Below are 144179 nucleotides of genomic sequence, written 5' to 3' on the forward strand. Positions count from 1 at the left end.
CTTGCCGATGGAATAGTGAACAAGAAGTCCCGTAAAATGCATCTTTAAATTCATCTCTAACATGTATCCCGGATTAACTCTACCAAAAATGGTTCCTCGTTTATAACGATTTTCTGGAGGATTTAGAGAAGGATCGAGGCATTTGAGTGTCGCGCTATCCCGCCAGGCTGTGGTAATTTCTTTAATTTAATAATACTATTTGAGTGCGTTATTGTAGGGTATATATTCTTCAGAGGCGAGCTGAACGCATTGAGGGTCCTCGAGTTCCGCCATGCTCTGTCACTTCGGCGGAACGAGCCGACCTGGCCTTTTGCAGATTCAATTTGCACGTTATTCTTGTCGGTGGCTCTAATTGTTTTGAGGCCCGGGATGCTACAATCTCCAATCTCTTGATGTCTCATTGAATGGCCGCGGATTTCTTTTATGTTTTCTACACACCGCAATTTCTTCGCGACGGGCAATTAATTTTATTGGTTTTCTTTGCCCGTTTAAAGTCTATTTATTTATTTAAAGGCCATATAGTATTACCTTTGATAAAAATTCATCTTCGTAACTTGAACTTATTGTATTTTTGAGAATTTTACAGGGGCGTAGGAACCGGACAGGTAGGGGCAAGGGGTCCGACATTTGCCAATTTTGTGTACAAGATTTTCAATCTCAAAGTGATTTCAGAAATTATATACTGATTTTGAAATTTCAGAGTAAGATTTTCGTTTGTAGTGCGCTTTTTAAGGCTGATTTCGAGATTTTGGACCAATTCCTCAAATAATTTACAGTTTTTTATGTTTATTTTTATTGGTTAGTTAAAATTTTAAAATTATCCCATACAAGAATTGTTTTTATAATTTGCACTTCTGTCAAGTTATTATTGAAATTTTCAAAAGGCTTAACTTTTTAAAGTAAAAAAAAATTCAGTCTTGGTTTGTCTTCGGTTTTAAAATAATATTTCAATGAACCCCAGACCTTATAGTCCCAAGTCAGCTAGCGAATTTTAATGCCTTTAAAAAAGGTGGTTAGGTTATGTTGCGTAGGAGTGTGGTGGCAAGCTCTTCATGCCAGGTGAGTCAACACTCAACATCTCTCAACACTTGCTATTACCGTTAATCTCAACATGTTGCCTTGACCCATCCAATGCACATTTTGCAATTTTTGTTAGATACATCCAAAAACAAGATTTAAATAAAATACCTTAATTGAAATGTAATTAAATTTAATTTTACTCAAATAAAAATATCGTTAACAGCGATAAACTTTTTCTTTCATTTTAAGTTAAAAAAACATTTTGTTTTTTACGGTACATTCTTGAAACTAAAACGTGTGAAAATTCGAATATTACCTAGTTCCATTGTTATCGATACATTCCCGAGTTAACCTTGAAAACGCGAAAAAAAGGTAGAGGCAAATTAATATTCCAGTCGCGAACGTAATCGAAATCAACCGACCTCGACGTTCACACATTGTCGATTTTTTCAATTTATAAAATCGGGTAACAAAATAAAATAGTTACCAATATTAGAATAAATTGGAATAAATAAATTTTTCTACAACAAAACCTGGAAATCGCGCGTTGGCCTCTTTCTTCGAGGTTAGGAGAAGCGACTACAAGGTATTATTTCGTTTAGCCAGAGGGAAATGATCGATTTAAAAATGGCCATGAAACTATTAAAAATTATTACACTTTTTTTTCTACGGCTTCATTTTCGAAGAAAAACCTCAATTTTTTCCGTAAAAAAAATTAACGAGTTCGCGAGACGTTTGTGGCGATGACCTATAAAAACGATGTATCGTCTTCATTTTTTTTACAAAGTATATCTAAAACCGTTTGAAAAAAACGCCACAGATTTAATATCGGACGATTTACGTATAGTTTGAAACATTTTTAACGCTAGAAATTTATATATTTTCTTCGAATTTTTATTTCGAATTAGAACTGAAATACTATTAAATGATGGTAAGAGGATTATAATTTTTTTTCACGGGTTATTTTTTTTATCCCAACAGTATACTCGAGTGTAAATGGAGCAAATCATTGATTTAAGGTTTTAATAATATAAACAAGATGCGCCGTTATTTAATTTCCAACGAATTACTACGAAAGACGGACGTTCTGAACGTATGAATTAGCCAGCTCTTTTCAAATGAATTTCGTTTCGGTCTCCAAAAGGTAGCGTCATCCTTCGTACGTCGCTTAACGTGACGTTCAAAGGCTTACGTCAAGATTTCAATTTCGCCTCGCGGCTACGCGATCCGATAAAGCCTATTAAACTCGTTCGATGTTATATAAAAAAAAAGACTAGAAATATTTGTCAAACTATTTGCTGTAGGTCCTTATTGCTTATCGGCTTCGCACGCTATTAAATCTAACCAACGATCTTTTCCTCTTAAGACAGATCTGACAAAAGTCTTAAATGAACGATCGACATTACGCTGTATTTTAGAAAATTCTGCAACCTAAATTACCGAAATAAACATTTTACGAATTATCTTAATTCAATATAATTTTTCACGAATGAAATATTTTTTATTTTCAATTTATTTCTCGATTCGTGGACTAATTAAAATATTTTTCATATCATAGCTTAGCCCAAATCGTAAAGAGACGAAAAATATTTCATATTATTCTTTTATTTTTAATTCAAACTAAATTACCCGTATAAAAAAGAATATATTGTATGAAAAATTAAGCGTGAACCATTGTGTAGTGGCGAAAGATGGACTACCAGCTTCGAATCGAGGGTATTATGTCGAGCGTAATTAAAAACGTTCCAGATGCAAAAGCATTTCTCTTCGCGTCCTGAGTCTCTATTTTATCCCCCGCCGATGCTAATTTCTCTCAAATAAAAGAGAGAAATGTTTTAACTTTTAAGTAACGATTGTTTTCGTTTAAATCGAGTTCTTCATTATTAAAGTATGTCTGATTTTGTTCTCACTCTTTCTCTGACGAAGAAGAGGGAAAATTTGGGGATTTTTGATCGTCCTCGGCGGCAGAAGGGTGGAGGGGAGGGGTGCCTTTTGGGTTTTTGGAAATCGGGTTATAGAAATAGCCCCCGCATCATGAATGAAAGCTGTTGCTCTGGCCGTTCTCCAGGATTTGGCCCGATTTCCTCAATTCCGCTTCAAAGTCATCGATAGATATTTTTATATTTTTTTTATTTTTCTAATTATAACTCTATTATTCTTAATAATTGTGGAAAACGTGTATTTATTCGGGTTTAGTTTGATTTTGTTATGTTGATATCTTACTTCAGTACTTAGGTCTTATCCGTAAACGAGATGGACCCTAATTGAACAAATTAAACTTTAATTAAGGTTGACAATATTCGTTACCTGCAAATATTAATGCCGCAACTTTTTTGTAACATAATAATCAGCTAGGCTAATACCCAAGTCATCGAGTGACTTTTAATGCCTTAAACAGGTGGACGGGTTGCAATGCGTAGGAGGGTGGTGGCAAGCCCTTCTTAATTACGATAAGTATGACACTTCCTCCTATTGTTTTTATACTTCTTTGGTTAGTGAACCTTTTTTGGACACTTGGATTCGCAACCGAACTGAAAATTTGATTATCATCCTTTTAGGTAGTAAATATCATTTTGGGCACTAGGGGGTTTTGTCCTGATATAAACTTTGACTGAGCAATAACTCTGGAACAGTTAGGTCATATCTAATTATCATACTTATTTTATTACGTTACTTATGATTATATTATATTATATTATATTATAATTATAGGTGGCTAGCGAAGTGATTGGCACTTTCGCTTCTCAGCAAGAGGAACCGGGTTCGACCCCAGCTTGTAGCACTGGGTGAAAACTCGGAAGAACTCCTTCTGCTTAAAGTTTGCAAGTTCTCTCCTCACTGGTTGAAAGGGTTTCCCCCGAGTTCTTCGGTTTCCCCTTCCAGTATAAACTTGGCAAGAGTAGGGAGCTGTTGGCTCGCGTGGCATAAGGGGAGGCCAACACCCTCATACGCAATTACAGGTATTAAATCGCTGATTAAACAAATAATTTTAACGATATGAAGAGTATATATACTATAGTATAGTGTATATGTAGTATTAGCCTAGCTGATTATTATTATTATTATTATTATAAAGACATTAAAACTTTTAATTAAAATATCTCAAAACTCTCTTTTTCAGTTATGATATGTTATTCTCAGGATATGGGTATTTTGGACTAAACGTCCACATTTTATAATAAATAACTGCCCAAAATCATATCAAGAGATATCAGAAGAAAACAGAAAATAGGGTTACAAAAATATAAAAATAACTGTGATTTTAGAATATGCAAAGAGGTTATTTTTAATATATTTATTAAATGCGAACAAATTATCGGAAAACTTTCTAAAAATAGGAATGCGACATTTTGAAGGTAATTATTGAAAGTAAGGGGTGTCTCGGGCGCACCTGGTTTTCGATTTTTATGAAACACGCGACATCCCCCGCTAGTCGATCTTTCCTCAGCGTGTGACGCGTGTCGTTGAATTTCTTCTACGAAAGCAAAATTTATGAAACGAAAAAATATGTTACTCAATTTGTTATTCAATTTGTTAAATTTATTCGGATCAACCGTCTTTGCTTATTCATATTATTTTCCCCATCGAGAACAACTGGGTTTTTCCATGGCGAATTTAAACTTAAAAATCTCGTTGGGTTATAATAGATTTTAAAGATTCTTATATAGCGTAATACTCCATAGGTGGTGATAGCGGTTTCTCAGTCTAGTTTTTCTGTTGAAACAATAGCTTATCTTCATACCTGTTATACCAGAAACTAGTTTTATGTATAAAAAAGAGCCTTTGTTTAATAGCTTTAAATAGGTCGAAATTATTTTAATATTTTGCTAGAAATTAACCTTACCTTTTACTTCTGTCAAAGGCTAGATGCTCGTTGTTGGGCTAAATCGCGAATAATATTTATTTCAAGTGAAAAGTAATTTTCTAAATATATCGGGGTTAAGCTAGGGTAATTATTGAAATAATATATATTGAATTTGAAAATTTAAAATATTTTACATTTATAAAGGTATTAAATATTAAATTATTTATTTAATTCTATTTATTGTCAGAAATTTGGAAAACGATAGATCGCGATCTGTTTAGCAGTAACTCATCGAAGTCTTGTTGAAAGAATACTTTTACAGGAGATAGCTGGTGAAACATTTATCAGTGTAAATTATAGCTATATTTATTTCGATTATTAATTTTATATTTAAATCCACGCAACCTATTTCATGAATAAAATCTCCGCGTATACACCGTTGATAATCATTTTCACAATTTTTAATTAAATATATCAATTCAATTATTAATAAATATTTCCCAAAAAATTATCATTATTATTAGAAGTATTAAAAATAATACGTGTGATTTTAAAAATTAAGACGCCTGTAATTATTACTACAATGTCGTAAAATTATACGGCAATTAGTTATAATTGCGGAGTTTACCGTCTCGGAATTATTAGGCCTACATATACGAGGAAGAAATATTTTGGGAGGATGAGTTCGTGGAAGATGGGTTTGCGAGGGATTCTCCATTCCCAATGAACCCTTTATAATGGTCTTTATTCTGAAAAACGCCTCCCCAAATTACATATTTCACTTGGCCTTGTTTCGGGCGCTGTAGAAATATGCAATAATCTCATTCCACTCCCTTTTTACGGATAAAAGCGTAAAGGTTTCATTACTGACTTTCAATTCAACTTTCCTGCGCTTCAGCTCCGCCCTGACTGGATAATTTGAGACAAACGGGACATATATTCCGTTCGACTTTGGTGTCGGTGTAAGGTAACGTGACTCGATCGCGTATTTATAACGATGTCTAAATGTCGTTACGACGAAGGGGGTTTTGTTACTTTTTTATATATTCAGCTACGCTTTCCAAAATTACTTATTTTAGCCCATTTTTCGTACGCGGACCCGGAAAAAAATCTTCGTTCAAGATCACGAATAAAAAACTATATTTTTTTGACTGAAGACCAGAATTTTCATTTATATTTTACCGGTGTTGGTGCCGCCCCACTGCAACTAAAACGAGTCTTTTTCTTTGGTCTGCTCAAGGGCTTTTTTTATTTAATTTTAATACTTTCAGACGATGAGACCTAGAAAAATATATACCGGATTTTATTACACTTTAGAATGTAGGATACGCAAATCGGTGTCTTTAAGTAGATGGCTTCAGTGAAATGTCGTTTGCGCAATGTTAGCTAAACATTTTGTTTTCTTAGTGACGCGGAGTAGTCCGTAGTTGTTTGTTTATGTAACTTGATTTTTACCTTTTGTAGTTTTTATATTTTTTATTTTTTTATGAAATAAGCAATTCCATTGGAAAAATTTAAACACAACATAAATAATTTTTAATTCAGAGTAACTATTCGGCGTAAAAATATTTAAAAAGTGTTATATTAGTTATTAGTTATTATTTATGATTAATATAAATGTACTAGTTATTAGTTTGAATGAACTTTATTTTAATATTAGCTGATTCTTTCTAATCAAAATATTCTTACAGTAAAACCAAGATTCTACGTCAGGCTTGAGTTTATACGTTCCATTATTTAAACTGTATCTTATTTAAGATAATTGAAAAATAAACTATTTTATAAAGAATTCCGGTTAGTAAATTGTCTGGTTTGAAATAATTACAATATTTAAAAAATCCTAAAATAATGACACGTACCTACTTGACTGTTCTCAGACGGAAATTAACTGTGATTAATTTACCACGAATAAATTCTGGAATAAATTTAAAATTTAATCCCTGTATTTTTGCTCATACATTTCGCTTTTTATTTTCTGTAGCGTATATAATAGAACCATATCTAAACAAGCAACCAAACTCGTTCCTTGTTGAACTCAAAAATAAAAACAGATCATTAGCTTGTCCAAAAGCCCGAATCTAATCTACATTTGTATAATTCAGATATTATTTATCCCTTCGAAATAAATATTGTTAAAAGTTTCTTGTTTCTTAAATAAATGATCGTGAGGACCAAATGCTTAAGACATTAAGAAGTTTTCAATAGACACTTGTTCAAGATGGCGGCCATTGTACAAAAGCATCTTATTTCTTAAATAAATGATCGTTAGGATCAAATCCTTAAGACATTAAGAAGGTTACAATAGAAACTTATTCAAGATGGCGGCCATTGTACAAAAGCATCTTATTTCTTAAATAAATGATCGTGAGGATCAAATGCTTAAGATATTAAGAAGGTTTCAATAAAAACTTATTCAAGATGGCGGCCATTGCACAAAAGCATCTTATTTCTTAAATAAATGATCGTGAGGATCAAATGCTTAAGACATTAAGAAGGTTTCAATAAAAACTTATTCAAGATGGCGGCCATTGCACAAAAGCATCTTATTTCTTAAATAAATGATCGTGAGGATCAAATCCTTAAGACATTAAGAAGGTTTCAATAGAAACTTATTCAAGATGGCGGCCATTGTACAAAAGCATCTTATTTCTTAAATAAATGATCGTGAGGATCAAATCCTTAAGACATTAAGAAGGTTTCAATAGAAACTTATTCAAGATGGCGGCCATTGTACAAAAGCATCTTATTTCTTAAATAAATGATCGTGAGGATCAAATCCTTAAGACATTAAGAAGGTTTCAATAGAAACTTATTCAAGATGGCGGCCATTGCACAAAAGCATCTTATTTCTTAAATAAATGATCGTGAGGATCAAATGCTTAAGACATTAAGAAGGTTTCAATAGAAACTAATTCAAGATGGCGGCCATTGTACAAAAGCACCTTATTTCTTAAATAAATGATCGTGAGGATCAAATCCTTAAGACATTAAGAAGGTTTCAATAGAAACTTATTCAAGATGACGGCCATTGCACAAAAGCATCTTATTTCTTAAATAAATGATCGTGAGGATCAAATCCTTAAGACATTAAGAAGGTTTCAATAGAAACTTATTCAAGATGGCGGCCATTGCACAAAAGCATCTTATTTCTTAAATAAATGATCGTGAGGATCAAATCCTTAAGACATTAAGAAGGTTTCAATAGAAACTTATTCAAGATGGCGGCCATTGTACAAAAGCACCTTATTTCTTAAATAAATGATCGTGAGGATCAAATCCTTAAGACATTAAGAAGGTTTCAATAGAAACTTATTCAAGATGGCGGCCATTGTACAAAAGCATCTTATTTCTTAAATAAATGATCGTGAGGATCAAATGCTTAAGACATTAAGAAGGTTTCAATAGAAACTTATTCAAGATGGCGGCCATTGTACAAAAGCATCTTATTTCTTAAATAAATGATCGTGAGGATCAAATCCTTAAGACATTAAGAAGGTTTCAATAGAAACTTATTCAAGATGGCGGCCATTGCACAAAAGCATCTTATTTCTTAAATAAATGATCGTGAGGATCAAATGCTTAAGACAATAAGAATATTTCAATAAATTGAAATGACGGCCATTGTTGAGGAAAAAATTAATGACGCTAGACTTCCACAATACGGATAATGTAAAAACGTCATTCGTAAAAACGCTGGATACGCGTAAGCACCCATTGAATTAATCTTGAAGTATGATCGAGACTGTGAAGCTTCAATAACGGTCGTATGTGGAAGGAAAAACGATCGAGGAAACGGTGACTTAATCTGCGCGTCAAAAAGCGTAGCAGCCTCCGAGAAGTTAATCTTCCTCGATGGAAAGCCTCGATGCGTCCCAGAATTGAAATGAGAGAATAAGGGTCAGTGGACGTAATCTGGGTTACTAAATACGGCGGTTTGTTTCGCGGTGTTGCGCCGATGGCTAATGTCGCGAGGACCAACGGCGTTTCGCTGTTAACCAGATAAGCGTGGAGGGCTAATATTTGGGATTAAAAGGAAATAAAATCTCTTTTTCGCGAAGGAAACCAGTTTGTTTCCAAACCACTTGGCGCGTCCCCGCTGGCTCACCCATTTTACGCGTATTAACGATAATACATTCCTTCCATCTAATTCGCGGTTAATTTTAGTTCTCCGCCAATATATTTGGAGTGCCTCGAAACGAGCCGCAACTTTTCCGCTAACTTACTTATTCCGTATTTAACCGTATACTGTAAAGAAGGATATAAAAATGGAATAAATTTTCTAGAGGGAAATATTACGTATGATGTATGTTAAATGATCAGCTCAATTATTTATATTTTCGATTTTTTCGTTTTGTCATTTTTGTAACATCACAAAAATATCATTTATTTGCACACGGTAGTTTTTTCCGTTTTAAAATTTTCTCTAAATTTGACATACAGTTTGTATTTTTTTGAAAGAATTCTGAGAAATTGAACAACCTTTAAACGCGTATAAACAACTGCCCGAGTAAGAAAGTAACGGTGAATTTTTTTTGGCCCTTTTCTTGATACCTAATTAATAAGAGTTTTTTTAATACCGACGACTCTTTTGTACAGAATAGAATGAGAACCTCCAAACCATCCAAAAAAAGCTAGAGCTACAAGTACAAACGTTTAACCCTTTTTAGATTAACCTTTCATCCATTGAAGTCTTAACAGAAAACCGCGTTCGTTTGAAGTTATTTTCGATTTAAATTAGGTTTTAAGAGAAAGAGTATTAATTAAGGAAAAAAGAAATTAACTTATCACTATCTAGTGCAAATAAAAAGTGTCAATATTCTTTGAAAATTTACAAAACGCAATACTTTATGTAAATGGCTCTTTGCGTTGCAAAAATACAGACAAATTATTTTTGAAACGTAAATATTATCGCGCACTATTAACAAAAATAGTTTAAAAAATTGGAAAAAAATTACAATATTTACAAATCGGAGAAGGCTTCAGCAAAGAGACAAGGTGATTACTGGGGTGGTGGATTATTATTTCGAGTATTTAATACAACGAGAAAGAGATCTCTTAAAAAGTCCTAATTTTTAGGAAGAGCGTTTTAAGATGAATTGTCTTTCGAGAAGAAATGAAAAGAAGTTTAAGGGGGGACGTTTTTGTCCTTACCACCAGCAAGGTCGTCGTCTCTCTGCTCCTTCTTCGAGGAGGAGTGTTTTTGGAAGGTGGTCCCTGGGGATTCCCTTCCGGACGGAAGACATTCGATCTGGTTCGGATCTTGTTCGAAGTATAGTTTTCCGTGGTTCACTAAGTAATTTGGTACTACGAATGTTCATCTAGGGCTTCCGTTGCTGATCTTTCTGCTCGGCTTCGGCTGGGGAATCGACGAATTCAGCGTGGTCCGAGTCGTCGCTCTTGCGCTTGAAGTCCCATCCGCCGTGTCCGCCTCCTCCGATGCTCTTTCCGCCGCCTCCGTATCCGCCGCCTCCGAATCCACCGCCTCCGAATCCGCCGCCTCCGTATCCACCGCCTCCGTATCCACCACCTCCGATGCTCTTTCCACCGCCTCCGTATCCACCGTGGCTAATGTGAGCGACTACTGGCTTCTTAATGTACACTCTGTATTGTAAAGTATATAAGTGTTTGTTAGACTTATCAACGGGAAGGATGGGATTGAAATTTGGAAACAGAAACGAAAAGAGTACTTACGGGACTGGTACTTCGATTGGTTTCTTAACGATGACTTCCTTAACGATTGGTACCTTCACTGGTACGTGGAATGGTTTTGGGATGTGGATGATCTTGTGGACTGGGTAGGGCACGATGCGTGGTACCTTGACTGGGTACGGAACGTGGACGATCTTGGGTACCTTGTAAGGCTTGTAGATCGGGACTGGGTGCTTCTTGATGACGGGGTACGGCACTCCGAAATGGACGATCTTGGGCACGGCCACGATCTTGGGTACGGGGATGGCCTTGTGGACGGTGATGATCTTGGGGATCGTCTTGATGACGGGCACCTTGACCGGAATGTGGACCGGGTGCGGTACGTGGACGGCCTTGGGGACCGGGTAAGGTTTCGGGATTGGGATGTGCTTAGGAATTGGCACCTTGTGGATCACGGGAACCTCTTTGTGGATAACTTTGATGATAGGCTCGGGCCACCATCCTCCTGCTGAAGCGTAAGGCACCAGGAGCGTGACCAATGCTACCAGGCAAAGCTGCACGGGTCTTACCTGCATTTTGGATTCGGAACAGGCTCAGGAAACCTAAACGTCGTCGAAGAAGAAATTAAAAGTGACCCATTAGTTTCGGATTGAAAACGAAAAAGGACTCTCTCTAAATATACACCCATCCATTTAATATCCATCATAAGCGCGCGCGCTCTCTCTCTTTCCGAAGAAATGATTACTTAAATAGTGAGGGGGATTTCTCCGGTTACCTGCGAGTATAAATCTCCGAGAAGAGACAATGTATCAGGTCCTGCTTGTGGACCAGATAAATTCAGAGTGTTTCTCTAATAACGGTACCCCCACTTTATATAGGGCCGAATTTTCCCACCAACGTTTTCGGGGAGGGGGAAAACCACTGGCCTTATTTCTCCTTTTAAGATCGGAGCAGTAGGAAGGCGGGGCTTACTCGATCCCAATTTCTCAAAAGGACCACCGAGTGAGGGGGCATTGTAGGGGGGACGCGTTTTTTTCTGTTTAAGTTTCAATGGGCGATTAATTAAGAAGAGAACGCGCGCCGTTTTCTCCGCGTTTTCTCCTCCTTACCTGTTTGATGTCGAGAAAATCTAAATATTCCGAGCCAAGAGAAGTTGGGTTGCTTCGCGATTGAAGCCCTGTTCGTGTGTGCCGTGATTCGAGAGAAACCATCAGCTTTTAAATACGAGCTCCCTCGGAGCGGAATGCGTGACCTACATGAGGAACGCTGCTCTAGACCTACTTCGCCAGCGAGGGAATAACCTTGTTCCTTCCAGCGTTTTTGCGTCGCGGCTCGAGCGCCATTTTGTTTCAGCCGTTCCTTCTACCCCCGTTCTCGCTCGCGGACAACTTTTCTCCCTTCACTAGAAAAAAATAAAAACCCCTTTAGCGTGCCTTTCCCTTACGGCGCGAACGGGGAAAGCTAACTCGACTACCCGCCATTTTATTCCCAAAAAAAGGGGTGTATTTCGGACTAAACTAGGAAAGTAAGGCTTGATTTTCGTACGTTTCTGTACGGTGGCGCCTTCCCGTAGTAGTAATCGGAAACAGTTTTTTTATCGAGTTCGTAGATAGGATTGGAGTTTGTATTGATATTGAAGAGGAAATTATTATTTTAAAATGGAGCTTAAGAAGGGAGTGGTGAAGAGAAAACAGATCTATTTTAAACCATGTGTCTCGAAACAATATGGAACTAAAATTTAAGAGGAAATTTAAATCGATCATGATTTTCATTTTATTCCTTTGTCTATCTGTTTTGTTTAAAAATAAACTGTATGTGGAAGCGAATTAATCTATCTATTTTTTTGTTAATATCCGCCCCTGGCGTTCGGCGATTATTACTTCACGATTTCGTCGTTTGGGGGAGCTCCCATCGTCCGTGACGCTATCATTAAATATTAATAAACATTCTTCGAATCCTTTCGGTCTAACAAAACGGATAGGGGGGTAACGAAGATGGTGTGAACGAAAAGTTAAAGCTCTCTTCTACTGTTCGTGACCCCGACCCCGAAGTCGACCCCGACCCCGTCTTTATTTTGACCACGTACGAGAGTCTTCCACTTGTTTTTTTTTTTCAATAATTTCAGTGGATCCGTACTCTTCTCCATTTCGGTCTCACTCTTGTGGCCGGGGGTGTTGGCGCGCGTTGGAGATGAAAGAGAGGTTGGATATTTCGCCGGTTTGTGACCCAAATAGCTTTCTGGCCCACATTGAAGGGTCGAAAGATAACTCGCCAAAGAAGGCGCGCTTATTTTGGGTAATGCTCTTCTTTTCTGTATCAGACCACCGTAAGTCCGATTTGCCGTCGCCCCGGGCCTCCATTTCGTTGTCGGGTGCCGATATCATTTTAGGTACATTTCCTACCTGACAAAACCTTCCGTAGACCTAAATGCCCATTTAATATTTCTCGTTCCGATACCCTAAATGTTTCTAGTTGGTGTTGTGACTTTAATACATATTTAAAGAATTAGCATCGTAAAAAACATATTTTGTACTTCTCATATGAAGTAAAAATTTCAGTTGGCTTTGATTAGGGCTAATTTGCACTATATTCTAGCCTCTGATGTATCATTTTAACTTTGATTATGGCCTATTTGTAGCCTCTGATGTATCATTTTAGCTTTGATTATGGCCTATTTGTAGTCTATAATGTATCATTTTAACTTTGATTATGGCCTTTTTGTAGCTTATTATGTATCATTTTAACTTTGATTATGGCCTATTTGTAGCCTCTGATGTATCATTTTAACTTTGATTAAGGTCTATTTGTAGTCTATAATGTATCATTTTAACTTTGATTATGGCCTTTTTGTAGCTTATTATGTATCATTTTAACTTTGATTAAGGCCTATTTGAAGTCTATAATGTATCATTTTAACTTTGATTATGGCCTATTTGTAGCCTCTAATGTATCATTTTAACTTTGATTATGGTGTATTTGTAGCTTCTGATGTATCATTTTAACTTTGATTATGACCTATTTGTAGCCTCTAATGTATCATTTTAACTTTGATTATGGCCTATTTGTAGCCTCTAATGTATCCTTTTAACTTTGATTATGGTCTATTTGTAGCTTATTATGTATCATTTTAACTTTTATTAAGGTCTATTTGTAGCCTACTAAGCCCTTTAAAAGTGTGGTCGATGGTAATTCTGACAAATGTTCGTAAAATTTAGACGTGAAGATTCTAAAAAAAGTAAAGATAAACTAAATTTTTGTAATTTGAAAAAGTTGACCTAAATTTGGCTGGATATAAATCACGAGTGTGAGAGATTGATAGCGAGAAAGATGATTTAACACCTTTTCGATGCTTGGCTAAATTTCGGAAACTACCGTACGTCACTTTTTATCTAGAGCGATAAATGAGTGTTTATTTTAAATAGGATTCACTTCGAAGATTTCTTCCACACCTTAAAAAAAACCCGTAACGATTTCGGTACACATTTGCTTATTCGGTTTCCCCATTGTCGTTATCCGAAATATCCCTTTTTATCGGCGCCCTTTTGGATGTCAGTACGCGCTCGATTTCGAAATTTACTTTCCCTTTAAGTTCAAATCGTCGCTTAATCTTATTGGGAGCTTTTTTTACATCTTCAATAAAACGTTTTTCCTAAATCCTTCGAGCATTCACTCTTATTTAAATATACCATTGATACAAGCGCGTAAATTTTTACCATTTTCGTTTTATTTCTTAAAAGAGTTCGTTTATTTGGACAAGCCAATTCAACTTGATAAACGTAGGACATTTTTTTAACGTTGATGTTTTGAACCACTTTCGAGGTTTCCTGGTTATAAATAAACCCTTCTTTACATTAATCGAAGATTTTTACATAATCCAAACGTAACTGCCAAAGAATGGGCCGTTTCGAACGATAGCGGGGAAAGTCTTTTTTAAATTTATTTTAAATCGAATCCCCCGGGCTGGAAGAAAAAGTGTCTCGACTGTATGCGAGAGTACAAAATTATGTGTGCCCCCGAATTTCAAAGTGAACTGGAAAAATGTCGTTGAACGACGTGGTTGCGTGTTTCGGGACGTTAAACGATTTACTTTTGAGCCCTTACAACTTTTCATACCGAATTATTTTTTAATTTAGATTTTTATTTTATCACCGGAAGGTGTATTTTTGATTTGCTTATATTATTATGACCTTATTTCGATACAATATCTTAATATCGCGAAGTATTCAACACATTGGGATTGAGCTTACTAGAAATCCCAATTATAATAGTCTAAGAATAAAATATAATAGATAAAAATATAATAATTTATCAAAATGATAAAGTGTTGATTTTCTTTCGTTAGATGAATACATCGGCGCCCTGTTGCATAGTGATGATATAAAAAAAACTTTAAAATTACTTTCATATACTATTTCAAAGATATTGGTACGATCATTTTTCTTATTTCAATAGATATTTTATTTGGGGCTTCAAGTCAGGTCGCGTATAACCTTATTGTATTTTCCTTGTTTAAAATTTCTTTGACTTAAAAAAATTGTTGGGCTTAAACATATTGGTGTCTATTAGCGTTATATTTGCACTAATAATCATGATTTAATCATTTTTAATCTTTGTACAGATTTAATTTTAATCTAATCTAATCATGATTTAATCACACTATAGGGTGTCCTAATAATCATTGGAATGAGCTGCCCCTCGCATTTGCTATTGACCTGTTATAGAAAATAGTTCGCTATGAACGCGCGCATTTCTGTTGCCGGGTTAGGGCGTTCCATCACAATTAAAATAACGAGTGTGTTTGAAACTAAAAATCAATGTAAGTAATTGGTTAGGCGTATACCCCACGTAAATACGCTCGAAACATTAACATTTTCCTCCGAAAACCCGCAACCTTGATCTTATTATGCAAATGTTTAGCAAAAAATAAAGCGTCAATTCTAATTACGCGTGTACATCCCCGTAAGTGTTGCTAACAGGCGGGTCTTCCCCGAGCTCGGATTCAATCGTTCAATGTCAAGCGGGTTATTCACACGGAAAACACACTTTTCCCAGTAGTAGCGGTAATAATAATAATGAGACGAGCTATTTCTGGAGTGTCTTTTAGCTCCGAAGGGCTTCTTGAAAAACTTTCTTAATTAGCCGCCCGTACCTTTTTCGTAATGAAAAAGAAGTTCCTCAAAAATAAGATTTATACAAGATGGAGAATTAAACTTTAAAGGAAATATAACCATTTCCCCGAGATGAAATATTTCATTCGTTTCTCAGCCGTAAGGGCAAGGATCTCTCGTCTTTAGTTCATTTCATTTATTTTCAAGCCGTGAAATTCAAGACGTCTTTACAACCAATTTTCTTAGGAATTCGCTGGAGTCTTAAAATCGATTTGTTTCAATTTAGCGAAATCTATTGTTTTACAATATCCTGTTCCATTTCGTCTATCTGCTATTATTTATCTAGTTTGTTATTAATTTAATTTATATACTTTAACGTTCGGGGCGTTTTAGTTCGGTTCGTCGTACTTTCCCTTTTCTGGGATATTATTTTAGATTTGTTTCGACTGCGGGAATACGCCCACATAATCGAATTACCATTTCGCGCATGAATATACGCGGTAATTTTGTAAACAGGGATGTTTTTTGTTTCTTACTCGTATCAACAATCATTTGGATTATACGGTAGCTTAAATAACCGTTATTGGAAAAATATTGCAGTTCTTCCTCGCAGTTGCAAATAATATTAAATAAACTATATTAAATATTTTTTTATCAATTTTGTTGATAAGCATATACCAACATGCGAAATTTCCTTATTTTGATAATGTATTGATACTGAACAAAGATACGAATTACGGTGCTCAAATTGCTATACTTTTAAAAATATTACAGATTTTTTCTTAATGTACTGTTATTTTGTGGCTATATTTTTAATGCTATTAGGAAAATAAATATTTATTTTAATTTTTTATGTTATTTAACAGCCATGCTTTATACTAACAGTTCTATCGCTAGAAGACGATCTTAGAACTCTTTGTTAAATTAATTATTTAGTTTTTATTAACAGTTTTTCACTAGATCTGAGACAATGAATGATCTGTTTCCGGAGATTAAATAAATTTAAATTTATATTTTCACATTGTTTCTTAATAAATAATAACCAACCATCCCCCCCATCACACGCGGCACATTTTTGGGTTAAATGTTTCTGGTTCCGCTTCGAGTTAATTAGCCGGGCAGTAAAATTCTTCGTGTCCATTGTTATCGCGATGCTGTAAGAATCTCCGTTTTGAAAAAAAATATATAACTTATCAATTGCATCGATCATTTCATTGTCAAGGTGGCCCTATATTACACGCCTCCATTATCGAGACACCACACTTGACTGATGATTGAAAAAGAAATTAATTTTTTTTAAATATTTTCGTTGTAAAAATATATATCGCTCTCGGTTCGGTGTGACACAATTTGCGCGCATCTGACGTTAATTGATTTTCCAAAAATGTGTCGAGAAACATCCTGGTTTTCCCCCGAAACTGATCTTTTTCATTCTTTATAATTTCTCTCTTCTAACAGAATAATTGTTACGAATGCACAGGGCGTTCATTATTTCGATGGCCCTGTTAAAACTGTTTAATTGGACTTATGTTGTACTATGTCAATAGAATCATAAGTAGAAAAATTATAATAAGTATGACCGCGTGTTTTTTCATAATACTACCCAATTTCATTAGTATGTTTTTTGTCCTTTTTTCCTATTGGTCAATAACAAACAGTTCAATTCAAATTCAGCAAAGCCGATAGTACTTCTGACTAGTATAATTATCAAAGAAAAGTTTGTGTAAATAACTAACCAATTGAAAAAGTCTTTAAGAGGCGGAAAGCTTCCATTAGCCCGGCCATTTTAAACTAGGTTTTATAAATATAAAAAATAATTTCACGATAATTATGGTTCTTCTTTTAAAATACTTAATTATCTTATTAAAATGGACGGACTTTTTAAATTTAAGTATTTATAATATTAGGTGATCCTAGTAACATTAATTAAGATATTAATTGATTACGGATCAAATAGTATTAGTATAAATAAAAATATGACGGCAGTGGCGTAACTAGGGGGGGGATAGGGTGGCAGCACCGGGTGCCACCCGTTTGGGGCCATTTTGTGGGTGACACCCGACCGCAAAAAAATTAAAAACTAGAGAAATTCGAAAAAAGTTTTTTAAACGTTTTGACTAGTAAGTATAGCACACCATGATATCCGCACCGGGTGCCACCCATGCTAGCTACGCCACTGTATGATGGTCTTCACGCCGCACATTTTTTTTCCCAAACGTTTTTAAAACGGCACGTACTTCGACCGTGGGGCTTTATCACGTTTTTGGCGCCCCTAGAAAAATGGCGCCCTAGCTACGTGCCTACTCGGCCTAATGGTTAATACGCCCCTGGGAATACTTCTCTCTTAAGAGATATATTATATACTTTTGGTATTATTGAACTGGCGGTTAGCGACCTCCCTCGAGTAAAAATAAACAATTGAAAGTAAAGCTTTATCTATTTTTATCGTCACCTTTGACAATAGATTATGAACTAATTCGCGTGATAGTCGCTTTCACCGTCATGATATCAAGTCGGTGAAATGAGGGTGTCGTGCGCGCGTCTATAATCAAGACTCATTTTCGTTTAGACGCACTGTATAATGGTCATCTATTTTCATCTATCGTTTTCTCGCGCGTGCTATCGACTGTACCCCTCCCGTCGTCTTCCATCCTCCCCGTCCACGAGATCTGCCGCGAATAAACTTGCCATTAAATGGAACGCGCTTCATTTTGGGTTGGCCACCTCTCCTCGTAATTAGACGCGAACGAAGCTTATGCATTCGTCACATCTTGTTATAGGGCTGTTTCTTTACACGGGGAATTTTGTACGAATTGATTTAGTATTTGTTTTGATGTATTATGTGTTTGTTCTACGCAGAAACCGGCAAAATTAACTTGAGTCCTTTTAAATTTCACCGTTACAATCGAAGTTCTTTATTTGTGATAATTTGGAGTTTCGGACTAAATAATAAAAATTTCGATGTTTATAGGAATTTATTACATTATAAAATAATCTATTTTTTTAATTATTAATAAACATAATTTGAGGACGATTATATGCGAAAATTATTATAGTACGATGTACTGGAAAAGTATGTAAAGAGGATAATTCATATGGTTCTAACGGGTGTAGAATGAATAGCTTAGAACTGGTCTTCTCTAGCCCACTGTGCCACCTGTGGACATATTCAATAAATGAATGAATCTTTATTTACCCACTACCCACTTCAAGGTCCCTTTTACACAAAATAAATTAAAAATTTAACATTTTAAAAATAAATAAGAAATTATAATAAATAAATTACAAAATATTTATAAAAAAAAGTCCAATTTAGTGAATGAATGAATTTTAATAACTCCACCCCAGCTCGGGGTCCCTTTTACACCAGGAAGGAGATAAGCTCGCAGTGCGACGACGCTCAATGTGAAGCTAATTTACAGGGGAAAATCTGTTTAATAATTGGTATTTCTACCTTAATCATCTTATAAAATTAATATTTTTGAGCAACAGCTCGGCCTATCTCTTCCCAGATGTCGGGTTTAAAGTATCGAGATTTGAGCCTCCGTATCGGTTTATGTTTTAAAAAGTTATAAAACACGATCCACTTGTTACCTGTCAGACGAAAAATGGTATAATGGGAAAAGTGCCATTTTATTCCGCGCGTAGCAGCACGCGCGTGAATATCACTTTTCGGGGGCATCGAAAATCTCGCGGTCTGGTACGTCATTATTATATAAAATCCTCCCCCCCTGCAGCCAAACATTCGCCATCTTTTATAAAATACGGGAAAGGAAAAAAGAATCAAGCTCAGTCTACTTCTGTAGCCCAGATACGAGCATCCATAAAAGAAGCGTACGAAGCCCGAGAAACCGAATTGGGATCTCGGGCTAGCCCGGGGCTCGCTCTGTTCAAAATACGCCACTAAAAACTAGAAGAGAATGAGAGAGAAATATATTTATCTGACAAATTATAGAAAAAGATACGCTTCATTGAATAGGACTGTTTTCTCCTGGATCACGGAATGTGCGCGCCCTCCCAAACACCGCGTATCCCTCCGCCCTCGCGTGTCCTACCCACAAAATGCAGATCCTGATGCTCTTATTCTTTACTAGGATAATCTCCTTCTAGGGATTCACCCTGAACAAGGTTACGCGTCTCAGTGGCGTAGCTAAGACACCCTAGACCCCCCCGCGAAACTCTTTTCGGGGTTTTAGTCGCGTTATTTACGCCACTGACGCGTTTTACACTCCGATTAGACGCAAAAACAGACTCGTCTTACACTCCAATTAGACGCAAAAAAAAGACTCGCTAGTTAGCACGCGACAATCCTTTCTTCATTTCTGTTTTGTGGGTGTTTTCTCTTAACTTAAAGGGAGTTTACACTAAACAAGGAAGGTCCAGCTTCCATCAATACTCACTCGTGGCGCGACAGTCTCGAATGTTGTAGACAATCCTGCTGCTAGTGTATAACTTCCAACGATATTTCTATCCATCTCGCAGCAAGATGGATAGAAATAGAGGTCGGGGACGGTTAATCATTATTCATGTTTAAATTGATTTTTTTTCGGGAAAATAATTTAACAAAGAAATTTACCGGTTAATATTTCGGAAAAAATTTCAGCTTTTTATCGAAAAAAACGTAGTTTTTTCGATTAATTTTACAAATTTATTAAAACATTAATCGGATAATAGAGAAATATAAATTACTTGATTAAAACATTTTACGAATAATTTTGAGAGCTTTATATATTGAATAAAAGTTAACCATCCCCGATCTCTAAATTATCGCAGCAGGATTGAAATTTTCTACTAGTGAGTATTAACGGAAGCTGAGCGTACCCTGCTTGGGTCCTTTTAAATGGAGTAGGATGGTAGATCAACGATTTTAACATTTTACCACCATGTTCAACAGCAGCTATAGTTAAGTTAAAAAATAAGTCGAAGCGCGTGTTAGAAGATGATTTTTAGATTTAGTTTCAAATCCCATTAAGGTATTTCACGAGACCTCAACAGTTTGTCTGTTGAAACGTCTTCTTAATGAGGAGGTCTTGATTCGTTGTCTAAACAGAAATTAAAAAAAAATTACAGTAAAAAATATTGGGAAGACGATATCGAAACGCTACCAAATAAAACCATCGTTCGATTTTTTGATTTTGAAATGAACTGTTTGTCGCCAGGCTACGATGTAATGCAAAGAGAACAGAGCAATAGAGCATCACCTTAGGCCTAAGTCATCATGCGACCTTTAAAGCCATTAATTCAGGCCAACCGCTATCTACACTAACTATTACCGTTAACCACCACAAGCGTTTATGGAAGGGGTAACCGAAGAACTTGAGGGAAAACCCCTTAAGCCGGTGGGGAGGGAGCTTGCAAACTCAACGCGGAAGGAGTAGTTCTGAGTTTCCACCCAGTGCCACAAGCTGGGATCGAACCCGGCTCCTCTTGCTGCGAGACGAAAGTGCTAACCCCTCCGCCACTAACTCTGCTAGCGACGTAATGTTGTATGACTTTCTAAGCTTGGTAAGAAGCTCGAAGAAACAAGGAACATTTTTTTAACAAGCTTCAACTATAAGAAATTAACCACTATTAAATGGTCCCTTAAGTGGATATTATTTCCGCCAACTTTCTCAAGATGTTATATTCCCTTTAGACCGAATTCGTTTTGTTCATATGATACACAACTATTATTTGTAATTCTATGTAGATTTACATTAATATGAATGTCAATATTTGAATGGCACTAATATTATTATTTCCTTTTATTTTCATTCAATCGAAAGGAATTTAATAAAATTAATATATCCATTAATTTTTGTTCAGACAAAAATATTAAAATTTTTAAATTATAAAATTTCAATATATCTAAGAAAAGCTTTAATATGAACCGAAACAGTTGTATAAATATTTCGGCTATTGTTGGTTGTCCAAGTTGCTCAAAAAAGTTATCGTACCCTTCTTAAATATAAAATTTTTCAATTTTTGAAGGTTGTTTGTATATATACAGGGTGTTTCAAAAGGTTTTGCAAAAATTTTAGGGAGTTGTAGGGGGTGAGTTGAGAAGTATGCCTGTTTTTCCCCATTTTCCTACGATGAGTTAAAAGAGCCCCAGAAGGCTTCAAAGTGTGGCCTACCATCCCCTGGAAGTAGGCTGCAACAAACGCAAAACCAAACAGCAGGGACTTTAAATACGGTTTAAGTTTACTTTTTTACGCTGGTTACCTCGATTGGTTTACAAAATTCTTTTTTACCTATCACACGAACCCAAACCTTAATGTTCGCATTCCCCTACTGCTTGGTTTTGTGCTTTTTGCAGTCTACTTCCAGGTGCTAGTAGGCTACACATTGAAGCTCTCTGGCGCTCTTTTCACTCATCGTAGGAAAATGGGGGAAAAATAGGCATACTTCTCAACTCACCCCCTACAACTCCTTAAAATTTTTGCATAACCTTTTGAAACACCCTGTATATAAATGAACTCCGCAAAACAATTCAAAATCGATAAGGTACGTGTATCGTAAAATCTCCACATAAGTTGGAACCTGGGGCGGCGTCCTGGGGCGATGCAATAAGCGGCACGTAGATTTAGTTTCAGTCTAGGATGTTGCGAATAGAATGAGGTACTCCTTGATCAAGATGAATAACGGGAGAGAATACGATAGGATCGAGAAACACAAACACGTTTCTTCGCCAAAAATTGGCTGTTTTGATATCGTGGACGCCATAGAAGGCCCCAATTTGTTACTTTGGCCTACATACGGCGGTTGGGGTACGTTACTGAAAGTGATAAATCACTTAGTTATAAGAATATAGTTATTGTTCGGCTCTCACGCCTTCGTGGCATTCATTTCTTTATAAACAAACGAATTCTTAGTAACTTTACACTCGACTAACAAAAGGGCGATGAAAATTAATAAGCTAGACACATTTTCTTTCACAATCGCGCTTGTTGAAAAGTCAGGAATTCTTTCTATGTTTCTGAAAACATTATTCTTTTTTAAATATTTTTATATACCTATTAGCAGTTAGAAGAAACCACCTATGGACTGTGCGAAGTTTGATAAAATACGCGAAAAAGTAGATTAGTCCATAATTTAAAGGGATAATATAGCTAACGCCGAAACAAATTTGAAGAAATTAAAAAACTTACTAATAACTCGTACCTATTAGTAGTATTACCGGAAGTAGTATTTATTTAGATTATTTTTAAATCTCAATTATCCGAATTTAGTTAATTACCTAGGAAATTTCTACGGTAATTTAAATAAATAAGTAATTAAATCGTAATTGATTAGTCAGGCCATTAAAATAAATTCGGTGCAATTTTTTTTAAATAAATAAAAGTAGCACATTTAAATTGAAAATATCAATTAAAGATTGCGTTAAGATTCCAAGGCTATAATCATGTTTTGAATAAAATTAAAACTAGTCCAAGCCGTAAATGGTTTAAAATTTCAAATCAGCTTTACAATTTACATAAAATCGTTTGAAAAAAATTGTTCTATAAATCTGATTAGTTAATAGCACGTCGAAGTCTTTCAAAACCTTGTCTGAGAATGATAATTATTTGCGCTTGTAAATAACAATCAATTTGTACGGGTTGTACCGCCAAGAACGTATTTTTCACATTTTTGTTTGTACGTCTTAAGAGTCGCTTCTGTAAGTTCTGTTCGTGCGCACCCGATAATCCAATTCACGTTTCTTTTGACTTGTATAAACGGGGCAAGCTATCCACGCTTCGCGGAATTCGCCAATGTAGTCTCTTCATTTTTTTATGGCTCCGATGTTTTCCAATTCGTTTCCTTTTTATCGGAGTTATGCGTGTGAAGGTGAATAGAAATCGACGCTAGCTCCATCTATCTAGAAACGTCGCAACTATAAACGTAAACAATCAACTTTTTCCGTTTTGTTTATAGATAATATTTGATTATTTAAAGACGGGAAGTAGTTCTTATTTCCCCAACAAAATATACTTATATTATTGAAATATTTTATTTATTTTAGGTTTGAATTTCAATTGTTTGTTTTTTATGAAGTGGTAAGATTATTAAACGAACTTCCACGCAATTTTGTTTGATCAAAGCACTAATGACTTTTGAAAAGCGGAAGTGAAAAGTGGATGGGTCTTATACCAGGCCATTTTTACTAAAAATAATGGCGTTTTATCAGCTGGTCTAAAATTGTAACCATTAGTTTTATCCATTAAACAAAGACGTGACTGCCGTAGAAAGTAACAGAGAAAAATATTTCTCCCCAGCATCCCGACTTGGAAGCATTTTTTCCTTCGCGAAAATGATTAAGTGAGATACATCTATTAGTTAAAAGGAATTTTAACCTCATGCGGGATTCAGTCCGTAAGGTTAGCCATCATTAGCCGGTTTAAAATAGAATTTGAATTATTTTAAAATACAGTTTTTAATGTAACATAAATGCTAATACATAGATTAGCGTATAACAGTTATTAAATTTCACTAATCGAATATATTGTCCGAATATTCCTTTTTTTTAAATTATAACTTAATTATGAATAATTTATAGAAATTTGTCCATTAAAAACAAAATGGCGAGAGACTATAGACACGGTCTACACATTTTATTCACGATAAATTAGGAATATTTCAAATGCAATTTATTTTGATAAAGCCTTTCGTAAAATTCTATCGCTCTCAAAACATATTTCCATTTTTTTTTACTATGGCGTATGGTATTGACATCTATCGTCAAATCAAGGAACTATTTTACCGAAATTTATCCTACGGTTGATTTAAGGCTAAAAAGTGTATCCTCTTTAAAAAAAATTGATTGACCTAATAAACGCGACGTGTTTACCACACGCTGACACACAATTTACGTTTATTACTCTCGTTTTCCAGAGCTTTCCCCATTCCTTAATCCAATCTACTTCCGGTGTATATTAAAAATTCTGAATTAACGTAATGACCCTACAAAGTAGGAACTCATGCCACTTGACACTGAAGCCAAAGCTTTACGTGTCTATCCGCGGGCTTAAATGCCGTAATTTTAAACCTGGCGGTAGTAAGTGCGCTTATAAAAGAAAAATCTGGATATAATGAGGCGTAATTGCTGCAAAAAATGTAAGATAGTCGTTTCTAAGTTTGTATCTAACACATAGTTACAAGACCCCTCCCCTCCTTCAAAGGAAATAAAAAAGTAAAAATATAAAGGAGTAATTTTTCTTAGTATACTATACGTTTTCCATTTATAAATGTCTGATATAGTGTAGAACATACGTTCCTAATTGTTTTTAAATGACAGGAGTGGGGTGCTCCCCGTAAAAACACCTTTACCAGAGAAACCGTGATAATTACCCCCTTATATATACGCGACGTACAATAACGTTATTACAATGAGAAGAATAGATTTTTTTTCTAAGGGAAACAATGAAAACACTTTTCAATCTCTATTTGGGGAAGAAAGCTTTTTGTTAATTTCCTTAGCTCAATATGTAGGAAAAAATAAAGCTTTTCCCTGGTTCTGAAAATAGAAAATTAAATTTTAATCCTCGAATAGAACCGAAAGATTTGTATATAAAAAGAGAAAAACACTCCTTCGGGCCACGCCAATTTCGCTAAAAATTAAATTGAAACAATTTTGCTATATTTTATATTGGTTTTACCGGGTTTCGTATTGCCTATTTAGTTTTCCTATATCAAATTCGTATCTAATTATCTCCCCATCTTATATTGATAACTTCCCTGTCTTAAAAATTTATAATAATATACTTAGACATGTCGTGTTTTTTTGTGTGTGTTTTTTTTACGAAATGGAAGGTGCTGATATCAAAGCCCTATATTACCGGAAAATTACCTTAGTCGACAAAAATGATATGGTTACGGTCTAGTTTGCGAAAAGTTTGTTGAACACGTAAACTGAAAATAGCCTTTTCATTTGTTTGATAAAGGAAAGGGATTTAAGAATTTTGATTGATAAGTCACGAGATATCGTGCCAATCTTAATCCGTTAACCCTCTTTTACTATTTTGCCAACTCTTCTTTATAAAAACCCTTTCAAATTTACATTAATTTTGACAGATTTACGGTCTCAAAGCTATAAGGTATAACAGCACCCAAATATTTCTTATTTTTTTATCGGTGAAAATTTAACTAGTCACTTCCTATTTATTTGTTTTGGGTTTTTTTGTCCCTCGTTCCGTGCCCCCCAGACATAATATTTTTGTGAAAAATTTTGGAAAACGTCTAGTTTTATCGTGAATTCTTGTCCGCGTCGACTTGGGGATTTTATCGTCTGTAGAGGCGATTTAACGTACAAATAAAGAGAAAGCAGCCGGTTAAACTTTCTCCGCTGACATTTTTAAGTTTTACTGACGCGTCCACAAATTTCCTCAGAAAAAGAATTCAACTGTGACCGATTGAAACACAAGACTGGCTCAGTTAGCGCGTAACGCGCTCATTTGCCTGTAAACACCGACTTTATTTTGCGTACAATCAACAATTTTCGCGTTTGTAGCGAAGCTATTTGACCAAGTAATTGACCTTAAACGCGAGACTCACGACGCCAGTAGATGGCGTTTTTATCGGGGCGTGGCTGAAAATTTAAAGATTTCGATAATTATATTTGCGACAAATATCTATACAGATAAATAACGACATAGAATCGCTATTTCATTGTTTTAGGAGGACATTTTAAATTTGGAACCTTAAAGGCTATCCTCTTTAAGTTATTAACTCGAGGCTTTGTTTATATCAAGATTTTTTTATAATATAATTCGTTTATTATTTCCTTGTCTTAAAAGTATTCTCTTGTCTCGATTTATGATAGCGATATTGTTTTCGAAAAGATATTTCGAATATTTTGAAGAGTAATTTTTCCTATCAACTATAGGAAATAAGGAATTAAGGATTATAGATTAAAAATGAAAAAAATTAAGCCAGACCCAGTCTAGTGCATTTTCAAGGAAAATAATGAATTCCTTTAATTCTATTACTGTCTTTTAAAACTTCTATATTAACGCTAGGAACTCGCCTTTTTAAAATACGTTCCCTAAATTACTTCCAATATCGTCCACCAGATGGACATAGCGAGGCTGTTCTAAAAAAAGACTTCGTCTTCCTCTCCTTCGGGGAAGTTAAAGTTAATAAAAAAGATGTAATCGTGGGATGAAAAATTGCTCCTGAATTCGCCTGTAGCATTGAAAAAATACTGAACGCTCCTTTCGTGGTTTTTATCGATTTTTTATTTTCGTGTAGCAGGCGCCTTGTTTAATTGTCTATAAAAAGGGCTTTTAACGTTAAGACTTTATTACTATTCGACTCTTTTAACCTTTTCTATATAGTTGATGTTACGTTTAGAAAATAGGTCAGTGGAAGGTACTTATTGAAAGCTAAATTGAATGTAGTATAGGCCTTAGTCTACATTTTTTTTAAATCTTTTATTTTTGGAGCCGCGGAACTATATTTTCCGTTACTTAATCGCTTTATAGATCAATAATAAGATTATTGAAGCCTGTAAAATTATTATGTCTTTTTTGAAAAATTGCGCTAACTGTAGAAGGAAGTGAATTAGTACATCAGCGTTTATGTTTGCTTGCTATTTTGTTAATTTTTCTAATAATAAACTGCTAGATGAGGCTTCTATTTTAGTGCCCGCTTCCTTTGACTTATTCTCTACTTCGATTTTATAACTCGATAATAATAATTGGTTTTTAAATATTTTATTTTTAGAAAAAAATAATCGTAGATTCGAAGAATTACTTGAAACATTGGCCTTAATTTCTTTGGGATCCACGCCTTGTTCAAATTTCAAATAATTCCATTTCCTTAATCACTCGTAACATTGATTGCTATGTTTCGTATTTAGTTTAATTTCTTTAAAAACTATTTTAATTAACTTAACAACCGATTTTTGTTGTCCAAAAAATATAAAATATCGTCAATTGTGTTTTTACAAAAATTGGTTATTTCCGAAGTTCTCGAATTTTATTTTAATATTTTATGTAAATTCGAATAAATAGAAGGTAATTTTAATTTACAATCCTTACACTTCTGAGCAGGTGATAACTTCAGACGTTTTTGGGTCGAACGATATGATAGTGGGCCTCTTTTGACCACTCATTTCACTTTCATAAAATTTAGAAGGAAAGAATCAATTTAATCTTTTCTGAAACGATTTGTATTTGCGCCTCTCAATAAGTTCATGACCTAATTTTTTTAGAATTACTTTCTTATATAAAACGGTAGGAGATAATGTTGGTGTTGCTAAGACACTCGAAAGTAATAAGATTAGTGACAAGAATATATTTAAATTCGGTGCTGTCCAAAGTGGTTTAAAATTTAAGAAAGTGAATTCTCGAAAATATAAATGCTTTCACGTACGAATAAAAAATTTCAATCTGAGGATAAAATCTTTTGAAACATTTATTTTACAACCGTGGCAAAAAATGGGGTCAAATCTCTAAATCTTCTTGACTTTCTTCGCGGAGTGGACTAGCTTCGAAGCTTCTTGGAAAATCATTTTATTTTAGTCACACTTTCTATTCTCGGGGTGTGTTGCGATTTTGTATTGTTAGACCCCGATCCCGTTGGGAGTGGAAGAAATTTATAGCAATTTTACTCCAGTTAAACATCGTATACGGTTACAGTAGCTATGATATATTACACCCAATTGTTCGAATAGAGGCTTATATAGGGCAAGATTAGAGTTTAAGTAGCCGGCGTTACGAACGTAAACGTTTAGGCTTTCAAAGTACTTTGCCCGCGTTTAGGCGCTTCAAATAAATTCCTACAGGGCTTTTCTTAGCTTCTCTAATAAACTTTGATGACATGATTTATTGAATATTGATGATACGTATTTAATTCAAAGTAATTCTACATTTTGTAGATTGGTTTTTTATCAGCTGAAATAACTAATTTCTCGAAGAACATAAATTATGTATTTTTTTAAATTGTTTACGAAGTTCTCTAAAGTTTCTATTGGTGGATAAATGGCGTAATGTAGGTGGTATTCACGAGAAGATGGCGGCCATTGCTCTAAGGTAGATAGTTATGTGGGAAAGGGGGATGACACAAGCCTTCCACTACAGCGATGAGGTCGTCACGAGAATACACCGTATTAAAATAATATAATTCGGGTAAAATAGTAGTAATTAAACACAACATTTGACTTTTAAACATAATATCAATACACCCCAATTATCCTACTTTACAACGGTATAATTACGCGAATTAAAAATAAGATCAAAACAGTTCCGAAAACAGTAGCAAGATTCTTTCTTCAGAAATACATAAATAAAATCTTCCGCTATAATCTTGCGAAATAACCCCGTCGAAAAAAGGGGGAATTTCCAAAAACTCAAAGTTTCGCGAGAATATGAAACCGTTAATTAGGATATTACCACGATAGAGAAAAAGTGATCTATTGAATAATAACTGACACTTAACGTTTATTTTGAAAAAAGGGTCTATCTCTTTAGCTAAACAGCGGGAAGTGGATATTTCCTGTTCCTGGCCCCACCTTCCATTGAAATCTTCAATTAGTAGAAACAGTCGCAATCTCCCCTTTTGCAGATCTAGGTCCTCGTTTCAATATTTGAACTGACTGTGATACAAAAAAAAATACGAACGCGCCGGGGCGTTTTAGTTGACTTATTTAGAAAGGAAAAACCCGGATATCTGACAACGCACGAAAACCCCCGGAGTTTTGCTTCTCTTTTTTTACTTTTTCCGTGACCCCACTCTCCCCTAGATTATACGAGTCCGAAATATTTTTTGCCCATATTTGCATCCAATCGAGCGGGTTTCACTTATTGGCGGTTTTGTTTTATTTAAAACTATGTCAAGAGGTTAACCCTATATTTTAATTAAATAGCCAGGCGATTATTGACCAGCTCGCAATTGGAGCGAGCTGAGATGTACTGCGTTTTCACTTTTATTATTAGGATATTTGTATTTCAAAGGAACTGAGTAGGAAATGTCAGTAGTAGAATATATCAACTTGGGCATATTTAGACACTGTGCTGAACTAAACCTTGATAGCGAAATAAGTCTGAAAAATGTTCGGTGATATTTTTACCTCTCCGAGGGAACTTTGTACCCTAGTAGGGGTTATACAACCACCGTGTCTGTCTGTGGGTCTGTCTGTCAGGCCTGCGTTCGCATTTTCGGTGCAAAGTGTAATCACTGCGTACGCAGTTTCTTAGAATCAGGGAAAAGGTTTTTCCAAAAGCGCCCTCTTTTTGTCATTGGGTGTAGTATAATTTTTTTATCGGTCGGGATTCGAACCCGAGCCCCCTTGAACGACAGGTGAGCGTTCTACCGCAGAACCACGTATACAATTACGCTTCACTGAAAATTAAAAACTCTTCCGAGGAGAGGTATATTTTGACTTGCCAACCTGTTTTCTCATTGTAATAATTATTTCAATTATATTACTCAGCAGAAAAACGTGTTCTGAAAATATGTTGTTGACTTATTTCTGTCTTTAAATTTAAATTGTTTGTTAAGAAATTGCGTTTATAGCGTCAGGTGCGTCAGTCAGCGTTTGCTAGTAGCTACCCATTGACGTGAAGAAAACAGCAATAACTAATACATAAGTGAATAATATAGTTACATAAGTGTGACACTTCCTATTCTTCACATGCAAAAGTTTTAATGAGAGCTATTCACAAGATAGACTGCATTACGGGTTTCGTCGCTGTTTTGCGTCCGCTTGCTCCCACCTCAACACGTAGCCTTTGACAGCGCCTCGCTAGGGGGAGATTTTCCTCTAGTAATGACATCACTCCGTTACTAGCTCTCAGTAAAATATTCCCCAAAGTGACAAACTTATAGAATGTTATTATAGACTTATGCTAATACCCCATACATATCGCACTTGGCATTCTTTTTAGCATTCGTATTTAAGCGAATACCAGTTTCTAGTTTTGGAAGCCTAAATCACTATCAAAGTATTTTAATACACAAAGCTTATTTCCATTCCCTATTTTTTCTTTTCGACCTTTCGGCCAAAGGAGCGAATACATTTGGTCGATCTTGATCTTCAGTCTTCTTAGAAAAATGGATATTGGCAAGTAGGCCGTCTTCGGATTATCGCGTCACTCGTGCAAATACTTTAAAAGATCGTTGGACTAAATTTCAAGTGATAGATGAGTTTCCACGCTTCAACAGCTGTCATTGCCCGCTCGAACGTTGAAAAAATATGGCTAAGATTCATATTTTAATACACGGTATACGATGAATGTTTCATCGCCAACAATCTTTTGATTGACGCTCGACGCATTGCCAATATTTGAACTCACTTTCCCCTTCAGCCGTTGCGCAGTCTTTGAACATTAACCTTTTATTAGTATTTTAGGTCGTTATAAATCGTTACGAACCAAAAGCACGTACCATTCAATAGACGAATACCAGTCAAAGAGGCGCCTCCTATCTTCTTACCTGAGTTATTTCAAGTATAAGTTACTAACTCTGGTTCTTTTACGAAGTTATGATATTCATTTACGGCGAGTTTTTTTGTCGGGTGTCTCTAAAATTAACTTTATCTCTCTCGAAATGTGTTTGAAAACGAGTTAAAATTGGAGACGGAGATTTATTGTTGATAGATAACGGGGGCCTTCGCGGTTTCTGAGCAATTACATGACGCCCCCTTTTTTATAGCCAGTCACATCGGATTAAAACTACACCAAAAAACGCCTTTGAAAACGTTCAGACTGCTTGTACTTTCATAATAGGCATACAGAAAATCGACTAATTTTCCAGTTGCGCAATATGCAAGTTCACCAAAATATTTAATTTGCAAAATGAAGCAGAATTTCACGAAGATAAAAGGTCTTTTGGTGAATGTTAACCAACCATGAGAGATGTAAATGTCTTTAAGCGTATCAACTTCGTGCAGCACTATATTGTTTATCAAATGACGTTTATCAAATGAGGTTTATCAAATGAGGTTTATCAAATGAGGTTTACCAAATGAGGTTTATCAAATGAGGTTTATCAAATGAGGTTTATCAAATGAGGTTTATCAAATGAGGTTTAACAAATGAGGTTTATCAAATGAGGTTTATCACATGAGGTTTATCAAATGAGGTTTATCAAATACTTTTAAGGTAACTAGTCGACGCGATGGAAGTAACGCTAGACAATTTCCTAGACAAGAACAGATGGATTATTTTCATCTGTTCTGGAATTTAAAAGTGGATTAAGAAGTTAAACCCTTTTACCCCACAAAAGTTCTTAGTTGAGGTTGGAGTTGTTCCAGAGTAAAAGCATTTCTTAAAAATAGTAAGTGGATCGAGGAGTCCGACATTCGACAAATCCCGTACACACTAGAGAAAAATGATTTTAGAAATCTGAAAATCAACTTCAAAATCTCGAAATCAGCCTAAAATATCAGAAATCAGAAACTGATTTCTGAAATCACTCTAAGGTTCGAAATCCCGTACTAAATACTTTTCGCCTGTTCTAGAACTAAAAGTGTAAACTTTTTACTGTAAATTGAATTATTCGCTAATTGCCACACAAAAAGAGTATAGCTTAAATCTCGACTATTGAGCAGACAACAATGACTTTACAGAGAACAAATCCGATTACACTCTTTATTTGTGTTTTTGAGGAGGAATAAAAAGTGTATCGCTAAATTCATAGAATAGAGCAATAGTTTATAACGCAAATGAAGTCTCACTCTTGGAACAGGCCAGAACTTCATTTTAGTTCGAGAACAGGCGAAAATAACCACCTAGTGAATGAAAGTAAAAATGTTAATCATGATGACAAACGAGAAATCGTTGCTACATTTACCACCACTTATCTCGAGTTATCATTGTTGTTCCGGAATAATTTTTCGGAATTGCTTAGATCCGAAAACCATCGGAAGAGCATGGAGCGTGGCTTTAGTCACGGATCCTTGGAGTACTCGGAAAGAGGAGGTTTTTGGGGGAGCAACGGGTCCGTTATTACTAGCTTCACTGCTTTTAATGTCGTCGACAAAGAGGGGAATATTGGAAGGCGTCAAGCGGAAAGCTGGCCGGAACTCTGTGTGGGAAAAAAAGCGACCGCGGTGTCCGTAAGTGGAGCGGAAAGAGATACCGCTAATACAAATTCAAAATCTTCGGCCTGCAGACAAGCGCCAACGATAATACGCAGTTCGTCAATTGGGTCAATTTAATTGGAAACATCCACCAACGTCAAAAAACCATCTATTTTTACGCTATTCGAGGTGCCTTTTGTCTCGAAAATCGCGTCTAATTGATTCTCCAACCCACAGGCCGAATTACGGCGGGGAATTTGTTTCAATTCGAAGGTCGTGCGATAGATATTTCGATAAAATAAAACGAGTTAAAAGGAAAAATACAAAATGGAGCGAAAACGCAACTTTAATAGTATAGTCTTAGCACGTGCTTTTGAAAATCTGAAATTCGTTACCTTAGTTTAAAAACATCGTTTTTGGTCTACATTAAAGCTGCAGTTACGACTTTTGAAAAACCAGGGGACGAATACATCTCGATTCTCCAGCATGAGGTCGTAGGCTTATAAATGCAAATAAACTATAACGGAGGAATAGCAACTGGGATTATTTATTGTCTCAAAGTACCCCGAGCAAACTGCTAGCTTAAGGATATCGATATACATTTTTTAGCCTTGTCAAACATTAAAAATCTGTACTATATTTATTTTGTTAGAAGTAACATTGTTTGACAGAACATAGACAGAGACGAAAGATTTACATTGTAAAAAAGTGAATAAATGTACACGATATTTCCCAATTTCACTAGCTACATATTACGTTATCATGTTTCTTTACCATGGTCTATGAAGTTCTCAATTTGATTGCTAGGTCTAGTTCCAAGCAGTGTTTTGATTAATTTAGGTTAGATTAGGTTAGCTTAAATAAAGTGTTGGTTCTATTATGTATGAAAATTGCTTTGGTTTTTTATTCGCACGTTTTTGAAACAAAAAAAACTTGATAGAAAAGTCTATTTTGTCCAAAAGTGAAATGTTTTATTTGCGATGATGGTATTATTCGACTTTCAAAGAGTAGTTATACAAAACCACCGAATTGTCTTCAACTTAAGTCAAATGACAACGCTTCAATACCGAGGGGTCGGACATTTACCAAAATCCCGTACACTTTGTCTAAAATCGCAAAATGTTTTAACTCTCTCTATGGTAAATAAACATTGAAATCCCAAAATCACTTCAAAAAGTAATGATAAAATCGCCAAAACCTCTACGAAATCCCGAAATCCCGTACAAAATAATGGCAAGTGTCCGACCCTTCGTTCAATACACTGTACGTATTTGCTTTCTCTCGACCTTAAAACACCAATCAAAACGGAAACATCTGTCTACGATTGATTAGAAGTATTCCAACAAAGAAAACGTATAGCTATTTCGTAAATTACCTAAAACATAATCTCGAAGTATTTAATCCGAATGTTACATTATTCGTAGAATAATTATATTCGTTTCGTTTCGAAACGTGTAGTGTGTTTTCTCGGAGAAGGCGAGCCGAGATGAAACTTGTTTAGGGTCAACGCGGAAGCTACAAAAAGATTAATGGTTTATTCTAGCCACTCGCGTATACGTAACTTCTCTAATTTGCGGGTGAAAGTGATGGTTTTGGCGGAGAATCGCCCAGGGGCGCGCATCCTACATTAACAATGCTTCCCATTTCACTCTCATTTCCACCGCGTAAAAAGTGGGTAATTTCTTTGAATGCCGGATGCGGCAAGCAGAAAGCGGGTCACTCAGACTCGTCTCTTTTAAAAGGTATATTTCTCTTTTGGAAATTCACTATTTTCCACGCTGACCCAACACGCGCCCCCTAGTGAGATTTACTCGCTACTTCGACTTTTTTCGAGCATATTTAGTTTACCAAGAAACCAAATATTCTTTCATATCAACATCCGTTTGACCTAATATTCTTAATTTTATTAAGTGTAGCCATGATTCGAGGGGACCGTGTTCTAATCACGAAAAAATCGATGTTTTCATTTTTTTATAATTAAAAGGAAACGTCTCTAGTCGTAATTAAAAGCGTGATTTGGGTATTTATTTCATCTTCTTTTCGTTCCAAATCGCGTACTCTCTTTTACGTCGCGCCGTTTTGCACAATTTATTTTCATCGCGTGTTCAACCGGATTTTTTTGGACGATATTTGGGTATAACTTTGAGCATACTCGTTATAATTAATTTTTCTTTAGAGTGGATTTTATCGAAAATTAATTAATTAGGTTCTCAAACGTCTGAAAGGTTGAGACTTTTCGATTAGGTCGATTATTTTAAAATAGTTTTCTTAATTTATTCTCAAAATGAGTTTAAATGACCCGTTCTCTTAATCAGGAAGTGGTTACTTGATCGAGTATTATAAATGTTTCGGTTTTATTGGCGTTAGTATATTAGAATATTTAACTTTTCGTATCCTCGGGCAAAGAAATTCCAATAGAGATACCTATAGCGCGTAAAAGTTTAGAGGAACAAGAAAATTTAGACTGGAGGTAATTTATATTTCTAATGGATGCTAGTAGAACTCGGCTTTATAGGGAATCTCTTTAGGGTTACAGTGACAATCGTGAATTTAAGAATGCAGGCTTTCGTTTGAGTTTTGTTTCTACGTTTTTACACAATCATAAGGTATTTGTGTGTACAGTTTAGCCGATGCCGTCAAGGCCGTATTCCACGTAACTCTTCAACAATTAGATCTAAAAGGCTCAGTGATATGTCAATCGAAAGCATATGGCATGCCCTCGCTAGCCCTTTATAAATTTTTTAAATCGGAAAACAATAATTTAATAATTTTCCCATTTTAGTGGTTTTCGGTTGCATTAATAAATTTTAATTTTAAGTGATATGTATGGCTAATTCAGTGGACCCCACAAACCGCGTACGCCCTGTTGTCATATTTGAATTTCGTACCAATTGTTACCTCTACGAACTGTGTCCTTATTTACAGGTAACTCGAAAAATTCGGTTTGTCTAAAAATTAATTTAAATGAAAGTTTTCGTGTTACGCTGCCTTATTTCCAAAACCAGATAACTCGAAAAATTCATTTTCGATAACATTCCTCTTGGGTTTATTTAAGTACAAGATGATTGAAAATTGGTTCAAATTTAAATTTAATATTTAAAATATAGCTATGAAATAGGGGGTATTGTGTGTAATTAAATGTCCGTGACATCTTGTTTAATATATGTAACTTTTCTTAATCCGAAAAACATGGATTTTCATATTTTTTATTTTCATCTTGAGATTTTTTTATATTATGAAGTTGCACAAAAACTTATTGAACGTTCGAGAGTTCTTTGAAAACAAGTTGGCAAGCCAAAATATACCTCTCCTCGGAAGAGTTTTTAATTTTTAGTGAAGCGTAGCTGTATCCGTGGTTCTGCGGTAGAACGCTCACCTGTCGTGCAAGAGGGCTCGGGTTCGAGTCCCGGCCGAATAAAAAATTTTACTACACCCAATGACAAAAAGAGGGGGCTTTTGGAAAAACCTTTTCCCTGATTCTAAGAAACTGGGTACGCAGTGATTACGCTTTGCCCCGAAAATGCGAACGCTTTCGCAGGCCTGACAGACAGACAGGCAAACAGACACGCTGGTTGTATAACCCCTCCTAGGGTACAAAGTCCCCTCGGAGAGGTAAAAACCATAATACGTTGATTACTAGGACACCATCGTGTGATTAAGTCTGATTAAAATCAAATCTGGAGTTTTGGCTGTATGAAGAATAAAATTGATTTTAAAATCATGATTAAATTTTAAATCTTGATAATTAGGACACTCTGTAACAGAGTGATTTGACCTTGGGAATATATTTATATTTTAATGATGTTCTGATTTTAACAAAATTTACTTATGAAGTATATCTTAAGTCTGAGTATATGCCAGCATCTCTTTTGCGTGAACCCTGCTATCAAGGTTCGTAAAAATGCTTGCCCTGCTATTATACGATAATTTTTTTCAATCTTCTTAATAAGCTTACAATATTCCATAGGGTATTATCTGTTACAGGATTAAAGGAAATCTTACTGTTATGGTATTTGAATATCATTGTATTATAAATATTCGTGTATAAAAATATTTTGTATTACTGTCAGTGACGTCGCTATCGTGTCATTCAAAATGGACATTGTAGCTCGGGTATAATTTTCAATCCGAAGAATTACTAGAGTATAAATCGTTTTCTTGTTTTAACTGGTTCCAGGAAGTTGCGCTTGTCAAGTATCATTTTTCAAGAAATAGTCCGAAACAGACAACCAGCGCGTCGTCACCCATATCATACATAAATACAAACACACACGAAATAGCGGCGTGTTTGTCTATTTCACGACAATGTTGAGACTAACATCCGCTTTCTTTTCGAATCGTGCCTATCTGTTATTTATTTTTTTAAATAGAGCTAATACCCAAGGCACCACCTTCGACCACATAAGCAATGTTGCTTGTGCGTGATCAAGTAACAGGTGGCCGGGTTACAATGCGTAGGAGGGTGGTGGCAAGCCCTTCATGCCAGGCGAGCCAACCGTCAGCTCCCTACACTTTCTATTACCGTTAAGCTCAGCAAGTTTTTATGGGAAGGGGAAACCGGAGATCTCGAGTGAAAACCCCTTTAACCAGTGGGGAGACAACCTACAAACTCAACGCGGAAGGAGTGGTTCCGAATTTTTCACCCAGTGCCACCAGCTGGGATCGAACACGGCTCCTCTTGCTGCGAGGCGAAAGTGCTAACCACTCCGCAACCCCATAGCCTTAATAATGAATAATCTGTTGCTTTTTTTAGAATGAATTGGGAAAAATACTATACGATTAATAAAGAAAAATGTAATAAAAGTTTATAGTATAATTTTTGTTTTATTTCGAGCGATTATTTTTATACGAAATTGATTTCCGCGATAGACGTTATTGGTTTGTCTACTGCACCGTATCTAATTAGCTTCCTAAATTCGGCTATATACAGGCCGTAAATATTTGTTTACGTTTCCCGAAATAAAATATAAAGATGATAATCTCTGTTCGTGGATTCCAAAGAGGTTTGATCGGGGTATTAAAAGGAACTTATATAGGCCAAACTGCACAGGGTGAAGTTAAACACATTTTCTAGACAATGGTATTGTTTCCTTTTTCGAAGTTTTTTGCGCAAGTAGGAGCGATTGTACCTTATCTAGATGGCGTTTAAATAATTTATAGACCTGAAAACATGACTATAGCTAACTAGGCTAAAATAGAGATCCGCGTTTGAAGGATAACTATTCCAACACATTCTCATTAAAATAATATCCATTCCCATCTCATTTCCGTTGATATATTTATCTTTCATCCATTACCCCTCCATTTGACATAATTTTTTTATCATTCCCACCAATTCCCTACCATTCCCTAAATTCCCATTGCCGATTCAAATATTGCGATCAAAGGGAAAATCCATTCTCGACCATTCCCGAATTCAAAATTACCTTTTCCATACCGAACATAATCATTACATGTTTGAAAGTAATAATAATCAGTTAGGCTAATACCCAAGGCACCAAGCGACTTTTAAAGCCTTTGATTAATGTGGCCGGGTTACAATTCGTAGGAGGTGGCAAGCCCTTCATGCCACGCTCCCAACACTAACTATTACCGTTAACCTCCGCAAGTTTTTATGGAAGGGGAAACCGAAGAACTCGGGGGAAAACCCCTTAAACCAGTGGGGACAGAACTCGCAAACTCAACGCGGAAGGAGTAGTTCCGAGTTTTCACCCAGTGCTACAAGCTGGGATCGAACCCGGCTCCTCTTGCTGCGAGGCCGTGGAGAATGTGCTAACCACTCGGCCACTCCCTAAATCTGGGCTTGATCACTTGCAAATGAATAAAAGTCGTAGATTTGTAGTTAAGTTATTTCCCAATATTTTTACTTCGAGTTTTGTACATCTTATATATCGAACGAAAACAAATCAGTGGATGAAAAATATATTTTAAAATTGTATTTAGTTTCTGTCAATGAAGTGAATTTTCTGTGAAACCGGCGTCAACGTGTTTTGTCCCAGTTCACCTTGTAAATCCCTAAATGCTTACAAAACGTTCGTGATCTTCCGCGTTGCGTAAGCTAATGACTTTGCTATACGGTAATAAATTAGTTTTCTTTGAATGTCAATTTATTTCTGGCTTTGTACGAGGAAAGGGCATTCCCAATAATAAACCTGTTGAATTGTCCGCCGCGCGTATATCTATTATGTTGCGTTTTATTCGAAATTTTTTTGGATGCCATTTTTGGTCTTTACGCTCGAGTAAATTTCTCGACTTGTTAAAGATTTTGTTCCTCAACGCTCGCGCTAGAGGGGGCAATAGCCATCAAAATTTGCCTTTCTTATTTTATATATACCCACCCCTCCAATATGAATACGCGCGAAGGTATATTTTGAGGTGTTTTACGTCGAGTTTGAAGGGTAAACAACGCTCCGAATTACGGCCATTTTTTCCCTCGTTAAATTTATTTTTTTCCGAAAAAGAAAGTTATAGTCATTTTTGCTTTCTTTGGCTCGGACTTTTTCCTCGTTTTCTCGAGTTGGCCTAGTTTAAATAAATATCGTTATGTTTATATTTTGGGTGATGTATCGAAATCGAAAAATAGAGTATTTATTTTATTGCGCCGATGTTTTTTCGATTTTTACTTGTTCTTAATGTAATGGTTATTTTCACGTATTTGTTTATTTTTTTTTTAAACACCAGGGGTCCGTCGATTTAGCCTATTCTATTCCTACGAGTTCGCGTAATGAAAGTCATCGAATTAGGGCAAGTTCCTTTCGACGTCCCACGGATTTAAAACATTAATAACACTCGGAGCGTAGGGTCAAATGTTCTCAAACCTTTTTGCTTCGTTAAAATCCAGTTTTCTAGTCGAAAACGACTTTTTAACGAAATTCTATTCTCGGTCTTATCTGCCGTGTTTTAGAATGAAGCTCGTTTTGTGGACGTTACTCTATTTTTCCTACTACATATCATTGTATCAAACAATACGCGGGTAAAACTTGTTCGTGGTAATCTACATGAAGTGGCAGACGCCTCAAATGTATTAAGAATAGAATCAAGGGTGCTCCGCTCGTGAAATAAGATAATTTAAACAATTATCTATATACTCGTGGGAAGTGGAGAAATTGACGCGATACATTCAGTTTTCTTTCTCCATTTATCAAAGAAAAGTTGAGTCCAGTTCACATTATACATATATTTGGACCACTTAACTGTATCCAACTAATTGTAAGCAAGAAAATTGTATAGTGTGAACAGACAAATTGTAACAATTGTTATCACTTTTTCTGTTCACACTATGCAATTTTCTTGCTTAAAATTAGTCGTATACAGTTAAGTGGCCCAATTAATTGTATAGTGTGAACTGGGCTTCAGGCTATTTCAGCTGCAGGGAATTCATTTGTTGGTTTCTTTTGATTTATATAATATTTGTTTAAAATGTACTGTAAAAACAAGAGGACATTACAGATATTTAAAATATATATATATTTTTTTATGTTACCTCAATTGGGGAATTGCGCTCGAACACCTTTGTAGTAGGATGATAAAATACGCGAAAAAGTAGATTAGTCCATAATTAAAAGGGATAATATAGCTAAATCCTAAACAAATTTGAAGAAATTAAAAAACTTACTACTAACTCGTACCCAATAGGTCTTCGAGCAAAAAACGCGAAACTCGGATCAAATAGATCTTCGAGTAATAAACTAAATTAAAATAGCCAGAAATTCCATTTCTAGCTATTTAATTATTTTTAATTTAGTTTACTACTCGAAGATTTATTTGATCCGAGTTTCGCGTTTTTTGCTCGAAGACCTATTGGGTACGAGTTAGTAGTAAGTTTTTTAATTTCTTCAAATTTGTTTAGGATTTAGCTATATTATCCCTTTTAATTATGGACTAATCTACTTTTTCGCGTATTTTATCATCCTTCTCACAGTCCATAGGTGGTTTCTTCTAACTCACCTTTGTAGTAGCCGAGGTAACATCTTAATAATAATCATTTATTTGAAAGTTTAATTTTAAAATAATAATACGTAATATCAACCCTACTTGTCGACTACGACCTTGATTCAACTACATCCTAGTTAAGTCTTGTAGAGCTGGCCACTAAATTAAAAGAACCAGTAGACATTGTTTACCGACATTAAAACGAAAGCACTCGAATATCGCTCATGAAAGAAAGGCTTCAGAACCGTGTAATTAGCATTAACCCCATTCCAGGCAATAAACCTGGTGTTTATCAGTAACCCAAGCTTCTCTTTTTTCTCTTGATCTTAAAACAAGAGAAAAACCACCCGAGTTTTCCTCGTGGAAAAACTAAAAAAAAATGCGCCAAAAAACCACCTTTATCTGTAAAGAAAACAAACTCCTAAAAAGAGTGAAAAGAAAGCGTCGAAAGATCAACCCTTATTTTCTTAATACAATCTGACGCGCCTGCCAGGGACGAAAGACGAAGCCCTACCTTAGACCCTACCCGCCCTCGACTAAGAAATACCCTTTATCGCCCGGGAAAAGATTTCAAAGTGCTCCAAATAAATGAGCGAGCGCCTAAATTTCACCACGTAAGAAATAAATAAAAAATAAATGTGTATAAAATAATCCGGGGATGCTCCAGACAAATTTTATTTTATTGGCCCTGTCTGGCGCCAAACGCGTGGTGCCGCGTCAAACTGGTTTCCTCGAAAAAATTGTTGTCGGACAACTATTACGAGAAATTTGGTCAAGATGGCGACCACGGTTTAAAGCCAGCGCGTGATGGGGGAAATAGGGGATGGCACTAGGCTTCCACTATAGAGATGATGACGTTCCACGAAAACTCCCTATAGTGGTATATATATATTTATAAAATATATAAGATATACGAACGCCTTTTAAGAATCGTTTATTGAAGACCAGGAAAAAAATGATAAAAACATTTTTACTTTTTCTTTCGCTTCTCTCCCCCTGTCCTGCCCCCCCCCCCCCCCCCTGGTATTTTGCCATTTAGCGGTGGAAAGTATGGGTGACTGACTCTGTTCACTTTTTCCCAATATACACATCCTCGTGGAATTTAGACCCAATTTCTCTCGGTGTTTTTGGTTCCTTTTTTTTAGCTTCTAATTTCTGACGCTATCGAATGCATTTTAGCTTTTTTCCTCATACGACTCCTCCTACTCGTGTTTAGTCCCAATTTTTTTTATCCCTTAGCGCGGGTTGCTCTAGCGTTTGTTACCTGGAACTTTTAACGCTCTGTAGTTACCGTACAACCCCCGCTTCTACTTCGATGCCATGTATAACGCTGTCTTTTCACTTTGAATTTAATCAGGTTTACTTTAATTTCTAGGTTTGTATTTATTTATTTTTTTTACGGTGGTTGCTTAACCTTCGAATATTTCTTGGCGTATCGTTTACAGATGCTCCAAATATTTTTCGATACGAGGAAAATATGTAAAATAAATTTATATACATATGTATTTTTTATCGTTATTGAGAAGGTAAAAATCGGCTTGTTTTAGCGTCATTGTGTAATAAGATATGTATTAAAATTAATAAAGAAAATCAAATATTTTTTTTTCAAAGAACGTTTTTTTTTATTCGTCGTCTTGTTTTCGTTTTCGTGAATTTTTTTACAAAACAAAAAAGTAAAGTTTTTTATATTACAGATTTGAGTTTTTTTTAGAAACTCTTTAGAGCAATCGCATTTCGATTGTCGAGAGAGAATACTTTATCAACTAAATAAAAAAAACAACGAACAATTTCTTAAAAAAACTATAGTACAAGTTTATATCAAGAGCGAAAAGTCAACGCGAATTTTTGACCCACGCTTTTTTCGTCTTCTTAATATTTCGAAGAATAAGAATATTTACAAAAGTTTCTTTTTTTTCATTCATTTGGGGAGCTATTTTTTTATAGAGTCTAGCTGATTCCCAACGTCCAAATGTTAGACGTGGAGATCAGTTACAATTGGAAAATAGAATAATTTTAGGGCGAGATAGAATTTGTTTTATACCTAAGTTTCGTCTTAAAAAATAAGTTATATATAGTATACCCATTTTGGAAAATTTAAGATTTCTAGAGGGATTTAGTAAACCATATAGTTGAAAATTTCGAATGTTGAAGGATCATTTTTTTTGGTCCAGGTCCACCAGGCCGCTCAAACTTTGTCAGGTTTGCTCGGAATTTGGTACAACTTGAGTATAAAAGTTCTCTAGGAGTACGCTAGTCGTCTACGTTTACCAATCCCAAGACTTCTTCTTTTCGTGAATTCTGCGAGAGAGAGAGAAAAAAAAAGGTACCGGAAACGGTATACGGTTTAACATTTACGCTAATCTATTTATTCGATCGTTTTTGGAATATATAATACGTAACGGTATTTTGGTTATTGAGGGAATTTCGATAAAAATGGTCGGAAATATGTCACTGGGTGCTTCGCTTGTTTGTTAGGGAAGTCGCGTTTCGAGTGACTTGCTTCTCAACACTTTATCGAGAGAAGTCTCGAAAACGCAGAGGCTCGATCTAAATGAATTCTTTCCGTGTCGCCAGCCATCGGTTCGTTCTTGTTCCCTGACTAGTAGTAACTTCGCGGAATAAAATGGCTATTTTTAACGTTTTTCACCGAAAACGGATTCGACATTTTTCGCAAACTTATTTGACGGGTCGTGATTGTGGTTATTTTTAAAGCCATTCTTTTAGGGCCAAAAGAGCCGATCGTTATCTAAAATGACAAAAATTCTATTCTACTTGAAATCTTTGAAATTTACCTATGAATTTGTACGTTGTACGTTTCCTACATTTCTCTAATTTGCTACAATATTAGGGCGTCAATTTCGAGTTTACCGGTGCTAGGGGAGACCCATTTCTTCGCGACTCGTACCTCGATCTTCTTATTCTTAAACCTGAAGGACACAATTTGTTTGAGGCTGGGGCTAACGTTAGGGGTTACGCTTCTCGAGAATGATCGCGTTCGTTTCAATACCGCCGGAGTGGGCCGATATTGAATCTGACGATCACCCTGACCTCGGCTGACTTTGGAAGAGTGGGGGAGTACTTACATGATAGGGACGTGTTTCTTGATGTAGACTGGTTGTTCCTTGTAGACGGAGACTTGGACTGGGATTGGCTTTGGCACTGGAACCGGGACGTATTTCTTGATGTGGACGATATAAGGCTTGGGTACCTTGACGTGGACTGGGTAGGGCACTGGCTTGTGGACTGGGTAAGGCTTGGGGACGGGGATGATGATTGGTTCGATGACCTTAACGGGAACTGGGTAGTGGATGGGCTTCTTGATGATGACCGTTTTGGGGATGTGAACGATCTTGGGCACGTGTACGATCTTCTTGATCGGGACAATCTTGTGGATGATGTGCGGGACCGGGTAAGGCTTAGCTACCGGGAAGGGCTTGTAGACGGGGACATACTTGGGGACGGGGATATACTTGGGCACCGGATAAGGGTGAGGGACGTGCACGTGCTTGGGAATGTGCTTGACGATGAATTTGACCTCGGGAGCGTGCCACCCGTGTCCGGCTTGGACGTAACAGACGGCCGCCAAAAGAACGGCGCATGCGGCGAGCACCCTCATGTTCGGCTACTGCGAGAAAAAAGAGAAAAACAAAAGGTCGAGTGCCATTAGAAAACAATCGTCCTTCGAGAGCGTCAAATCCAACGCGGCCAATCAGCGACCACAAGAGCGGCGCTCGAAATACAAATCCGACTGATCGGTACATTGGAATCCGAATTAGCGAATCCACAAGTCCGATTAATCGCAATTTGTATTTGATTAAATAGAAATATTTGCGTATTCGAGAGCGCCGTTTTCGCGTTGAGTTATCCATGGGCTTGTTTGCGGCGTAGTTCGCGTTAAGTAACCGGCTTACCTGTTTCGGTTGTGTGTTAGGTTTAGGAAACTCCGAGTGGGGTAAATCTATCGAATGATTTTGGGAGCTCCCAATGTAAGCTCCTTTTACGATTGGGAAGGTTGAATGTTATGATTTTCTTAGTCGAGTGCCTCCAGTATTTATAGCAGAACGGCTCGTCGGACAACAGTGACCTAGTTGGGGGACGGCTCTCCCGTTCCTCCATACGCAGCCTGGCGTTGGTTCGCGCCGCTCGCCTTTAAGGGAAAGTAGGCCAGTACAACACTCTCTATTCGCCGAGATACCTTCGGAGGCCGAGAGCCGACAACGAGAAATTATACATTTTTTCTACGGGCCCGCAGTGTTTTTCCCCTTCAGTCCGTTAGATTCACTCTCCCTGCTTTTTCGCCAGAGGAAATTAACGGAGAAATTTAACTACACAAGGGGGAGGGGGTCGGTAAAAGACCTTTCTCTCGAACCGCCGCTGCAGTTGGTCGTGCCAGGAACTCGGGACACTAATCTGGGATTATCCGACGCGTTTCCCTTTCGAAAGGAAGATTGGGGCGCCCTCCCCTCCACCTCTGTCTCTTTCTTCCCATCTCTTCGATTTCTTTATTTATTTTCGTGCGGAGGGGAAATGATTTCGTTGTTTCTAATTTAATTTGATTTTTTTTTTCTTCTGGCCATTATGATGGACGTGGGCGTATTTAGCAGCGTTCTCCGTCGAGGATATATATGGATCTTTGGAGCGTTCCCTCCCTTATAGATTCGTTGCTCGGAGGAGAGTCAATGGCCCCGCCGCATTATCGCGAGAAGGAAGCGGGTGTCTGCGAGATTGGGATGGGTCTTTGGCAAGGTCGCCTGTCTCGACGTCCTTGAACGATCGTTTCGACAATCGTCAGGGGTTAATTTTCGGGTATTATAGATTTCGTGTAGCTATGGTACTCGGCGCAATATCCTAATCTATCGCGGGCTTAAGTCATTATCTCCGCTTTCTAATAATCTTCGTATGAGAACGCGTCAGTGGTTTAATAATAATAATAATATTTATTTCGCAAAGAAACAAACTTTGCAGGCAATAGTTAGGTTAGCAACTGACCGTAGAGTCAAATTCGACACCTAACCGCCGCTAACGCATTCAACCCTCTTAATTTATAAGCGTCAACATGTGGCAATGGAGTCGTAATTGGCACCTGGCTTTGGGTTAGATCCGTGAGCTTTGAATATTTTAATGTTCATTCGTTAATGGTGAGAGACGATGACCCAGGGTTCAAGATTTCTATTATCTTTTATCGAATTTAGAACTATTCATAATTGTTGGTTTTACGAAACTTTCATTGCGAAATTAATAGCTCGAATATCTGTGCACCCTCGACTTTTGGGTTTGGGGTTGATTATATTACGTAATGGATTAAATGACACCGTTCCTGGTGATACCCGTATAAATTTGCTCCAAGAAGATGTTGGCTTTCTCGATAATATTTATAAATAGATACCAATTACATCTCAACCGGAAATAAGGTTGATGATTAAATCGGCGGAGCGTAAGTACGTACGCTATACGGGAAAGGATTCCATTTTACCTCCTCTCGATGATACTGGTAGAAACCTGGTTATAACTGTTTATTTTCATATCACCATCGACCGCATTTTCGTCTCATAAAGATGGATGTCGGACGGTTAATTTTAATCACTTGAGGGAAACCCAAAGAGAAAGAGGCGCCTATTTTCTGCCCAATTGTTTCGCTACGCTGTTTTTCTCACGGGTTATTTTTTTCCTTCTCGAGTATTAATTTCTAATGTCCTGATTTATATACGTGTGTCGGAGACTTCCTTTCGAAGTTTTTTTTTTAATACATTGGTATACGCTCTCTGACGATGTTTTGACGGGTCACCCCGTGGCTGCTTTCATTTAGGACAAACTTCGGGACTTTTTATAATTACCAACAAAAACAAATCGTTCTCTTTTGGGGTTTGCGGGAAAGGTCAAGGTTATATGAAAATTAACTAGGTCCACTGTGGAAATTAATTAAGGCACTGTTATTCTTTTATAGAAAGTGACGTAACCATTCTGAGAAGAGAATTATTCTAGTAGCTTACTCTGATAAATATTATTTTTTACTTATTCGAGAGGATTAACGTGGTTTTTTTTAGCAAAGCTTAGAGGTGTAATTGTTTAATAGAACTCGTACGGTGAGAAAAACACTCGAAAAATGGCAATTAAGAAGTGGCTCTTACCTGGTTTTTCACGTGATGGATAGCGAAGATGAAGGGGAGACCTTGAGATAATATTGACTTTATAGGAGAAGCGAGAAAGGACCTCCTAAGCCGATCGAGTCCTCGAACTTGAAACTTGAACAAACTAATCCGGTGATTTTTGAAAGCGTATCCGAGCTCCACTTTGACATTTAAAAGACTTAATTAGATCGCGGTTATTCCGTAAAAGTTGACACCGATCGACTAATACAGGATGCCGCCAACTTTTATTTTTAACACGCGTTTCCATACCTAATTAATACTTCGAGGTCGAGTAATTAACGGCTCTACAACCATGACGCATCCCTACACTAGTGACGAAATTGAAATTTTTGAATAATTTATCTTTCGCTTTTGAGATGTGTAATCGGGTGAGGAGTTGCCTTATTGAGCAATTCCGTGTGCTTTTGTGGTCTTTGAATATTGGAGCACATTATGCTATCACATACCATTTTAATTAACGGAATGCGAAGCAGACGATATACACTATTTTCTACAGCTTTTTCCACTAATAATTAATGTTATAAATATCTATTAATTCAAAGGTGTGGTAAAATATTTCAAATATCGCGTATAGTAAAAGACTGTTCCACAGACGCGTGGTTCTACTCGAAAACGCCTTTTTTATAGAGGATCCACCCCAAGCGGACCAGTTATAGACTCTGCAAAACTATATTTCGTTGTATATCAATGTCAGATGATCGCGTCACACCCAACCACCCTTGCCACCCTGTCGCCGATCGGCAGTCTCGGGGCGGTTGTGGTTTTTCCGCCAAACCTCATACGTATTCACCTCATATCTGGAGGTACCACTTACTTCCAACTGTAATACGCGTAAAGGTGAAGAGTTGGAAACGTACAATTGAAAAGTACTCCACCCACACCTGGAGTGTCGTAATTTGACAAGTGTACTAGGTAATTGTTACCCCGTAATTGCCTACCTTTAAAAGGGTTACATTTCGCGTTAAAATTAAGAAAGATTAATGACAAACGATACAAGTCGGTGAAAAATATGTATCTATTACTCATTGCGTTGCCAAGTTTTGCGCACAATCCATCGTTTCTCTTTATATTGTCGGCTTCTAACTGTCACTTTCAAGTTTTTAAACAAGACGCAAAGTGGTTTCATATTTTACATCTTGGCGGGAATTGAACAATTTTGGACACAGCGTTTTCTATCCTACCGAAAAGACACATCTTCATTTCTAAAAACTATACTTCTGCTACTAGAGAGAAGCTAGAAGTGTATCTTTCTTTGTAGGCAGAATGAATAGCAGGTTACTTCAAAACGCTTTTATTTTCTCAAATCTTAACATAAGTATTTTCGGAATTGAAGAGATTTTCTGTTATAGTTCATTTTCTTTTAAGATTCAAGCATTTTGTTATTCTTTCGTCGAAATAAGCGTTTGTTTTCCATACGAAAACGTTTTAATTATCAATGAGCCTTGGTTTTAAGCAAAAATGTAAGCATATGTATACACTTCCAAATCAGTTCTTTTAATGGTTCCATGTGTCAAAAATGTTTGAACCATTTTCTACCCATCAAAGGATGATAGTTTTGTTGATAAGTGGTACTAGTAGTAGGTAATGTGTTCCTGACGTTCAAGGCAGCGCCACGCAGCTTAAACTGCCAAGGTGGGAGAGCTAGTGCCTGATGCCCTGCCGTGTCAGTTCAAAGTTCCGTTACGTTCAATAACCAATAAAATAGGTTAAAAATAACAATTATTATTGGGTGGTACTTTTCCCATCAAAGGGAAAGCCACTGAGATATAAAGTCAAAGTACAATTGCCAACACGCTAATTCTCCTTTAACCTTTACTATTGGGGATAAATTTCAATAGGCTCTTATTGTATGATCATACAACATAAGTATGCCTCTGTATAACAATTCCATTGAAACAAATCAATGAGACCTTGTTTCACACGGATCATACAATAAGTGGACCCAAAAATCTAAAATGCTTATATTCGATGTATTATTGAAAAGGTTATCTTGGAAACCAAATATGGCGAGGCATTCACTTCCGTTTCCCTTCCATAATGTTAATGACGCGCTTTTCTTCACGGAGTTGGAAGTGACGTAGTTTACGTCACATCCCGTGAAAAATGTTTCATGAAAGAAAATGCTTTTATGGTACGCTTATGGGCGATAATGTTAAATATGTTGTTATGTTTATTATAGGTCTGTTTTCAATAACTATGTATTATTTCAATTCCAATAACAGAATAAGAAAATTCTTTAAAATAATATGATCGAGTGAGCTGAGTGGGTGCTTCCCTCACGTCGAAATTTTGAACAAATAATCGAATTCGTGAAATAATTAAATAACAACAAATGGCCCGTCTGCTTTAAAGCATGACAAGTGAAGCGTTTTATTCCCGAGAAATCGAAAATTTTACTGTTTGTACGGAAATTTCGAAATAACTTAACCACCGAATATAATAGCTAAATATTATTTATTGCAGTTTTTTTTTACATTAGCACTTCCTCGGTTCTGTTATTTATTTAGAAATAGTCTAATCCTTTCAGAACGACGATACGCTCTCCGAGCACAATTATTTAAAGTTATAATTTTGGGAGTTTTTTCGTAATATATTTGTAAGCGTCTTACACAAACGTGAAATCAATTCTTTATGGAAAATATACCCTATACTTAACCAAACGCAACCCAATCAATTAATTCCAGCCATTAAAAAAAACCTGTCCCGTAGAAATTTCAATCTAATATATTATCTTTTAATAACTAATAAATTATCGTTTAATAAAGGCGGCGTAATTTCTCAAAGGATTTTCTACCCCACTCACAATGTCAGTTATCCTGGGCCTATATCAAATTGAATAAAGCTTATAGCAGAGAAATATATATATAAATCTTGTCTCGCCATAAATTAAGTTGTAAAACTTTATCGAGACACACACGCGGGTAGGAAAAAGCGTTGAAAAATTCGACTTGTCTTACACGCCAGTCGAACCGTGTCTTTTCGCCTTTCTTATAAATCATCCACGAGGCGCGAGGTTATACAACGATACCCGCTATCTATGGCTAAACTCAAAACCTGATTTTCAATATACTTTGACCTAGGCGGTTGCCCCCTTTGAATCCCTCAAATATTATAAGGGTCTTTGTCAAGTTCGTTTTTTACGTATATATTTGGTTTAAAATTGATCGGTATACGTAGGGAAATCTTCAAAAGAATACGAGAATACGTTACCCAACCGACGCCCTCTGGCGCACGATTCTCGTATTATATTCGTACGTTACGAGAGTTTTTTTCCGACTTTTGTGGGAAAGCTCTATTCTTCGAAAATTGTCTATAATGGAAATTAGTCTGTCTGAGCGAATCCAAAAATAAGTCCTCATTGTCGAAGCAAATAACGTAAAAAATAACCCTTTATTGAGACGAAAAAAAGCCGAAATTGCAAGTTCTAAAAAAGTAAAAAAGTCCGATGAAGGCTGCGTCTTTGGCACGCGAAAGAAACTGTCGAGTTTGTTTTGGGCCGATGTCGGTGCTCACGTAAATTACACTGTGAGCAGCTCGTCTCTTCGCGTTGATCTAGTTTCGCGAATTGTAGGTGGTTCGAAATAAGAGCGCGTATATTCCCTTTCTTATTTTAGATTTTTGTCTTATTATTGTCATTGACGCCCTGTTGTTTCGTTCGTTCTTGTTCTCAAATAAAGTGAGAGTACAGTTCGTCTCGTCTTGGACCCGCACCTCTCTCAAACCTGATTTCCTCCGCTCTCTCGAAATTAATTTACCGGGAGATGAATTGGGTTGGGGTTGAGTGTCTTCTCTCTATTTATATAGAGTACGCGTGTACGTTGTTTCTCACGAACTGGGCCGGCTGGTTTTTAAACTGCGCCTTCGTGTGACGCCCGCTTTGAGATGACTCGACCCTCTAGAAACCACTCTTTTCCAGAAGGTCGACATATTTGTGGTACTGGAAAATTGGAATTTATACCAACAAGCCTTCGTTGGTTTACGAATTGAAAACCGAAGGGTAACGCGCATTCGAAACGATAAGTTCACGTACCTTCTCATATTGAGATTTTCCGATAACAAAGTCATTTGACCTTGCGAGTTATTTCTCAAGGTCATTCGGCTCTATCAAATTACTCGATACCTGTCGATCGCGGGATCAGTGACATTGCCATTTAAATCGAAAGTTACCTCATAGAGTGCTATAATTGAACAATTACAGTTTCAAATAGTTCACCCAAATAGCTGGACCAACTAACGATCCATATTATTAGATCGAGTAATATTGGTCCCTGAGGCGGCATCGAAAGCGAGTTGTAACTGGTTCCATAACTCGAGAAACCACGGCTACAGATATTCCCATCCATCCAGCAATGGGCCGCTACGTAACGAGTCGGTTCATTTTCCGTGGCCAATTCCTTTCTCTGTAGCCAGAAGGCAATCGTTTACCCGATTGCTGACACTGAATACCACAAATCGAGAGGGGTGAAATGAAAAAAGAAACGTTGATTCGAAGCCATTCCCGTTACACCATTTTCTCTTTTTATCGGGGGGAAGGGGCGATTTTTCTATTTTTAAAATAATACGCGAGCCTCCGGGGCCAAGCTGCCGCATCAAGATCTCTTTTTACTCTTTCGCGAATCGCGCAAATCGCTCCACTTCTTTGAAAGAAACGGTCTTAGCGCCCAACGCTTTCCCTGATGTTGCCCAAGTTATTTTTTCTCTCCAAAAGGTGTATTTTTATCGTTATAGATTCCTTTCAGTCATTCTTGGCGTATTCCGCGTGGCTATTTCGTTGCTAGGTAACCGCCGAAGATGCTCGAGATTTAGTTGATACGAGTTCGATGAACTGGTGTTGGGTTATGGTAGGTATAACTAGCTGACTTCTTATACGGATTTTATACGCGTTCAATATCGTAGGGGGCGTTTACCTATTATGATACCTTCGAGGTGTGTTTTTCAAAAGAAACTAAATACTTCTAGTTTTCCAATAGGAATTTTCCAAACCACTTTAGCGAAATTGGTCACTTTACTCGCTTATTGAAAACTGGATTTTTACGATAAAGTAGAGCGAACGCGGTACAGTAGCTAGTTTTTTACGTATTTAAAATGACGGGCCATTGAAAATCGTTATTATTAAAAGTGAAACTGACTGATTTAGTTTTGGCTTTGTCGAAATAATAAAAGCTGGCTTGTTGTTTTTTACATTGTCCCGACATATTTCATTGTGTTGCTTTTCTACAACGAAAATGATGGATTACCCTTTTATTACTATTGCCATTATTACGGTAGCAAGATTAAAATTGATAAATAATTTATTTTCAATAGCCACCGCATGGCGCGTGCCAAAAATGCGATAGACGGAGAGTATACATTGTCAAAATTAGTCAAATTTTAAAACAACCCCTTTATTGTCCCGTGAACGTTTAATTGTAGCAGCTACCGAATAACGACTTAAGAAAGTAACGAGCAAATAGAGAAATGTCGACGTCAAATCGCAGCTGGTAATCAATGGTAAACTTCAAAATGACAGATATACGCCGCAAAAAAGTATCTATAAATATCCGTGTCTATGCTTTGATCATCTGTCGGAAACGGATGTCTAACCCAATTTTAGCAAATTCTCTTTTCAAAAAATTTATTTTCTCTACTCCTATCTTTTACCAAATGGAGATAGCCTGGTTTCGAAGTTGCTAGGAACGGCGAGCTCGTTCGGTAATTGTCTGAATAAATTGGAATTTATTTTTAGTGTATTAAGAGAGAAAAGATCAAGCGAAAGAAGCGGCAATGTCTGTTGTAAATTGTCGATATTAATTCATGCAAGAAAGACTTTATAAATGGCGCCCGAGGTAATGTTGCTCCCGTTTTCTTCCTCGTTTATATTTTGACCAGATAAATTTGTCGCCTAATTTTAACGTTGCTTTTATTTGTCCTTCTGTCTTTCGACAATAGCCGAATTAAGCGGATGTTGTTATTTATAACCAAATACAATGTTTGGGGTCAAATGAGCGCCCAAATCTCCCCGTGACGGAATTTATTTTTAAATTATTATAAATTGCGATATATTTTTAAGAAATTGAAAGGATTACCATTTTTGCACGAAAATAAACTTTATTTTTATTGGAATTGGGTACAACTTTCCTGTCGAATTGGGTACTTTTCCGTTGAGTTTTGGTGTTTCGATAAGTGTTTTTTACCTAATAAAAACTAGATTCATACACTTTAGAGGAAAATGATTTTAGATATCTTCAAAGCAATATAAAAATCCAGAAATCTAGGTGAAAATCAGTTCAAAAATCAACTTAAAAAACCAGAAATTAACACGAAAGTGGTGTTCTGAAATTTAAAAATCAGTTTCTGATTTCTGAAATCATTTTGAGATTCAAAATCCCGTACGCAAACTTTGCAAATGTCCGACCCCTCGGAAAACTGTCAGCTAATGTTGCACAATTAGCTAGTGTTTCACCATAGCTAGTGTTGCACCATAGCTAATGTTGCACCGTTGGCTAGTGTTGCACTAAAGCAATCTATTGGCAATTAAATTTATCGTGACAGTACAAATAAACTATGCTACTTTCATCTCTACAAACTTCACAAACTCGCCTTTGGTCACGTGCACCTGCTTTCATTAGTACGAATATTCACTGTGACAAAATTAACGACACAAAATTTATTAGAAACATGAACGTAAACTAATACATTTGTAACTCGACTCTGTGACATGGGAACTATCGTCATCATATTTTATAGTTTTTTAGTTATGATTGCCTCTTTTTCAGGAAGAGTTGCTAAAATTCTACTTCCGGTTATCCTCAAGGTAAATTGCCCCCGTCATTAAAACAACTTGATCCTGTAATTTACATATAAAAGATGTGAAACATTTCCTCGAAATGAACGATTAATTTCGGAAAACCGATTGTTTTCCGGATATTTCATTCGATTGTGAAAGTAATAATTTTTTCTTTTCATCTTACGTAAGGATGCATTTTCCTACTTAAATGGTTTAGTTTTATCAAATACGTAATGGCCCGCGTTAATGCGTGAACTATAGAAGTAGGATTATCAGTTTTACGCAATGTACCACCAACTGTTGAAATAGCCTCTGATTTTGAAATAACCATTGTTAAAACTTGGGGGAAAGCATTGTGTTATGGGAAAGATAAACGCGACATATTTTGATAGAGAAGTCCAAAATAACGATTGTTCCGGGAACTGTCTTTTCTTCGCGTAATTCTCCCTGCTCTAATTTTAGCAAGAATTTACTAAATCAGAAAATTTTCAAATTGGAATACTCGGGAGAAATGAAGACTTCGATGAAAATATATGAATAATTATCCCTGTTTGGATTTTTTTCTAAGAAATTCGTAAATACCGATTGTATTTTTACTGAATACAACTGCGTACGAAAATAATTGCATATTTGAAGTTCTCATTTATAAATTGTTACCTCTTTCTTGGAAGCACACTGTTAAGAGCCACTCGGTTAAGAGTGAACCAGCCGCCTTGTTGACAGCGCCACTATTGTAAAGACTTATTGTGTTTTTATACAATGTCCATTGTTTATGGGCTTTCTTTAGCTATAATATTTATGGAATAACTTTAATTTTCTTTTCTTTCTCAAAAATGTTATTCATCGGGCGTTTTGTGTAAAAGTGGTTTCTTTGATGTTTATCAATGAAATTTTATTTAAAAAAAATTAATTACGCTTTTGCCCTAGTCCTCGAAATTCATTTTAATTACTAAAATATAATTTTCCCACGGATATTTTATTTTTGAAGCTCTTTCTACAAAGCTTACTTTCAGAGGAACCAGCGAATTATTGTCCATATTGCTCGTAGTATCTTTAAAATACTGTTATTGAGGAGTTATAAATTTCGTCTATTATTGCTCATTTCTAAGCCGGCGTAGGGAAAAATAAACAATTTTTTATTCTTAAAATTTAAAACGTAGTCTAGAAACGTCAGTTTAGTGAAGGGTATCAAGTGTGAAATCCCTCGAATTTATAGTGTTTATGGATCCGATCTTTCCTCGTTTTGCGGAACGAAAACTCGCGGCATTTTTCTCTTTTTTTTTCATTACAACTTCATAAATTCCGTTGTTTTTTTACGTGGAACCTTTGTTTATTACTTGACGAATGACTCGATGGTATGTGTTTATTTAGACGCTTGTTTTTGTAATCAATCGTTTTATATGGGACTCGATAAGCTAGTTTGATTTGCCGTACGTTTTTAAAGAATTTAAAATGTTCAATTTTCAGGGGTGTGCCAACGTTTTTACGAGAGCGGAGGCCAAAACAATATTATGAGCGCAATAGATATATGAAATAGAATAGATCGACAATTCTGCGAGGGACTGATACGGAAGCGACAACTAGCAGACAACTCGTTTTTTCTGGATGCGCTACCGTATAGCGCCATCTATCCACAAAAAGCAAAATAACAAAATGGCGCCGGACTTCAACTCTATGTTTTGTAGGGATGCACCAATATGGGTACAGCCGATATATCGGCTATTCGTGCCCGATAATATCGGCCAATATATCGGTGGTTATATCGGCCGATATTAACAAAGTTATCTATCATAAAAGTAGTGTGTATGATAAAACCGTTGTAAAAGACGGTTCAGTACACTGTCATACCATTTTATACTAATTTTTCATGAAAAAAGTGTGTTTCTTTAGATTTTACGTTAAACATATTTTCTATCACAAATCGAATATCGTTGTTTTTTATTTATTTACACTCATAACCCCCTGTCTAAAAAGGTATGATCTAGCTTCTGAAGTCTGGCGTACGTGGCGCGGCCAATCAATAAAATACTACCATAAGTTAGTTCCTCGAGAATTTTCTTATTTTTAAATGTTTTTCTGAAAATATTTTTTTAGTATCGGTATCGGCCAATATCGGCTTTGCTTAAGTCGATATTGGCCGATACCGATATTAGATAAATAGGCCGATTTTATCAGCTGATATATCGGTGCATCCTTAATGTTTTGCTACTGATTAAGCAAATGCGTTTCGATCTTAGCCTTTAAATTTTTAAATATATTTAAATTATTAGTCTACACATTTATGGGAAATCAATGGCGAATACGAATGAATCCATTAATTAAGAATGTATCTTGGTTTTTGTTAATTTAAGAAACATTTAGCAAATATTTAATGGGCTTGATGTAAAGAATGTAAAGTTCTGAAACTGACATACAGTTTGTCAGTTACAAGAAAATGTGATGTAAAAAATTATATGTTTATATTTGAGTATTTATGCCTGCTTGTTTGGCCCTTCAATTTCAGGTTCTTGTCTGTGTCTAATTTGTGTAGCCTAACTTTGAAATATAAATGAAATTTATACGATGATGTTCAATGCCAACATATGTTCATGAAGGTGTGGGAAAATATCCCTGCCAACTATCTCGCGTAGAATTGGCAAGTTCAATTGCCAAAGAGATTGCATGGCAGGACGTCCAGGACATCTAAGTCGAAAAAAAATGATTGCTGAAGAGTCCTGGCAGACCGAAGGGAAGACTGACAAGGGAACATCTGAAGACTGAAGTTTGAGAGCTTAACTTCACCGATTGGTTACTCGAACAACCAAAATATTTTGTTCCGTATTCATCGCGAAACCAGTTGTTAGTAAGGCAAAAATACGCTTTTTGCGGTTGTTTGATAACGGTATCCTAAACCTGGTTTACTAAATTATAATTTCTACCGTAACATTTCTGAAAGAATACAATGATGAAATTCCTATTCTTTAGAACGTGAATGAAGTGGAATGTTTCTTCAATTCCCTTATTAGGGTCTAGGCCCCGTAGAGACTAGGTAATATTCCGCTTCATAATTATAACACCATTCTTAGACATACACGTAATGATCTAACTTGTTTGTCACTTTCTTTAAAGTGATCGCTACAAATGAAATCAGTTTTAGATGAACTCCAGTTTCACGGTTTATAGAATGTATCCATAGTTTGGATAGAGGAAACCTATTGCAGTTTAAACTAATAATAAGCTTACAGTGATTTACTACACAACTTTTATCTATTTTCAATTTGGCGATACAAAACTTAGAAAACTCTGCGGCTTCAACGTTATTAGGCCTAACCTACCACGTTCTTTATTTGAAATACTAATTTTGCCACTGATAGATGCAGGGCCAGACTTAGAGATCCTGGGCCCATAGGCAGATAAGGAGTCTGGGCCCCCTTTTCACGCGCTGCATTTACTCTTATCCCTGGAACTAGGCTGTGCCTGAATTTCCCTGAATCAGCGTAGAAGTCTGAGCTCTACGGTTATATTACTTAATAAAAGCTCTTAACAATCGTCAACTAAATATGCGATAGTTGTGCAACATTGCTATTTAAGGCTGCGTCCGTAAACTACCAGGCCGAAATTTTGGTAATTTTAAAACCAAGTCTTCTACCTACTAATATCTCCAATTGATATTATAGATTTATTCCTTCGATTACAGTAATTACGGTCATTGGAGGACCCCTTCCAAGGATGGGCCTAGGCGGAAATACGGCACTGGATAGATGGCACTATTTCGTAGCGCATCCAAAAAATATCGCTTTTCCGTGTTCTTCCCACTGACCTGTGTCCATCGTAAGGTATCTATGATATTTCATATATCTATGATAAGCACATACCTTATAAAATAGGCTGCGTCCGAAAATATGCCAAGAGATAGAAAACAAAACACAACGGTGTCGCGTGTTTAGTCAACTTGTTTGGCTGACTAAACACGCGACACCGTAAGAGTCCGTCCGTGGCAAATAAGTATCCCGAGTGAACTACAGCTCTGCCCAAAATCTGTCCTGGGAAAAAAAAAGGAAGGGCAAGTTGCCCCCGCTGCCCTAGTGGTTGGTCTGCCCCTGTAAATTTTATTAACCGCGAAACGGCTACTATATCTGAGCGGCTTTTGTAATGGATCAGCAGGTTTCTTCATTATAGAGTCTTATTTAAATATTTCCTACGCCGTGAAACTCGTTTCTAAATTTAAGTATTCAAATTATCCCATTCTTATGGCATGGCTGCAAACCATCAACAATTTATTTTCCAAGTTCAGGCCGTTTCATTTATTTTTCCGCGTAAAGCTATTCAAGACCCGTTTCTTCGACGTATTACGGATCATTATTTTACCCTTTTTATATACGAATAAACCAGTTGGGCCCTTATAAAAACTGAGTTTATTTCTCTCTTTAGTCAAGAAATTCCCCGAAAAAAGTGGCTGGCATTGACATTGCCATTTTGGTAATAAGAGTCCGATCGGATTTTTGATCTTTCCCCTCTCATTTTCTTAAAACCTTCATATTTATGTCATCCGCAAATAGATGTCCTCTTACGAAACGTAAGAACCCTTTTTGAACGACATCTTATACATTCGTTTCGTTTTTATTTTAATTTTAGGACGTCGGGGTTTTACGTCCTAGATTATATTCAAGGTAATATTTTTTCTCGGTTTCTGTAAGGCGTTGCCCGTAGACTCGCGGTTCGTAAAACGTTTTCTATTAAAACGTACAAAATATTTCCCGTTACGTCATTAAGTAACCACGGATGATCTTGTCGAGACGAGGTTTATTCGAAAAAATCATTTATCGATCCGAATTTACCATATAATTATACGTTTTTGGATGTACGGGGAAAACTCTGGGTGTTATCTTCCCGACCTTTCGATGTTCCAGCTATTTCAAAATCAACATTAGTAGATCACGTCTTACACTTACGATCCCGCGAGGCTGCGCCTGTAATACGTTTCTTACGTGGCGTAACATTTCTCTCTCGAAGTGTCGATTAAAATCCGAAAAAAATTGCGCCCACGTTTAATTTATTCGTCGCAGAAGCCGCGGAGAAACGACGCGATTTTTTCTGGGATCATAAGGGTGGCCGAAACGAATTCTTTGTGTCGATTAGTATCCTCCATTTTCACGCTGCGAGCGATATTCTATTTTGGTTTTCTTCTTTATTGCTCAGCGCGCTTCCCACGATGCTCCGTGCACCAGCGGTGGCAGATTTCATTTGACCTTTTTACCCTGACACGCGTACCTTTCATTTGTCACCTCAACCCCGCGTTTCCATTACCTACGGTTAAGGAAGGTTTGGACATTTTGTTGGGAGGTCCGGCGATCCGAGCCGGTTCTTCAAGCTCGTTCGCCCTTTAGGGCTGGTCACGCAAATATTGTTCAATCAATTTAATTTTGGTAATAATCCCAATCATGCAACGTGAACTATTTATTTCGGTCTTATCCACCTTTTTGAATCTTCACCAGTTTTCAATGTTTAGTGGTCAATGAATTTTGTTGTAATTATATTAAACTACTAAACGTGTATCTTTGGAATGATACTAACGATTGAAGAGGTAATAAAACCATATTCAGGATTCGTAACAAGTCAAAACAATAGAGAGGTAACAAAAGTTAAGTAAAGGGTCGTTGAAATTAGTGATGTCAGACTGCTTTTTAAGGGCCCGTATACACAAATTACTTACCACGAAACATTTAAGTTTTCGACAATTCGACTAGGCCTAACCGTTCAGTGGTGGGTGGGCACTCTGACCCTGGCACTTCCCTTACCACTGTTAAAATATTTTCTTTAAGTTTCCATTCTACCTTCCGAACCTCTAGGCGTTAATTTCTTATCTGGTAACACCCCCTTACCGGGTGACGTAATTTGTGAACGTTTCCTAATTAGTTATCGAAACATCTGTTAAAGGGAATGTAACCTCAGGTTCTTAGTGTGGAACACCGACGTTTGCAGCTCTGGCCGCTCTTGCCTTTGGCTTTAGAAATGTTTGGCGCCACTGTACAGCGAAATTCTAAAAATTGAAGGGGTCTTCGATAATGGTTGCTTTGCAGACTATATTCCCTTTAAACGAAATATAAGTTACAACACGTTCTTTATGGAGGACCCCAACAGTTATAAGAATTACCTGCGCAATCAACCACTAAGCAGTGTCAAAAATGTCAAACTTCATAGGAGGGAGTGGTTAATATTGGTACCTTTTGGGGGGAGACGGAAAAACTAGGGGCTATATTTCTTTTAAAGGGAGTATGACCCCGTCAGGGAGGTCAAGCTTCCTTCTTTACTCACTCGTGGCGCAACAGTCTAAAGCGTAACATAATATCCTGGGAGCCTATATCTCTCAACGATAGTTCTATACACCTCGAAGCAGGATCGTAAATTGAAATTTTCAACTACCTTCTAGACTGTGGCGCCACGATTGAGTAATGATAAAAGCTTGACCTACCCTGCTAGGGTTATACTCCCCTTAAACACTGCGGATACGTAGACGTTCTCGTTCACGACGTTGTCCACTTGACCTCTCTTAATTAACCGCGATAAACCTTCCTGTTTCTAAAACAAAGCTGAATTGAACTCAATTGAAATGTGGGACCTAGTTATCGATTAAGCTCCTCGGAGATATTCCAGTAAATGTCTCCCATAATAAGCTTAAATTGACCGCTAATGAATTTACAAAATTTCCTCATTAATTCGTAATGGTAGCTTTTCCTTTCAATCGCTTTACCCCTTCATTTAAATCGAACATCGTTCAAATTCTGAACGTGACTTTTAAGATACAGCACCTCATTACTAATATAATTTACGTAGTCGAGCTTATTATATATCTTTCAAAATTTATAATTAAAATTTCGCAGTCAATTATAAATACTAGGGCTTGATGATTATAGTTATTAAGAAGTTGATCGGCGAAATTATTTCTTGAACCCAAAAGCAATAACTTCTATATTTAGAAAATATTCCGTACCCTTCGTTTTTTCGTTAATTAACTAAGTTTGTAAGATATGGCTATTTATAAGTGCAAACTAAAAATATCGATAATCTTTTATGTAAGGTTAATATCTGGAACGGTCGGGTTAATTAGAGTACGCCGCCATCAACGAAGGAGCGTATACTTTACCTATTTGGCTCTTTTAATACACCTGCCAAGTTGAAAAGGGTTTCGTCCCCGATCACTGTAAATGATGATCTGCTCGAAAGATGTACACATTTTTAATAGGTTGAAAAATTGGAATTTCTTAAAACCTTTTTGTGGATTGAGGAAAAAAAGCGTCGAATTTTCGGCTTTACTTCGAAAGAAAAAGTAAAAGACGCTTTATCGGAGCAAAAACTTTCTTTCTTTCAACTTTCCCCACGTCTCTTTTTTGCGAGCAGTATCTCGGAACATCTTTTGAATATAAAAACACGAGGCTGTAAAATGGTTTTTTTATGGAAAGGAATGTACGAAATGGAAGATTGGGATCTTAACTGACAAAATGGGTTCACTTTATTTCTGTATTATAGCACTTATCCAAATGTATTTTGAGGAGTTACTATAAACTAACGCGCATCTGCCTTAATTAGTGTTTTTAACTGAAAATAATAAATTTTAAAATTCCTCGATGAGACAAAATATTGTTTTCGAAGGAAGACTCCCAAGAGAGGAGCTTTCGAACCGATAATTTGTCTTAAAGGAAGTATAACCTTTTCAGGAATTTGGGGTAATACATAATTCCCTCCCCTAATTTTTCTAACCACGTGTTATACGTAGTGTGAAATACAGTGGTTTTTGAGGAATTATCCCACTAAAAGTATGCCCACATTGGTAGTGCTTTAATTTCTCATATCTACTAGAACGACTTTCGTGAATCTAAAACCACGTACCTCATTATTAAGATATTATATTTAAATAAATATTCAAACTATAATGAAAATAATTAATTTATAGCTCGAATATTGTGGTTTATATGTCAATTAAGGGTGCATTTCAAAAATATACCCTAAATATGAAACCACAAAGGTTTCAAGTGAGAAAACCTCTTCAGGGCGGGCACGCTTCCTCTAATAGGAGAATTGGGGGTTTCTACTATCGTTCTAGACTAGCGCCTGAGCGAGAAAGGAGAGAAGCTATGGGGTTCTACTCCCTTTAACAAATCTTTTTCGTTTTGCATTATTTGGCAATAATTCGAGTCCAACTTAGTCTTAATCGCAAGAAGGGCTAAGACAGAACGATGACCCTTGACCCAATCCCAAAATACTTTTTTCCGCTATTGCCTTTTTCAATTGCGAATTATATTTTCTGTATCGGAAATGATTTCGGTGATGTCTGTATTGATAGATCACGAGATGAACTGCTTCTCTGACATTAAATGGTGCATCCCAAAAAGTGATAACTCCATTATGTCGTGAAGTGACACTTTTTCACGACTTTATCTCGACAAGTAAAAGTGCGGTAATCGGTCGAAACCCGTTACAAGAAAACTCGACCTGACTTTTTTAAACTTTATTTGTAGATTTAAACCTATCTTCGACTTTACCGTGTTCAGAAAGGTAAGAAAGGTTATCAAAAAAGTTGTAGGAACACATCTTTTTCCCCTTTCAATACGACGCTTACAAAACCAGGTTTAGACTCCGTTTAGTAAACCGAACTTAGGCTTTTTTATAATTTAATATGTTTGAAATATAACACTTAGTTTACTTAACCCGGTTTTTATATACATCGGCGAAATGGGTATAATAGTATTACGTATTTCTAAGAAAGATCGCAACTGGATAGAGTTGCAACCCAAATATTTCTTTAGAATGATAGACTCAGTAACGTAATAGTAATAAATATAACACTCCCTGAGCTATTTTTAATTAAAGTCTGTTTCGCCAATGACCACACAAATTATTTCGTGGCTGAGAACTGAAAAATTACCATAAGTTATTACTAGTCTTTGGAACTACCAGGTAACGATGCCCGATAAATATGCACTAGCCTTTTCGACGAACCAGTCGATGCCTATAGAAATGTTTAACGCTTTCATAGCTATAAATAACGCTTAGTTTGGCAAATTAATGATGAACTATTGAATCGAAGGTAGTTATTTTCGAATTTGATATCGTTTTTGCGTCCTACTTACGTCTATTATGTTATTTATGATGATAGTTATATAAAATAATCAAATTTAACATTTTAACCGGAATATTTTATTAAACATTTGGGTTCAATTTCATCAGTGGCGTAACTTGGTACCCTACGTTATAACCCACGCTATTTATAGGGGTCCACAATACGCAGTAGCTGATTAAATACCACCAGGGCCTCTAGGCTTGAAAAGGTCCGGACCCCAAGCCTTAAGGGGGAAGACTACAGTGGCCATTGTCTACTTTCGCGCTATTACAAGCTGAACTCTTTTAATTTTGAATTTTAACTTATAAAATTAATATTTAAATGTAAAACAGCCTCTTGTTTAGTGACTAAAATAATTTCGACAATTTTAAATTTAAAAGTAATTAAGTTATTACGTTTTAATTCGGACCCCCGGAGCTAAACAAGTTGGGCAAGCGCCCAAACTACCCTTTAGTTAGGACCTTATAACTCGTTAACTATTAATATTATAATTAACAAAATTATTTTAAGCCCTAGAGGAAGGTTCAGCCTAATAAGAAAAATATAATTCAATTGTGTAATTGTTAAAACAGAAACGTTCAGCTTGAACGAAAAAGAGGCTTTTACTGTATTCTTCCCCCTTAAGCCTACTGGGCCTTTTTGTTAATCCACCACTGACAATACATTGTTGAACTGTCAGTGGCGTAAGTGTAGACGGTCCAATTTTACCTTTCTACAGTAGGGCTCATTTTTTCTAGATAGATTTCTTTTGGCTACTTTCTTTATGGTTAATACACATATACTGACATTGTATCTGACTACTAATACTTGTACAATTTGTCCAGAATTCAATCGCTAGTATAGGGGAACCTGAAACATGTATTTTAGTACACGCATTTAAATCGGTGTAAATGTACATACGATGTTATATCGGTATGTAAGTGAAGCTCTTAGCACGATGCAACTACGTTTCTATCTAGGAGCAACAAACACTAGGAGAACGCAGCTAGCCTTTAAACACGCTAACGCAGTGTTGCGTACAAATTTCATTGGACGAGCCTTTACGCCGAACGTTTTACAGAACGGGGAAGGCAATTTCCGAATTTTCCCCTTCAGACAGCAGCAGGCGCTAAAGCGTCTAACCAATGAAAACTGTACGCGAGTAAATAGACGACTTTTGACGGGTTGCCTTCTCCTTGTGTGGGGTGCTGTGTTTGTTGCTCCTAGGTTTCTATTTATAAAACGGCCATTTTTATTGCCTTTCAACGTTATCTTTTGGCAATTAATATTTATTTACCGTCTCTTTAAAACGCGGTACAGTTTTAGAAGAGATGTTTTGTGATAAATAGTCCCGCAGTGTGAACGTATTTCGAGACGGTTTTGCGCCCGAGGTCATCATCGAAGGAGTTGCTCTCTATATAAAACCCGCTTCATTTTTTCGATAAAATTAAACTTTTCCCAGATCCACCAGTTAGATTATTGTTTTATCTCCATAAATCACTCGTGTAGTTTAATTTTACTCTCGCCAGCAGAAACAGTGTGGAATGTTTAGCGCGAAAATGATATACACATTGTATTTATTTTCTCTGTAGGGCGATCAAGCCATGATAAAAGGTCATATCGTTTTAGAAGCGGGTATTGTTCGGCACGATGTGTACCTAAAAATCCAAATTGTTTGGTTAATGTTTGCGGCTATTTATAAACGGCGCTCTTTTGTGGGAAGACTAACCAAATTTATCAATTCAGTGAAAAAGTTTTGTGTTACATCTTTTTAAAATTTCTTTTCGATGACGTAATCTGATGGTTTTATTTCAATTAATGAAAATAAAATTCTACGTCTGATAACATTGAGGGTTTAAAACATGATTGGTAGTGGTGTTTTTTGTGGAAATACTCCTATACCGATTCGTTTTCGATAACTTGGGTTTTTCAACGTCGTAGTTTCTTCGATTGAAAATAATATTAAAATTTTCATAGAAATCAATATAATTAAATGTTAATACATTTAAGTATAATTTAAAAAGGTGTATTAACATGTTCATAGATTTGGGCATTATTTAATAACATATATTAAGATATTAATATATTTGAGCATTATTTCATAAAATGTATTAACGTGTTAATATATTTGAGCACTATTAAACAGAATGTATTAATATGTTTATATATTGGATCATTATTTAAAATAATGTACTGAAATGTTAATATATTTGAATATTATTTAATAAAATGTTTTAACATGTGAGCAGTATTTTATTAAATTTATTAACATGTTAATATATTTGAGCACTATTTAATAAAATGTAGTAATACGTGAATATATTTAAGCATTAATTAATAATATGTATTAATGTGTTTATATATTTGATCATTATTTAAAATAATGTACCAAAATGTTAATATTTTTGAGAATTATTTAATAAAATGTATTTAGATGTTCATATATTAGAGCACTATTTAATAAAATGTTTTCATACATTAATATATTTGAGTATTATTTAATAAAATGTATTAACATGTTAATACATTTGAGCAGTATTTTGTAAAATTTATTAACATGTTAATATATTTGAGCATCATTTAATATAATATATTCACATGTTAATATGTTTGAGCACTATTTAATAAAATGTATTAATACGTTAATATATTTAATCATTATTTAATAATATGTATTAATATGTTTATATATTTGAGCACTATTTAATAAAATGTATTAATATGGTTATATATTTGAGCAGTATTTAATCAAATATATTCATATTTGAGCATTATTTAATAAAATTTATTCATATTTGTGCATTATTTAACAACATTTATGAATATAGGAGCTTTATTTAATAAAATGTAACGTAAGATATATAAACTGAAATTTGTATATTCTATAGCTACAAATGAAGCTATCTGTTTATGAGCACCGTCGATTAATTAACGTTGTTCGCATATTTGATCATTTCAACGTACGCTTCGACAGGAGCGCCCTCTCGCTTTCAACGTCCCATTTCCAAGATTCCCCGCCATTAGTGCGCTATACATTTCCGCCATGTCGCGTCTACATCTCGTAAACCCCAATTTCGGGACATAGTAAAACAGTACGCGGCAGCGAGTGTATTTAGGACGAAGTTACGAACATTTGACGTGGTAGAAAGTAGGCCTACATATTTGCGAAGAGTGTCTCGCCGCGTGTCCAAACTTCACGCCATTCGCTTGGTTAGGCAAGTAGAACGCTTTTGCGCTGGACAATCGGAGACCATGTTTGGAGAGCTCCCTCCGAAATTCAGTGAAAGTTTTATTTTCGTGTTGAAAGGGTTCGGTCTCTTTTCATTTCTTTGAAATAATATGGCGGCACCCCCCGTCCAATTGATCCGCATTTGCTCGCATTGCCTGCCAAAACTATACTGGGTGTTTCGATCTTTTCGATTGGAACGTTTTCAAAAATAAAAATAAATAAATCAGTAAATCATAAAACGAAGAATTTTGAAAATTTCGAAGCTATATACTCTTGGCAGTAGTGGCGCTAGGATTTTTGGGGAGGTAGGCCAACCATTTGGAGGCCCCACCAAAATTATGGAGCCCCCCACCACAATTTTTTCAAATCCGTCCACGTGGTTTATTTAATTTTTTTGAAGCAAGTGGTGAAATATTTGGGTAAAATGGGTACGCGACGAATAATTAGAATTAATTATGAATTTAAACATTACTAAAACTGAGTGTGTGTTGATCCTCTTTTGTGTACCGATAACACTTAACAAATGAGTGGTTATTTACTTATTTCTACGACTGATTTCCAGTTTATCAATTTACATTGATTCCTTCGGTACTTCGCATGTACATCCCTTACATCAAAACTTACAACTTTACGAAAATGAATGTACGTAGGTACACTAAGTAAAGTAAATTTAAGAATCATTAATTTGTAAAGTTAAAATTTCAAGTAGGCCCAGGCCTATCCCGGCCTATTGCTGGCGCCGCTACTGACTCTTGGTTTCGAGTCATCGTCGATCACCTAGCAGTGATTGTAATAATAATAATAATAATCCGCTAGGCTAATACCCAAGGCACCACCTTAGGCCCCAGTCATCTAGCGACTTATAATGACTTTAAACAGGTGGCCGGGTTACAATGCGTAGGAGGGTAGATCAGGTAGTATCGATAATATGTAGAGTATATATTTTTAGATTGTAAGATTTTTATTTAAAGTGGTCGATGATCGCTTGATTTTTCACGAGTGATTTTTCGCTTAAGGGTTTATCCGCGTCGTTAAAACGTTCATTAATATATCATTAGCCCCGACTAATGTAAAAGCTCATTTTTTAAATGGTTTTATATTTTAAAATGTAAGGGAATGTCATGGGAAATTATTTCAATTACTTCAAAGATTTTTTCCTTTAGCAATCCAAATGTCATTTTGTTGGTAACGGTTTTTTCTAAAAGCTTATCCTTCATGCCAAGCGAGCCAACAGGTCCCTACACTAACTTTTACCGTAGGTGGTGATTTCGGGAAAATTTTTCCGTGTTTTTTAAATATTCCTATGGGGTTCTGCTATAGTATGTAGAGGTGAAGGCCAGATTTTAAATATGAGTGCGAAATTTTTAAGACATTTTTTTTCATACAATGAAATACCGATATCTCAATGTTGAAACATACTCTATTCACGTTGGTCACTATATTAAAAAAAATCGAATTTCTGGATGGCCATTTAGAAAATGACTAATTAAATGTCTTTTTTCTTGCTGTAACTAGGGTAGAAGCAAATTAAATATACTGTTTACGTTTAAACAAGGTTCCGTAATAGTCATAGGATGTACAAAAAAACGCGCTGAAATTATGGCTATAGCTTCTAGATCAAAAAGGTCAAATGTTAGGTAATATACAATGAGCCTTCTATAAAGTCGTTACGCTTGCCGAACTTGTTTTAATGTATCGCTTTCGTCACGAGATACGTAGGAGTTCAGTTCAGTTTCGAAGGTTAGATCTTTATAAAAAGGGCGACTCGTCGAATTTTAATTCGTATCTGACTTGTTCAATTGGTTAAAATGTTCCACGCGCTCTTTAATATTTTAGCGTAAAAGGCTAAATATCAAAACGCGCGTGGAACTTTTTAACAAGTTGAATAAGACATAGAGTTTATGCTAACGTCTATTGGCTGTCATAGCGAAACGTCACTTCTACGTCACGAGTGACGCGCTAGATACATCTAAACAAGAAGGCCAATGTTACTTTATAGAAAGGCCAATTGGCCACTAAAACCTAAATTCAAAACCTAAGTGAACTTAAATATTTTTATTTACCCTGAACATTTATAAAACTTCTCTTTTGTAGTGTTTGAGAACAAAAACCAGGTGGCGCAAATTGATTCGATAAACAAAAGAATATTTTTATCATATTTTTTATCTACGTTCGCGCGCGAAATTAAGACAATTGATACTTAGGATAAGCCGCTGATAACCAAAGTGCAACGAAACTTACCGTATATTTGGAATAATACCATTATAATACGCCAAATGTAAAAAAATATATTCAAAATTCCATTAAATTAAATTGTTTTTGTTCAGATGATGTTTCTAATGTTCGGCAGACAATTAAATTCTTTATCGCCTCCTACAAACATTTGGTAATAACATTCAAATTTCCTTTTTTTTCTCGCTGCTCTGGTTTTTTCGTGAAACGAGTTTTATTATTCTGGTTGTAACTGGGAAATCGTTAAGCGATTAGAAATGAAACAAAAACGCTAGTGCCACTTTAATTTGTTTTTTCTCTTGTTACCCCGAGAAAAGGTGAATAGCCCGTAACTGGTTTATTTTCGCCTTGAAAAATCAGTCGGTTTTGTAAACCGTTTACCTTGAAAAAGGTGTTACGCCGGTCGCCAAAGATTGTAGACTGTTTTGTGTATTTTTCTCAAAAAATAAAAACATTTACGAGTTGCGAAGTTTGAGTAGAAAAGTCTATTGCGCAGATGGTAACTATTGAGGCGTGACCAAGGTTTGGGGCGGGGTAAATATCGCTTCTATACGATTCCAAATACGTCGCGTACATTCACTTTTTTCAAGTTCGAGTTTCTTAATGAAGTTTTGGGCAATTAAACTTTAAAAAGCCATCTATTAAGTAACCTCGGTCATAGTTGATTGATCAGACAAGGACATTTTTAATGATAATTTAATTAGATAAATATTTGGGTTTTCATTTTAAAGTGATTAGATTCACTAAGGCCATTTTAGAATACGGCTACGTGAAACTTGTAGGAGACTATTTACCTTATCACTTTCCCGCTTCGCGTTTTCTAGAGCTTATTAAACTCGTCTTATGTACGTGTTTTATAATAAATATAACTCCATCTATCGACCAGAATCATAACTATTTCAAACTAGTTCAATTGATGTCACAAATTGTGTAGCAAATTCAAAGGTACCCAAAACAGTTCTCGCCAAATTTTAACAAGTCAAAATAACTCGCAATTGCTGGTCATTTGACTTTTTGGTCAATATCTTTATACCCAATGAAATTAAAATTTTATCGTGATCTTGAAGGATTAGTTCGGTTTTTTAAAAGCCATTTATTTCTTAAATTCTTCGCGTTTACTAAGGGTACTTAAATATAATAATATATAACCATCCCACATTCTGTAAGCGCGAATAAGGAATTGATAAGCTGGAACACCATTCATCGGTGGATTTTGAAATATACGCAAAAAATGACAATCCAGTTATTCGTGAAGGCTATAAACTTCCTTTTGCGGGCGAAATGTAATCCACGCTTCTTTTCCACGTTTATGGAGAAAAAGAGACTAGGCCTCCGAGAGACGCGCGGAGAAAAGTCGATTTTACTGACGCTTTTCCCGATTCGGGATTGATAAAAGTGAAGAGACTCATCCGCAGAGAAACTCTAGTCAAAAAATAATCCCACCTGGCCATCCCTGTACAGGTGGATGCGTTAGGCGCGCGCGTGGAATAGCGAGTAACCGCGGTATGGGTATAATATAATCAGCAGGTTCGTTGACTTATCGTGCTTGTTACGTTCGACGTATTTCGAAGTAGCGCTCTCGAAAACTATCCCCGCAATTCGGGTTTGCCGCCGTGTCATTTGTTTTTGATTGAAAAGAGAAGTTCGGCTAATTTCTTATTCACTCGAGGAAAACTGCATTCAATAAGCAAATTATAATACCTGACATTTACTATTTAATAATATTCATTATTAATAAAGAAAGTTTTTGCTTTATAATGATGTATATTGCTATAATATATAATATGAAATACATAACATTTAAAATATTATACATCATATGTAAAATATAATAAATAATACATAAAATTTAAAATATAAAATATAACATATAATTTATAATAAATAATATACATAATATGTAAAATATAAAATATAATAAATAAGACATAATATATAAAATATAAAATATAATAAATATATTAATACATAATATATAAAATATAAAATATAATAAATATATTAATACATAATATATAAAATGTAATACATAATACATATTATATAAAATATATAAAATGTAATACATAATACATAATACATATTATATAAAATATGTTAAATAATACATAATAGATAATATAAAATATATTAAATATTACATAATAGATAATATAAAATATATTAAATAATACATAATAGATAATATAAAATATATTAAATAATACATAATAGATAATATAAAATATATTAAATAATACATAATAGATAATATAAAATAAGTAAATAATATATAATACATAATGTATAAAATATAATACATAATACATAATACATAATATATAAAATAAAATAAACAATACATAATACATAATACATAATGTATATTATTCAATATATAACATATATATTGTTCATTATATAACATATATTATTCAATATATAACATATATGTTATTCAATATATAACTTATATGTTATTCAATATATAACATATATATTATTCAAAATATAATATATAATTTATAATATATAATATTGTGAATTTCAGTTTGATTTTTACTACCGAAATAAATGCTCATTTATTATATTAATTTTATTTATAGCAACTAGCTTTGGCATAGCACTTAGTAGTTTTCACGGATCATTTCTGATGAGATATGAGGTTTTATTCCCTATTTTAGGACTTTATAGAAATTAACGTGTTAGAGTTCCCAAACTAATCCTAGCGCGGCTTAGCGTTTAAAGATTTTTATTAAAGGCTTTTATCTCACGATTTTCTCGAAACGTGATAAAACGCGCGCGTGGGTCGAAACAATCAATCTTCGAAGTTTGCCATCCCGGAAATGAGACGAAAAGACACTTGAAAATTTTACGACTTTTACGAGGGGACCGTAAAAATTAAACGATTTTCTATTGGTCGTAATCTCAGGGGCCCTTCGAAATAAATTCTTCGCGAAGGTGTCTGTTCCAACTGCATAGACGAAAAAGATTACGATATAATTAATTTCGTTTGTATTCTTCGATAGATATAATTTTTCTCGTAGAATCTTCAGACGTGTCTGGAGTTCTTAAATAATATATTTGAAGCCTCCGGTGTTTCAAGTATATCTATATATTCATTCTCCATTCCCTCACGATTGTTTGGTATGGGACCAGTTATCTCTGTCGCATCCTTAATCCTACAGACCACGAGATAATTTCTGAGCTAATTTCTATTGAATGGAAAATATATGATCTTTATATTTATATTATATGATCTTAGGTTGTTTCTGTTCGTAGACGCGTTGGTCTTCTTTTCGCGGTTTTCTTTTCTGGTATTTGGACCTAGTCGACGCATCTGACCTTTGAACTTTTTGAATTGGCGAAGAATTATTGCCACGAGTATAGTTCAGGATATTTCTTTATCCGTGTCTTTGACGTGAAGTCACCAACACTATAAGACTATAGGCTAAAATGCCCTGCCTTCGAACCCTGGCGGTTATCTTAACTAAATGTCTCACGAATTCTTATAGGTCTAATTTTTAATTCTGGAATTTCAGCATCTGTCAGAACAGCATGCAGTGTTACCTAACCTAACCTAACCTAACCTAACCTAAAATATATTAAAATGCTTCCATAAAAAATCAAAAGGAGTAGAAAGAAAAACTATTTTTATTTTCGGTCGCTCAATAGGCGAAACTATACAGTCCAGGGGGGCTGAAAAGATGGTAGTCACGTGACTTTGTGGAGAACTGCAGCGCCATCTATCTTAAGAAATACGAACTATTATTGATTTTAATTTGGCTAATGGCGGTTTCAATTTTGATCGATTCATCTAAATTATCTAATTATTATTATTATTTAAAACATTTTGTTACAGAAAGGTGCCAGTTAATTAACTGTCCGCAGTATCTGGAAGGAATAATTTTTTTCTTTACCGTCGCACGGCCAACTATGAACACGAGTTACCGAATCGAAGTTGGTTGTGAAATGGTAGTCACGTGATTTTGTTTTCCCATTTTAACAAGTTGGTTAAGACCAAATTTACTTTATAGTTTCGCCTATTGTGAATATTGCGTCGGTCGATTAGAAAAATACAAAACCCGTCTTTAGGCTAATTTCATCAAAAACATTGGTGGAATTCGGTCGAATGGGATTCGGCGCAATGGGAAGATACCGATTAGTTAACTTAATTATTAGAACTTAATTTCTTGGTTCTGAGAGTAATTTATTTTAAGCTAGTACACGATTGTAAAACTAGTCAACGAAGATCTGGCTACAATTAGTAAGGGATTTAAAAATAAAGCGTTTAAAAATTATAGGAAATAAATATTAATTATCTTCCGCATCTAGAAAAAAATGTTTGTTTTTGTAAATTCAGTTAGGTTCATTTAATATTCAGCGTTCGTCTATAACACGGTAGCTTCCGTCTGCGACTAAATCTGCATCAAATTTAAATATTTCTCAAATTATTGATTTGTATTACGCAGTCAACGAAGCAATTCCAGAAACACGCGTTACTTTTCTATTTACTTTTTAAACATTTTTTTTATTCGCTCTTCGATTCCGGACACCCTGGGATTAGAGTGTTTGATTAGTGGCGGCAGCTGACTTCCGCTTTCCCGTTCCGTAATTCCCAACAGCCACGCGCACGGTTAGGTGTACACGTACACGAGTCTATCGTCGCCGTATTTCCGCCAAATCTAATTATTTTGTTTTCGAAATCTGGATTTCGACAAAAAAAATGTACTTGTCTTTATTTTTTGCGTGCTGATGTAATTATTTCGATAAAGATTTTGTGTGGGTTGTCCTCCATCTTGGGGATCTCCGTTTTAAATTGTCCCCTAATGAGGTATATCCCCAGGGGGTCACACACTCTCTCTCTCTCTTGTCTTTAATGGCCCACAGCCCTCCTGCTAGGTTCCTCGGCGACACGACAGAAAATATATTAAATTTCCGGACCATCAAATTTAACATCCGATTTATCTCTTTTTGGGAAATTTGAAACCTCCCACCGTATAAGGAAATATTGATGTTTGATTGCAATTTTATACCGGAAACAGCGCTGTGCGCTTTGATTCAGGAGAAACATTAGCGATGAGATATTAATGTCGCAATGCGAGATTTAATAATAGGATTAAATACCATTGTGTATCGCGACATTTCCTATCTATTATTCGTTGATAAAACGGTGTTATATCTTTACTTTTTTTCACCGACTCGGGACGTGCACCACCTAGAGTTTAGGATCACTTATCAAAAATTAAACATCAAAATTTCTATATAATATTTCATTAAGCTGCATACGCGAAGTAGTTCAATGTTCCTCCTTTTTGTAAAAAAAATAATAAAGTTTTTACCGGTATAAATAATTTGCCAATTTGTTCCAAATCTAAATACTTTTTCTACCCTTCGATCATTAATGAGTGAATTTCAATAAAAACGGAGCACGACTAATTGAAATTAGCGAGGGTGCTTCATTAATTAATTTCGTTTTTTACGCCTTAATGACTCAACTCACGATTTTTGTTGTTTTGCTACTAAGGGTTATCTTGGTGAAATTTATTTATCCGACCATAATAATAATAATAGTCTAATGAACGAAATTTCGTGATTTATGAGTCTAGTTTTTTCAGCGTGACATTTGACGACTGACGAGCGGCACTTTTAGACTCTCTTTTGCACACGATCTTTTATCAAATCAGGGAAAAAGGAAGTTGTAAAACGAAACATAATTATTGTTCCATTTTCTATCGAAAAAAAAAGTTTTTCATTGCCTACGGGGCTACACCTTCGATTACTATATTTTCTAGTTATTCATTTTGGAAACTATAACCCCATACCTTGAGATATGGTATATTTCATACAAAGGACGCTCTTGCATTTGACAATCAGTGTCAGGAAATATTACTTGTCAAATTATCAAATTGTCCCATAAATCTAAAATCAATGTTTACATAAAATTTTGAAGTTGCCTTTCAGAGCGAAAGGGTTTTGGCTGACAAAATAAGAGCTTTGATATGAATGGAATACGATTTTTATCTTTTTTGACTAAACTATATAATAACTACACTATAAGGCAAAGACTTGGCAATTCAAACGCGATTTGATTCAAACAATATTAGAAAGATTGAATTTGATTCTATAATTAATGTAATTGATTAGTTTAATGTAACACAACGTAAAAGGACTTTTTACAGTGGTACACGGATTGATAAAAAATAATATACATTAAATTAAATAATATATATATTACAGTGCGTGATCAAGTAACAGGTGGCCGGGTTACAATGCGTAGGAGGGTGGTGGCAAGCCCTTCATGCCACGCGAGCCAACAGCTCCCTACACTAACTATTACCGTTAACCTCAGCAAGTTTTTATGGGAAGGGGAAACCGAAGACCTCGGTGGAAAACCCCTTTAACCAGTGGGGAGAGAACTTACACATAATTATATAAAAATATACAATAAATTGGTGATAGTAAATTTTTTTCAAATTTGTATCAGTATTTTCTAAAATCACCTAAAATACATAACTTATTTTGTTTGATATTAAAAAAATTTAATTTTAAAAGTGATCTTTGACTTTTTGGATTTGATATAATTATTTGAAAAATAATTTCTTTAAGTGATTTAATCTCATTATGCCTAAGTTTATTTAGAGGAATATGAATTTTTTCAGTAGCTTAGAACAATCTAATCTAGTTGTCAATAAGTTAGTTATAAATAGCATATCAGCCCTAATAACTAAAGAATAGGAAATTATGATTTTGCTTCGTCTGCTTTCTACAGAAATTACCATTTACGTGTCACCACCTTTCTTAACAATATAAGTAACTAATGATGACGTCTGTTTCACTAACTATGGTACAACTTATATTTTCTCAAAACAGGTGTAAAAAAGGAGGATATTCGAAATTTTTCGATCAAATTCGGACACGATTTTTAGAAAGCGAAGAACAAGGAACATATTTCGAGAGCTTAGACCTAATACTCTATCAGCCCTCGAGGCATCTTTGGCCCTATAGTTAGCAAACCGCAAGATGGATAATTTTAATGGATTATCGAGGAAATTTCAAAATCTCTTTCATTCGCTCATTGTTCAAGCGTATAATGGTGAGCTTTTCGTGGCACCCGTAATATTTCATCTGGGAAATCAATCTTTGAGAAAACGAATTGAAAAGATGATCAACTCGAGACTGCCAACAGCTCGACTGAAAAGAGTGGGACACCTTTTGCCCATCAGCGGACATCGAGGCGGACATTTTTTCATATTTTTTTAAGCGTGTTGTAACTTCCCTCTTGAGCCTCTATATTTTCTTCTTGAATCGAGGAAGACACTTTTGATATATCTACGTAGCGTTGAGAATGTGAAAGTTTAAATTTCAATCCAAAAAGCGCTTTCGGGGGTTTTGATATATACGATATAAGCTCACCTCTGACGTACTTAATTATATCAGACAGTATTGATAATATGTAGAGTATATATTTTTAGAATGCAAGATTTTTATTTAAAGTGGTCGATGATCGCTTGATTTTTCGCGAGCGATTTTTCGCTCAAAGGTTTATCATTAGCCCCGACTAATGTAAAAACTCAGTTTTTAAATGGTTTTATAATTTGAAATGTAAGGGAATGTCTTGGGAAATTATTTCAATTACTTCAAAGATTTTTTCCTTTAGCAATCCAAATGTCATTTTGTTTGTAACGTTTTTTCTTAAAACTTATCCTCCGTACTAAATTTTCATACCTCTTTGATCCCGCCTAAAATGTGACACAATCTTTACTCAGTGACCCATCGAATTGACGAATTTTAAAGTGCAGTATCGGTAGGTATTTCGGCAAAGTACTCGATTTCAATGGATTGACATTATACTCGTTTTCCCCTATGACATCAGAAGAAAGTTGAGGTTAAAGTTAGCCATGATAAATCTATGGTGAAATTTTTAATAAACATTGAAATTTGCACATAGATTAAATTTTTCAAATCAATCTTATTGTCTCCATGACCGCGCATAAAAATATCATTAAACGATATACCGGAAATTTTAACTCTTACCTCTAAGAGTTAAATTGTGAAAAGAAAATTACTGTCATAATATTATAATTTAATTACTTGTATTTTTAATTCTTGTAAAGTTTTTAAAAGGTTAATTAGGAAATCTGCGTGTAATGAAAAACTGGCTCTTCGTGCATTTAGTAATACGGAAATTTGAATTTTGGGTATGAATAAATACGCGAGAAAAACGAAGATATTCACTCGAAATAGTAATATAACGTTCAGGTATTTTATTTTCGTGGAAACATAAATCACATTGTTTATAGCCACCACAAAAATCCGGTCAGTCACGACAGACTTTCCGTGCTAATATAATTAAATTGCGCGACATGATGGCTTCTGTCAGGAAATTGGAGCAATCAACCGTGTGTTTTAAAAGTAATCTTAGTCCCTTACTGATTTTGTTTAAAAAAGCACAAGCTATAAACGTTTTTTATAGTTGTTGTGAACGTTATTTAAAACGGTGAAAATATTTGTGGTTTATCCCGATATAGGCGAAAAACGCCCAGGGCGAAGTTTTCACTTTTTATAAATCGCGCTTAAAAATAGCCTCTCAAAAATAACATCTCTTCCATCGTGCGTTTCGTGGCCGAGTTATACCGTTTTTCGTCCTGTTTCACGAAATATCATTCAAGACGCTTTGAAAATTTCTGTTATTAGAATACATCTCCCCCCCCCCTCATAAACTTCCAAATATCATTTATTTTCACTGAGTAGCATTTACATGTTTTCTTATAATATACCGTGTCGATCATATTTTCTTTTCGCGTGAGTCGCTAATACCAATTTATAGTTGGGCATTTATAGTTTCTTATCGCATTATGGCCATATCATTTCTTACCTTGGGTCTTATAAATGTATGACCGTATGTACGTTTGACACTTTGGTAAACAGTGAGCTTATTGTGGTTTTCTAAGGGTGACATTCCAATATATGCTAAATATCTCAGACTCGTTTGAGTTCCTGTTTTGAGAAATGGAAGATTTTATTTCATGTATAAAAGAGCTATACTGTTCTGTTTTGGCGCAATTTGTTGGGTCCAAATTGGTGTCAAGAGCGCCTGTCAAAACAATATGACTTATCACTCTCTTTTTTTTAATAAGTGTTATTTTTATCTTCAATTAGATTTTATGTGGCCTTAAAATTGAAGGAAATCTTCATAGCTGTCACCATCTCATTTGACATATTTCGCGGTTTTTACTTAATTTAATCGTTTTCCACAATTTAGGAAAAATATTCCAAAAACCCGTTGTATTCATCTAGGCCATAAATGTGATAAATGTTTTTGAAGGGACCCAATAAACCACGCTGAACCGTGGCATAAAATTTAATCTGTGGTGCAAAAATTACTGCTTAGGGATATTTTTTGGTTTACCATCCCTTTTTTCGTGATGAAAAACTTAAGACGGTCACTTTTTAAGCCAAACAAAGACCTATTTTGAACAAGTTACCTTAAGGCAAATTAGACTTTTGAGATCAAAGCACCAGGATCAGAGCTAAATCCAATCACATGGGATTACAACACTCCCGGCATCTTGCGTTTTAAATACGTATCAAAACAAATACAAAATTAAAATGTAATTAATCATCTAAAACTCAAGAAAGTATTTATAAAGAAATTGATTCCTTTTCTTAACTAATTATAAATTGCGCGCTTTTACGTTTGATCTTTTTAGTTTAACATTTACTACACTTTACGCTTTTCAAAAAGAGCCAGAAGCTATACTTCAAGCATGCTATAAGTGGTAAATTTAAAAATTTAAAGTTTCCAATGGCTGAAATCTAGACGTATATTATCCAGGGTTGGCAAAAACCCGGCAAAAACAGGTTTTTGCCGGGACATGTGGGAAAAACTGGTAAAAACCGGAAAAAATGGAAAAAACTCTTTACATGCTAAATTAATCATTGATATATCTATTAAGTGACTAATTGGTCATTGCAAATAGGAGAGATGAATAAAAAGGCCAGAAGAAGAGTGAATAGAATAGAAGAATATACTGCTTTTATTATTTATTTTTTATACAACAATTCGCATATTACATACAGGGAAACAAACCTTTAGAAACCGCCATCGAGTATAAAATTTTAATTTCGTATTTCTACACTAGATGACACCAGCATGGATATTTTGGCGCAAAATTTGAATAAAAAATTAAATTTTTATATTTATTATATAATTTAAGTGCTATTTCAAGCTGAAAGTTTACATAAAATATATTAGAAAATATAGTTATACAAAATTTCAGCTTTTAAATAACCACAATTTAAATTAGACTTTCGCGGATATTATCATTTTTGTTATTTCGGATTGTAAACTGATGACGCCATCTAGTAACAAGTAGATTATTAAACATGTACACACAATGGCGGTACCCCTGTAAAAGGGGCTTCTCCCTTCTTATACGCGTATTAGTGTATTGAATTTTGCCACTAGAGGTGGAAAAATCCATGGAAGTACGATTTTCCACACGGTTTTTAACAGGAAAACAATAGGTGAAAAAAAACCGCGGAAAAATCTAGTTTTTTCCACCCTTGACAAAATTGTGCCAACCCTGATATTATCAGGCTTGTTTTAAAGAACTTTTTAAAAAGGACAACCACCAGCCACCGGGCCTTTGTGGATTAAGCCAAATCTTTCGAACTCATAAGTAAAAAGCAACGAAATTAGACAGACGGATCTCCATCTCATAACGTGCTTCTGACAAAACCAACGATGGTTAACTACTGGTTTCACAACGTTTCCTGGTATTTTAATGTTATAGTTATTTTAGAGCTTGTTGTGTATTCCGTGTCTAATTTCGTACCGCAAAACAAACAAATTTGGCATCCTATTTTTAGACTCAATACATATACGGATACATTCTTTTGGAATACCGATTTAGAGGCATTTCACGCTTGGCGCGTTAATTTCAAATAAAAGCGAGAGTTTATAATTGCGAGGGATGCACACAGGGACTGACGCTAAGAATATATATGATACGATAATCTTCGAATAAGCCGCTATCGTTGTCTATTATAGAACCCCAAAATAACCACGCCAGCAATTGGAGCGTGAAAATGCTATAGAAGCAGAGAGCGATGTACTTGTACCTAAGAGGCTCAGGGATTATTTCGATTGTCCACGAACTGCTCAATCACTCGAATTATTATTATTATTATTTTTAAAAGTCAATAAGACTTCTGTTTGTTTTATCAGGCTGCTCTGAAACAAAAACATTTCCTCTATAGAGTGGATATTTAATCGATCGACTAGTAGGAAAAATAATGAATACGTGAAACACATAATAGTGGGTTACAATTTCGACTAGCACTTACAAGGAGACGATCAGAGTTGATTTTCACCGATTTTTTTAAAATTCGGGGGATAAGTAGACCTTTATGCAGTGTTGGCATAGAACCAGCCATACCGGTTATAGCCACCTGGTTAAAACCGATTACAGCCACTTGCAAAAATCCAGTTTTTTTGGCTTTTTTTTTAAATTACAATATAAATATTTTAGTAAATTAATAGTTTTTATTTAGAAATTTAGTTTATTTTTGTTTCATATTTAGAAACCGGTTTACTTTTACCAGTTTTTCGGTAGGTTTAAAGTTCAAAGTTCGCTGCCTCGCTTCTGTTATACACAAAAACTAGGAGGAATTTCCCGAGGAAATCAAAATAATTCAGTTATTTTATATAGTTATTTCGCTTTATTTGTTTAGTTTCTTATTTACGACAATAACTGCGGACAATTTCTACTTACATAAGTAAAAGGTACTGTTTATATTTTAGCCGGTTATAACAAAAAAAAACGGATATAGCCAATTAAAACCACTGGTCTGGATTTTTTCAAAAAAGCCGGCTTTTTTCAAACCTTGCCTTTACGTAACTTGAAATTTTCCAAAAGAAAAAGGTTCGACGGGCTTTTGTTTTGCCATGGCAACAGAAAATGTTTTCGATAGCTTATGGAAATTAGCATGGATAAATAGCAAAATCTCAGGGTCACCCCCTTTAAAAAAAATTTAAATATTAAAAAAATAAAACATTGGGTAAATTTAGGTTAATTTAGGTAAATGCGTGTAAATTTGGGAAAAATAAGCCAATTTGTAAATACAAATAAATTTGTTTATATTATTTAATACGCGTAAAAATGGGTGAATGCATGTACATTTCGGTAAATACACGTAAAATGTGTAAATTAGGTAAATGCAAGTAAATTAAATAAATTTCAGTTATGGAAGTAAAATTTGTAAATTCCATATATTTAAAATTTTTTAAAAGGGGGTACCCTCAAAATCTGTGATTTCATAAGGAAAATATGGTTTTAAGTTATTAAAAACATTTTTGGTTGCCATGGCAAAATTAAAGCCCGTTGGGAAATTTAAAGTTACATAAAGGTTTACTTATCCCCCAAATTTAAACAAAATCGGTGTAAATCACCTCGGGTCGCTTCCTTGTTAGTTGAATCTATAAAGCCGAGTGAGTAACAATTAATTACGGAAGTGCACTGATTGATACCAAATTAATTACAGAAGTGCACCGATTGATACCAAATTAATTACAGAAATGCACCGATTGATACCAAATTAATTACAGAAGTGCACCGATTGATACCAAATTAATTACAGAAATGCACCGATTGATACCAAATTAATTACAGAAGTGCACCGATTGATACCAAATTAATTACAGAAGTGCACCGATTGATACCAAATTAATTACAGAAGTGCACCGATTGATACCAAATTAATTACAGAAGTGCACCGATTGATACCAAATTAATTACAGAAGTGCACCGATTGATACCAAATTAATTACAGAAGTGCACCGATTGATACCAAATTAATTACGGAAGTGCACCGATTGATACCAAATTAATTACGGAAGTGCACCGATTGATACCAAAAAATTACGGAAGTGCACCGATTGATACCAAAAAATTACGGAAGTGCACCGATTGATACCAAATTTCAACCGCCTCTTCTTCGTCTTGTTCAGAAATTATGTTGAAAGTTTCAAAGCCTTCTGCGTAAAAATGCGATAGTAAAAATTACATATAACAAAAACTCAATAATTTGAAGGTCATATCACTGTTTTGTATTAAAAGTGTCAACCGATTTTCTAAACAAAAGTATCAAAATTGCTTATCTTTATGACAATATTAATTTAAAAAGCATTATTTATATTTTTACACAAAGGCTTCTAAATATTTATTTATTTTAAAATGTAGATTTTTTTAAGAAATTAAGATATTTTACAGGTTAACCCAGGGAAAGTAAACCCGCGAGGAAAACAGTCTGTGCGCGATAAAACGACATCAACACTGCTACACGTTTCTCATACGCGATTTCTGGCAACGGCTTAGCCTGGAAAATATCTAAAAAATCTATTTGAAGGTTCCATAAATAATCCTAATCATATGACCGGAGCGGATTAAATATACCAATATAAGAGCGGGAAAAAAAGACAAACTACTATCAAAATCTTGTTATATTTATTTTTCAACTAACGACCGGGAGTTATATTTAAAAAATAACTGGATTTGATTTAAACTAAATTGAAAATAGGAAAAAAACGACACACTCTAATTTTTTGGCAATTAAAACCTCGGAATGCACGTGTGCACCCATTGAAATTATCCTCCTTAGGTACATGTAGCGAAAGATAAATTTAATTTTATAGATTTAAATATGATTAAAATTCCGGTCATGTAACTGATCGGCAATTTATTTTATACTTTTATACGCGTCACCTGCTATACGTAATATTTCACGAAATCTTTTGCCTTTGCAGGTGTAAATTATTTACGTGCATGTTTTTATAAATTTTATAAATTTCCTCCACGTGCCCAAGGTATATATTTCTTAAAAAAAGAGCAACCCTTCAATTAAAATTTAATTTAGATTAATTTTATCTTTGATTTTTGAGTTTTTTTTTGTATTTTTGCTGTTCAAACGCATTAAACAAAATCCGCTTACCCTTTTCAATAATTATTTATATTATTTACGAACAATATTTTCTAATAACATTAATCTACATTAACATAACTATTATCCGTAGTTTAATACATGTAGAACCGGTTGCATGTCAGGGATATAAAAATGTAGTCCAAGCTTACGGAGGAAGTTTACGTCTTATACAGCCCAATGCGCCATCTAGTTTCAAGTACCAACATTTGAAAACTGATAAAATTAAATGTAATATCTCCTAAATTTTGTTTATAAAATAAAGTATTAGTTTCTAATTTTTATTTATCCTTAATTTAATATTTTTTTCACTTAAAAATAAAGTAATTTTACAATTAATTACATAATTTGGACATAGAGGACGCCAAAGTATAAGCCATTTGACTTCTTCCCGGGAACCTGGAATAAATTAGGGATGAGTTATATTTTTATAAGATGATAGTATTGGTCTGTTTGAACAAATCTTCTCGCAATTTCACGCGTACTTTCCCCTTTTATCCCCCCCCCCCGGGAAAATTGTAAAAATAATTTGTTGGTATTAAATATTGTAATTTCAAAACGTAAGGTTATAGATATGCAAATAAGCATTTTCTTTGTAGTTAATAATTTACTCTACATTTTACTATAGTACACCAAAGCTGTAACTTCAACGTGACTTTTTTTATATAAATAAATAAAATAAATTAAAAGTTTTGGAAAATTGCTCAAAACAGTTAAAAACCGTCATAGTTCTTGGTACATTTCGGACTCCCTCCGTCTTCGGCGGTATGTTTATGGAACTACAGTTTTGAAAGTTGTCGCGCTAAATTTAAAAACTGTATTTCAATAATTTAATACAAAGTATAGGGTCAAACTCTAAAACAACATAGCAGATCACATACCCATGAGCTGAGAAAGATACTGAAGCCTTTCATATTCCAGATAGTTTATGATTAGAATCGAAACGCTATTTACTCGATAATTGGTGTTTGATATTTCAGGTATACTTGTATGAAAGTAAATAATTGGTCTTCGACATCTTCATGTTTTTAAATTGGTAATGAGATTGCTAAGCGTCACCATCAAACCAAATAGGGTCGCATGATGCACCTATTACAGGGCCGTCTTAAGGCATGGGCTAAATGGGCTAAAGCCCAGGGCCCCCACCCAATTTTGGGGCCAGCCATACAGCCTCTACTCTAGGGATAAGGGGTTTGTTTGTTAAATATCATTTATGCTCAATTAATATTATGCATCTGTTAGTTACGTCTAAAGTAATTTGACTCATCGCCATAATCGCGTATCATATGGTACCAACAATTTAGACCTATGTTATTTTCAGTAGGCCTATGTTATACTTTTAAAATTAAAAGTTTCGGTTTGATTATTGTGTAGTTGAATTTAGACAACGGACATACAAAGGCTGACCGTTGGGGATCGCAAAGGTCTTAAGAAATAATTTAGCACAGGGCCCCAAAAGGTCTTAAGACGGGCCTGACCTATTGTTTCCTGGTGAGTAATTAAGCAGTGGTAGATACAGAAAAAAATCAAGGGGGGGGGAGACGCTAAAAGACATCTTGAGCTATGGGTGTAATAACAAATCATCAAGTCACATGGCGGGGGCGCGCCCTCCCCTCGCCGTGAACCGCGCTAGGTGCTGGGGCCCCCACGGCCTCCATATGTATCCGCCACTGGAATTAAGACAATATCACGTCTCTACGATATAAGTCCAAGGCAATTGAGACCTTGAAAATTGAATGAACTCGTACACAGAACTACGACGCGCGATATATTGACGTTACCAAAGAAATGAAATAAATATATTTTCCAAATATTAGCATATAATTATTTTCAAAATTCCGTTAACATTTCCTATTTTAAATTTCATTTGATCAAAGCATTTTTTAGGAAATTACCTTTAATTAAAATTAATTATTTCTTATCAAACCGTTAAGAGAAACCGATTTGTCGTACTATAAAAGACTGTAGGGTAGATTATTACCTATAATAATCTCTATTTCATTGCGTTCCGAAGTTACAATATACAGGGTGTTTCAAAAGGTTATACAAAAGTTTTATGACTTTGCGCTTGTTGCAGCCTACTTCCAGGCACTAGTAGGCCACACTTTGCAGTTCTCTGGCGCTCTTTTCACTCATCGTAGGAAAATGGGGGAAAAACAGGCATACTTCTCAACTCACCGCCTACAACTCATTAAAATTTTTGAAAAACCTTTTGAAATACCCTGTATAGTACAAATAAATGCATTTATCAAGTTTAGTGGTGTAGTAAAAGGGAAAGCAACGGTTGAAATTATGGGGAGTTTTTGTTAAACTATGTTATTCCAGGTTTTCTGATTAAAATTTTCCTTTCAAGAGTTATGCCTGAGCTCTGTATAATTCTTTTATAGAACTATTTTCGCTTTGAATCATTGGAGGAAGTCACTGGAAGTGTGCCACTTTTGAATATACATGTAGGGGGAATAGCTTTGAAGTTTGCCGCTGAATAATATGACGTACGTTTCTAAATTAAATTGATTATTTTTTACATCAGTACGAAATTGCTAAAAGAAGTTTAATAATAGTTTTAATTAAAAGCCAATTAATTATAATTTCCAATAGGTTACGTAAAAGTTTAGAGTGTTAAGGATATCCTGGTGAGCTGAAGGAAAATAATGTAATTATTACACTGAAATATACTTGACCACGTTCTTCTGGATTTCGTCCAAATTGGCCAGCACCCAACGTCAAAAAATCAAACTTTCATTGTCCGATTCGACACCTGCCAATTATGAAAATATTTTAGAAGCGATGTAGGCCTATTACTGAATTTATTAATAAAATTACTTCAGTAAATTACATTGTTTTGTCTTTCGCATATTTATCTTTGACTGAATTGTTTAAGAGTGACGATGGTAGTATACGTAAGTGACTAAAAAAATTTACTTCTTACGTCTTCAAGAAAAGATTTCCACTTATTTGTAAAAATATCATCAAATTTAAGTTTGTCGGAAAAACCACTTTACATGCAAATTAAAAGGAAAAAAATAGGTATGTAATTTAAAATTGTTTTTCTTTAATCATTCGAAGGCCGTTGAGCATTGGGCTTGTATAGCTGAATTTTCTTTAAACCAGTTCATCTCAGCTGATTGAAAGTCAGATCAGTTCTAATTTTGGTTTTATTCCAACTGTTTGGGTAAAACCTTCAGAAACATTTCCCTCTTCATACATTACTTATAGAAGCGGTGGAAATTCTATTCGAGAGAAAAACCGAAATCGAGCTTTGAAGGTTATTATATTCTCATTTTGTACTTCGCGAATCGTTGTCGAGTGTATTTGGTGGCCACTCGTGAATTTCCATCATTCTGGTTTTACAAGTAAGACTCTTTCGTTCTATTTTTCTATCTAATTTTCGATGGCTAAGAAGATGTTCTTTACTTTTCGGACTTAGGAATTTGGAAATAGTCATGAATCGATCCTTGTTGAAAGTAATTATCCTAATTTTGGTGGTATCCTTGTGCGTGTCTCTGGTAGAATGTGGTGGTAAGAAAAAAAGTCGGGGCGGTGGCAAAGTGATTGTGGTTCGTAAGAAGGGTTACCATCATCTCAGGCCCTATTACTACGGATATCCACATATATCGTAAGAAATATTCGTATTATGGTTTGTGTATTTCGTGGTCATGTCTTTACGCATTTATTTTAACAGCGCCGTTCGTGCATACTATCCAGCCGTACACTACAGAACCAAGTACCGCTATTGGTGGTGATTTTGCAGTATCTCTTAAATACGCGTAAATTTGAAGCTTGTAGTCAATAACTTTCAGTTAGGGTATGTACAGACTCGCTAGCCTTGAGTTCTGTTTATATGGTTTTTTGTAACGGTTTCTTGCTTATAATATTTCGATTAAAAATTATATTCGTATTGCATTAATAATTTCGTATTTTTAAAGGGGGTAATATTTCGTGTCGTACTCAAACATAAAGAACGAAATATTATTAACGTTGTGGTGTTAGTAAAAATTGTTTTTGCCCGTATTTATTTGCCTGTATTGGTTTCCAATAGTAGATGTTTATCACGCAACGCTCAATTGTTGGTACACGCTACACGCGGTGCAACGACCCATCCAACCAACTGAAATACATCTGCCAATTGCTCAATATAGTGTCACCGCATTTCCGGTGTGACCGATTACAATTTACTTCCTGATCTAGAAAACATATTTCAGAAGTGTTGTAAGACATTTAATAAGGCAAAAAGACGATTTCCCTAGCCTACATTCCATATTAGTAACGTCCTAATTACTTGTAGATCTAACCTACGGGGTCCCAAGTGACCAAAGGCTTTCCATGATCCAGATGATGGACATTCGTAAATGCCCGTGGGTATACGTATACAAGTACTGTACGAATGCGTTGGTTATTGGAGGGGAAAAGGGGCCAAAGGTGTTTGTCCGCTCGTAACACTTATAATTGGTACACGCGTTCTCTATAAAAAGGGTAGGCCGAAACCTATTCTCATTCCAATTGTCTCTCCTTTCGTCGCTGATAGACGTGCTGGATTAACATTTTCAATTTTCCAAACTGGTAAGTCTGTAAACCGGGATATTTACCCCTTTTAAGATAAATTAAAATTAATTAAAACCTAGTTAATTTCATCTTTTCCTTTTTTAGCTACGTATCTAGTCATGTTGAAGAAAGTTTCCTGCTTGTTATTGGTTTGCTCGCTAATAGCTATCCAAATGTAATCTTCAAATAGTCACCTCAAAGCGAAAATCACGTAACCTTTAGACGGGCATTTTGTTAATTACTGATTTGAGTATTGAAAATTGCAGGGTATAATCAAGGCTCGAGCGTTTTGCAAATTTAAATCTTTTTGCGAATATTTGTGATAGAATATTGCGGTTTTGGCCACTGATATCTAAATTCGTTGAACTATTTCTTTAGAGCCAAAGCCACGTAACTTACTATACACGATTTTCGCTATCAGGCGACGAAATATTTGTGCCGCGATATTCATGTTTCGCTAAAAATGGGAACATAATTGAGAATATTTTTAACCAACTTCATCCTTCTAAATTAACGGCGAGAAATTAGTGCCACGGAATTGGCTTTCTATGGGAAAATGCATTCGTAAAAATCATATCCAGATTAGACTTTTAACAGTTGATGTTCCCGTTAAAAGCGTCGATGTTATACGCTTTAAATTTATTCTAATATTTAATTTTAATTTCTTTTTTGTATTTGGCCAACGTCAGGGATTACGCATTTGCAGCGTATGTAAATTATTTCATTAATTTCAGTTTACAATATTTTGTACGTACAATTAATGACTTGTTTATTAATAGAGATCAGACAACAATGACCAACAACGAGGGTGCGAGTAATATGGGTGCTACCGGCGGGTAAGAGTTTTTCTTTGGTCAGTGAAAGGAATTTTGAACTTAGTTTTAGAACTACGCTCCGCTTTCTATCTTCATTTGTAGGGGCGTGACTTCGGAAACAACGACCAATGCGAAAGAGGCTATTGTGAAACTCTCCACTGGTCGGAAGTAGTTTTGACCAATGTACTGTACATGCAAATTATATGCACATGTAGGGCTATGATTTTATATTTTTTGTTACACGTTGTTTTAAATTGCAATAAAACGTTTTAGATTGCGTGTTTTCTGTATATTTTTTTACATTTTTGTGTTTTATTTATATATACTCAAATATATATCCTCAAAAAAATATATATATTATTGTTATATATATACAAATTAGCTTTCTCAAAAGCTAAATCTAAAGCCAGATCTGCATTCTTCACCAACGAGTTAGTTGTCTCGTATCATTGGGCAATCTCGGTGTTTATTGGTGAACGTGATATTGTGATATTAACCACCGGATGTGCCAACCCGGAAGCGTAATGAACGGTAAACACGTGTTCTATAGCACCATTGATGAGCAGATCCCAATGAATTTCGCTCGTAATGTACGGGAAACACGTGTTCTATCGTTATATAAAACTGACGATTCAGAATCCGATCTAGGCACAAGAGTTTTCGAAGTGTGTTGACGAACGTTGCTGGTTCGGTGAACTACCAAAGATTAAAATAAGTTCATAAGTGAAATCAATTTCGCTTTTGAAGTTGAACCATTCTTGTCCACCGACATGTTGCGAAAAGTATTAGGATGTTTATTGGCACTCTGCGTTTTCATTCTTATCTCCGAAATGTAAATATATTTTATATAAATAATCTACCGTGGTAATTACTTGGATTTAGATTAAATTTAATTTAACTCCATTTACACGTTTGGTGTATTATAAATTTTCTATCTTCGAAATGCACTTTGTTTTCAAAAACTGTTTGCAATTTTGTTTTAACACAATGAAAAGAGTGATTTTCGAATTCTTCTTTTTTTCTACTATTTTTAATTTTTGTTATTTTTTGAAGCGAATGTGAAGAACAGAAAATGCGCAAGTAAGATATTTTGATCTCGATATGTCGTTCAGGTTTTTAAAGAGTAATTGCGAGAAACTGTCACGTAATTTTAAAGTGTTGGTTGCACGAAAAATCGATAGTAATAAAAACGAATGAATGCGGGCTGGTTTTGAAGCCCAGGACGTTTTCTTTCCAAAAATGTCATTGTCGAAACAAATTTCCAAGCCTAAGTGTATTAACTTTGAGTCCGAAACTGACCTTTTTCGCTTCTCAAAATCCTGAAATTTTCGGCGAATTTCTCTCCTCCGTAGCACGAGCAATTTGGGGCAAATCAAAGCTGCAGTTTTATTCCTTAAATAGAAGGAACTGAAGTGGAGGGATTCTGTTTACTTGTAGAAGTTTTCAAACCAGAGGTTTTTAATCATAATATTAGGCTTATTATCGAAATAATTTTTTTTTCACGGGCGCGCTATGTGGCGCGCTCGACCCGACGTTTTAAGAAGAATATTTACAAGGAGCCTTCGGTTTCATATCGTTTTTCTACTACGTAGGCTTGTGTGGGCCTATTTCAATTACTACTGCGTAGGTCTTTTTCCTGGGTGTTAAATCAATCCGCTTTTAATCTTAGATGTAAATAAATGTATTACAGACAATTAGCCAATGATACGCTTCGCATTTTCTGACGTCATGGGTGCCGAGAAGAATTTGTCTGGAAATTCGTTGAAAAACTCGATTTCCACCGTTTCGACTTCTTTTTATAATAATTCAAAGACCACTTAACCGATTTTGATGAAATTTTCTGTACTTGCTATAAAATGTTTGCTCTTTCTAATGAATCATTAATTAGCCATAGCTAAAATTTCATGCAACCAACACTTTACTTTTTACAATAAAACGAAACAACTGGCTTGTATTTATTTCAATACGTATGTAAATATTTATGTACAAATATGTATGCAACAGAATGATTGTCATGATGCCCGTTGAAAATGAAAACGAAGGTTCTAATAAAAACGACGAGAGTAAGACGCCAACAAAGCTGTACGTAACCTTTGAGAAGCTCGCATTTCCCCTTTACTAACCATTTCCTTTCTTACTTTTTTCCCATTTTCACCATTCAACCAGGGATGGTACTGGTTCTATGACGACCAAAAATCAGGCCATTAACAACGCAGGGTGAGTGACTTTGATCTAAATAATAATAATTAAAATTATATTTTACCGGTGTGATTGTTTATTGAAATTGAATTCACGTTTGTGTTTAAGAGAAATTTTATAAGAAAATGCCACCTAGGAGCAACAAACACAACAATCCCACACAAGGAGAACGCAACCCGTCAAAAGTCGTGGATTTTCTTGTGTACGTTTTTCATTGGCTAGACGCTTTAGCTCCTGCTGCCGTCGGAAGGGGAAAATTCGGAAATTGTCTTCCCCCCCCCCCGCCCGTAAAACGCTCGTCCAATGAAATTCGTACACAACCCTTCGTTAGCGTGTTTAAAGGCTAGCTGCGTTCTCCTTGTGTTTGTTGCTCCTAGGTGCCACATCTTAATTATTTCTTAATCTCGAGCAGATTGGGAGACACGACATCAAAGGTCGACCGTGGTATGGCGATGATTCATTTAGGATTCTAATATAGGATAATCAAGTTCGCTCTACTACACTGCTTTACAAGACCACTTCACTGGACCGTTCTTTTTGGACCATTTTGTACATAATGCCGAAATTAAAGACTTTTTTTACTTTTTTATGCTGTTATATTATTTCTGAATGCGTTTCCGAAAAAAACCTATGAGGGTAAATTCAAATCACGACGTTTTACTTATATCTATAAAATCACTTAAATAGTTTTAATTACATATTTTAGTATATTGATCCTGCCTTAGGGTAATCTTCTTTTTCAAATAATTGTTTCATTTGGTACTATACGCAAATAGTGAAAATCAGTGTTATCATAAGTTTATAACTACCTTTCACGTGGGTGCGTCAGTTCTGTCTCTGGATATTTTTACTGAAAACCATTTCTGTAATGACCACACATTTTTGCTAAACCTCTGACTAAATGCTTTTTTCCTCGTCATCATAGTGATAGTTTTTTTTTAAATTTTATTATCGCTACAGGAGTTTGTAGTTTTGGGTGTAAAATCACTTCTAAGTTACTACACACACCACTATCAGTAATTATTTCGAATAACTGATACACTTATTTAATATACTTATGAACTTATGATGAGATGTAATTTTTTATAATTAGAAAATAATTATCGAATTTTTCGTTATAATTTGAAACGATATGTGATTAATTAATTGTTATCAATATCGAGATGATGATATTTTGCATATTAGACTTATTTAACTGTTGCATATCGTCTGCTACTTTGCTTGACCTATTATTGTAATGCAGTCTAGCTATGAATATTTTTGAATATTAAAATTAAATTTGAATGGTCTTTGTACATTAACTTCATAAGCGTGCTATAACAACTCAAGAGGAATAAAGTCGAACTCAACTACCCTATGTATAAAAAACCAATATCTCAACACCCTGTAGTTTAACATATCTAACACACTACGAAAATAGAACAACAAAAAGTAATTTTACCTCCGAAAAATTTATGAACACGCTCTATTCTTGTCCCTGAATTACGAATAATATTTCAATCACCCTGTACGTTAAATTAATAAGCGTACTATAACAACCTAAAAGTGTAAATTTCCCAAAAATGAGTGCTATATCAAACACCAAGTAAAGTAACTCAATAACCCTGTCGTTTAACCAAATAAGGCAACATTATCATTAGTAAGACCACGTACCCTGTGAAAATAGTTCATAAAAATCCCGATGGGATTGTTTATAAAAAACATATTTTCAAATGGCTTGGAAGAATATGGTGGTTACCACGGTAAATAAAGACAAGCGTGGGGGGGGGTTTCCGGGTCCAGACCCTCCTTGGGTCAACCTTTGACTGTACTAAATTTCCACCCCCTTATCGACCCCCTCTTAACATTAACAAACTTCGACCCCCCCTTGACGAATTTCTGGCTACGCCACTGAACGCGCAGGTATAATATACTTATACAATAGATCAATAAATATCTACGGTTCAATTTTCGTAACCTTTGCGACCTTATGGAGAAAAGAGGCGATTGTGGACGAGAGGACGTGAGAACGTTCCATTGTACAGATACTTGTTTCTCGGTCCCCACCCTCTTAAAACGGTAGTATTTATACGCTAGATTTACATCGATTTAAAATACTCGTTGAAGCGTGGTATCGAATTGTCCCACATTTATACACTTCTCGGCAACCTCAAAAAATCCGAGAGCCTCCCCGATTTTCTGGGGTAAAAATCTCGAGAGGAGAAATTCGCCACTTCTTCGATCACACACCAGACGTCGTCCGAAGCGGGGGTGAAAAAGACGTGAACAAAATTCCCTCCCAAATTACCAAACTTTTGCCTAACTGCCCGAGACATTCTACGATTTCTCCGCATCCCCATAAAAACGCAAATCTACTCTCCGGGAATATAAAAAATGGAACTTCGAAAGGTAAAACACGTTTTTCTCTCATTGTTTTGCATGTGACGATTTAATTTTTACATTCTTACGTCAGTAAATTGGTAAATGGAAAATGGTAGCAAATATTCGCGAATTTTTTGGGGTTATTGGAACAACGCGGAAATAGAAAACTGGTGTGGTGCTATTTTCCGCTTAACTTTCCCCCTCTACCACGTTGTAGCTGTATCTAGTTTATTCTCAGAAATATTTAATACTTAACATTTAACTAATCGATTTCATTATTATAATTATATGGATCAATATCAACTTTAATTAATTAACCAAAATTAATGTTTAATTATTACTGCAATTTATTTAAAAAAATACGTGTTAGTTAGCTTTATGACCATTAAACAAATGTTTTAATTTGTCTCACGTCGTTAAATACTGTCATATAATTATAATTTAGTGTAATCTAATTATTAAAATACCGTGAACAGAAAAACTTTCCTAGCGGAAAAATATAAAAGTGTTTACAATAAATAACTTTCTTTAATGTTCAATCGGTAACTTTCTGCTATAAATATCTCCAAAGCTAATCTTTTCGAAGGATACCAATAGAGTTATTTATAAAGTGAACAATTAAGGTTTAAAATAAACTATTCTTTGTGTCTAAAATTAACCAAGGTTGATGGTAATATTTGGTTCCAGATCTTATCGAATTTGTCGTTGGCTTTGGTCTTGTTGATGATTTGCGTCTTGACGAGGTGGCCCGCGGATATAATGGGACCATCCCTCGTGACGACATTTCCTGGTTTAAACATTACAGCTTGCTACGAATGCGACACTGGCGTGGACTACTCAACCAGAAATTTCGCCTGTTGTTTATTACAAAGTAGATGTTGCGGGTAAGAACGCTTTTACGTTTTTACTCGCATTGCTCGTATTTATTATGTTGCAGATCGTAGCAATATTCTCGGAATTCTTCGCTCGCTGAAGTTGGTGTTGACGAAATTTCGCTTTATTCGCGCCCTTCCTGGTTTGTTTCTTAAGTGTTGGTATATTTCTAGGACCGTTGAGCCAGCCAAGGAAAATAAAGAATACTTTGCAGACATAACCCGCTTCTTAAACCGTCCCATACGGTCGGTTAAGCGTTAAGAGGAACGTTTTAGGAAAGCCGTAGAACGTGTTCCTCTCTCTCTCTGCCAAACTAGTTTCGCTGTTGCTTCACTTTCGTTTTCCGCTTTTAAATTTGGCGCTTCAATAACTCTCACCACGCCATCTAGAATAAAGCTTCGCACTCTAATTCCTGGCTTAATTCCGTTTTAATTATCACTAATATATATACTTTTCACCAAAGAAATATATTTTGATATTTTCAGACCTGATAAACTGTGATTGTCCGTGGATGGTCAATGACTTTATTTTTAATACCAATACATTTATAGTTTCTATGAAGTTTGGTATTTTACAATGTCTACGTCACGATTTAATGTTACTAAATATTTCTTTTAAATGTTAATGTTAATTTAAAATCTCAACTGTAAAAATTAATATTTAGAATTAAAAAACAAATCAGGGTATCTTATTTCAAATACCATTTTTTATTGTCAATCTTTCTGGAAATACAATAATAATAATAATTATACTAAAACATTTTATACAATATTCTACCTACCACGGGTATAACTTTCCTTACAACTATAATTCTCCATATCAAGTTATTTAATAATATTTGTTGATTTCTTCACCAGTAATATTTATGTTAATTATATAATAATATAATATAATAATATTCAATGACAGTAGCCTATATTTAATTACTTTGTACGTATTGGAGTAGGGGGAAATATTAACAACGTATAATACGGTTGAGATAATTGTATTCATTAATATCTGGTCATGTCCTATTTCCTTGGCGGGGTTCACCCTCTCATTGGAAGAAAAGGCATGTTCAGATTCAAGTCTGGAATAACTGTCCGGCAACCCAGCATAATAAGAGATTTATCAAGGCGGGACTTAAGGGACGTCACCATCGGTAACAACTCAAATGGAACCATTTAATGAAGCAGCCATTGTTAGCGTTAAGTTTACTCAAGAATGTATTTAGGTTAACAGAGAATAGGCGGTCAGCACCCTGTTCGCCTCATGATTTCCAGACGAAAAACCACGCCCCTCTGCCTTCTTCGTTTAATCTTGAAGAACTCCAGTACGATCGCCGGCTTTCACTCCCTGTAGACCGAGACTAATATCCGGGCATCTTGAAAACAGAGCCTGTAGCCGCGCCCATATCCATTATTAAACTTAATCAATTCTTGGTTGACGTTTCGCGTGGCTGTAGTCTTTACAGTCGTAAAATAATATTAATTCATTTTGCACGTGAAAATACCTTTACATATTAGGGTATAAAATGAGGGTAAATAAGCCAGCTGGACCCAATGTCTAGAGCTAATTTTGAGATTACTTTCGTTTCGCTTTAATATAAATTCTGACCATTTCGTCATGCTGGAGTAAATTTTCCTTTGGTACTCCCTTCATTGTCATTACTTATAAACAGTTGAGAGATTAAGCTCGACAATAAAACGTGTAAGCTTAACGCGTAATTTCGCGACATTTTGTTTAAATAACGAAGTAATCGTAATATAATCATTAATGTATTGAAAATATCGACTCGGTCTACGCGATTTCCCTACTCTTTTTATTACTGTACAGGAATTAATCTCTGTTTTTTAATAATTCCTTCAAAATTTTCCGTTTTTCCTAATTTTGCGACAACTCTCCGTTCTACCTAATTTTGCGACAAATCTGATTTGCACCGACTTATCTTAATTAAATTAAACCTAATTTTGTGACAAATCAGATTTCCAGAATTTTAATTACCCTCGAATCAGAACTCTATTTTGAATAATAAACCATTTCTATAATAACTTCGTTTATGGGTCATTTTATTACGCGAGCAATCTCAATTTTTGCCAATACGCGATATCCCTCCGTGCGTCGAGTCGCGAGTATCGAGTAATAATTTATAAAAAAGGTTTCAGTTTCGGTTTTGGCTGATAAAATGTTCTTGATAAGCGCGGGGAAAAGGTTTGTTTCTTCCGCACAGAATGACGATCGGCTCGATCAAGACAGGTCGGAAGTGCCGTATCGCGAGCCTAAACTCGAATTATGCAGTGTTCGTTCGCAAGACGACCAAATACTCGTTCCGGTCCCGACGTCGCTTCCGTGGTGCGTGGAACCGGAAGCGTGATGAACCGCCAAATGGGGCGATCTTAGATGCGCCACCGATAAGTTGGAAACCGAGTCCCGGGTGCCACCTTCGTACGGGTTGTTACCGCTTTGAGACGAACTGTGTTGAAGTTGCGAGGCCACCGTGTCCGGCGAAGACTTGATTCGCTCCTTGGAATAGTCGCCGTACATTTGTCCGTTGCTTCCGCTAACTAGGACCAGAGCGTTGGCCGATGAGGATGTCGTATTATGGTGGTCGCTGTTTGACGATGAGTACTTTGAATCTGGAAACAACGAAATTGACTTCATAAGTTTTTTCTTTGTAAATGTATTTGGGGATGTAGGAGCTTTTGCCTACGTGTCTTATCTGAAGTCATTGTCAAACCTATTTAGCCTTTGATGATAAAATACGCGAAAAAGTAGATTAGTCCATAATTAAAAGGGATAATATAGCTAAACCCTAAACAAATTTACTAATAACTCGTACCAATAGGTCTTCGAGCAAACAAAAAAACGCGAATCAAATAGATCTTCGAGTAATAAACTACATAAAAAATAAACAAAATAGCCAGAAATTCCAACGGTAGACCGGTTTCGTTCTATTTGGAACTCATCAGTACCGTGCGGGAAATCTGGCTGGCGACTGTTATATCTAAAAGAGAAACTAAGCCTAAACATTAAAAATTTCAAAACGCGTTGCATAGAAACGGAAACCCGAAAAGGGGGGAGTGTGGTGGAGAATAGTATATACGATAAGTTAAGGTAGAAGAAACCACCAAGTTTGTTTAGGATTTAGCTATATTATCCCTTTTAATTATGGACTAATCTACTTTTTATCATCCTTCGCACAGTCCATATAGGTGGTTTCTTCTAACTTACCCTATTTAGCCTTTGACGAGTGCTTTGCGTAAGCTAATTAAGGTAAATAAGGTAAGCTATGACAGATTACCAGAAGTTGTCGGTTAAAAGTAGGGATGCACCGATATATCGGCCTATTTTTCTAATACCGGTATCAACCATGTGAAAATGTACAGTCACGATCAAAGGTTTCTGGCTCGATACCAGGGTTAAGCCATTTACTTTAGGTGGGTGGAGTAAATCCTAAAGACAGGGATAACATATCCTTTAGGGAAAGATGTTATCCAACTGGATTTTTACTGGTATAAGCGGAACGTAAATGCTTCTGACCGTTTTCTCTTGTCAGCAATTTTGTCTCTATTTTATGTAGAGAAGCGACTAGAGGCTTATTGGAAAGAATACCTTCAGGGAAATAATATGCAGTGGAAATTAATGCGCTAGCACCATTTGGGCGTGAGCAAAGCCGGAAATAGAAAAACCCCTCCGAAATTACTTATAATAAATTATATCGTGCCTACGCTTGTTCACACTCAGAAACCAAATCTAGTTCCATTTTGCATTCTAACTTTATTTAATGGAAGGATAATGTTTTAGACTTCAGCATGGTTTAAGCAAAGATAATGTTGAAGTTTTGTGAGTGATTGTGCATGGTGCCCCAAGAATGAAGATTAGGTTGTTTTATTTGAGATACAAGAATTTACGTGTAGAGGAAAGTTTTATTGGCCTTAAAAACAGGCAAGATAGCGTTGTGACGCCAAAGCATTCACCGTCCGCTACCGCGTGTAGTTGCTTAAAACTGAGTCTTAAAGGGAGTATGAACTTTCACATTTATTTCAAATTTGTGCCTCCTGGAAAAACAGAAGCTGTAAATGATTGGAGCAAGTATTGACTTTAAAATTAAGTCGTTTATCACAGGTTTTTGCAGCGCCATCGTTTAATCAAATATATTGTAACATTTCTTACCCAAGTGTGCGATTTTAAATTTTGTTCCAACTTCGCCTTTATTATACAATTAAGGGTTTGGCCCGGGTTAGAATTCCAAACCGACTCGAAACCCGACGGCTAGCCTTATAGTAATACATGCGCGTTGTCAAGACAACCATAGAAATATAAATGCCACGTCAGCTTTGTACTATTGTTTTTAAACTTTTAAACTAAAAACTTGCGAAGTGCTTCGGTGAATACGCGTTTATAGATAAATTTTCTCGAATTTCAAAAAGAAGAAAAAATGGCTGATAGACTTGCAATTCGTCAAAAATCAATCTTCATCAGCAAGTATTTTCTAATCGATTAATGTTTCACGAGCGACAATGGCTAGACAAGTATCGAAACAACGATTTCAACGATGGAGCAAACGGAGAAGGAACGGAACGACCGAAGGCCTGTGCTGAGCGAGATTTCCGTCTACTATCCAGAACTAACAGAGCTCACCCCTTCTACACCGCTAGACAACAAAGGTCAGGACTGAAGTCTAAAACATTATCCTTCCGTTAATTAGATGAGCAAAATGTATCATGCACAAATCTATGACCTTTGACTATATATCCTTCCATTAGTTAGATTAGCAAAATGTATAGTGCATAAATCTATGACCTTTGACTATATATCCTTCCATTAATTAGATGAGCAAAATGTATCGTGCACAAATCTATGACCTTTGACTATATATTCTTCCATTAATTAGATGAGCAAAATGTATCGTGCACAAATCTATGACCTTTGACTATATATTCTTCCATTAATTAGATGAGCAAAATGTATCGTGCATAAATCTATGACCTTTGACTAAATATTATTCCATTAATTAGATGAGCAAAATGTACCGTGCATAAATCTATGACCTTTGACTATATATTCTTCCATTAATTAGATGAGCAAAATGTATCGTGCATAAATCTATGACCTTTGATTATATATTCTTCCATTAATTAGATGAGCAAAATGTATCGTGCATAAATCTATGACCTTTGACTAAATATTCTTCCATTAATTAGATGAGCAAAATGTATCGTGCATAAATCTATGACCTTTGATTATATATTCTTCCATTAATTAGATGAGCAAAATGTATCGTGCATAAATCTATGACCTTTGATTATATATTCTTCCATTAATTAGATGAGCAAAATGTATCGTGCACAAATCTATGACCTTTGACTAAATATTCTTCCATTAATTAGATGAGCAAAATGTATCGTGCATAAATCTATGACCTTTGACTAAATATTCTTCCATTAATTAGATGAGCAAAATGTATCGTGCATAAATCTATGACCTTTGACTATATATCCTTACATTAATTAGATGAGCAAAATATATCGTGCACAAATCTATAACCTTTGACTAAATATTCTTCCATTAATTAGATGATCCAAATGTATCGTCCATAAATCTATGACCTTTGACTATATATTCTTCCATTAATTAGATGAGCAAAATGTATCGTGCATAAATCTATGACCTTTGATTATATATTCTTCCATTAATTAGATGAGCAAAATGTATCGTGCACAAATCTATGACCTTTGACTAAATATTCTTCCATTAATTAGATGAGCAAAATGTATCGTGCATAAATCTATGACCTTTGACTATATATCCTTACATTAATTAGATGAGCAAAATATATCGTGCACAAATCTATAACCTTTGACTAAATATTCTTCCATTAATTAGATGATCAAAATGTATCGTCCATAAATCTATGACCTTTGACTATATATTCTTCCATTAATTAGATGAGCAAAATGTATCGTGCACAAATATATGACCTTTGACTATATATCCTTACATTAATTAGATGAGTAAAATGTATCGTGCACAAATATATGACCTTTCGACTCTAACATTTGGGGTGAAGCCCAAAAAGCCATGGTCAGTAGTGATATTGTTTTACGTTCTTTCACGCTTGCTCTTGAAATTATGGTTAATTTTCATGTTTTTCGTCGTCACTATTTCTTCAATAATTTAAAAAGTTCGAATCCGATTTGCCAAATTGAAATACATTTGGTTTCCGAGTGTGATCAGACGTCCAACAAGCATACACACGAAATATATGGTGCTAGGACATTTGTTTTAACTGCATATTATTTTCGAGAAGGTATTCTTTCCAAAAAAGGCCCCAGTCAGTTCTCTACATAAAATAGAAATAAAATGGCTTCCAAGAGAAATCGGGACTGTACAATCCACTTATACCAGTCAAAATCCAGGTGGATAACATCTTCCCAAAAATGATATGTTGTCCCTGTCCTTAGAATTTATACCATCCACCTAAATTAAACGGCTTATTTTGTGTCCTCCTCAACCCTTGTATTGAGTACTTTCGGTTTTAAAAAATTTAGAAACAATTTAAAATTGAACACATTAAGGAATCTCCTCTTTCCCCTCATTCTGACTTCCAATTTTTCCTCTTATGAGATTATGCAAAGAAAAGGGTAAAAGAACGAGATTAAGACTTGTAATATCTCTATCAGTTCCAATTTCAACAGGTTTTGTTATCGCGTTGTGTGCTCCTGTATAGTTTTGGCTCTAAGCGGATTTGGTTTATCTATTTACCATAAGAACAACTCTCGATGATAGTTTTTCATTTCGGGTAATGATATCATTAATCACTCAATTTGATGATATCTATCAAAAGATTATAATTTTTTACTTCCTTAAATTAATACGCTAAGGTAGTCTTTTAATTGATTATTTCCGCAATACTGGTTTTCCTTTAAAAGCTCTACGATAATTCAACCGTAAACGCTATTGATACTGAGTTGAGATATTTATTCGTGTGATTATAAATAGTTACAAATAATTTTTAGCAAACATTTATAACTTTACGTAATACCAATAATATATATATTTATACTTAAAGATAATAATTAAGTTGAGAGAGATGATTCGGAATATTTTTAAATGGTTTATTGCGCTTGTTCCGGGATTTCGGAGTAGGGTAAGAAGAGTAACACTATGACGTCACTTTACTCCGATTCTGTGGTGGCGAATAGTTTGAGTCGGAGTAAAAACGTTCTTCCAAAATGGCTGCATGTGGCCTTTTCAGCAGATAAATTCTGGTTAGCAGACGACCAAATCCGATTTACTCTCTTTACACCTCCTTTTCAGAAGGAGTAAAAAGAGTAGCCCTAATACTCCGGAACAAGCGACTAGTTTGTAAGGCGGAGTAATTCTCATCCCCGAACAGGCGAATAAAACGTTTTAGGGTAAAAAGAGTACACTTTTAGTCCGAGAACAGGCGAAAAAAACCACCTATTATGTGAGCTATGAAATTATACACTCTCGACGTACGATGATGACGCACACAAATAGGGAGACTGCTATGATTTACTTAAAGGACAACATCGGCGTTCGAAAAATTAGGCTCGAATTTAGCACGTGGAAACAAGCGCGTGAAACAGGTCAAATTAAAACGCCGGAGTGGCCCTTTAAGGAGTGCTCCTGGGCATGTGTAGATCCTAATAGTGTTACGGAGCGCCATCGTACGTCAACAGAGTGTAACTTGACCTATCTTTCTAGTTAAAGGGGAATTGTCACCAAAACCAAAATGTACGAGGTTTTTTTACAGAATGATAGAAAATATATTAATGGTTATGTCCCTGAAATTTTATAGTTATTGGAAAAGTATTTTAAAAGTTACGCTACTTTTTCCGCAACCTATATCAAACGGCTCCAAAAATTTCGGAAATCGCGGTTGAACCTACGTGCAGCGCCAAAAGAATGAAGCGGCAAAAATTTGAGAAAGGGTGGCGTGTAAGGCATTTTAAAAACACTATAACTACAATCTACGAATATAACTCGGTTAAAAAGCCAAGGAGAATGTCGTAGCAGACGACAGTTCCGACCGAAAAACGATAAAACCGGGGAAAATAATTTCGTTCACGAGATGGCGCTGCAGGTAGGTTCAACCAAGCGGTTCTGAGATTCTCGAGTCGGGGGGGGGGATAAAACACGAAATTTGGTTGCTAATAATAAATCAAATACTGGAAATATTAACAAGAAATTTTTTGTATAACCATTTTCGGACGTCCTTTATCCATTTAAATGGTTTTTAACCAATTTTAGGGTGGTGACAATTCCCCATTAACAAGAAAGATTTTAAAGTTGTTTGTTTATAAGTTTAAAAAATTATCGTCTGTAAATGGTCATGGTATAATTGATATACTAACGAGATCCGGATTGCGGGTGATTCTCCTGTTTGATCAATCGATCTTCGTTCATAGATGTCGCTCCTAAGCTCGGTTTGTTCCCTGACGTTTTGGGTTTCCTCTTCCGGGTTTGAATTCCTTCTTTCCGCATGGCCAACGGACGGTTCACCTGATTTGAAATACATCAAAATCTCTTTAATTGGAATTTATTTTTAATTTAGAAGTAATGTCGGTAAAAAGACTTTATACGTTATGGAGTTTGTAGTAAAGTCCGCAGGCGTTGCACACGGGTTCCCCTTCGTTGTTCCGCCTCCACAGAGTCGTCGTGGTCGTGCCGCAGTTGGAACACGATAAGCCAGCTCTCCGAGAGGAAGCCTGTACCGGTTATTCGTTCACTATTAGGCTGATACTTAATACACTAACAAGGAGACATCCCGAAGTGTAACCCACCATTTTTGTCCAAAATCGGGGGATTGGGAGACCTTCATGTAACTTGAAAAATCCTAAAGGGAATTTATTCAATGGGCAACCGTTTTGCCATGGCAACGAAAAATGTTTTTCTCAACAACAAATTTAAATTTTCCCATTGAAAATAACATGGGATTCTGAACGATTCATAGGGCCCCCCTGTGAAATATTTTAACAAATTTCAAAATTTCGAAAATGACCAAAATGAAAAAAATAGATATAAATTGACAAAAAAAAAACATAGAAACTTATCAACTTTTGATCAATTTGAGGTCAAAATCCTATGTTATTTTCAATGGGAAAATTTAATATTTTGTGTTGTCAAAAACATTTTTCAATGCCATGGCAAAACGGTTGCCCATTGAATAAATTCCCTTTAGGATTTTTCAAGTTACATGAAGGTCTACCAATCCCCCGAGTTTGAACAAAATCGGTGGGTTACACTTCGGGATGTCTCCTTGTAAGTTTATTACCAGGAATTCATAACGCTATTTGGAATGATCATCTACCCATAGCCCCGACATGATATTTTGTCGTGGAACATGGTGGGTTGTGGCTAAATGACGTAAGACTTCCTAACACCAAAAGTAACATAATTACCAAAAGTGTGACAATCCCTGTACTTTCGTATGCTAAAGGTTTAATGAATGCTCGACTAGAGATCGACCACATAAAAACTAGTTATGGACGCCTTTCTGGATCTTTTTTTAGTCTATGGTATTATATCGTAGGTAGATGGCGATAGCATCTCCACAGAACGACGAAAAATCAAAAAGTACACTAACTTTGACCAGTGCTACTTAGTTCCTCGGTTCTCACTACGAGGCGTTATTTGTTGGTTTTAACTTCCTTCCCTCCACAAGGCATACTTTCCCTTCTCCCCTCCCAACTTGTATTTCGCTCGTAACATTCATTAACAAATAGGCCCGATTGACACACTTTTGGTAATTATATCACTTTTGCTAACACTGAAGTTCATAACATTTGATTGACTGTTAAAAGGGTACAAATTTTGTCTAGCCACGGTCCAGAAATATTAAAAGTGGGCAACGTATTTAACAAATGTCTTCGAAAAACGCGACTTTACTGGAGAGCGTGGTGCCCTCTATTTATGTCAAAGGAAGCTAAAATTTAAAATAGCCAAATGATAACGTCGTCAGAGAGCCAACTTATACTCTATTTAGTGGGCTTTAACTTAAATTATATATCCCATGTAAAAATATTGTTTATAATTGCTGTAATTTATTAATTGACCAATTTACAAACGATACAATCAACGCGATTACAGCGTTGCCAGACGTACGATATTTTCAATGGCGTACTATATAGCAGGCATTTTTCGATAATTCAGCTTGTGCGTACGATAATGTAATATAATTTTTAAATTTCAATCCGTCGAATTTTAATTGTTATTAAAAAATTTGATTTAGCAAGTTTAACGTCGGTAGTTCACAGAAAATTTAAATTTACCGCCGGTTTTCAGGCGTACGATAATTAATTTCTGAATTTGATAATTTTTTGGGTCTGGTACGATAATCTGAGTTTCAGGAACTGGCAACTCTGGAGAGGTAGAGCTATAAGTACCGCCTTTTTGATTTCGACACCTATTGAAAAAAGTGCTACTTCACGTCAAGCTGCCACTTGCCTTAACCACGGCCAACTTTGAGACTCGCTCAATAGCAGCCAACCCATTCGTTGAAGTTTCTATTCTATTTTTAGAATAGTTTTTGCAGTGAAGTCAATATAAAAACGAGCGTGACGCTGAACGTCGATAGTTTATAGCATGGTTTATAGCGGGAAAATCCTGGTTCATGGAATTTCGGCGAATGGGTTGGCCGCTATCGCGCGAGTGTCAAAGTTGGCCGTGCCTTAACAAACCACGATTGGTTTTCTATGAGAACAAAATTCGATTCGATGGTTCCAAAACACCATATTGGGTCGATTCGCATGGCCCTAGTACGTAAGGTATTTATTTGAGCCAAGGCTTCAAACTATCGTTCTCGATAGGTCTATTTCGAAAGTCAGTGGGTCGAGCATTCGTTCCCCCTTTCTTGTGAAGACTCACTGGACCTACGTCACCTACGGCATAAGGTTGTCCGTTACGTAGCCTTCTTTTCCACTCTCAAAAGCTTACAGGAATACGACGGATCAGACGAAGGTTAGTTAATATTCACAAGATCTATTTGAAATCGAACGTGCGGGTGACGAAGAGTCGTATCCTGCCCCATGTGCAAGCCCGCCCGCAACATTTCACCACAGCCGAGTAAAAAATTTACCGAATAATCATTCCAAGTAGAGTTATGCATTCCTGATTGTCGGTAATTGTATCTGTAAATTAAGTAGCTAAGTAGCTTTAAATTAGCCGTTAAATAAAGTACCCCTTATGGTACGTTTTAGATGAAATACCCCATAATTCATGACGTAAAATTTCTTAGTCACGAGTAGTTCTGTATTGGCTCGATAGATGGGGTATTTAACCTTAAACTGGTGAAGTGATATTATATGAAAATGATTCTCGAAGGGCATTCTCTTACTTCACTTACAAGCCTTCTATGGGGTTTAATGAGAGGACGGTTCATGCCGTTCATCTTGTGATACAGACCACAAGCGTTGCACAAGTAATGTCCCGTTCCGTCCCTCCTCCATAATGGCGTCGAAATAGCCCCGCAATTGACACATTCCCGGCTCTCCCCGAATGTGTACGGCGGAGAATCTTAATTACAAAGTTAAAAATTAAATAAATTGCTTAATCAGAGCGTTGCCTACGTTAATATAAAGGCCCGTGCACGGGAAATTTCTTCATTTGATTTCTGCCATTATAGTTCGACAACTCTCTCGTATCTGAACCCCGGTTCCTAGACAACTGCAAGCTTTCAACTTTCAAGAGTTAAGACCCAGAAAAAATATGAGGCAACCTATCCGAGGGGTAGTCACTTAAGTAATCAGGTGTACAAATCACGGTCATTTGTTTAAAATAATCACTGGAAAACACCGAAAATTGTTGAGTAATCACTGGAAATCATCGAAAACCTATGGACAATCACCGGTAATCACCGATTGTTTTACGAAAATCATAAATCAGGTGTACAAAATATTTACGAGTGACTACCAATCGAACCTATCGTATTAGAACAAAGTTTTATCATTTACTTTTTAACTTCTTTAAAGAAGTTTAATTTCCAGAATTTAAGAAATATAAAGATGAGCACACATATTTCATTAATGTAAGTGATTTTAGCGTAAATTGTTGTTTTGTCTCAATAGAAAAGGCTAAAATTAGCTTTTTGAAAACTTTTCATAAGGTCCAGATCAGAGAGCCATCTTTCGTGAATCCGACGCAAAGAAACAAAGCGTCTCGTCTTTAAAATGTACCCTCCTTGTCAGGAGACGTGCACCGGCCTTAATAATAAAGTAGGCAACGATCATAGCGATCCCTTTCTACAGCGTGACATACCAGAGTGTCTGATGAGTGAAGCCCCGACGGTCTGCATGCCTTGCAAGGAAGCCATGCTACTGTCCAGGCCTCCCCAAGTGGACGGGTGCAGGTCGCTGTAGCTGGGATAATGGGAGAGTCCGTTGGACCTCGAGTGGGCGCTGTGCAGTGAGTAGTGATGGGCCGTCACCGCCGAACTACCATCTCGACTACAAGAAGACCCTCCGCTTCCTCCGCCGATCGGAGATTGCTGGAAAAGGTATCAATACAAACGTTGGTATACAATTTTTATCTATATAGAAAAAAGCATGGTGACGTTTGATGACGTCATAGTGCTTAGAAACATAACGCCATTCGTTTCGATCGGCCTTTCTATAAAATAAGCTACGCTTGCTGAACTGGTTTTTGCGTAGCTCATTCGTCACGAAATACTTAGAAGTTCAGTTCAGGTTATGAGCTTAAAAACAGGGTTCCTCGTTTAATTTATTCTTATGTCCAGGGCTTTTCAGAATAAAACGTCATCGATACGTCACCCGTGACGCAGCAGCAAACATCAAAACAAGAAGACCAATAATAAAATGTCCTATACCTTTGAACTAAGTTTGTTATAAAATACAAACGCCGTTTTTTGCGTTAAAACTTTCAACTGTTTACAAAGATAATTTTGAATGAGTAGACTGCTTTCACAAGTAAAAATTAAAAACCTCGGTAGGTGGAGATATTTATGACACCAATATAAACTACGTGCTATATGACCCAAATGACGTGAAAAGTCGATGGTTTTTATACACAAAAAGGCGTAAATTAGCGTGACCAGTTTTGGATAAATGTAAGCTTTCTACACCTATATAGTTCAAAACCATTCGGTTACTGTATTTTACGGTGACCTTCTGTTTGTAAAGGTTAAATAACTATACCTTTTCCCCGGCCAGTGTGTACTGACGACTTAAGATGATATCGCCTTCATAAACAACAGCATTTAGTGCGTTTTTACGCGAGACTAAGCTAAGAAATAATTCTTTGGCGGTTGTGGGTGCATAATTTACGAAGGTTTTGTTACTGCGAAAAGTAATTAACTGCACTGTTTCTAACGATCAGACGTTTTAATTTATATTTTTGCCATGTAAACTTTGGTTACCATTAGCTGCTCCGTAACAAAAAGTACCTAAAAATAATGCAAATTTAAAAAATACGAAGTCCTCACGGTTGCAATATCAATTTCGGTTATCGTGGAACCCAAATTGGGCATTTAATATCGCTGAAACCACTAGGGCAAGAAATGTTAATGATATATCGACCGATAGGAAATAAACAATATTAATATGCAGTCTCAGTGGCGTCGGAAGAAAAATATGTGGTGGTGTACGAAAATTAAAATCCGTAGGACCCAAGCGTTAAGTTAAATTATTGTTTATTTAAAGCCAAAACGCTGAAAATTTGTTTTTTGTTTTATTCCAAAATTTGCATTATATATTTGCTAATGAGTTTCACGAAAATAGAGTAGAGTTTAGCAAATAGCGAGTCTAATTGGGTATCTAGCTAAATTGTAAGCTATTCCCATAATTGACATAATAATGTATACCTTAGTTATATAAAATATAATTATTTTTTCTAGTGGTTTTTGTTTTTCCTCTTTAACCACATTAGGAAAATTATAGACCTAAATATGATTTATGAAATATTTTGGGAATGTAATTTGGAGAGGGGTGTACAAATACACACTTTGTACTTTCGACTGATATCAGGGAGGGTATGACGTATACTCCTGTACCCCCCTATTCCGCCATCAATAATTTGGGTAATAAGGGCTCAGAAAATTGGCAATGTGCAGTGTGTTATCATTCGCAACAGCAACAATCCAGACATTGTCTAAAACGGCGATTTGCATATCAATTGGCAAAACCCTTTCAAGTCCCTTATCCTTGTAAATTATAAATCCCTCGAAGTTTAACAATTACCACTCAACGTAGGACGAATACCTTATCGAGAAGAGTCGTATACATTAACCGGAAAATTCTCGAGTTTCGCCACCACGCCTGAATTATTTTTGAAAGCGGCGGAAAATAGCGGCACTTTTAAAAATAGGTGCGCCTAGGCTCGTGAAATAAAGCCCAATAAATCCTTGGCTCGTTTAAAAAAAAGGCAGCACGCCGCCACATTCTATTAAGAGAGAGAAGGCAAGATGGTGTTTGCGGGACCCGCCGCTAGTGGCTCTGCTGCTTAATTGAGCGTCTTTCAATTTCAAAGGAAAGCGCGTTCGGGGAAGAGCCCGATAAGATAAAGAGCGAACCGACCGGGGGAAAAGTGAAATTTTCGGGGGCCATAAATAAGCCCCGGCCATTGTTTCGCCACTTAAAGTGCTTTATAAAATAAACCAGCCCGCAGCTTTCCCCGATTGGCATGGTCCTGGCTGTTGGACATTTCGTAGGCTCCGTAACGTACGCGATCCCAGCTAGCTAAAGCGAGCCTATGGACGATATTCCCCGTCCTTATTGTTTATGGGAAATAATTTCGCGATAAAGAATTTTCAATGAGTTTACCAGAAACTGCGGCGATTGTTATATTTCTCCTTTTTGATTGATAGCGTTTATCAGAGAGGAGAATCTCCTAAAAGCTATAAACAGACTTTTTGGCAGTTTTAACGTAGCCCAATTTTCCGTATACTTTGATACTCGCGCGTGTATGTTACGAGATCTACCACAGCCAGACGCGAATTTTTACGATGTATGTTTTATAATATACATTTCTCGTTGCCTTCTCAGGGTCCTCGTGTTGGGGCATGCCTTTCTCGTGGTTTCATTCATATCTTTCACACGGACGTATATCATAGCGCCGATGGGGGCTCTGGGGTGTTTCACGGTCACACTAGACTCTAAAAGTCAGTTTAAGTCGGTTTGAATGCCAGTCTTGTTCCACATAAAGTTTCATTTTATTCCATATCTTTATTATACGCTAGAAATCTGTGTATAGTTAATGTCGGAGCACGGCATTTCGGTCAAGATAGTTAAATCTGTGTATAGTTAATGTTGGACTACGTCATTTCGGTCAAGATAGTTAAATATGTGTATAGTTAATGTCGGAGCACGTCATTTCGGTCAAGATAGTTAAATCTGTGTATAGTTAATATCGGACTACGTCATTTCGGTCAAGATAGTTAAATCTGTGTATAGTTAATGTTGGACTACGTCATTTCGGTCAAGATAGTTAAATATGTGTATAGTTAATGTCGGAGCACGTCATTTCGGTCAAGATAGTTAAATCTGTGTATAGTTAATATCGGACTACGTCATTTCGGTCAAGATAGTTAAATCTGTGTAAAGTTAATGTCGGAGCACGTCATTTGGTCAAGATAGTTACTCATAGAACCCCGTAACTCTTACGGAATATAAGCATAAATACAGTTAAAATATATTTAAAGACTAAAATATAATGGCAATCTGAATAGATAGATTCCACCCGTACTTTATCTCGGCTTAGTTTCGAAACATGGTGCTGTTAAATTTAATCTAAAACGCTCTCGGAACCGCAGCGACTATCATCCGCGATATGGTGATCAGTGGCGGAATAACTACAATCAGAGCCACTATATAAGCTTGAGCTGTATTAGAGCCCCTGACAGCTCTCGGGGCCCCTACGTTTTGGCAAGAACTGGACCACTTGGCCCATTTGTTAATTAGAGATTCCTCTACGATTCAAGAGGTTTGCTGTAGTAAAATTAACAGATTTTCCAAAAAACTATCTAATGGGATACAAAATGTGTAATCCCTATTCGTATAGATAGGTTAAGACGTCTGACAAGGAGACTACTCGAGGTGGTTACCTCCGATTTATTTCAAACTCGGGTGGTAAGTAGACCTTCGTGTAACTTGAAAATCCCTAAAAGGGTGACAAGAATGGGCTTTCGTTTTGCCATGGCAACCAAAAATGTTTTCCACAACTTAAAAACTGATTTTCTCTATGAAAATTACTATGGGAAAATCGAAGATTTTAAGGGTCCCCCCTAACATTATTTTTCAAAAAATTAAAAAAGGTTTATCAATTAGATACGTAATTCAGATCATGGCTAAATCTGGTACATTTGGACCAATATACGTGAATTTTGGTAAATATGAGAAAATATACATATATTGGGTAAATACGAGTAATCAGTTTTTAAGTTGTGAAAAACATTTTTGGTTGCCATGGCGAAACGAAAGCCCATTCTTGTCCACCCTTTTAGGGATTTTCAAGTTACATGAAGGTCTACTTACCACCCGAGTTTGAACCATATCGGAGATAACCACCTCGGGTGGTCTCCTTTGTGAGTCTAGATTGTACCCAATAAAGCTACCAATTTCCCCTTCACGTTTGCACCTGTCTATTATTTAACCTAAGACTACTATTATCTATGTTAAGCTAATAAGAACCACCTATGAACTGCATAGAAAAAAGTTATAAAATCTCAATCCAAATAGATCTTCGAATAAAAAACTAAATAAATCTAAACAAAATAGCCAGATCTATTTGGTCCGAGATTCTCGTCTATGTTTATTCGAAGACCTTTTGGTACGAGTTATTTGTAGATTTTTAAATACCTTCAAATTTGTTTAGATTTGGTCCCTTTTCATTATTGACTATTCTATACTATTCACGTATTTTATCACTCTCTATACTCTAAATGGATTATATGATTATTTCCTATTTCATTTCGATTTACTTTATTCGAATACCTCTTATTTCGGGGTTATATCCCAGATCTTTAAGCAAGTGGCGCAGCGATGACACTGCTTAGGGGATGGCCCAAATTCATCGCGACGCCACTGCTGAACCGACGGAATCTCTTATAATAGGCGTGTAGGACAGTTACCTGAAATCCGAACCTGGAAGCGGCGGCAGCGGCGGCGCTATAGGAAGCGTGATGAGCGGAGGCCGGAAGGTGAGATCCTCCGTAAGCGGCGGCGGCTTCGACGGCCGGCACCCCCGCGCTGGCTCCCCCGCAGGCCGGAGAATTGCGATGATGTTGCAGGTGATGGTGCGGGTGATGACTGGCCGAGGTCCCGTTGCTCGACCACACTCCGGCCACGGCGGCTACCGCGGCGGCCGCTGCTGCCGAATAATGGGAGGTGTGGGCGGCGGCCGGTGTCCCCGAACTGGCCGACGACACTGTCCCCGAACTGCTCGAAGTGGCGCTCTGCTGACCGTTGCTTCCTCCGGCCACCACGTAGGCGCCCGGGTGCACCGACACCAGGGCGCCCGAGCTGCGGGATGACGGCACGTACACGGTGCCCGGGTGCAAGTAAGCACCATCCTGATGATGTCCGTAAGCCGCCGACGAAACGTGCATTGCCGCGGCCAGATTTTGAAACATAATATCGTAGGAGAAACGACTCCTTCCAGCGGGGGCCCCTTATCGGGCCCGCGAGATGCTAATCAACCGACCAGTTATCCCTCTAATACGGATAACGAGCGATCTAAGCACGATGGTTCACGTACATATTGTCTCCGGTGATGATGATGAAGTTCGCGCGGTTGTCCGATTCCTCGATTATTCATTCGGTTTCGTCCAAGATTCGATTAAACCGTTTTGTTCGGATTATAGTGGACCGAGTCCGTCTGTTTCGGTTCTCCGGAGTCGGTATCAGTCGCGGCTGTCGGTTCGCAATCCCGTCCGTCCTTCAACCATGACACAGTGTCTCCGTTATCTGTCTAGGAAACATTTGGAAAGTTAGTCGCAATCGGAATGGCAATGGGGGGGAGTACCGCGTCGGAAGAGAACACTCGCGCCCGATAATCAAACCGATTTATGAATATTTAAAGAGGGGGTTTATTTGTTTGATAGCGATGGGGGAGCATTGTCGAGGATGCTACCCTACCCCTTTCTCTTTTTTGTATCCCTCAAAATATAGTTCCTTCCATTTGGTATTGTGAGTTTCTGACTACGGATGGTATTAGCTCTATAATGGGTTTTTAATGGTTAGCTTTTTGTTTGGAAGGTCTCGCGTATGGTTTATAGTTTTCAGCTACATTCATGACATGATGAATCTTTCACGATGAATCTTTTTAGCCCTTATTATCACGCTTTTCGGAGACTAACGACTTAACTTAAATTTGACCAAGTTGAAGCTTTTATAACTAAAATTTTCTGAATTTTTTGGTTATCATTATTAAGTAATTTGACTCTTTTACCTAATTCCAACGCGTCTAAATTGGTTGTTAAACAGTCTGAATAAGGTTTTTCTACGTGGTAGTGGATACTTTACAATCCAGACTCTTCGTGTGGTAATTATAGCATGATTCAAATATCGTTGGAATATATATGGTTTATTTCTACTATTTATGCTAAATCAATTGAGTTCTGATCAAATTCCATAGTGGCTATTCTGATAATATATTAGCACGATAAACTATTACTTTATCTCTCATTTAAAAGATGAAAGATAAATTTATCAAATTTCATTATATACAATCCGGATTAAGTAGTTTTTTTCTCCAATTTGTAAAACCATCCAAATTAAGAATAAAATATTTCCCTAAATAATTTGGACGAAAATCTCTTAAATTCTAACTCAATTTATTTAAGATACTGTAAATCCGATAACTCGAATCAACGCATCGACCGCTAAATATATAGTCTTACGGGATAGTAACAATTAGGCGAAGCTGATCTGTCGTAACTTCCAAAGCCGCGATAAAGGATTTCAACGCCGTCCGATTTCGCCAGCAGATAAAATTCTCGGCGCAGAACGCGGAATTATACGACGTAGCCGCGGCTTGGCCGGGATTGGCAGAGCCGGTTGTTTTCCCCGCACAGCGCGGGGATTTTTAAAAATTTAAATCTCCTGCCGCTGGGTGATCGAGGATCCGTGACGTAACCCGCCCACCTGTCGTCCGATTGGTCGATCTCGGGCCGACTAGGGCTGGAAATTGGGCGGGAAACGGCGCTATTTAATAAGGAGGCGGGTGATGTAAGCCGCCCTTTTTATCGGCGCCGCGTTCCGGAGGCGAGCTTCCAACGGGGGGGATAGAAATAAATGACTGGTGACACCCCCTTTTAATGGTCTCCGATAAGAACGAGTATTTTTCTTTCGGGAGAAAATATACGTACGGAACCAACGAACAAGCTCTGGCTTTTAGATCGATTGCTATTTTTTTTTCTTATATTCTTTCGTAGGGAAATATATTTTTTTTATACAGACTCTTTGTTTATTTTATTGGCGACTAACTTCTAAAAGGGTTTCTATTGAAATAGACGTTATATTCTTGACAGGTTCTTTTTTTCGTTTTTATAATTAATACTAAGAAAAAATGTTTAATCTTGGCTTCCCGCGTGCTGTCGAAAGCCTAAGACTATGACGCCTCTGGCTATATTTGGAGTATTTTTTTATTTTTAAATCTCTATTTATATTTATATAATGGGATTTTATTAGTAACCTTATACGTTTGTCGAATGTTTCGGTAGAGATATAATTTTATGCGCGCTTGTTTTGAGGGCGAAATACAAAATGTGAGGAAGAAACGAGTTCGTCAGTACTCGATTTTGACATTCAATTTATCTGACGAAGTTCATCCAGTTTATGTAACGTCTAGTTTTTGTACGTAATCTCAAAACTTTAAATTTTAAATACAAAGCGTTGGCGTAACACGTTTTTAGTTAAAGCAATATTTCACAACGTCGACAACCTTTAGTTTTTGACATGATTTCCATGACGCGATGATTGACGGATTAGAATCTTTAGTTACAAGGGATGATCGATCTATATTTAGGCTTTTCAATCCTCTTTGTATCGCGATTGTAGTAAATATATATTTTAATATTAAGATAAAATTTAAAAGTTATAGATATTTATTTTTCCTCTTCAAAATTCTTAGTTTAATTTATTTAAATTAGTTTTCAGATTTAGTTTGTTTAATTATTTGTTATTTATTTTATTCCTTTAATGTATTGTATTTTTCTGGTAACCACAATGTATAAACTATATAAAAGTAGTTGCCTGTCAAGTTGGTATTTACTAGATATACATCTTCTTAATGATTATTACCTTTATTTGCATTTGTAATTTAGGTCAATATCTTGTGAACTTAGCTGAATTCCAAAAAATACTTTAATTTGAAGGGTATCTGTTATTTTTCCTTTATATATAATGTATATATATATATATATATATATTTTTATTTTTTTATTTATATAGTTTTTTTCCACGGTCGGGTGTCACCCCCAAATCACTACACCACTGTATATATATGTATATATGTATATATATATATATATATATACAGTGGCGTAGTGGGGTGACACCCGACCGTAGTATTCAGAGGAAAATTAATTAATATACAAATAAAAGAAAACCGAAATACAAGAGACACAAAAACGTTCAAGGAAATATTAAATATTACCATTGGTGGCTCCAGGAATTTTGGGCCAATTAGGCAAAATATCGTAATTTATATTAAAAAAATTAAATTTCTACGCTCTTTGTAATAAAGTTCTGTAGAATTGTAAGAAATGTAAATGATAATCCTTAAAGGTTTTCGCTTATTTTTTATTTTCGGTGTCCTCGTAGGATTGGGGGGGGGGACTTTAATATTTAAATTTGCTATCCCCCTGGCGTCGCCACCAATTATAACTACAGAGTGCGAAACCGGAAGATGAATGAATTAACGAAAGCTCCTCCTTTCAAATATGAAGCGAGGGGTGCGCTTTGGGATGCTGTTGAATTTGCCGTAGATAAACCAATGGAGCTTCGTCGACGGCTTCATATTTTGTAAAAAGCGCTTTCAATTTTTGTCGCGTTTCGCTTTTTTAATTTGTCGCGCGGGCTATGGTCTGAGGAGGGTATTTTTCTCGGTTGGGCTGCGTCGTCTACGTGTGTCGCATGCGCTACGAGAGAGCGGTAGATAGCAAAACGGGGAGGGCAATGTGACATCCATAAAAGACGAAGTTCCCAATAAAAAGAAGTACCCCCAACTGCATTCGGTACTACGGTGACCGAGGAAGGTCAAGGAAAACTAGTTCAGAAACATGTCTTTTCCATTTATACATACCTGTATAGTCTTTATCGAAGAAATAGTTTACTTATATTTTTAGCGCGCCGTAACTGTAGCTAAACGGTTGGAAAAACGCCTTCCAGCCCAGTGTCAAGCGGCTCTGGGTTTCATCTATAGACGCGGTAGAATACGTGCCTGAAACGAAATGTATTTTCTGTCCCCCGAGCGCGGGATGCTGCCGTATTTTTGGTTGGTCGTTTCTCACGAGTGATTATTTCTTGGGGAAACGTTTAAGCAATTACTGCCTCATTAGCGACTCGCTTTTATGACATAATATATGGACTCGCAATTTCAATTGGTTCAATGCGCCTATTTTTAGCGTGTCTTCGGACAGATTTCCTTTATTGGCCGGTTTTTTTTAAATGAAAATAAAATACGCGACGTTCCCGCGCATCTGCCTACTTAAAAGCGCTCCAAGCGCCAATGATTGTAATTAATTGTTTACTGTTTGTACCTTAATTCACTCGGTTGGGCAAGTAATTTATTCGTGTTCTTTAATTATATTTTTTGTATGGTGGGAAATATATTTTTAATTTTGGTATTTTTAAAAAATTATAAAAGAAAGATATTTTTTTTCGGAAGTCACCAATTTCGGATGAGCTTCAAGAAAGCTAAAAAAAATTATTTAGTTGAAATTCGATTTAAAAATTGGCTATTTCTTTACAAAAATTAAATGACAAGTTGTAAGAGTAATGTTTTTAGCTTTGTAAAATATTTTGGCAGAATTCGAGTGGCTTTGTTAGGAAAACATTCCGCCAGTGGCGTAACGACAACGTTCCCCCCCCCCCCAGGATATCAAAAGGGCCCGTTATAAAAAAAAGTTTTTTATTGGTTATCAATCATTAGTACAATTTACGTAGCAAAAAATTCATTCTTAAGACGAAAGGGCCCCCTATTTTGTGAAAATGTCATGCCCCCCCCGCGGTCGCGGGCCCTGCGGGTCCCTAGTTACGCCACTGCACTCATACGTAAACGGTAGGGAACAGTTTGAACAAAAATTAAATGACAAGTTGTAAGAGTAATGTTTTTAGCTTTGTAAAATATTTTTAGAACTCTGGCAATTTTTCGAGTGGCGTTTATATACAGGGTGTCCACTAAAAAATGAACCAGGGCGAATATCTCAAAATCTGTTTTAGGTGCGATTTTGAAATTTTCAAGTCGTATACAAGATGTAGGGGGAAGTCTACTGCGAAAATGTCGATGACCTTGAACGTGTTCCACGTGACTAAGTACAAATAACAAGTACCTGCTAGGATTTGACCAATAGGAAGCCGAGAAATGCTTGATGAAAAACAAGAATGTCGTTAAGTTGATAACGTGTCGAAAGCGAGGTTCGGGAGCTGATAACTCTAAAGATATTCGTGTTAGAGTACTGAAATTTGCTACACATCCTCATCAGGATTGAGGGACTTCAGTTTAAAAATTTCAATGACCTTGATCAATGTCTTCAAGGTCATCCAAAAACGTGTTAGAAAGTTGGTTCCAATTAGAAAAGTGTTCCACGTCACATTGTAGGTCTAATAAGCTTTGATTCGATCGGATTTGAAAAAAAGGAAGTCAAGGTCATTTTTGAATGTCCTTGAAGACATGGTTCAAAACTACTTTGACGAGAAAGTGGTGATTCGCAAATTTCCTATTGAAACCTAGTTTCTAAACCTAATGGATCGCGAGATAATGTTTTCACACCTTAAACCACGTCTTCAAGGTCATCCAATTTTACAAACTTGAAAAACTCCCACCATATTGAGTTTGTCTAGCAAATTTCGGTGTAACACGAATTGGTTTCGAGTTATGGGCGTTTTCTTTCAATTTTCATATTTAACGAACTTTGTGATTTTTAAAAAGAGTTACTCGACTTTTTATTGGTCAAATTCGATGGAATCAAAGCTAATTAGACCAACAATGTGACGTGGAACACTTTTCTAATTAGAACCAACTTTCTAACACTTACGATTCTCGCGTTAGTTTTTGGATGACCTTGAAGATATTGTTCAAGGTCATTGAAATTTTTAAACTAAAGACCCTCAATCCCGATGAGGATGTGTAGCAAATTTCAGTACTCTAACACGAGTATCTTTAGAGTTATCAGCTCCAAACCTCGCTTTCGACACGTTATCAACTTAACGACCTTCTTGTTTTTCTTCTAGCTTTCTATTGGTCAAATCCGAGCAAGTCTAAGCTTTTTGTACTTAAAATGTCACGTTGAACACTTTTCTAATTGGAACCATCTTTGTAACACTTACGGTTCTCGAGTTAGTTTTTGGTTGACCTTGAAGACATGGTTCAAGGTCATCGACATTTTCGTAGTATGTTTCCCCCTACATCTTTTATACGACTGTAAAATATTAAAATCGCACCTAAAACAGATTTTGAGATATTCGCCCTGGTTCATTTTTTAGTGGACACCCTGTATAAACCATGGTTATTAGCATAATACTACTCTTGCAAGACGATTTTTAAAGTTGTTCCCAATCCCACTAATACTGTATCAGTAATAGTGAGTGTAGTGAGCTGTTGGCTCGCGTGGCTATGCGTGGCATGAAGGGCTTGCCACCACCCTCCTACGCATTGTAACTCGGCCACCTGTTTAAAGGTGGTGCCTACACATTCAAAACTTACTGTTGGAAAAACAGCAAATACAGTTTATAATTTACAGCAAGGTGCAGTTGAAGCGGGTTAACAGCAGTTTGTCGTAAAATTTACAGCTTTCTGCTGTATTTTGAAGAAAACAGTGGCGACTGTAAAAATTCATATTCGTACTGTTTTTAAAATGACAGTTATATTAAAATTAACAATATGAAACCGTGGTTGACGTTTTACTTCAAAAATGCGTAAAATTTACCACCAGTTGCTGTTTTTTCTGTTATAAACGGCAAGCGCTAGTATATAAAACAACTAATTATTATTTAGTTGTCAAAACATTTTTTTAAAATCGCACAAGTTTCATTTTAGTTTTAAATATAATAATATCCGATAAAAATATTTTTATATACTCTTTTGTATAAGTAGCATCCCACGCAAAATGCTATATTAATTACAATCCTTGTTCATCGTGTGCTTAATAATTTGAAACCAAGTTAATAGTTTACTTTCCTTGGTTTTCCCTATAACTCTAAACTACAAAGGCTCGAACTAAACATGATTAACTAGAGTTGTAGTCATTTTTGATATTTTCGATTAAATATTTCTATTGGATTATGAAAATAGTCTCTCAAAGTTTTTGTTATAATAATTTTAATAATTGATAAAAATTGTATATATTTCTATCATGAATTGATTAATGAAATATTTAAAAAATTTAATTAAACCAATGTGATAATGGTTTGATCCGTAAAATTTTTGATGAAATTTTAAGGTCGTGAATAGGTTCTGTACTAAATACGTTTGATAACTAAAACTACGGCAAGCACTGGAATTTTATTGTAAAAACTGGACGCATTTACTGTATTAAATACGTCTGGAATGAAGGTTAAATAAACAGAAATACTCTGTAAATATAACTTTCTCTTGCTGTATTTTTAAACAGCAGAGTGTCCAGTAAATTTAACAGGAAGCATGACAATAAAAAAAAAGTCAGAGTTGGTTGTGAAATTAACAGCATTCTGCTAGCATCTGTGCTGATCGCAGCTTATTGTAAAATTTACAATAATATTTTTCTGTGTGTAGGGTATTAGCCTAGCTGACTATTATTATTATTATTATAAACAAAATCAAATCAGCCTGATATCTCATTGGTTCCCTGAGAGTAAGCAGCGCTCAGACTATGTGGAAATATTACGTTAGCATCGGTCGTGTCGTTTCGGTTATGTTGGTCGCGTCGGTTCGTTCATTTCACTGTTCAGAAAGGAACCAACCTTGCACGGAGATTAACATTAAAGGTGATTGTTCATCCAATCAGAGCTCAGTAATAACGGCGGAAAAATTTAAATAATTTTTTATCCACCTCTGATTGGTTATAGTATTTCGATGGTTCTAAAGGTCGCCACTAACTAGAGTCAGCGCTGATGAGGCATAAGGCTAATTGTCTACTATGAACTTTTTGACCTTTAAACCGAGATGCCATCTAGGCAGTCCGCAACGAAATGAAAAAATGTATACGAAAAGCGCGAAAATTTAAAGCCTCTGTTGAGAAGTCTGAACGGTGTAAACCGTGTAAGAAATCGAAAGAACCGACACGATCGACGCAAACGTTATATTTTCACATAGTCTGAACGCTGCTGTACCGTAACAGTCGTCAACTTTATTGAGTTCAAAACCATAAAGAAATTAGCTAAAGAAAATCGAAAACTTTAGTCTCAAGGGAATAACAGCAACTTCCCCAAAAAATATCAACTCCACTTTTCTAAAGACGTAACTTTGCAACGAAAATTGACATTGGATTTTATTTTAGCGTAGAAACAAAAAGAAATCGATGTGGAAATTACGGAAAATAAGAGGGAGAGAGACCACGCTATCTCCTTTAGGGGAGAAATTTACCATGATGACCACGGATGATTTCAACATAGCTATTATCCCGACAGTATATAAAAATATTATTTGTAAAATCTAAAGAACTATAATAATAAATTCTATTTTTAACATTATCTTTATATTATCAATTTAATCCCTTATACTTTAAATATATAATATTTTGACATTAGGGTTATCACTGTATTATCACTAAACATCATATTTATTTCTCTAACTTTATCAAATATAAAAATTGTTTTTTAATCTAAATTACCTGTGATTGCGAATTGTAATTCGGATAGATCTCTTTGCTATACCCCTATTGCCTTTAGCAACATCTATCTAATTGTACACGCTACACGCTTTTTACATATTTCGGCAAGTGGTTATCGTATTATCATAAGCAACGTAATAATCATAAGTATGACACGAAGCCCGTTAGTTTGATAGAGAAGAAAAAAAGCATTCAGGTGTCAAATTAGAAACTAATAGTCCACTTTATGTTCCTATTCAATAGTGCCTCGTTATTTCGCTAAAGTAAGCGTTAATTTGGCTTCTGAAAGCAATTCAATTTTCAGTAAGCCTTGGTTGACCCGTCAATTTATCGGGCATCGTTTCAGGGTAGTACGAGGGGCAGGTCACTTCCTTGATTAACAAAGCACCCCTCAAAAAATTAAATTCTATTTAATCGTGATTATTTTGATTAAATTCAATTTAATCACGATTAAGTTGATTAAATCACGTTTAATCATGATTAGAATGTTTAAATCTGATTTAATCATGATTAAATGATTAAATCTGATTAAAATGATTTAATCTGTTTAAAATTATTTAATCCTGATTAAAAATAATATCGTGATTTGTATGATTAAATCGTACTTTAGTTTTGATTTTAATGATAAATTCTCGATTCGACCGATTATATTGATTAAATCGTGATTAAAATGATTAAATCTAATTAAAATGATTAAATCTAATTAAAATGATTAAATATAATTAAAATGATTAAATCTAATTAAAATGATTAAATATAATTAAAATGATTAAATCTAATTAAAATTATTATATCTAATTAAAATGATTAAATCTAATTAAAATGATTAAAAATAATTAAAAAGATTATATCATGATTAGAATGATTAAATCTCGTTTAAATCGTGATTAGATTTTCTAATCTTGATTAGATTTTTTAATCTTGATTACCTTGATTTAATCACGATTACCCTGATTTAATCATTTTACTATGATTAAGACACACCCAAAATGGAAGTGACCTGCCCCTCGGGGTAGTAGCAAAGACTAGTGTAGTGTTTTCAGTCCGTAGTCACGTAATGGTCATGGTCGAAACAAACTATCATTAGGAAATTAACTTTTGGAGAGAAGAAAGTGTTATACTTAAACTATTAAGTTACTTATAGTATTACACAATGAACCGTTTATTTTGTATTGAGATTTAACCAAATCTACGTACGTTTAAAACTTTTGTTAATTAATTTTAATGCTCGGTTGTTCTAGGATATATAAGTCATTCATTAAAACGTTCCCTGTTAAGTTTGTCGTTTGTCAATGAGCTTGTAATTCAAATAATGCTGGTCACGTTTAGAGGCGAGTGTATGGCGCATGGGCAGAACACCGAATCTGTCATACTATTACAACGTTCAATGTGTTTTTCTCTCAAAAACGCTGTCGATGGCCGCAGCTGCGTGTTGTATTTTGTCAGTCGTTTTACGTTTGTATTTCTCCCATATTCAACACATTTCGCTGCAATATAAATATATATATATATATATATATATATATATATATATATATATATATATATATATATCGTAGCATTGGAAAATTGATTTACCAAATATTGATAAGCAGTAATTTTTTATACATATACAAGGTCATGACACTAATATTTCATTTTATATAAACTCTTATTTCACTGATGTTCGCGGGAGAAAAGTTAAAAGAACCTTGGCGGTTATTTTATAATTTTTTTTTTTTAGTTCCGAGTTCATGACTAAACCATGACGTCATTTTGAATGGTTACCATAAAAACAAGTGTGTTGAGTCTCTTCGATTACCACTTTACTTAATTCACATTTTTTATTCAATTTACGTGTACTGGTTGTTTGTTACCATGGTAATTGATACCCGCATAAGTGAAATTTATGAGTATCCTTTTGATTATCTTATTTTTATCCGACAAGCTTGTTAAAATTTATGTTTTTGTAAAATTGATATTTATATTTTCTTAAACCATCGTTAAATGGATTAATTTATGATTAATTGGAATAAATCATTATTAAATGATTGAACACGATTAAAAGATTGAATGGACATTTTAATGATTAAATCGAGATTTGAATGACTAAATTACTTAATCGTGATTAAATAATAATATCCTGATTATAATGATAAAATCGTGATTAAAATGATAAAACCCGATTAAAATAATAAATTGTGATTAAAATGTTAAATCATGATAAAAATGATAAAATCCTGATTAAAATGATAAAACCTTATTAAAATGATAAATCGTGATTAAAATGATAAATCGTGATTAAAATGATAAAATCGTGATTAAAATGATAAATCATTACTAAAATGATAAATCATTACTAAAATAATCATCGATAAAGTCCAGGATAATATTATTATTATTATTATTAAAATTATAGAATCCTGACTAATATGATAAATCATGATTAATATGATAAAATCCAGATTAAAATAATAAAATACCGATTAAAATGATAAAATCGTGATTAAATTGATAATATCGTGATTAAATTGATAATATCGTGATTAAAATGATAATATCGTGATTAAAATGATAAAATCACGATTAAATTTTAAATTACGTAATCACGATTATTACGAAACCCTAAAGCAGAGTAATCAGCCTCAACGCTTTCACCCTAAAAAACCCGCTATAGCTAAGTCCTCAGCATGAAAAAGAAACTAAAATTGAAAAGCTATTTAATTTGAGTATATCAGCGTAATACATACCGTCGTAATGCTGTTGATAGGCTTCTTCCCCATCGCGTGCTCTCTGTTTGACGCTGTTTCCTGAATTCCGAAAATAATGAATTTTTTCCCCTTTTGCCCATTGCTCCGTAATATATTCGCTAAGGCCAAGACACATTCGGTATTTAATCGGACTAGATAACGTTGATATATTAGTTTGTCGGAATGGCCCGCTCGTAAAGCAACCACGACTGAATATCCCAAAGGCGAGTTCAGTCAGCCGGCGATGGTCCCACGCACGCTGCTTTCGTTCATTTCCGATTTTGCAACTTCGCGAGAAACAGCTAGAAAACCAACATTTCAGTTTATTCCGACAATAATTTGCACGTAGCTCAAATTTCGTATTTCTCACGTATCGTCAGTCTAACGCAAATGTTTCCGACAGCGCGACGCGCTAGCGGGGACCGCGATATGTCAGAAGTTGGCCGTCTAATTCTCGCTTTATTATGTTGTATCGTTTTCGGCATTTGGAAGAGATGGATTAAAAAAAAACACGTTGGCCCCCCTGCGTTTATTGCGTTCGCAGATTTTTTCTTTTTAATTTGGAAACAGTTCGATAAACTCGTAAATTTGCGCGCGCTTGATCCGATGCTCCGTCGTTTTCTTATCAGTAACCGTGAATCCATCCTTAGCTGTCGTTCTCTCTCTCTGGCCTTTTATATGGATAGCGGATATTTGTTCGGAGCATAACCCGCTAAATGAGCTAAAGAGCATAGGTTCAATTTTTAAACCTGGAGCGATTTTATCCAATATTTTCATTGAATCAACCTCCCGTAATCTTGCTTGCTTGATCTTCTTGATTAGTGTTGAAATAGTTTTAAGCTCGAGTCATTTTTTCCAGAAAATTTTCCGTATTTAAAAAAAAAGTTTTCATTCCATGATTAGCCTAATATTCTTCTCAAATTTAAATTTATCGGCATTTTCACCTCATTTTATCGAATCCAAAAGTAAAACTTAACCTCTAATCTAGTTTAGAATAATTACCCTTAAAATGTTTCAATTTTATATTTTTCCGATTCAAAATTTTTACGCATTTAATTTTTCCGGAAAATTAAAAACTCTATTAGCATAATTTAACATAAACATTCAAGCTTTAAGAAATACCTTCTTAAGGATTTTAAAGAACACGGAAAATATTTTACTAAATTAGACCTCCCAAAATGAAAATCCTGGTGACGCCACTGCGTAAGGACGTGTACGAAATTCACATAAATATAGTAATCAATGAACATTAGCTTTTTTACTGAAAATTGAAATCTCCAGAGAAGTCATGAAACACTTGATGGGCGTAGCTATGGAAAATCAACTAATCCCTTATCATCCAAAAGCTAGCCCAAAAGTAACTTTTATAATGATTCCTAAAATTTTTTTTTTCGCCGTGAATACTATTGATATGCCCAGGATATAAGTGTCATAGACAAAGGTTCCTCGGGTTATAGTGGCATAATAAAGCGAGGGCTAACCACTCTTAGAAAGTCTGTACAACGGATTACGCCGGATTACGCTTAGACTAGCACTGCCAAAGGCAGGGACTTCAAAGATTACGCGTAATCCCATTAGTACAGTCAAAGATACGGCTCTGTACACCGATTACGCGGAGTGATCAGCCCCTCGTAAAAAAGTGTTCTATTGGATTCAGTCAGGGGCGTAGCGAACCTCTTAGGTTTGGGGGGGGGGGGGGAATAACATAAATTTTTGCCAACTTCGTGGAATATATTTTTCACTATCAACTGTCTAATGAAAGTCATAGTAAATGGCTTTTATTTAATAATTACACTAAAAATAAAAATAAATCTAATGGATTTCGGGGAATTTTTGGTGTAAACCCAGTTTTAACGCCTGTGGTTTTAAAACTACGCGAAGAGCGTTTGGCGGCTCGGTTTGGCGAGTAGTTACCAACTTCCGATGGATATTGTTTCGCTAACGCAGGGTACACGAAGAAATGAAAAGTGCTTAGACGATGCCCAAAAACAATTATAATAATAAGCTCATAAGATTTCTATTCCGTCGTCATGTATACTCTATTGAAGTAAAAATACTAGCCCTCCACCTAGGATACCATTACGCTCGTGCGACTACTTTAAATTAAGTAATATATCTATTGTAGATACGCCCAAAAACCGTTTCAACGATGGCACTACTTTGTCTATACTATGGAAATTAAATAAAAATCAGCGTTGGGAATTTAGTCAGGATGGACAGTGGCGTAGCTAGGGGGGGGGGAGGTGGCGGGAGTGCCACCCGTTTGGGCGTTATTTGGGGGTGACAAAAAATTAACACTTACACAAACTAGAGACTATAGTAAGTAGCACACCATGATATCCGCCCCGGGTGTCACCCATGCTAGCTAAGCTACTGAGGATAGAATAGAGGTGGAAAAAGGTTAAATATATATTGGGATTTTGGGACCAATGTATCTGGAGGAGCGACACATGATTGAACAAAAATTGAAGATTCTTTAAATAACGAAGCAAATATCATATTACTTCGAAATATATAAATTCTAATTTTGTCAACTTTAAGATTGAAATGCCTAGTTTGCCAACTTTAGAAAAACATTGGTTTGGGCGGCTACCCCTCCCCCCCCCCCCTATGTCTTCGCCCCTGGATTCAGTGGCATAAAAAAGTCACTCTGGATTCAGTGTCATAATAAAGATTTCCTCTGGATTCAGGGGCATAAAAAAAGAAGTCATCGTTTTTCAGAGGAATAGAGAAAGTTCACCGGGATTCAGTGGAATAAAAAGAGTTCACCATTTCAGTGGATTAAAAAAGAGTTCACCATTTCAGTGGAATAAAAAAAGAGTTCACCATTTCAGTGGAATAAAAAAGAGTTCACCTTTTCTGTGGAATAAAAAAGAGTTCACCATTTCAGTGGAATAAAAAAGAGTTCACCTTTTCTGTGGAATAAAAAAGAGTTCACCATTTCAGTGGAATAAAAAAGAGTTCACCTTTTCTGTGGAATAAAAAAGAGTTCACCATTTCAGTGGAATAAAAAAGAGTTCACCTTTTCTGTGGAATAAAAAAGAGTTCACCATTTCAGTGGAATAAAAAAGAGTTCACCATTTCAGTGGAATAAAAAAGAGTTCACCATTTCAGTGGAATAAAAAAGGGTTCACCATTTCAGTGGATTAAAAAAAGAGTTCACCATTTCAGTGGAATAAAAAAAGAGTTCACCATTTCAGTGGAATAAAAAAAGAGTTCACCATTTCAGTGGAATAAAAAAGAGTTCACCTTTTCTGTGGAATAAAAAAGAGTTCACCATTTCAGTGGAATAAAAAAGAGTTCACCTTTTCTGTGGAATAAAAAAGAGTTCACCATTTCAGTGGAATAAAAAAATCTCATCATTTCAGTGGAATAAAAAAGAGTTCACCATTTCAGTGGAATAAAAAAGAGTTCACCATTTCAGTGAAATAAAAAAAGAGTTCACTATTTCAGTGGAATAAAAAGAGTTCACCATTTCAGTGGAATAAAAAGAGTTCACCATTTCAGTGGAATAAAAAAGAGTTCACCATTTCAGTGGAATAAAAAAGAGTTCACCATTTCAGTGGAATAAAAAAGGGTTCACCATTTCAGTGGAATAAATAAATCTCATCAGTTCAGTGGAATAAAAAAGGGTTAACAATTTCAGTGGAATAAAAAAGAGTTCAACATTTCGGTGGAATAAAAAAAGAGTTCACGGGGATTTAGTGGCAAAAAAATTAGTTCACCGGGATTCAGTGGAATAAAAAAATCTCATCATTTCAGTGGAATAAAAAAGAGTTCACCATTTCAGTGAAATAAAAAAAGAGTTCACTATTTCAGTGGAATAAAAAGAGTTCACCATTTCAGTGGAATAAAAAGAGTTCACCATTTCAGTGGAATAAAAAAGAGTTCACCATTTCAGTGGATTAAAAAAGAGTTCACCATTTCAGTGGAATAAAAAAGAGTTCACCATTTCAGTGGAATAAAAAAGAGTTCACCATTTCAGTGGAATAAAAAAGAGTTCCCGGGGATTTAGTGGAATAAAGAAATCCCATCAGTTCAGTGGAATAAAAAAAGAGTTCACCATTTCAGTGGAATAAAAAAGAGTTCACCTTTTCTGTGGAATAAAAAAGAGTTCACCATTTCAGTGGATTAAAAAAGAGTTCAACATTTCAGTGGAATAAAAAAGAGTTCAACATTTCGGTGGAATAAAAAAAGTTCACGGGGATTTAGTGGAATAAAAAAATATCATCATTTCAGTGGAATAAAAAAGAGTTCACCATTTCAGTGGAATAAAAAAGAGTTCACAATTTCAGTGGAATAAAAAAGAGTTCACTATTTCAGTGGAATAAAAAAAGAGTTAACCATTTCGGTAGAATAATAAATTAGTTCACCGGGATTCAGTGGAATAAAAAAATCTCATCATTTCAGTGGAATAAAAAAGAGTTCACCATTTCAGTGGAATAAAAAAGAGTTCACCATTTCAGTGAAATAAAAAAAGAGTTCACTATTTCAGTGGAATAAAAAGAGTTCACCATTTCAGTGGAATAAAAAGAGTTCACCATTTCAGTGGAATAAAAAAGAGTTCACCATTTCAGTGGAATAAAAAAGAGTTCACCATTTCAGTGGAATAAAAAAGGGTTCACCATTTCAGTGGATTAAAAAAGAGTTCACCATTTCAGTGGAATAAAAAAGAGTTCACCATTTCAGTGGAATAAAAAAGAGTTCACCATTTCAGTGGAATAAAAAAGAGTTCCCGGGGATTTAGTGGAATAAAGAAATCCCATCAGTTCAGTGGAATAAAAAAGAGTTCACCATTTCAGTGGAATAAAAAAGAGTTCACCTTTTCAGTGGAATAAAAAAGAGTTCACCATTTCAGTGGAATAAAAAAGAGTTCACCATTTCAGTGGAATAAAAAGAGTTCACCATTTCAGTGGAATAAAAAGAGTTCACCATTTCAGTGGAATAAAAAAGAGTTCACCATTTCAGTGGATTAAAAAAGAGTTCACCATTTCAGTGGAATAAAAAAAGAGTTCCCGGGGATTTAGTGGAATAAAGAAATCCCATCAGTTCAGTGGAATAAAAAAAGAGTTCACCATTTCAGTGGAATAAAAAAGAGTTCACCTTTTCTGTGGAATAAAAAAGAGTTCACCATTTCAGTGGAATAAAAAAGAGTTCACCATTTCAGTGGAATAAAAAAGAGTTCACCATTTCAGTGGAATAAAAAGAGTTCACCATTTCAGTGGAATAAAAAAGAGTTCACCATTTCAGTGGATTAAAAAAGAGTTCAACATTTCAGTGGAATAAAAAAGAGTTCAACATTTCGGTGGAATAAAAAAAAGTTCACGGGGATTTAGTGGAATAAAAAAATATCATCATTTCAGTGGAATAAAAAAGAGTTCACCATTTCAGTGGAATAAAAAAGAGTTCACCTTTTCTGTGGAATAAAAAAGAGTTCACCATTTCAGTGGAATAAAAAAGAGTTCACCATTTCAGTGGAATAAAAAAGAGTTCACCATTTCAGTGGAATAAAAAGAGTTCACCATTTCAGTGGAATAAAAAAGAGTTCACCATTTCAGTGGATTAAAAAAGAGTTCAACATTTCAGTGGAATAAAAAAGAGTTCAACATTTCGGTGGAATAAAAAAAAGTTCACGGGGATTTAGTGGCAAAAAAATTAGTTCACCGGGATTCAGTGGAATAAAAAAATATCATCATTTCAGTGGAATAAAAAAGAGTTCACCATTTCAGTGGAATAAAAAAGAGTTCACAATTTCAGTGGAATAAAAAAGAGTTCACCATTTCAGTGGAATAAAAAAGAGTTCACAATTTCAGTGGAATAAAAAAGAGTTCACTATTTCAGTGGAATAAAAAAAGAGTTTACCATTTCTTTTTTATTCCACTGAAAAAAGAGTTAACCATTTCGGTAGAATAATAAAAAAGTTCACGGGGATTTAGTGGAATAAAAAAAAAGAGTTCCCGGGGATTCAGTGGCATAAAAAAAGAATTTACCTGGATTCAGTGGAATATAAAAGGCTACGTAACAATTTAGTGGAATATAAAAGGCTACGTAACAATTTAGTGGAATATAAAAGGCTACGTAACAATTTAGTGGAATATAAAAGGCTACGTAACAATTTAGTGGAATATAAAAATTACGTAACAATTTAGTGGAATATAAAAGGCTACGTAACAATTTAGTGGAATATAAAAGGCTACATAACAATTTAGTGGAATATAAAGGGCTACGTAACAATTTAGTGGAACATAAAAGGCTACGTAACAATTTAGTGGAATATAAAAGGCTACGTAACAATTTAGTGGAATATAAAAGGCTACGTAACAAATTAGTGGAATATAAAATGCTAGGTAACAATTAAGTGGCATAGAGAAAGTGTCTACCAGATTTAGAAGCATAGACAAGGGTTCCTTAGTATTTGGTGTAATAGAAATGGTTCGTTAGAATTTAGTGGCTTTGACTAAGATGCCTCAGGATTAAATAGCGTAGATAAAGGTTCCTCGGGATTTGGTGGTATTAAAAAAATCTCCATCGGATTTAGTGGAATAAACCAGTGTATTCTAACAGTTATCATTTTACAAAATTACGAGGGGTCGGCCATTAGGCCAAATCCCGTAAAAAGATTTTATAAAAATCCACAAATCCAAAATCCAAGAATTTTGTAATCCACACTAAAAAATACTGGATTTTTAAAAATCCAAAATCCCGTACGCAAAAGAGGCAAATGTTACTCTTCCTTTGAAATAAATCTGACCTAAATTCTGAAAATACGTAACTGTAATTATTTTGTACAGCTTATTACTTGAGTAATGACTACATTTTTCTTAGGATCTCAAGAACAGTATGTTTTACAAATAATATTTTACATAATTCTTTCTAACAGTTTTAAGGCTCTCTCTTGATGTACAGCATTTTATTTACTTATCGCGTCTAAACACGAAAAGAGAAAAAGGCACGGTATTTAAACGCGCTGTATTTGTAAAATACGCTTGTAGTTTCCATTAAAATTTCCAAGACGTGTAGGAATGCTTCTTGGCTTATATATTTTTTCTAGCAGTGTCCCCCTTTTTAATTTGTCGCGACCAGAGGCTCGTACTTTCCGTATGGCGCGGTTTCCTACGCTCAAATTCGACGAGGGATGTTTCGAAAGAGAAGTGAGGCCTAGGTCGTCGCCATCGCCATGAATCAAGACTTCTCTTTTTTCTCATTCTTTTTCCCGAAATGGCAAAATAGGGAAGACTACATACGCCTTGACGGGACAGAGTGGGATCCACGCTAAAAGGGCTGCGAATGGATTAGTAGTAAATATCATGGTTTAACGTATTACAGGATCAATTTCTGCTAGATTTTCTACAAGAATGTGAGAATGCGTATGCTGCGACTATCCGCGAGTACCATGGTCGAATTTAGCACAGGCATGAGAGGGAAGATGAGTAAACCGCATCCGCGTCAGCTTCAGTCGCGTCGAAAGACGTCAGGTTTAGGAACCCAATGAAATACCGCGCTGATTTGATATTTTGTAGGGGGAAGGAGCCTACTTTTCGACCATGAAGGGGATTGGGAGTAACCCTCAAAATGGTTATTCTCCCTAAGTACAAATAAATGCATTCTTGGTAAAGGAGAGCGATAGAATTGCATCGGGGGATTTGTAGGGGTGTTTTTTTATTTAAGAAGACAGCTCAGTCAAAGGAATATAAATTTATGGAGTTTGTGGAAGTTAGCATCTTCTGGCTTGTGGCTGAAGCGAAGGGGAGGCGGGAATGATGTAACAGTGTCTCGGCGTAATACCAACTTAATCCTATAAAATCGTAGTTGGATACGGCCGTAAAATTTCCCTTCTTTGCTAAACGTACAAAGGTATCTAAACTACCTCTAAACGCGCTTTCTCCGACGCCCGCGTCTTCCACCTTCGCCGATATTTTATCCGTGATCAACGTGTAACAGTTTCCGTTTTATTTATAACGGTTGATTTATTTGATAGTGGTTTTTCCTTATTGTTATTGTACGCGAAAATTCGCAACAACGAAATACGGTTTTTACGTCTGAAGTTTCAATCAACGTAAAGCCGTTATTTTTTTGCTTACAATCTTACAGATAATATAAATGTTTGAAAATATAGAATAATTTCTTTATAAGTTCTATCGGTTAATGAAAATTGAGCATTGAAAAAAACCTGGTGCGCTTTTCAACATAATAATTCCTAATCCGTTTAAGAATTCGGTATTGTTTTTGAACTTTATGACAATTTTAAAGTGTTGGTTGCACGAAATTTTAGCTATGGCTAATTAATGATTCATTAGAAAGAGCAAACATTTTATAGCAAGTACAGAAAATTTCATCAAAATCGGTTAAGTGGTCTTTGAATTATTATAAAAAGAAGTCGAAACGGTGGAAATCGAGTTTTTCAACGAATTTCCAGACTTCTAAAATTTAATAATAATAATAATAATCAGCTAGGCTAATACCCAAGGCACCACCTTAGGCCTAAGTCATCAAGCGACTTTTGAAGCCATTAATTCAGGTGGCCGGGTTACAATGCGTAGGAGGGTGGTGGCAAGCCCTGCATGCCACGAGATCGAGCCAACAGCTCCCTACACTAACTATTACCGTTAACCTCTTCTCGGCACCCGTGACGTAAGAAAATGCGAAGCGTATCATTGGATAATTGTCTGTAATACATTTCTTTACATCTGGGATTAAAAGCAGGTTGATTTACCACCCAGGAAAAAGTCCTACGCAGTAGTAATTGAAATAGGCATACACAAGCCTACGTAGTAGAAAAACGATATAAAACCGAAGGCGCCTTGTAAATTCTACTTAAAACGTCGGGTCGCGCGCGCCGCGTAGCTCGCGCGTGAAATTTTTTTTTATTTCGATAATAAGCCTAATATTATGATAAAAAACCTCTGGTTTGAAAACTTCTACAAGTAAACAGAATCCCTCCACTTCAGTTCCTTCTATTTAAGGAATAAAACTACAGCTTTGATTTGCCCCAAATTGCTCGTGCTACGGAGGAGAGAAATTCGCCGAAAATTTCAGGATTTTGGGGAGCGAAAAAGGTCAGTTTCGGACTCAAAGTTAATACACTTAGGCTTGGTAATTTGTTTCGACAGTGACATTTTTGGAAAGAGAACGTCCTGGGCTTCAAAACAAGCCCGCATTCATTCGTTTTTATTACTATCGATTTTTCGTGCAACCAACACTTTAAATCTTTTTTTCACAATATTTCAGAAAAAATCAAATAATAATCAGCTGGGTAATCACAAAAAATTATATTTCAAATAAAATAAAAATAAAATACAAAATAAAGTAGTCGAAAAATCAAAAATTAAAATTATTATAAAAATAACAAAATGATATTTAAAATAAAGAAGTCAAAAATTAAAATTAAAAAGAGATTCCAAAATTCAAGAAAAAAATTTAATTATCGGTATTGAATTGAAAATCCTGATCACATTTTTGGCTCGTGTCCGACCCCTATATTATTAAGACTACGAAATAGCTTTCGCACCTTTGTAATGGTTGTTCTCATCAATTTCGTCATTATAATTAGCGAAGCCACCAATTAAAATTTTTAATGACTACTATATAAACCTGCTCTCTCGCGACGAGTGTAATGTACATAACATTCTAACGACTCTGGAATATTGAATAGCTTGAAAAGAACATTATCAATTTCACCTTCAGTCGTGATCATCCCAAATCATTTAATTACAGCGAGAGATAGAAAGACGCGCGTGGTATTTTTACAATTTTATTTTTTATACTTCCAGGGGGAATAGTTCTTTTTATAAATTAACGGGGCCTTCTGGTTTAAATGTGGTACACTCTCTTACTTTTACAAGTCTACGAGCGCGCTACAGAATATAGGTATTTTAGCGCACGTGCATATCGCTCGTGGGAAGAATATACTAATAAAGCTGTGTCTTGTGACGTAAGAGCAACATTTGAACAAATTGGACAAGAGCACTATTTATTTTATAAAACCAACTATTCTCAGGGTGGGTGGATTAGTTTGGCGTTCAAAATAAATCATGTAAGCCGATAGGCGCTTAAAGCGAGCGTCTCAAAGCGGCTGTAAAGAATTGCTGTCGTGCTGAGAAGAGCGGCGCCTTTCAATTTGGGCTTCCGAATTACCGCGGCGCACGCTCGGCTCCGATGAAGAGATATTTCTTAGTGCTCAGAATTTCAAATATTACTCGTTCTACTCTACCTATCTCTCTCGATGCAGCGGGTGATCCACTACGGCTTCTAACTAACGCAAACTATACCCGTCTCTTGTTTACTATACGAAATCCCGAGTGTACGCTGTCATCTGAGGGCAGGTTTTCGGGCTATCTTTCTACATCCTCCCAAAGAGGTTTTTGATTCGAGCCGGGCCGTTCTCTATCTCCGAATGTCTGACTTCCCAGTAGGACTGATTCTGAGCAGGATCCCGTATTCATTTTTTGATAAATCCGTCGTTTACCTTGCCCTAGAAAAGAGCGACCTTCACCATCTGATATTGAAACATGCCCGCAGACCCCCATTCTCTTTTTATTTACTCGTTCTTAGTGTTTTCGTATTTTTAACTTATTTGGCGTCAGACGTGTAGATTGCTTTGATGGGAGCATTGTTCTCGGATTAAGCGAGAAATTAAAAAAATATATATTTCAATGAATCTTATTTATTTTCATCTCGATTTTCGATGACATTGTAATGAGCGGGACATACACTGATAGCTAACTTCTCCCTGGACACCAGTGTAATGGAACCACTCGATCGTGTACTCTCCAGATCGGGACTTGGATTTCATCTACAACATCCATCTCAAACTGAAATTTCGTATACCTTTCCTGGCTAATTTTTCGCGGATGATGTGAATACAATATCTGGGACCGAGGGAGATCTTCAAAGACTTCTAGAAGCGAAAAATGTAAAATTATCGTTCTCAGGCCATAATAACGCCATATTCCAACCGTTGTGACTTCAAGGCCCGCCGGTTCAATTCGCTACTCAGATTGATTACCTAGGAGGCTAGGAGTCTCTTTGTCAACGGAGATTGATTATCTAGAGCCGTATGAATCCCAGATTCGATCAAAATCCGCCTTGCATTCCTACAACCCGTACACTGTCACTCGTACTATCTGGAAGGCAGTCGCTGTTTTACGCACGCGAACGATGTCCTTTGTTTCTAGGAACCAACAAATAGAAGACTTGAACAAGCCCAATTTTCCGTGGATAAAGCCGCAGTGGGGGCAATTTACATGACAGTGAAGGCGGCGATAAAGGTTGAGATGACTTGGTCAACTTTTGTTGAGCGGCTAGCGGTAAATTGTCCTACCTGGGTAGACTCATCCGAACATACCACGAACCAAGCTTACAGATATCTACGGGTAACGGGTCTTCCGACCGCTTGGATCAAACTTGTTGAAGCCATGGGGGGGGGGGCTTGGAATCGGTCAGAATTAAAGGCTTCAAAAGTCGCTCGATGACTTAGGCCTAAGGTGGTGCCTTGGGTATTAGCCTAGCTGATTATTATTATTATTATTATCCCATGTTATTTTCATTTTGTGTTGTCAAAAACATTTTTCGTTGCCATGGCAAAACAGTATCTACTAATCCCTGACCGTGGGATCAGTCACTGTGTCCGGCGTCATCAAAGGTTTGACCCGCGCATCACTTTTTACGTATAAATGTCCAAAGTGGCGCCAGAGCGGCCGCCACCATAAATTACGAAAGTTCACCGTAAATGAGCGAAAAAATATAGACAGGGCGATCCCAATTAGATCTAAAAAGGGGTAACCCGTTAAGGAAGATACCCAGAGTCGTAAAGTTAAGAATGTGATTAAAGTGAAATAATGTGAATTTTTAAATTAAATATTAAGACTATTGATTTTACACGTTACAACCTGAATTTAAAAGTCGCTTGATGATTTAGGCCTAAGGTGGTGCCTTGGGTATTAATCTAGCTGATTATTATTATATCGAGATTTGTTAAGTTTTTAACAAATATCGTCCTTCCTTTTTGTTTTATTTTTGGTTTATGGTCTTCTATTTTAGTTTATATTTTATTTTTATCCAAACTTATTTAAAAAAATGTTTTGACGATGGTAAATGTACGACACTCATGAAACCATCTAAATGGTTTCCTCCCTGATTTAAAAGGGATTTGTTTATAAAAAAGAGTAAATAAATATTATTAATAATAATAATAATAATAATAATAATAATAATAATAATAATAATCAGTTAGGCTAATACCCAAGGCACCACCTTAGGCCTAAGTCATCACGCGACTTTTAAAGTCATTAATCCAGGTGGCCGGGTTACAATGCGTAGGAGGGTGATGCAAGCCCTTCATGCCACGCGAGCCAACAGCTCCCAACACTAACTATTACCGTTAACCTCAACAAGTTTATTCACTCAATGAGTGCCTAAAACATGTACAGGCGTACTGGGACAAATTACGGCGTACTGTTGTGAAAATCGGTACTTTTCTGCAGCATATCTATAACTGGAAACATCTGTCCACCTTTGTTTCTTTGAATTTATACACGATATTAGTGAGTTTGGATGACAACGTCGAAAGATATTATTTTCTTTTCGCGTTATATTATATATTTTTATAAAATTTACATTAACATATACCGAATATTAAAATTTTCAAGCTGAATAAATCTATGCTATTATGGTTAGTTATATGCTTTATTACTCAATTGCAGATTAAGAAAGGTAAAATATCTATTAATTTTGGCGGAAAGATACTAGCTCAAAATTTCTGTAAATCGACGGCAGGAATTTCGAATTTCGCCTATATTCGGTTGAATTCCTTAAGGTTCCTACGCGTGTTATATTAATCCATTTTAGAAATATCTATTGCGTAAATTTCAAAGTTATGAATATATATTTAATGTACATTAATATTTTTAAGCTTCATTATAGCGTGTTTTTAGTACTACGCTCATCAACAATCATCAAATATACCTCAACGTGGCATTACCTGTTCTATACTTACCCTGGACTCGCCAAACAATTTTTTTTGGTATGTCTCACTTATAGTACCACGAAACTATAGAGGTATACACTTGGAATGTCTAAGGTTCCATAGGGACGGTGATACGAAAGCGCATCGAGAAAAAGGCGAGGCTTAACTACGTCAAGTTCATTGGCTCGAGGTTTGACGCGAAAAGAATGCGTCGTCATGGTAACAAATAGGCGATCTTCCCGCGCAAAATAGGCTTATAAAACATTAAAACAATGGATTTAAAAACCTCAATTTGTTATCGTACGTAATATTTTGAAGTAATTATAATGTTCTTCGCGAAAGAAGTGTAGTGATACCTAATTTCAGGTATTTGTATGGTTATAAAAGAGATAATCAGGTAAGCTAATAATATAATAACCTTGACTAGGCTTAATGACGAGTTTTCGTCGAATTAGGGTAGCGAGGCGCGAGAGTTTTTCTCGTGAGTTTTCCCGCTTTAAGACACGCCCATTTCTACGAGCTTCATCACGGCCGTAAAAATCTTCCTTAGACATTCCAAGTGTATACTTATATAGTTTCCTGATAGTACTTCTAATACATTATGACAACTGTTTTAAAATCGTATCTATGTTAATTAATTATCACTTTGAAATATAAGGAAATAGACGGTATTTTCCAAAATTATATAACGCGCGCCAAATTCGAAATTCCCGCCGCCGATTTACCGGAAATTTCGCGCTAGTATCTTTCCGCCAAATGCACTAGATATTTTGTCTTTCTGAACCTACAACTGACAATTGTGAGTGTAGTGTATTTAAAAGTAAAATAGACGGGTTAAGTTAAAACGCGTCTAATTAAAATGCTACAATTACGACGAGCTCGCAACCAGCTTGAAAAGGCATTTTTGGTAAACCAAGGTACACGACGATAAAATGTGTTTAGACAATGCTCACTACAATAAAAACACCTTTTTTCGCAAATATACCTAAAGATGAAACTCTATTGGAATCGTACTAATTCTCACCGAAGTGAAATTGTTCTAAATAGTTCTTTTTATCAAGTAATGTGTTCTTCTTGTTTAAATGTGGCTCTTAAGTTCCTTACTTTTACAAGCCTATTAGTGCGCGCTACAGTCGCCAGAGGAATATAGGTTTTTTAGCGCGCGTGCAAATCGCTCGTGCGAAGAATATACTCATAAAGCTTTGTCTTGCGACGTAAGAGCAACATTTTAACAAGCTGGACAAGAGCACTTTTTATTTTATAAAATCAAGTATTGACTTTAAATAAGGTTTATTTGGGCACATCTAGCAGTTTACTTCTGACGTTTAGAGGTCGTTGTTTATAACCTATCCACACGTACATTTACGGGTTTTTTGCTCTCCGATATCAAGATTAAAATCTCTAATTAGTGTTATGGTGAAATACGTTTGCATACTGACTGTTCCGTTACAATTTCCGAAGCGTTTGTTTTCGTTATCGAACAGGCTGCCCATACATGTACAGTGGTAATATTGTATCATTTATATCATTTGATGCCCGGGTATCGTTCTATGGCTGTCCGCGGTAGCGTGTCGTCAGGCAGACGCGCGGGAAGATGTTTATCTTTCGCGAAAGAACTCTTCCGTGAATTTTAGATCCTGTTTTTCGCCGCACACCCACGTTTTCGCCCTCTCACCCAATCATTTGTGTGTGTATTTTGGAGATATTCAATTTGGAATAAAAATTAGATAACGACACGGAGATATGTCTTCAAGAAACCAGTCGCGGTTTAGTAACATCATTTAATTTGCTGAAACGCTGTCTCGATTTAATCTAGATCAAATTTGTCAATTGTCAATTAAACCTTTATCGCAATGCAAAAACTCCACCACCGTAGCGGAAAATCCTATGCCTTTTAAATATCTTGTTCTTCTTATTTGAATTTAAAAAAACAAAAATAGCTCATTTCATTGAGGTCATCTCATGGAGGTCATTTCATTGAGGTCCCAACCTCACAGGTCCACCCTTCCTCAAACACAAATTAACTTTCTCCGGATAACCATTTTTTTCACCTGAATATTAAATGAGCTAGTTTCAATAACCGAGCCGCCATCTATCGGTTTTAAAAATAACTATTATTATGGTACTTTTCAGAGCAATTGAAAGGCTAAGCTGACGTCATAGGTCACCTAGGTCACGCTTCGGTATGACGCCAAAATACCATCCTCGTCTGTTTTTTTTACTAACTGCGCATGCGTCGGATAGAATTAAAATTGGCTTATTCGCAAAACATTTTATCCAATAAATGGGAATAACAAGGCGAGCAGAGCACATTCTCTGTTCACAAATTTTACGGTTTGTTTAAGTGTTAAGAGTATTCAACTACCGTATTCTAAGACGATACGTCATGTAAATTGTAGAGTCTGACACGCCATCTATTGGAATTTAAGCAGAGAATAAAATTAAGAGATTAAAGAGATTAGGAAAGAAAATAACTTAGAAATTACGCTGTTTTGTCATTAAAATAATTAATATTTTGACACGATATCTAATTGAAACGAACGCAGGTTATTATAAAAATTATTGCGAAATATTTATCACACTTTTTTATTTGGTAAACTTTAATTACCGTCAACATAAGCACACAAACATGTAAAGTGAATTAAGTGGAAAAATAATCTCTAAATATTTAGTCATTAACCTTTGAATTTTTTCCACAAACCAAAGAAACATAAATTATTCTGATCCTCTATATTTCATTCCCCTTAATTATGTTTTAAAAATTTACCGATGACTTCAAGTCATCGGTAAGTAGGTCCAAAATAGGTTACTCCTAGCTTGATAATATCCTGATATTTGCAATACAAATCCCTATTTAAATATAGAATAATAGCTTAAAATCCCTCTAAATTGTAAAATTTATGCGATGACTTCACTGAATGGCACTTTCACAGGTCTAGCACCGTAGTCTTACCAGATGGCGCCAGCAGTCTGAAAGGTGAAAATTTTAATTTATCTAAGAACTGCGAAAAATATTAATATTTTCGTGACTCGTTTTATTGAATTTTTGTTTACATTAAACAAGTCGCATTTTAATGGTCAAATAGCAGTGAAACCATTAATTTTACGTGTTGATATTTTTTGGGTTTCTCTTAGGGCGAAATATTTCCTAAGTTGAACTTCGGGTTACAGTTTTTAAATTAAATAAATTTTCAAGTTAATATATTTTTTTATTTATTTTCATGAAGAATTTTCCCGGATATGAACTTTATAATTTTGACATAAAACGTCGCTTAATAGTGATTGAAATTTCGTTTGTAATAAATTATGATTTATTCCCTTCCCAATATAAGATTTAAATTAGCGCCATATAGTTTAAATAAACTCAGGAAAATTGAATCTCCTAGGGCAGCGGTTCCCAATTTGTTTTTGCTATGGAACCCTAAATTATCCACCTAATTCTGGCGGAACCCCAACTCATTTTTTTTACTCATCTTAAACTCTTGACACAAACAAAGATGGCCGCGCTGCTAATTCTCGGAACCCCTGTGACCCTTTTACGGAACCCCAGGGTTCCGCGGAACACCTTTTGGGAACCGCTGTCCTAGGGCTTCACTTTAAATGTTAGTTTCCCTGCCACCTAGGAGCAACAAACACAAGGAGAACGCAGCTAGCCTTTAAACACGCTAACGCAGTATTGTGGACAAATTTCATTGGACGAACCTTTACGCTGAACGTTTAACGGAAAGGGGGAAGACAATTTCCGAATTTTCCCCTTCCGACGGCAGCAGGCGCTAAAGCGTCTAACCAATGAAAAATGTACGCGAGAAAATGCACGACTTTTGACGGGCTGCGTTCTCCTGGTGTGGGGTGCTGTGTTTGTTGCTCCTAGCTGTCAGCAATTTGTGAATCGATCTATTTAAAATCGAAACGCATAAATCGTTTCAAAAGCTATAGATGTTCTAGTTTGCATCGGAGAAATATATTAAATAAAAGAGTAAATGTTGACATGGGCGGATGCGAAGGTGTACGAACGATCCAAACGCGCTTCGTCATTCGCGGCTTTTTTATTATTCGTTGCGTGACGTGTCAGACAAATCAAAATCTTATTAATCGTCAATTTCTCATCGCGCCAGAGAGGGCTGCCATCCCAATGAAGTCATCCTTTCAAAGCTCGCTTTCTCTCGAGCGCGCGCTCGCAGTTCCTACCCTCCCTCGCTCGGTGCCTGGCCGACAGATAATATCTGATTTCTCAATAGTGATGAATGACGTCCCAATTAGGCTTAAGGTTCGCTTTCTTTCTACCAGAAACGCGTTTCGAAACTTTGACACTATACGTGTATACCTGGCTCTCAACTAAATCAAGTATTTTATAAAAGTTTCAGTTAGGGATCTGATTACTCGGCAGCTAAGGGCGAAAATGTGGATGGGGGTACAGTTTATTGGGGGATACAAAGTAGCCTTTAACCTCATTTAATTAATTTTCAAAGTTAAATATTTACTAGAATGCTGTTTGATGGAAGTGGAGGATGGTTTTCAATTAGCGAGGCATTCGGTGATTAATTAATTAATTAATATCTTAATCGGGTGTTGTAGCTGGGCTTGTTAAATTGTTACACTAAATAGGCGTTAATGGGCCGACTTATTATAGAGATAAATACGATGGCCTCCGGTCTCAATTCACTTTCCAAATAGGGCGTTTAAATTATATTTTGATAAGTGTAATTCGAACTGGAATTTCTTGCGCTGTTTGCAGTTATCAAGTATACCGGATTTTATTGGGAAATTATTATGCTTTTTTTTAATTTTATATTGGTGGTGTACGTAGTGACTAATTAATAAGGTCAATATTGACTTAGCCCGTCACTTTCCCATGTAGGAAAAAATGGAATGATAAACAATAAAAAATTATTATTATTATTATTATTAATTATTATTATTATTATTTAATAATTGGTTAAAGCATGACTGATACTTCATGGTATTTGTTTTTATTAAAAACAGTTAAAATTTTACATGTTACCGGAGCTTTCAAATACCATGAAGTATCAGTCATGCTTTAACCAATTATTAAATTAATATTTTAAACCATGGTACTTAAACGTTTTAACCTATACGGTCATCATGTTGGCTTAGAAATGTTAACTATATGGGCTCGATACATTTTACGAGGAAACCAGAACAGTGCGTGGTGAAATATTTAGATTTAGGAAATCGGATAAAGCGCGTTTTATTTTCAAGTGTCGATTAATTATCTCGTTAATTAAAAGGTCCTACCGGTGATTGATTAAAGCTCGGAAAATCAGATAAAATGATTGGTCGGATCTCCGATCACGAGGTACCAAAGGGGAGGAGCTACTTAATTTCTATTAGTTTTTTTCTTTTAGATTTTCGATATGGAAAAAATCGTACGAATACAATTTAATAAAAGGACTAGACATTCGTATTATCCCGTATATCATTAGATTATTATTTTAATTAAAAAAGAGCTTATATTTTCAATAGTCAGGCATTTCATTGGCCCTACAACCGCAAAACGTAATGCATATTAATTTATTCTTATAGTTAAGGATTTTATACTATCATATGTAAAATAATTACTCATAAGTGTGCCTCTTTTTAACATCTCTGTATTAAAAATTTAAATGAGACCTTGTTTCACAACCACCAAAGAAAATACGGACTAACGTCGCGTAAAACTGGTTTTAACTTCCTTCCCTCCCCGCCAGAACAAGTTTTCTTCGACTGGGAAGTGACGTCAATTACGTCATATCCTTGCAACTAGGTCTCATTGATAAAAAGTTCTTTCTGGCACACTTATGAGTAATTATGTTAAATATAATACTATGGAATACCTGTTACAGAATTTAAATGACTATACCGATAGAAAATATAATATATTTTAATTTTAAATAATATAAATGTACCCAAGCTTTTGGTCGACTTCAAAAGAATTTTTTTTATATTACTTGGTGTCACAATGTATCCCCCCAAATTCGACCATGATGTCCACAGATCATAGATTGTAATTTTAAAATCAAATATATGTACTGTTCTATAATATTCCAGTTACTTTTCAAATATTTCTCAGGGCGTATGTAATGATCGAAAACTAAATTCCGAATCTCAGGGTAAATTAAAGAACGAAATTTGACGCTTAGCACGTGTCATTGCGTATACGCGTTAAGAAATTGCAATGAGCAAATCGATTTTGACGCCTTCCAATGTTTGCAATTATAAAACAAAGTAGGTGATATTTGATATCGGAAATTGGGGCCGAGGGAAAAAACAGAAGACGCAAAGCTGCCACGAAGTCGCGACATATCGACACACGCTTCTTCGTTTTAGATTCTGAACGAAAGTGTCAATTTTCTCCGCTAGATTATTAAACTTCACGTGTCCGACGGGTAAATTTATCCGTACTTAAAGGGGGAATACGCGCTAGGTTATTTAGGAAAGAATGAAGGGGCCCCTAAGAGTGATGTCCTTCAGTGACAATGTCGCTTAAATCTCAGCTACCTGGACAGGTACGGGGCAGCACGCGTTGATGGTCATTGCACTCTCGCTGGGACCCGGTATAGTCCTATACGAAAAAACCAAGGAAGAAAACGTTCCCTCTTTTTTCGGATTTTCACCAAAAAAAAATCATCTCACCGAGTTGAGAAAACCTCTCGCGCGACTGACATCGAGATCCGAAAGAAATGGCTCCCGAATGTCGGCTCCCAATCAGATAGCTTAGAAACAAGACGGTCCTAAACGAACATAGCTGAGGTTCTCCGGATCGTATTTTCTTCACAGATTCGATACTCAGTGAGACAACTGAGATAATGAAAACGCGAACTAAAATTAACGAGTTTTTTGAGCTCCACTTATTAATTAAACGCGGTACACCCGTCTTAAATCACCGCTACCTCACACGTCTCACATATCCGACCAATTCATACCCTTCCTTTATAAGATTTTAATGAAGGGTGGAGACCCTAAAAATAAAAAAGTACCGAAAGTAGCCTCCAGGGGTCGAAACTGTACCATAAAAAAGAGTCTTAAAAATACTTGTTAGCCGCAGCTTTTCGGCTGGACTTAAATGAGTAGAAAAAAATATAAGAAAAAACCTCTAAGAGAGAGAAACTACTACCTGCACGTTTTTAATTGATTTATGGGCGCTTGTAAAGTATAGAACCTTTAAGAGATGACTTTTGGGCGAGAGCGGAAAGAGAGAGCGGATTGTGGAAGAATCTTTTATAGGAAACTCGATCCACGCCATCTCGCGACCAATAAATTAAATGACGGCTTCATTTGAACTCCGTGAACTTCGCGGCTCGAGAACTCTTCCATCTCGCTGCGGAGTAAAAGATCGCTTCGATTCGTCTCTCTATTTCTTGCCAAATATATTTCCGATGTACGGATGCTACAAGATCCCTCGCATCGGACTATTTTATTTCATTTTCTCGTTTCGTGATCGCGTTCTTTCGGTGGTTATAAGTAAGCGTAGCCCTTCGCGGGTGCCTCATTGAACCGGCGGTTGCTTAATTGGGCAAGGTACATCGTCCTACGCGTTTCCGGATAAATTGAAGCGCCTATCCTTCTATTCTATAAATTTTATGGCATCCCAGAATGCTCTTTATTCCAGGTCGGAGGTACTTTACGACTAAGGCTTTGGGGGATATTTTATTATTTTATATAGATTTCCTTTGAGCTCGCTGTGCCGTTTATCAAGAGGCTATATAGAGAAGAACTTACACTTATTGTTTTCTAAATTATGGGGTTATTTCGGCGATAGCTGTAGGGATTAAACTGGGTAGTGCCGGTAGGATCGAATGTTGATAAGCCTGAGTAAAAATTGTGGTAGTTATCCCCGGGAAATTGAGCGATTTCAAAAATAATTTTGGGCAAGAAAATACCACTAGGGTCTAGAAAGCGAGTAAATACGACAGCTAGACCAAAACATACGCGGTTAGTGTGCCTTACTAAAACGTAATTTTGTGTTCGGTAAATTACAATTAATAATATAACGTAGATGAACCTTAAACACGGCCGTTTAAAGTCCCCGGGCCTATTAGGGGCCCGAAACCGAGGGGTGAATCTGTTACAAGGTGTCCTGATAATCAAGATTAAAAATGTAATCATGATTTAATAAATTTTAATTTTTATCTTTAAAAATAATATAAGTAGTTAACCCAGTCACGCGTAACCTTTGACAGCGCCTCGCTAGGGGGAGATTTTCTTCTTGTGATGACGTCACTCCGTTACTAGCTCTCAGTAAAATATTCCCCAAAGTGATAAACTTATGGAACAATATTATAGACTTATGCTTTAACTTATCGTTCATTTCATTTTCCACCAATATCCCAGTATTTGGCTTTCCGTTGCTACGCAACGCGTTTTCAAATTCTAATGTTTAGGGTTAGCAAAGAAAATATTTGTTTGGGGTTAGCTTCTATGTTTGGTTTAGATAGTCGCAAGGCAAATTCCCTGCGTGGTACTAAAGAGCTCCAACCAGGGCGAAACCGGTCTACCGCTGGCTATTTTAATTCGAAGATCTATTTGGTTCGATTTTCGCGTTTTAATTTTATCCTCGAAGACCTATTGGTCCGAGTATAACGTAAGTTTTATCATTACTTTAAATTTGTGAGGGTTTAGCTTTTTTCCCCATTTCTATTATAGACTTTTCTACGTTTTCGCGTAATATAACTGCATTATAGTTCATAGGTGGTTTTTATTAACTTTAATTTTAACTTATGTGCAGGTGTCGAGTGCAAAAACGTAATTTTCAAATCGGTGAATTACAATTAATTTAAATTTTCAGTAATAGGTGGTTTAGTTTCGCTTTTTCCGGGATTTCGGAGTAGGGTAAGGTGAGTAACGCTATGACGTCATTTTACTCAGATTCTGTGGTGGCGAATAGTTCAAGTAGGAGTAAAAACATTGCATGGCCTTTTTAGCAGATAATTTCTGGCTAGCAGACGACAAAATCCGATTCAGAAGGAGTAAATAGAGTAGCCCTAATACTCCGGAACAGGCGAATAAAACGTTTTAGGTTAAAAAGAGTACACTTTTAGTCCGAGAACAGGTAAAAAGAAACCACCTTATATAACACATTTAGAACTTAAACAGGGCCGGGCAGAGAGGGCACGGAGGGGGGGGGGGGCTAAATATCTTGGCCTGGAAGGAAGTGCGCCCATAAGAATGCTAATTATAAGCTAAGTAGTAAGTACTTCGCCTGCACCCACTTTCAAAAATTCAATTACAAGAACCCTAGATTAATTTACAACCAACCGCTTTTAATATTTTTATTGTAAATTTCGAATGTTAGGCTTACCTGTAAAATCTTGAACCGTCATGCGTCTTTTGTTGAAGTACCGAAATTTTAGATGCATTAAAAATACAATTTTACCAGCGATATTATCCAACATTTCTGATTAATTCTTAGTATCTTTTGAAAATTTCCCTTGACCAATTGTAGACTATACCACTGGCCATTAGCTAAAAGACCGTTAGTATCAGCTAAGCTCGTCGAACAAAACCGGGCGCTATATTTTTATCACTACACGCATCTCCCCAGCATCCCGGAATTGGAAGTGACGTATGTTAATTAAACGCTGTTTGCTTATTAGTGTCAGTTTCGGTCGTCCCCGCATTGGCGACTTCCGAAATCCCATCACCGTGGAACGGCATAAAAACTATCGGAAAACACGTTGTTTCGTATCTCGAGGCTTCGTGATACGTTACTTTATAAATATGCTTATGTGGCTCGTTATTTTGTTAAAATCTGAAAAATTCAAATTTATCCCGAATCGTTTAATACTCGAAAGATTAAGAAG

At 35.7% G+C, this 144179-nt stretch overlaps 4 protein-coding genes and 3 long non-coding RNA genes across 9 annotated transcripts; 4 read left to right on the forward strand and 3 right to left on the reverse strand.

Moving 5' to 3' along the window:
• Positions 1-9691: 9691 nt before the first annotated feature.
• LOC149940810 (uncharacterized) lies at positions 9692-11654 on the reverse strand. 2 transcript variants are annotated; one of them, XM_090178184.1, is made up of 3 exons: positions 11584-11654; positions 10517-11076; positions 9692-10426 (listed from the first exon to the last, which is right to left on the reverse strand). In XM_090178184.1, exons 2-3 carry the CDS (start codon positions 11047-11049, stop codon positions 10144-10146), a joined length of 816 nt encoding a protein of 271 aa, XP_090034310.1. In that variant the 5' UTR covers positions 11050-11076; positions 11584-11654; the 3' UTR covers positions 9692-10143. The 2 variants fall into 2 exon arrangements, with proteins under 2 accessions (XP_090034310.1, XP_090034309.1); XM_090178183.1 differs by lacking the exon at positions 11584-11654 and adding an exon at positions 11250-11305.
• A 31105-nt stretch (positions 11655-42759) lies between these two features.
• On the reverse strand, positions 42760-44486 carry LOC149940811 (uncharacterized). The gene is made up of 3 exons (XM_090179375.1): positions 44407-44486; positions 43579-44120; positions 42760-42793 (listed from the first exon to the last, which is right to left on the reverse strand). The coding sequence occupies exons 2-3, from the start codon at positions 44109-44111 to the stop codon at positions 42760-42762; spliced, it is 567 nt and encodes a 188-aa protein (XP_090035501.1). The 5' UTR covers positions 44112-44120; positions 44407-44486.
• A 40632-nt stretch (positions 44487-85118) lies between these two features.
• Positions 85119-85799, forward strand: LOC149940812 (uncharacterized). The gene is made up of 3 exons (XR_016481410.1): positions 85119-85262; positions 85337-85525; positions 85592-85799. It is a non-coding gene; the product is annotated as an uncharacterized LOC149940812 (long non-coding RNA).
• A 1252-nt stretch (positions 85800-87051) lies between these two features.
• On the forward strand, positions 87052-87475 carry LOC149940813 (uncharacterized). Its single transcript, XR_016481173.1, has 3 exons — positions 87052-87158; positions 87231-87287; positions 87369-87475. It is a non-coding gene; the product is annotated as an uncharacterized LOC149940813 (long non-coding RNA).
• An 854-nt stretch (positions 87476-88329) lies between these two features.
• Positions 88330-89978, forward strand: LOC149940814 (uncharacterized). The gene is made up of 4 exons (XR_016481157.1): positions 88330-88410; positions 89271-89348; positions 89433-89483; positions 89878-89978. It is a non-coding gene; the product is annotated as an uncharacterized LOC149940814 (long non-coding RNA).
• Positions 89979-91725: 1747 nt separating this feature from the next.
• On the forward strand, positions 91726-93365 carry LOC149940815 (uncharacterized). 2 transcript variants are annotated; one of them, XM_090179671.1, is made up of 3 exons: positions 91726-91853; positions 92514-92710; positions 93185-93365. In XM_090179671.1, exons 1-3 carry the CDS (start codon positions 91839-91841, stop codon positions 93198-93200), a joined length of 228 nt encoding a protein of 75 aa, XP_090035797.1. In that variant the 5' UTR covers positions 91726-91838; the 3' UTR covers positions 93201-93365. The 2 variants fall into 2 exon arrangements, with proteins under 2 accessions (XP_090035797.1, XP_090035795.1); XM_090179669.1 differs by lacking the exon at positions 93185-93365 and adding an exon at positions 92873-93070.
• Positions 93366-94667: 1302 nt separating this feature from the next.
• On the reverse strand, positions 94668-105040 carry LOC149940816 (uncharacterized). Its single transcript, XM_090178510.1, has 5 exons — positions 104961-105040; positions 104050-104219; positions 101288-101413; positions 101060-101207; positions 94668-95314 (listed from the first exon to the last, which is right to left on the reverse strand). The coding sequence occupies exons 1-5, from the start codon at positions 105013-105015 to the stop codon at positions 94926-94928; spliced, it is 888 nt and encodes a 295-aa protein (XP_090034636.1). The 5' UTR covers positions 105016-105040; the 3' UTR covers positions 94668-94925.
• Between the last annotated feature and the right edge of the window lie 39139 nt (positions 105041-144179).

This window comes from Leiobunum rupestre, chromosome 6 (genome assembly GCF_980474605.1).
Source record: "Leiobunum rupestre chromosome 6, qqLeiRupe1.1.hap1, whole genome shotgun sequence".
Taxonomy (NCBI): Eukaryota; Metazoa; Arthropoda; class Arachnida; order Opiliones; family Sclerosomatidae; genus Leiobunum; species Leiobunum rupestre.

Bases quoted from the DNA above. Each gene is read 5' to 3' on its own strand.
- LOC149940816 (XM_090178510.1), bottom strand. From the start codon at position 105,015: ATGGCTTCCTTGCAAGGCATGCAGACCGTCGGGGCTTCACTCATCAGA. The intron at 101,414-104,049 runs GTAAGTGAAGTA...TAACCGGTACAG, and splicing joins TTAAACCCCATAGAAGGCTT to GCTTCCTCTCGGAGAGCTGG. The intron at 101,208-101,287 runs GTATAAAGTCTT...ATTTCAAATCAG, and splicing joins TTTACTACAAACTCCATAAC to GTGAACCGTCCGTTGGCCAT.
- LOC149940810 (XM_090178184.1), bottom strand. From the start codon at position 11,049: ATGCAGGTAAGACCCGTGCAGCTTTGCCTGGTAGCATTGGTCACGCTC. The intron at 10,427-10,516 runs GTAAGTACTCTT...TTTACAATACAG, and splicing joins CCAATCGAAGTACCAGTCCC to AGTGTACATTAAGAAGCCAG.
- LOC149940815 (XM_090179669.1), top strand. The intron at 92,711-92,872 runs GTAAGAACGCTT...GTATATTTCTAG, and splicing joins TTACAAAGTAGATGTTGCGG to GACCGTTGAGCCAGCCAAGG.
- LOC149940811 (XM_090179375.1), bottom strand. From the start codon at position 44,111: ATGAGGGTGCTCGCCGCATGCGCCGTTCTTTTGGCGGCCGTCTGTTAC. The intron at 42,794-43,578 runs GTAAGTACTCCC...TCTCTCTCGCAG, and splicing joins AAGAAACACGTCCCTATCAT to AATTCACGAAAAGAAGAAGT.